This window comes from Bufo gargarizans, chromosome 5 (genome assembly GCF_014858855.1).
Source record: "Bufo gargarizans isolate SCDJY-AF-19 chromosome 5, ASM1485885v1, whole genome shotgun sequence".
NCBI lineage: Eukaryota > Metazoa > Chordata > Amphibia > Anura > Bufonidae > Bufo > Bufo gargarizans.
Genome location: NC_058084.1, coordinates 215281860 through 215426038, shown reverse-complemented (window position 1 = coordinate 215426038; position 144179 = coordinate 215281860). Strand labels below are relative to the sequence as shown.

The window sequence follows — 144179 nt, the reverse complement described above, 5'->3', positions numbered from 1 at the left end:
TTTCGGGGTTTGGGCAGCTTGGTACTTAAATCCGCCATCTACTTAGCCTTCTACGGCTTCCTGAGACCTGGGGAGTTTACCTGTTCTCCAGGCAGCAACAGTTTCCTCACGGTCAGCCAACTGGTCCAGAACTCCGGCGGGTTTACATTACTGCTCAAGACGTCTAAGACCTCCCAGTTGGGACCCCCTGTCCAGGTATCCTACTTTCCCACAGCACATCAATGGTGTCCCGTCACGGTGCTTCGTCGGTTACGGTCCGCCTTGTCCGGGGCCGGACCGAACAGTCCATTGTTACCCTTCGGGGTGGTACCGCTCACCACCCAGCAGTTCATATCCCATGTAAGGTCACTAGTGGCCAGCGCAGGCGGCGACCCTGCCACCATTTCGGGCCATTCGTTCCGCATAGGCGCGGCATCCGCGGCCTCCAAGAACCGAGTGCCTGCGCATGTCATTCAGAAACTGGGGTGTTGGCACTCGTCTTGTTTCAACCGTTACATACCACACCCCGAAACCGAAATGTCGGCAGCCTTTCAAACTTTAGCTTTGTAACGTCTTTGCAAAAAAAAACTTCTGCCTACCAGTATGTCTTTTGCCCTCTTTCAGGCGTCCCTCCACGACACGGTCACGGCACAACTCTGACCGCTTAGGGGTAGGGTAGCTCAGGTAGGACAGACACGTACTTGGTTGCCACGACCACAATTCCAGGTTGTGAGGCAACAAAATCCAAAAAAGTCAAGGTGGGTGAATACTTTTGCAAGGCACTGTATGTGATACATACAAAATCCCGACTAAAGTATCTAAGACTACGATATCTTGTCCAATCAGAGCTCCGTATCTCTGTTAATATTAATCGCACTTTATTGCAATTATGGTCAGTCCCTAGGACGAAAAATCTGCTCCTTAAGCCTACTTATGTCATGATCAGGGCCATCTTTAAAGCAAGGCAAAAAGGGCAGTTGCCTCGGGCCCAGTTGCTCCTTGGTGGCCCAAGGCAGCTGCCTCTTGAGCCCCGCTGCCCAGTGGTGTAGCGGGGGGGGGCATTGCCCTGGGCGCAAAATTCCAGGGGGCACTAGCAGGGCCACACCGCCAATTAAGCAAAGTCAGGCGAGGCCCTAGGCGGCGTGGCCCTGGGTGACAAGTGGGGGGCGGGTGCAGGGCACAAGGAGATGAGCGCTTCCATTGTGGAAGCGCTCATCTCCATAGTCATCTGTATCGACGTCCTCAGGCCAGGGATATAGATGGCTGTGCGGCAGGGAAGGGAGAGGAGTCTCCCCTCCTTGTTTCTCTGATAGGCTGCCGGCACAAGACCCGCAGCCTATCAGAGGCCGGTACAGGCGGCGCAATTATGTCATTGCACCGCCTGAGCTGTACAGCGCGGGACACAGGCCGGAAGAGGCCTGCATTGCATCGCTGCCATGGAGGTAAGTACAAGTTGTTTACTGTTATACAGGACAATACTTGTGGCACATGATTTGAGGGGGGGGCATGGAGAGGCAATTGCTGCTGGCACATGATTAGGGGGCATATATGGGGGCACCTCTTACTGGCACATTATTGGGGGGCATCTACTGAGGCCACAAAGAAGGGGTATTTTATATGGAGGAAGGGGGGGGAGAGGAACACTATTGGGGCTTCTACTGAGGCCACTAAGAAGGGGTATTTTATATGGGGGGCTCGGTATAGGGGGATTTTATACTGGGGCACGTTATGGTAGGTACTATGGGGGAAGGGGAGGGAGGAGTACTATGGGCTCATCTATGGGGGGCACTAAGAAGGGGTATTTTATACTTGCAAATTATGGGGGACACTGAGGGCATCTACTGGGGCACTATATATGGGGCATTTTATACTGTTACATTATGGGGGGCACTAGGAAGAAGGGGGGAGAGGAGCACTATGGGGCACTATATAGGGGTATTTTATACTGGCCCATTATGGGGGCACTATGGGGACATTAGCTCAACTGGGGGCATTTTTTGCACTGGCACATTATAAGGAGAATTATTAATATAGCGTCAGTTTTTTTTGCGCATCCATTTTAACAATGCCTATCCTTGTCCACAATAGGACATTAAATATTTTTTTGCGGGGCTACGGAACGGATATCGATAACACATGGTGTGCTGTCTGCATTTGTTGCGGACCCATTGAAATGAATGGGTCCCCATGCTATCAGCAAACAAAAAAACTGAACGGACATGGAAACAAAATACGTTTGTGTGCATTAGGCCTAAGGCTACATGCACACGATAGTATGTGTTTTGCAGTCCGTATGCCATCCGTGGTTTTTTTTTTTTGCGGATCCATTGTAACAATGCCTAAAATGGACAAGAATAGGACATGATATATTTTTTTGCGGGGCTACGGAACGGACATACTGATGCGGACAGCACACAGTCTGCATCTTATCAGCAACAAAAAAAATAAAAATGGAACGGAAAAGAACAACGTTCGTGAGCATGAGGCCTAATGCAGTTTTGCAGGGTAAAGTAATGAGCACTGAACTTACGGTATGTTCCTTTCAGTTTTCCCTTAAGGCCTGTTTCACACTGCAGTTGTTTTAAATCTGGCAAGCTGTTCAGGCAGGGAAGAGCCTGCCGGATCTCTCTCTATGGCAGTCAGGTTCCATTCACTATAATGTGCACAGCTGTTTTTGTCCAGCCAACTCTCTGCATGTTTGCCGGATCTCTGCCAGTCGCCATTATAGTGAATGGGGTTGGCAGGTGTCGGGTAGCATCCGGCAGTGATGGGTCCAGGCATCTCCGCTAAGCTGCTCCCTGCCGGAGATGGTAAACGCCAGTGTGAAACTAGCCTAACTTACAGAAAGACGATCCTGTTTTTCTGCATCTCTTGCGCATAGTCTAGAAAGAACATTATTGGTTGGTGATTATATAGCAGATTATCCTGACGTTTGCAAGACCGCATCCTGATCCAGAAAACATAAAAGTTTCATACAAGGTCTACCACCTGGCAGAAGATACTGCGAAAGGACACAATGGGCCCTGTTAATACAGAACAAAGAGCTAACAGATAAGAGCTATTCTTGCACAAACTTCTCCCCTTCAAAGACCTCTGAGACCCTCTTCCATAGTTTGGACATCTGTCCTAATTAGAGTAACATCTGTTTTAATACAACCATTTTGCTATGTAAGCTCATATATGGATACTGCATATTTTAATCATCTTAAAAATGTCCATAAGACTTGGTTCATTAACTGTGGACAAGTCCATTCATAGCTCAGCATAATCCCCGATACCTGCATAGTAGAGTCATTTAGATTAAGAACAGTTGAAGCAGTGCCAATATAGTCACTTTGCAGAGACACAAGGTTTAGGACATTACCGGGCACATCAGACCCCTTTGCATCATGCACTTGATCCCGTTTCTTTAATAGTGTATTAAAGATAGGAGTATAGGAGAATTATTAACCCCTTGATGACCTCAGTCACTTTAAAGATTTCAAAGGTCCGTGGCTAATGTCTGCGATCAGCCATAAGATCAAATGTGACCACGGCATCTGAGCAGTGAAGATGTGGGAGCCGCATGCTCCTGTGCCTATAACAGCCTTTCCCAGCTGAAATATATGCCAGTGATAGTCCGGAGCCTCAAAGCAGGGTCCGATATCTATCACCGGTATATTCCAACACAGGCTTACAGGTGACAGCACTGTGTACTGGAATACAGTAAATGGTGTGTTCTGTGATGGACAAATACCCATACAATTGGCGATCTAATGATTGCTGGTTATACTCACCTAGGGTGACAAAAAAAAAAAAAAAAGTCACACACACCCCGAAAGTACAGATCGCCCTACAAGGAAATATGCCCTTAAACAGCTCCATAGAGATAAAACAAGTTGTAGGGGTTAGAATACGGAAATAAAAAATACATTTTAAAAAAAAATGTTTTATTTTTTTCTGTATTAAAACACAAGAAAAGCTATACAAGTGTGGTATCGTTGTAATCATACGGACCTGGGGAATGAAGGAAACAGGTCAATTTTACCGCATAGGGAATGTGGTAAAAACAAAACCCATAAAACGGTAGTAGAATTACATGTTTTTTCCCCAATTCCACCCCATTTGGAATATTTTTCCTGCAAAAAAACAAGCCCTCATACGGCTAAGTGAACGGAAATTTTTTTTAAAAACATTTATGGCTCCGGGAAAGTGGGGAGTAAAAAAATGAAAACGAAAAAACTGAAAATCGCAGGGTCCTCTAAGGGTTGATACAGTCACTTTCAAAAGCCAAAAAATGTGAAACATTACCAAGCCACGAGCCCCCACTCCCACAAATCTTGCATCTGTACCTCTTTCCTTGACTGTGTATTAAGAGTAGACATGGGAAATTTAAAATATTTATCCAAAACTGCTTTATCCTGATTCCTCCCCCCCCCCTGTTTGTGACTGTGACTGTGACATGAGTTTTGTAGAAGGATGTGCACTCTGCTTCTTAGGTATTCTGAAAACACACTTGCATATGAGACTGTGTAAGAAAAAAAAAAAAAAATCTGCTAACTTGTGCCAAAAAAAAACACCTTACATGAACTCGCCATGCCCCTCAAAAGTGATCTTTATAGCGCCGCAGTGATTTTACGGTGTTTTTGCAGTGATCAGAAAAAAAATTAAAATTCTGTCACTGCGGTGGGGCGGACTGAACGCAAGTGTGCGCACAAGATCAGGCCTGATCGGGCGAACACTGCTTTCTGGCAATGTGCGGATCCGCAAAATGCGGAAAGCACATTGCCGGATCCGCGAAACACATACGGATGTCTGAATGGGGCCTTGCAGGGGTGATCAAGGGTTAATAAGTGACGGAGGGGGGGGTGTAGTGTAGTGCTACTTATTACAGAGCTTCTTGTGTCCTCTAGTGGTTGATCCAAGCAAAAGGGACCAACAGAGGACCAGGTATATCAGACTCTGTTAACAAAACAGCGTCCGATATACCTTTCAAGGAAAAGGAAAAAAAAAATCGCATCTACAGCCTGCCAGCGAATGATCGCCGCTGGCAGGCTGTAGATCCACTGGTTTACAGTTTGATCCGGTGAACACATGCTCCTGTGTGCGCACGTCCAAGAGGAATAACCGGGCCGCCGCCAGGATGCAATCCTGCGTTCGGCGGTCCTGAGTTAATAATATTGTTATGTAACTGTTATTACATACAATGTGCCTGGCTGTCCAGTAGGTGGCAGTGTACCTGGCAGAGACCTTTAGATGGAATGGGAACTTCCATTCTATCCCCCCCCCCCCCCCCCCCTTTTTGACAGAAGTGGGATAGTCCTGTTTCCTACCAAGGGGGAGGTTGCAGGAAGCTGTATAGAGAGTTATTTTAGAGGCCCCCAATCCCCCCCACTCGGCATTCCTAAGCACTGTGACTCGATTGCTCCTGGCAGCCTATTGTATTAGTATCTGAATATACCAAGAAACCAGCTGGAGAATCAGGCATATACACAAAAGAAACATAGTATTACACAAATAGTCACCACTCCAAGGTCTTCACATAATCATATAGATCAGCAAGCAGAGTTAGTACCGTACGGCACCAAAAAAGAAGCTGGATTTTATTTTGGTGTATGCATCAGAAGAGAAGCTGTTCATCCCGGCACTTAGCAGTAAATTGCTAGTGTTACCTGCAATATTGTCAAACCCTTACTGCCCACTCTGTGCACAATACTACTTTATTATACTTATCTGTATTATATCCTTTAGGCCCCTTTCACACAAGCGAGTTTTCCGCGCAGTTGAATGCGTGACGTGAACGCATTGCACCCCCACTGAATCCTGACGCATTCATTTTAATGGGTCTGTGCACATAAGCGTTGTTTTTCACGCATCACTTCTGCGTTGCATGAAAATCGCAGCATGTTCTATATTCTGTGTTTTTCGCGCAGCCCTGCCACATAGAAGTGAATGGGGCTGTGTGAAAAGCGCATTGCATCCCCAAGCAAGTGCAGATGCAATGCGTTTTTCACTGATGGTTGCTTGGAGATGTTATTTGCAAACTTTCAGTTTTTTATCACGCACTTGAATAACGCATTAAAACTCATTGCGCCTGCACAGAAAAAAACTAAAAAACTGAATGCAATCGCAGACAAAACTGACTGAACTTGCTTGCAAAATGGTGCGCGTTTCACTGAATGCATCCGGGCCTAATCTGTATCGTTCGTGTGAAAGAGGCCTTAGTCCTCTCAACTTATCCTACAACTGGGTGCTACCTTCCATACTACCACCAGTCCCGTTCCATCACAGACTCCTATATGTAATATAGTCTCTTGCCATGACACATCTGGTCACTAAGGCTGGGACTACACAGCAAATATACCTGGAAAACTTGTGATTGTTGGGTTGCAGCAACTTGCGTGTTGCAAAGCTAAAGTAATCCTTAGTTGTGATGCAGGCAGTGCTACACTGCGATCTTTGGCCATGGTCGCCATGTAATTCCAGCCTATGTCAACAATGATAGACTGGTGCAGATAAGAGAACAAAGTTTGGAGCAGAAAGGGACATCAAACAGGACGGCAAATGTGATAATGTGACATGGTGTGTTGTATATGTCACTGAACTTAAAGGGGTTGTTCCATGAAAAATATTCTACAGTTTTCAAACCAGCACCTGGATCTGAATACTTTTATAATCGCATGGAATTAAACATTTAGTATAGCTCCTATCAGTATAGACCTGCTGCTTGCTCTCTAAATACTCTGTCCAGCTCAGAAAGGTTGACATACATATTCTGTTCCATCCTTCAACTGCCACCAGCTGCGGTAGAAAGGCCCACACATCTGAGCTGCCAGGCAGAAATAAATCTAGCAGAGCAATTGCAGCAATGAATGGGCAGATATCTGTTTCCATGTAAATTACAGGGCTGGTTCTAAGTTCTAAAAAAATAAAAAATAAAATTGTATACTTTTTTTTACCGGACTCTGCAGGATACAAGAACATGATGTATCTTTTTTATTTTTTTCTAACGTACATCAGAGGCATAAAACATGAGTAGGGTTATTGGCTACGCTCGGGTCCACTACCCCATCATTTAGCTAACTAACCTTCCCCTTTTCCTCTCCCAATAACCACACACAGCCACTGCTTGGATTAAATCGGCCACAGCAGCCGTCTTTTATTAAATAATATAAATAACATGAATAAACATAACACTTGATATAACAATGACATATATATATAAATATATACATGTCTAACTGACGAGGGAGGTCCTAGAAGCCGCCTAACTGCACCTTAAACGACCACAAACCACCACGGCAATTCCATCTTGCCCCCAGCCGCGTACCACAAGCTCGGGGACACCAACTGACGGACGCCATACCAAGCCAACCAGGTGCCCCAACTCTGAGAGTCCAGCCCCACCATTGAGGCCCTCTCATTCACCGTTACCATCCAGTAGCCCCAGCTTCTATGACCTCCCCCCGCCACGACTGCTGCGACAAACGCAACACTGAAAGACACACTCCGTCCACCACCCCCTGTCAAATTATTATATATTTTTTTTTTTTTTTTTTTTATACCTTTATTTATTTATAAAATACACCTATTTTATTTTTATTACTTTTTCCTATATGCATCCCTCTATAATATACCGTTGCCGCCCTGAAACATCCCAGTACACACTACGGGAGGGAGGGAGGGAGATGCTGCCTCTCTGCTCCTAAAATGGCGGGCGCTGACCTGCCTCACCACTACTACAGCCTGCCGCTTCCCGCCCCTTCCTAGCTCCTCCCCCCTTTCCCTGCACTCATCCACTTAACCCTTACCTTCCCTGACCCTTGCTCACAAAACCCCTCATGCCGGCCTCCCCTGAAGCGTGCCGCTTCGTCCGGCCTCACTTGAGTAGGGTTATTGGCTACGCTCGGGTCCACTACCCCATCATTTAGCTAACTAACCTTCCCCTTTTCCTCTCCCAATAACCACACACAGCCACTGCTTGGATTAAATCGGCCACAGCAGCCGTCTTTTATTAAATAATATAAATAACATGAATAAACATAACACTTGATATAACAATGACATATATATATAAATATATACATGTCTAACTGACGAGGGAGGTCCTAGAAGCCGCCTAACTGCACCTTAAACGACCACAAACCACCACGGCAATTCCATCTTGCCCCCAGCCGCGTACCACAAGCTCGGGGACACCAACTGACGGACGCCATACCAAGCCAACCAGGTGCCCCAACTCTGAGAGTCCAGCCCCACCATTGAGGCCCTCTCATTCACCGTTACCATCCAGTAGCCCCAGCTTCTATGACCTCCCCCCGCCAACAACGCGCAGCTTGACAGCCCTTAAGCTCGCGCGTTCCGCCACACCCGGATGGCTGTTTCGATACCTCCCTGTAAGTCCAGTGACCACAAATCAATGCCCACCGCATTGAGGTGGACTCCATCCTGTCTCCAAAAACCTCCTGTTCCTGCTTCCAACTCGGGGTGCCTCACCACCACCGCCCCATGTTTGGCACAGAACCGCCCAATCACCCTGTTCAGCTTAATCCTAGCCTTATTCAGCCTTTCAACCGATCTCGCCTCCCTCCAGACCTTCCTGGGGACAATGTCCGACCACACAGTGACAACTGACGGGAAGAGGGACCACAAACGCAAAAAATCAAAACGAATATCCCTGATCAACTCTCTGCAAGGTCGGACCCCTAGGTCATTTCCCCCAACATGCAACACCAAGATATCCGGGACTCTATCTAACCTGGCTTGCCGATGAACCTCCTGCAAAACACTACCCCACGCCATACCTCTGCGTCCGATCCATCTTACTATGGCTGTCCCCCGATCAAACCCCAGCTGCCGCCCATTCTGCCGAACATCCGCTCGTAATGCCCCCCAGAACACGAACGAATGGCCCAGGATCCAAACTAATAACGGGGCACCACCTGAAAAAAGAACGAGACAAACATGGTTAGACACAGCCTTAAACTGCCCCTAAACGCACATACAGCCGAAAACGCTCCGACTCCCACCTCCCAATACGCTTAATCACTTCATCTCGCACCCCCAAGCGAGCAGCCTCCGTGGCAGCACCTATCCTGAAGGAATGACCCGTAAACTTGCCAGAGTCCATTCCTAGATTACGCAAACATTTCTTGAATACCGCTATAAATTGAAATCGCGATAAAAAGGAGCCATCCTCGTGTCTGAGAACCGGGCCTGCCGCGACCCCTGCCCTTGCTTGAAAATCCCGCAAACACCGTACTGGACACAATAGACATCCCGGCACCTCAAACAATGAGACTAAATGACCCCTCCCCTCCTGATCCGTCTTTGAAAATCTCAGATAAATCACCACCCTGTCGTCATATAACGTTACATCCTCACTCCTCAGACCCCCTTCCCGCCGCACACTTGCACACACTAACTCCCCTAAACGAAAGGCTCCGAAAAAAGCCAGAGCAAAGGCTAGTCTAAATAAGCTCACCTCCCAAGCCGAGCGACACACTCCAGCTACCTGCTCCCCTAACTGTAACAATAACGAAAAGGACACCGGTAGGCGGGAATCTTTGACACGCTGAAACCTTCTATAACCCTTCAAAATTTGGCGGACCAAAAAGGACTTAGTAATGTCCGGGGAATTCCGCAACTTGAATCCGAAAGCCAAGCCCGCCATGCAACCATTGATCTTGGCAACCGACCAACCTAGATCCTTCACGTGGCCAATGAACAGTAACAACGGAATTTCCCCGTCCAGTACCTCGACCCCCAGGTCATTACACCACTGCTGCCACCTACTCCAAGCCCTATCGTACATCCTCCACGTGCCTTCACTCAATGATGCCTGCAACAGACAAGCTACGGTACCTCCAGGATCTCCCACAACGACTCTGGACACACCAATCCGACCTGACTCGCCTCCGGGGCCAGCTGGCGAAACCGCTCCCACTGAAAACGAGAAAGTGCGTCAGCTATACAGTTAGAGGAACCAGGCACATGCACTGCAAACACCCAAGCATTAAGGGACAAGCACCGGAGAACCAACTGCTGCAACAGGCAAATAACTGGGGGGGAAGAGGCCGTTACACTGTTGATGGCTTGCACAACTCCCAAGTTGTCACAATGGAAACGAACCTTCTTGTGCCGAAACTTCTCCCCCCAGAGCGTGACTGCCAACACAATGGGGAAGAGTTCCAACAATGCCACGTTTTTTACCCACCCTTTTCGTACCCAGGACTCAGGCCACCGACCCGCACACCACTGCCCTTCACAGTACGCCCCAAAACCCGCTCCACCCGCAGCATCCGTAAACAATTCGAAATCAAACGCATCAACCACCCCCCCCCCATAACTAATGCTCTGCCATTAAACTGTTTTAAAAAGGAATCCCAAACTTTCAAATCCCCTTTCAACTCACTGCCTAGTCTAATAAAATGGTGAGGAGACACCACCCCTCCTGTCGCCGAAGCCAACCTCCTACTAAAAATGCGGCCCATTGGTAGGATTCTGCATGCAAAGTTCAATTTGCCCAACAAAGACTGCAGGTCCCGCAGACGAATCTTCTTTGCTCTCAATGCCGCCGCCACCCCTGTTCTTAACTCTGACACTTTGTCTACTGGTAGCCTACACTCCATCCGCTGTGTATCGATGACAATACCCAAAAAGCTTAGCTCAGTAGCCGGCCCCACCGTTTTGCCTACTGCTAACGGGACTCCGAAACCCTCAAAAACAGACTGTAATGTGGATAACAACAACGAACAAACCCTAGATCCCCCCGGCCCCAAACACAGGAAATCATCCAAATAATGAATGACAGAGTGACAACCTGATTCCTGAACCACCACCCACTCCAGAAAAGAACTGAAACGCTCAAAATATGCACACGATATTGAACAGCCCATTGGCAAACACCTATCCACAAAATAAGCGCCATTCCAAAAACAACCCAGTAAATACAAACTATCCGGGTGAACTGGCAACAACCGAAATGCCGCTTCAATGTCACATTTTGCCAACAGGGTACCCGGACCCAGCTTCCTTACCCATTCCACAGCCGCATCAAAGGAAGCATAAACCACAGAACAAAGTTCCGGGTCAATGCCCTCATTGACCGACGCACCCTTAGGGAATGATAAATGGTGGATGAGCCTAAATTTATTAGGCTCCTTCTTAGGGATCAAACCCAAAGGGGAAACTCGCAAGTTACTGATGGGTGATGTAACAAACGGCCCATCCATCCTCCCTAGGGAAACCTCTTTAGCCAACTTTCCTGTCACTATGTCCGGGAACTGCAATGCCGAGCGCAAATTCTTCCGCTTCTCTAAGACTGGTAACGGGTGCGAAGGTATATGAAAACCGAACTTAAACCCCGAATACAAAAATCCAGCTAACTCCTGGTTCGGATATCTATTTAGATGCCCCACCATCCTTTCCACTCGCACTGGGGTCTGCCCCTTTTGCAAAACTATCCCCTCCCCTTTGCCTACCCCCTCTAAAACATCTGCTAGCCCCATGGCCCCCGCCACACACGGAACATTCGTGCCTAAATTTGCATTTTTGGCCGAATTTGCAACTTCCCTCATTGAAAAGGAAGCAGTATCCTCTTCCAACTGGGGGCGGCCCTGTACCTTGCTGTACCCCAACCCCTGACTCACTCCGAAAGGACTGACCACTCCTACCTGGCGCTGTCACCCTCATCCATAAAGCAATGTCCTTATGGTCCCATCTCATATTAGGACGGACCGCTTTCCTCTGACGAAACTGCTCGTCATACCGTAACCACCCGGAACCCCCATACACTCTATAGGCTTCCCCAATAGCATCCAGATAGCAAAATAAAGGGGAACAGCATTCCGGACTCTTCTCCCCAATCACACTTGCTAAAATAGCAAAGGCCTGCAGCCAATTACTAAAAGACCTAGGGATAAGGCGATAGCGACGCTTATCATCATCCTCCTTTCTTACTCCGTCCTTTTTTACCACATCAAGGTTGAACCGCTCCAACGGAAGCAGCGAAAAAATTTCTATATACTCCCCCTTCCAAATTTTCTCACGCACCTCCGTTTTCAAATGCGCTCCCAGGGGACCCTCAAAGCAGACATACACCTCCCCTTTTGCGGCGTCATCTAATCTGGGCCTATCCTCCTCACCTCCCGCCTGCGTCTGCACTGACACTGATTCGGCTACACCTGTGCTATTGGCCACTGCTACATTACTATTGTTAGGGGTCGCCGGTACATTGCTATTTTCTGCCCCCAACCCCCACGCTGCTAAGGGGGTAGCCCCCATTGCCCCCCTATCCTGACTAACTCCAGCTAAACCACACAGCAAGCGCCCCAAACCACCGATAATAGCACTATTGCTCCCACCCGCCCCAGGCGCCACATTAAATAGAGATAACAGTGTTCCCAGTGATGTCTCACCTAGCTGCCCGGGTGCTGTGAACCCGGCAGCCGCAGGTCCTGATTCCTGACGTACGACTCCTGGATCCGCGACGTTCCTCTGGTGGGTACTTGCGCTGTTCGCCGGCAGCACCCCAGCCGGATCACTGCTGGGTGCGTTAGGAATGGCTCTGGGACGCCCTCTGTCTTCAACGGTGTCAGGACCAGTAGCAAACTGTCCGCCCTCAGGAAATGGCCTGCGCAACTCCCTGTCCTCCATATAAGCATCTGCGCGCCTGTCTTCATGCCCAAGAGGCCTGCTCTGGGGCGGGGAGCCGTCCAGAACAGCCTCGTCCTCCTCCTCTGAAAGAAGCGCATCATGGCGAGGCCTGCGCCCGTCCCTGGCACCTACAGGCGTAGCCTCGTGTGCCACTGAAAGGGGCTCATCCTGTAAGAGCCTGCGCCGGGCCGCCCTGGCCGACCGCGCAGCCCCGCTGCTGCCTCTGCTGCCACTACCTCTCCCACGCTGAGCAGGCCTCCCACTCCTGGGGACAGGAGGGGATCCTGCAGAACCAGGTCCTGACTCCCTTGTAGCTGACGTGGTGGGCTGAGGGGGAGGCCCCACAGCCTCTGGAGGGTCCCGCCGGACATATGGATTCCTCCCACGCCGGGAGGCCGCAGTAGCCTTAGAATGCTCCCGGCGTGGAGGGTCCCTTGTGGGGCTCCTGACACGGCGCCGGACCCGGGGGGGTAAATCAGGGCTCAGGCGCGCCGGCGGCCGTGCCCGCCGCGACCGTGTAGCTGCTGGAGTAGGGCCAGACGTACCCACCTCCGCCCCCCTTAGCAATGCAGTCACCTGCTCCTCCAGCCAGTCGCTGCCCCTGGTGTCCGCTGCTTCCCTCAAGCGCCGCAGCATCACCTCCACAGCTTCTGCCATTGCTGTCTCTGATGCTGCCGTTCAGAAGATGCTGCCTCTCTGCTCCTAAAATGGCGGGCGCTGACCTGCCTCACCACTACTACAGCCTGCCGCTTCCCGCCCCTTCCTAGCTCCTCCCCCCTTTCCCTGCACTCATCCACTTAACCCTTACCTTCCCTGACCCTTGCTCACAAAACCCCTCATGCCGGCCTCCCCTGAAGCGTGCCGCTTCGTCCGGCCTCACTTGATGTGAACCCACCCTTAGAGACCTATTATACTGGCTGATGTTCGGGCAGTGCGAGCACCAATGAATGATAACACAGACCGATGCAAACGGAATGTTGGAGGAACGGTAGCTACCGCGGCGGTTCCTCCCTCATTCTCGGTAGCACATCCCTGATTACACAGGGAGATGTGTTGTTGATAATCGGGCATCTTTCATCCTAGATCCGAAGTCGCTTCGCTCAAAACTTCGGATTAATGCTGTACGGAGATCTATCTCCGTACAGCATTAAAAGGTACAGCCTCCGATGAGGTGAAGTCAGTTATTCCCGAAGTCTCACGCGGCTTTGGTGAATAACTTCGGTTTTGGATTTTTAAACTGGAAAACCCCTTTAAAACTTGGATCCGAACTCAGCTTCGTTCATCACTAATCCCAATGAAAGATGCCCATCAGCAGACAAGCTTGTTCATTGGCTGATCGATTATACTGGCCAATCATCAAGAAAGTGCATTCCTAATGGTACTTTCACACTAGCGTTAAAGTTTTCCGGTATTGACTTCAGTCATAGGGGCATCAGTTTTGTCCTAATGTATTCTGAATGGAAAGCAATCTGTTCAGTATGCCTTTTACGGTATTTGGCCGGACTGCTGCAGTATTTTCTCCGGCCAAAATTTTGAAATACTTGCCGGTACCAAGTGTTCAGGAAACAGATTTTCCAGTCTGCGCATATCTTTAAAAATGTGAAAAATAAATAAATACCGGGATGACACTGGAGAGACGGATCAGGAAACAAATGATATCCGTTCGCATACGGATTTCCGGATCCGGCAGGCAGTTCCGTCAACAGAACTTCCTACCGGAATCCAACAACGCTAGTGTGAAACTAGACTAAGACTGCTTGTTCCCAATAATTGCCCTGAAAATCCTGCAGTCTAAATAGGACCCTAATGATTAGAGTAACTGAGATCCGTGCCCTACCAGGCGAAGCGTGTCAGGAGGCAGAGAACGGGTTTGTGTTTTTAGAGCAGTAGTCGACATTGCCTAGCCCTATTCTTAATATACTGAGATTCAGAAACGAGATAAAAATCTAATCTATGATAAAGTGCAACAAGCCGCCACTTTGTTGTTCTATTATTAATGTTGCTGGTGAGGAACAAACAGTAACAGATCCAACATCGTATATAATAGATACAATAAGAGGCAGCAGGTTACTGAGAGTTTTAATTAGGCTACATGCACACGACCGTATCAGTCCGCAAAAAATAAATAAAAAAATGATGAGGTTCCGTATGGCATCCGTTGAACACACATACTGATGCGGACAGCACATGGTGTGCTGTCCGCATTTTTTTTGCGGACCCATTGAAATGAATGGGTCCGCATCCTATCTGGAAAAAAAAATATAAAAAAACGCACACACACAGGGATATGACACGGAAACAAAATACGGTCGTGTGTATGAGGCCTTAGGCCTCATGCACAAGACCGTTGTGTGCATCCGTGGCCGTTGTGCCGTTTTCAGTTTTTTTTCGCGGACCCATTGACTTTCAATGGGTCCGTGGAAAAATCAGAAAATGCACCGTTTGGCATCCGCGTCCGTGGTTCCAGTCCGTCAAAAAAATATGACCTGTCCTATTTTTTACGCGGACAACGGTTCGCGGACCCATTCAAATCAATGGGTCCGCGAAATTCTCGGATGCACAACCGTTTGTCATCCTCGTCCGCGTCCGTTTTATTAATCTTTTTCATGGCAAAACTGTCTGCCAGATTTGAGCCCAATAAAAAAAAAAATATATAATAATTTCAATACAGGAAGGAAGCTTCAGGTCATAGGTTATAACACATTGCAGTTTACTACAGCCTTGTGGTGCATGTGGTTTGCTGGAGTGAGCTGTGGCTTATATTTCCATAATTTGTCACAATGCCAAAGTGGAATGTCGAAAAACTTATCACGTTGGTGCAGGAGAGGCCTGAACTGTGGGACAGCAGGCTGAACGTGTACCAGGACAGGGTGCGAAAGGACGTCTCCTGGGAGAAAGTGGCCAGGTCCATGAGGCGCGTGGAATGGCAAAAAGCTGATGCCAGAGGTCGGGCAGATTTAGGTAAGTGCCAGCAATGTCATTGCACTGTCCTGGTCCCTGTCTTGTCACTATTGAACGTGCTACAATTACATGATGTGCCAAAAACTGCACACGAGCATGGAACACGGAGGTGAGCGTTCCGCGGTATCCCAGCCTGGCATCCTCTTTTGTTGCTATGATGCGGTGTGCTTTGTGTCGACCCTGAAGTACAGTCAGACCCTGGTATAGTTCATACGAGTGTATTACGGTACTGCAGTGGCGGCACTAGGTGCACGGCATCCTAGCAACCAATAATGACATGAACTCCTGTTCTCACCAGGATGCTAGGCCGTGATACTGCGGAACGCTTAGCTCCATGTTCCTAATTTAAACTGTTTGTTTTTTACATTCTCCTCCCTTACATTATATATATGCCTATATATGGATTTGACTTTATATTTTTTTTTATAAAATACACCGTACTCCTACTATGTAGTGTATTTGAAATGCCTGGCCCTAGCTATGATACTGTAAACTGTAGTAATGGATACTATGCATGTGCACCTGCTAGTTGGTGGCACTTGTTCTAGTTTTTCATTGCGTATGCAATAGTTGACCCTTAACACATATTGTGCCTTATTTTACATACCAGTGCCTAGCACGATTATTCCGTGGCTTCCTGAACGTTTTAAATGAGTATGTCCAAAATGGCAGTACTGTAGCATGTGATCCATTTTTTATCATTATGGCCAAATTATCCTCCGTATGTGCCTATTTTATGGATCTTTTTTTATATTGCATTTTCCCAAAGGACACTTTTCTAGACAAGTCAAAATTCTCTTTTTTTTTTTATTTTTTATGTCACAATAGTGAAACAGACCAAAACCCGGTGGAACAGCTGCCGAGATCAGTTCCGCCGGGAACTTAATGAGCGTGGCCGAAGTGGCGAGGGTGGTGCCCGAAAAAGGCCATATATTTACACAGCACAGTTGGAGTTTCTGAAGCCAGTGATGGATTTGAGGCCGTAAGTATATTTTTAATATGTTAATTATCTATTGCTCACCACTTACCTCGGTGTATGTGCTTTTTTTCGATCCATATTAAAAATGGTCCAAAAAAACCACACTATTTCAGCAGTATGACGAGACAACACAAGCACATCGCACATGCCCTGCCCTCTGCCGTCTCTCTTCATCCTGTGTGCCACTTGATGTGTAATATATAGTCTTTTCAATATCTGAGGGGATAGAGTGCTATCAGTGCTTGAAATTAGAAGGGAGCTGACACATGTGCCTTGCATGTTTTTTATCATCATACTGCTGTTTGACATATATTTGGCCTGTTGTTTGGCGCTCGTCAATATGAGAATGTGTCCCTTTACATTGGATATGTTCGAAATATATGCTAACGATTGGCCCAGGCCTTACCAGTCAGAGGTGCGTGAATAGAGTTTCCAGTTTTGATATTTTCGCAGTATTCCTATATTTTTAAAAGCTTTGTATTGTTTTTACATTATAGTTTATTAACAGGACCTCGTGACTATGAAAATTTCCTTAAACAATATTCTATAGTTGTATTTCATTTCCCAAAAATGTTTTCCTGCAGATATTATGCCAAATGCGCAATAGATTGTAGTATTATACATTGACTAATGATGCACCTTCTGCATTCCTGGTGCAGTTTTTGAAGATAAACGTCAACCCTGACCTTAGGAAGCATTTGAAATGTCCAGGAAGTAGTATTTTTGAAGCTGGAATAAACCCAAACGAGTGTGAGAGTGTACAAACACGTCCACAATGCCGATGTGGAGAATTTCAGCACTTGGTTAGCTCCTCGAATGTGTTCACCGTTTTTTCGCACAGGACATCCACAAACCTCTATCAGTGTTCAGTTTTTTAACAGTCAAAAAAAGAGTACTTGCTCACATTAGGAGTCATCAGTGATTATTTAGTGTTGCAATGGATATGTTAAGTTTTCATCTCACAAGGATAATCCACTTTTTGAAAAGTTTGGACTTGTACAAACAAGTAGACTCCATTTGTCACAAATTATTCTTGCGAGTGCTGCGGAGTATTGTAGTGTCTTGAGGACGTTTGTGGAACCAAAGTTCAAAAATTGCACATACGAATAGACAACCTTCAATATTTGGGTGTTATGTGACAGGGATTAACGGGAGGCACAACCAAAAATTTACAATAAAATTACACCAAACATTATGGCAAAAGAAAGGTTACTTCACCAAACAGAAGCACATGTCTAACAGCAGCCATTTTAAAACACATGTTCCTCCTGACAGAGGCACGGCACATCACTGGTGAAGCTTGATCAATTAAATATTGCTTACCTCAACGTGACGATGAGCCTTTCCTCAGGAGTAATGCTGCGCCTCATATTGGTGTCCATGAAGGTAAGGACAGTACGTAGAGACGACAGCAAGCGATCAAATGTATTGACTGACATCCTGCAGAAGGAGAAAAACTTCTCAGGATGCAGCCGCAGATCTTGGTATAGGGTATGGAAGTGTCCTTTCCGGTAACGTTGGGAAACAATCGGATGGACCCAAAATCTACTCCTTCTACTAGGTTCCTCAGGCAACACAGGAGTGTGCGGTCCCCATCGCCGAGAAGCAAGCCAATGCATTAAGACCTCATCCTCAGATGCATCATCCATGGTGAAATTGCAAAGAAAAGCAACCAAAATCACCTCTGTACTCTGTGCAGACTACAGAAAATGGCCACCAAACAAAACTCAGGTGCACTTCATTTATACCAGTATCCTGGGTGGAGTTATTAAAATTTCAATTTTTTTACCATTCCTTCTTTAACCACCTCCCGACCGCCGTACGCGTATATGCGTCCGGGAGGTGGTTGTTTTACTCCTCCTGGACGCATATACGCGTCCTCTCGCGAGACGCGAGATTTCCTGTGAACGCGCGCGCGCTCACAGGAACAGAAGGTAAGCGAGTGGATCTCCAGCCTGCCAGCGGCGATCGCTCGCTGGCAGGCTGGAGATCCGAATTTTTTAACCCCTAACAGGTATATTAGACGCTGTTTTCATAACAGCGTCTAATATACCTCCTACCTGGTCCTCTGGTGGTCCCTTTTGTTAGGATCGACCACCAGAGGACTCAGGTAGGTCAGTACAGTCCCACCAAACACTACACTACACTACACTACACCCCCCCCCCCCCGGTCACTTATTAACCCCTTATAAACCCCTGATCACCCCATATAAACTCCCTGATCACCCCCCTGTCATTGATCACCCCCCTGTCATTGATCACCCCCCTGTCATTGATCACCCCCCTGTCATTGATCACCCCCCTGTCATTGATCACCCCCCTGTCATTGATCACCCCCCCTGTCATTGATCACCCCCCTGTCATTGATCACCCCCCTGTCATTGATCACCCCCCTGTCATTGATCACCCCCCTGTCAGGCTCCGTTCAGACGTCCGCATGATTTTTACGGATCCGATCCATGTATCCGTAAAAATCATGCGGAAGTCTGAATGGAGCCTTACAGGGGGGTGATCAATGACAGGCGGGTGATCACCCATATACACTCCCTGATCACCCCCTGTCATTGATCACCGCCCTGTCAGGCTCCATTCAGACGTCCGCATGATTTTTACGGATCCGATCCATGTATCCATGGATCCGTAAAAATCATGCGGACGTCTGAATGGAGCCTTACAGGGGGGTGATCAATGACAGGCGGGTGATCACCCATATACACTCCCTGATCACCCCCCTGTCATTGATCACCGCCCTGTCAGGCTCCATTCAGACGTCCGCATGATTTTTACGGATCCGATCCATGTATCCATGGATCCGTAAAAATCATGCGGACGTCTGAATGGAGCCTTACAGGGGGGTGATCAATGACAGGCGGGTGATCACCCATATACACTCCCTGATCACCCCTTCATGATCACCCCCTGTCATTGATCACCCCCCTGTCAGGCTCCATTCAGACGTCCGCATGATTTTTACGGATCCGATCCATGTATCCATGGATCCGTAAAAATCATGCGGACGTCTGAATGGAGCCTTACAGGGGGGGTGATCAGTGACAGGGGGGTGATCACCCTGATTACCCTGATCACCCCCTGTCATTGATAACCCCCCTGTAAGGCTCCATTCAGACGTCCGCATGCGTTCTGTGGATCCGATCCATGTATCCATGGATCCGTAAAAAATCATGCGGATGTCTGAATGGAGCCTTACAGGGGGGGTGATCAGTGACAGGGGGGTGATCACCCTGATCACCCCCTGTCATTGATAACCCCCCTGTAAGGCTCCATTCAGACGTCCGCATGCGTTCTGTGGATCCGATCCATGTATCCATGGATCCGTAAAAAATCATGCGGATGTCTGAATGGAGCCTTACAGGGGGGGTGATCAGTGACAGGGGGGTGATCACCCTGATTACCCCCTGTCATTGATAACCCCCCTGTAAGGCTCCATTCAGACGTCCGCATGCGTTTTGTGGATCCGATCCATGTATCCATGGATCCGTAAAAAATCATGCGGATGTCTGAATGGAGCCTTACAGGGGGGGTGATCAGTGACAGGGGGGTGATCACCCTGATTACCCTGATCACCCCCTGTCATTGATAACCCCCCTGTAAGGCTCCATTCAGACGTCCGCATGCGTTTGTGGATCCGATCCATGTATCCATGGATCCGTAAAAAATCATGCGGATGTCTGAATGGAGCCTTACAGGGGGGGTGATCAGTGACAGGGGGGTGATCACCCTGATTACCCTGATCACCCCCTGTCATTGATAACCCCCCTGTAAGGCTCCATTCAGACGTCCGCATGCGTTCTGTGGATCCGATCCATGTATCCATGGATCCGTAAAAATCATGCGGACGTCTGAATGAAGCCTTACAGGGGGGGGTGATCAATGACAGGGGGGTGATCAGGGAGTCTATATGGGTGATCACCCCCCTGTCATTGATCACCCCCCCTGTCATTGATCACCCCCCCTGGTAAGGCTCCATTCAGCCATTTTTTTGGCACAAGTTAGCGGAAATTTTTTGTTTGTTTTTGTTTTTTCTTACAAAGTCTCATATTCCACTAACTTGTGTCAAAAAATAAAATCTCCCATGAACTCAGCCATACCCCTCACGGAATCCAAATGCGTAAACATTTTTAGACATTTATATTCCAGACTTCTTCTCACGCTTTAGGGCCCCTAAAAAGCCAGGGCAGTATAATACCCCACATGTGACCCCATTTCGGAAAGAAGACACCCCAAGGTATTCCGTGAGGGGCATATTGAGTCCATGAAAGATTGAAATTTTTGTCCTAAGTTAGCGGAAAGTGAGACTTTGTGAGAAAAAAAACAAAAAAAAAATCAATATCCGCTAACTTATGCAAAAAAAAAAAAATTCTAGGAACTCGCCATGCCCCTCATTGAATACCTTGGGGTGTCTTCTTTCCAAAGTGGGGTCACATGTGGGGTATTTATACTGCCCTGGCTTTTTAGGGGCCCGAAAGTGTGAGAAGAAGTCTGGGATCCAAATGTCTAAAAATGCCCTCCTAAAAGGAATTTGGGCCCCTTTGCGCATCTAGGCTGCAAAAAAGTGTCACACATGTGGTATCGCCGTACTCAGGAGAAGTTGGGCAATGTGTTTTGGGGGGTCATTTTACATATACCCATGCTGGGTGAGAAAAATATCTTGGTCAAATGCCAACTTTGTATAAAAAAATGGGAAAAGTTGTCTTTTGCCAAGATATTTCTCTCACCCAGCATGGGTATATGTAAAATGACCCCCCAAAACACATTGCCCAACTTCTCCTGAGTACGGCGATACCAGATGTGTGACACTTTTTTGCAGCCAAGGTGGGCAAAGGGGCACCTTTCGGATTTCGCAGGCCATTTTTTACACATTTTGATTTCAAGGTACTTCTTACACATTTGGGCCCCTAAATTGCCAGGGCAGTATAACTACGCCACAAGTGACCCCATTTTGGAAAGAAGACACCCCAAGGTATTCCGTGGGGGGCACGGCGAGTTCCTAGAATTTTTTATTTTTTGTCACAATTTAGCGGAAAATGATGATTTTTCTTTTTTTTTCTTTTTTCCTTACAAAGTCTCATATTCCACTAACTTGCGACAAAAAATAAAAAATTCTAGGAACTCGCCATGCCCCTCACGGAATACCTTGGGGTGTCTTCTTTCCAAAATGGGGTCACTTGTGGCGTAGTTATACTGCCCTGGCAATTTAGGGGCCCAAATGTGTGAGAAGAACTTTGCAATCAAAATGTGTAAAAAATGCCCTGCAAAATCCGAAAGGTGCACTTTGGAATATGTGCCCCTTTGCCCACCTTGGCAGCAAAAAAGTGTGACACATCTGGTATCGCCGTACTCAGGAGAAGTTGGGCAATGTGTTTTGGGGTGTCATTTTACATATACCCATGCTGGGTGAGAAAAATATCTTGGTCAAATGCCAACTTTGTATAAAAAAATTGGAAAAGTTGTCTTTTGCCAAGATATTTCTCTCACCCAGCATGGGTATATGTAAAATGACACCCCAAAACACATTCCCCAACTTCTCCTGAGTACGGCGATACCACATGTGTGACACTTTTTTGCTGCCAAGGTGGGCAAAGGGGCACATATTCCAAAGTGCACCTTTCGTATTTCACCGGTCATTTCTTACACATTTTGATTGCAAAGTTCTTCTCACACATTTGGGCCCCTAAATTGCCAGGGCAGTATAACTACCCCACAAGTGACCCCATTTTGGAAAGAAGACACCCCAAGGTATTCTGTGAGGGGCATGGTGAGTTCCTAGAATTTTTTATTTTTTGTCGCAAGTTAGTGGAATATGAGACTTTGTAAGAAAAAAATAAAAATAAAAAATCATCATCATTTTCCGCTAACTTGTGACAAAAAATAAAAAGTTCTATGAACTCACTATGCCCATCAGCGAATACCTTAGGGTGTCTACTTTCCGAAATGGGGTCATTTGTGGGGGTTTTCTACTGTCTGGGCATTGTAGAACCTCAGGAAACATGACAGGTGCTCAGAAAATCAGAGCCGTTTCAAAAAGCGGAAATTCACATTTTTGTACCATAGTTTGTAAATGCTATAACTTTTACCCAAACCATTTTTTTTTTGCCCAAACATTTTTTTTTTATCAAAGACATGTAGAACTATAAATTTAGCGAAAAATTTATATATGGATGTCGTTTTTTTTGCAAAATTTCACAGCTGAAAGTGAAAAATGTCATTTTTTTGCAAAAAAATCGTTACATTTTGATTAATAACAAAAAAAGTAAAAATGTCAGCAGCAATAAAATACCACCAAATGAAAGCTCTATTAGTGAGAAGAAAAGGAGGTAAAATTCATTTGGGTGGTAAGTTGCATGACCGAGCGATAAACGGTGAAAGGAGTGTAGTGCCGAAGTGTAAAAAGTGGCCTGGTCATGAAGGGGGTTTCACCTAGCGGGGCTGAAGTGGTTAAAGACGGTCCGCAAAAAAAAAAAATTGAAACACGGACACACGGAAACACAACGGAAGGAAAAATGGACACGGATCACGGAACAACGGAACCCCCTTTTGCGGACCGAGAAAAAATACTGTCGTGTGCATGAGGCCTTAGTCTCATATAGTGTCTTGGTTAAGGTTTAAAAAAATTATATATATATATATATATATATATATATATATTACATCTTAATTAATTCAGCAAGTGTACTAAGATGTCATAAATACAGGCACGAATAAAGATCATATTCACTACAATTTACTTCTTTTCTAGCAGGTGTGGGGGGTTAGCGCTTATCCAGGGGACATTCACAAATATCTTCACGGACACCAAGTTTTACGGTCCAAACATTGCTTTTATTTGGCACCTCAGCAAAAACAAAACAAACACCTGCCCGTCTGGGCTCTAACTAAACATATAATAACCTGACTCACCTAAAGTATACCTCACTGTTCACACACAGTAATCACATGCGGCTTTCTCAGCCAGTAGACCAGCTGACTTCCAGTCTGTAACAAAGTTAGTCCAGGCTATCTCCCAGCCTCGTGGTCCCTCAACCTTGCCCAGCTGAGACCACATTCACAGATCCTCCAGGGCTCTGTCCACGGGTAACACACTCCCCCCTTTACTGACACCCTGGGAGGTGCTTTATGCCAGCCTGAGTACCTCCAGCTGGTCTCATCTGTGGTGGAATAGAGGTGTGGATCACACTTCTAACCTGTGTGAGATCTGTCACTGTCTCACATAGGCCAAAGAATAAACATTATCGTGGGAGTGCTTTTTCAAGCTTTAAGGGCAACACTTGTGTGAACAAACTCTAAACACGTATATTTTATCAAGTACATTAACACATGGAAATGTTCATTTTCTTGGGAAATAACGCCCAGTTCTTGGAGCTAAACCCATCAGATGTGAATGTCACTCCAGAGTAGCCCTGACTGGCTGTAATAATGGGACAGAAGAAGGTACACCTGCCTAACAACTGCATCCCGGCAAGTGGATCAAGTAACCAGGTTGGGAGTCATGTGGGACCCAGGTTAGGAGTGAGTCATATGCCCACAAGAGGAAGGAGGCTATCTAGATATTCGACATGATTCCCTTGTTTGCTCCATCACAATACACCTAGCAATTGTTTTATAATAACTTTTACCTAAAATGGATGATGCCGTGTAGTGCACTATTAGGTACAAAAGGGCCAATATATATGTTAAAACCTATAACAAGTTCTTGAGCCATAAATGGTAACTATGATTTAAGATAATTAGAAATGTTAGTTATTTCATACCCCCAGGGGAGCAATTATCTTACAGCTTATAGTGAGTAAACAAATATCAGGGGTCAGCAACCTCTGGCAGTTCAGCTGGTGCAAAACTACAAGTCCCAGCATGCATCATTAATTTATATGGGAATTTTTAGAACAGCCAAACAGGTGTGCATGCTGGTTATTGCAGTTTTGCAACAGCTGAAGTGCCAGAGGCAGCAGACCCCTCTATTAGAGGTACCCAAATTATTAACCTAAGGCCTCATGCACACGGCCATTGTTTTTGTCCACATCCAAGGCGCAGTTTTGGCGGCTCGGATGCAGACCCATTGACTTCAATGGGGCCGCAAAAGATGCGGACAGCACTCCGTGTGCTGTCCGCATCCGTTGCTCCGTTCCGTGGTCATCCAAAAAATATAATCTGTCCAAGGATAGGCAGTTATATCAATGGCTGTCCTTGCCGTTCCGCAAATTGCTTATATCTTCACTACAGAATTCTGGCTTCAAAAAGTTGCAAAATGGGGCTTCTGCAACTTTTTGGACTTGTGAAAAAATGTTGTGACTTTTTAGTAACACAGTATATAAGGCTGAAAAAAGACATTTGTCCATCCAGTTCAGCCTGTTATCCTGCAAGTCGATCCAGAGGAAGGCAAAAAAAAAAAACATTAGGTGGAAGACAATTTTCCTCATTTTAGGGAACCCATCTCTATTAACTACGACCTATATTATTACGCTCCAGAAATACATCCAGGCCCCTCTTGAATTCCTTTATTGTACTCACCATCACCACCTCCTCAGGCAGAGAGTTCCATAGTCTCACTGCTCTTACCATAAAGAATCCTCTTCTATGTTTGTGTACAAACCTTCTTTCCTCCAGATGCAGAGGATGTCCCCTCATCACAGTTACAGTCCTGGGGATAAATAGCTGATGGGATAGATCTCCGTACTGACCCCTGATATATTTATATATAGTAATTAGATCTTCCCTCATTTGTCTTTTTTCTAAAGTGAATAACCCCAATTTTGATAATCTTTCAGGGTACTGTAATTGCCCCATTCCAGTTATTACTTTAGTTGCCCTCCTCTGGACCCTCTCCAGCTCTGCTATGTCTGCCTTGTTCACTGGAGCCCAGAACTGTACACAGTACTCCATGTGTGGTCTGACTAATGATTTGTAAAGTGGCAGGACTATGTTCTCATCACAGGCATCTATGCCCCTTTTGATGCAACCCATTATCTTATTGGCCTTGACAATAAGATAATGCCTGACACTGGTTTCTATAGATTTGTTTGCTGTTCACTAAAATTTCTATGTCCTCTTCCATGTCAGTGTTAGGGCTCACAAACGCATTTTCTTTCAGGGTCCGTTCCGTTAATAAATATATTGAAGAGAATAGTGCTTAATACTGACCCCTGAGGTACTTTACTAGTGACAGGGACCCAATCTGAGTGTGTACTGTTAACCCCTTAAGGAAGCAGGGCGTTTTCCCGAGTCCTTAAGGACTCGGGGCGTACCGGTACGTCCTAACTTTAAATCCGGATTCCAGCGCCCCAGGGGTTAATCTGAACAGGATGCCGGCTGAAATCATTTAGCCGGCATCCTGTCACAACGAAAGGGGAGGGGGTCATGTGACTCAGAAACTTTTGAGTGCCTAAAATAAAGATTCCCCCCCTGCACGATTTTATGCCGGCGGGTGGTGTGGGGGTGTGTCGCAGGCGGTGGGGGGCGTTGCGGCAGGCGGGATCGCGATCCCCCGCCCGCCTCCCCATTGCTGACACCCTGGTATAAACGGCTGACATCTGCGCTTATGTCAGCCGTTTAACCCTTTCCATACCGCGGTCCGTACGAAAAAGGTTAACTGTCATCGGTCAGGGAGCTCCCTCCCCATCGGGGGGCTGCTGTGCCTTTGCAGCCCCCCGATGAAGAGGAAGAGAGTTCCCCGCAGCCCTGTGCTTACCCTTCCCCGTCTGCGAAGTTGTGGCAGACGGGGAAGGTTCCCATGGCAACAGGACGCCTTCTCAGGTGTCCTGCTGTCCATGGTGCTGAACAGATCTATGCTAATGAGACCCTACTCAAGATAATCGCCCAAAAACTGAAAAAACTATGGCTCTTAGGCCCCTTTCACACGGGCGAGTTTTCCGTGCGGGTGCGATGCGTGCGGTGAACGTATTGCACCCGCACTGAATCCTGACCCATTCATTTCTATGGGGCTGTGCACATGAGCGGTGATTTTCACGCATCAGTTGTGCGTTGAGTGAAAATCGCAGCATGCTCTATATTGTCCAATTTTCACGAGACGCAGGCCCCACAGAAGTGAATGGGAAGCTGTGAAAATCGCATAGCATCTGCAAGCAAGTACGGATGCGGTGCGATTTTCACGCACGGTTGCTAGGAGACGATCGGGATGGAGACCCGATCATTATTATTTTCCTTTATAACATGGTTATAAGGGAAAATAATAGCATTCTGAATACAGAATGCATAGTAAAACAGCGCTAGAGGGGTTAAAAAAATAAAATAAAAAATGTAACTCACTTTAGTCCACTTGATCGCGAAGCCCGGCATCTCCTTGTGTCTCCTCTGCTGAACAGGACCTGGGGTGAGCATTAAATAGAGGTTAAGGACCTTTGATGACGTCACTCCGGTCATGACATGGTCTTTTACCATGGTGAATCACCATGGTAAAAGATCACGTGACGTACCATGTGATGACCGGAGTGACGTCATCAAAGGTCCTTAACCTCTATTTAATGCTCACCCCAGGTCCTGTTCAGCAGAGGAGACACAAGGAGATGCCGGGCTTCGCGGATCAAGTGGACTAAGGTGAGTTACATTTAAAAAAATATATATTTAACCCCTCTAGCGCTGTTTTATTATGCATTCTGTATTCAGAATGCTATTATTTTCCCTTATAACCATGTTATAAGGGAAAATAATACAATCTTCAGAACATCAATCCCAAGCCCGAACTTCTGTGAAGAAGTTCGGGTTTGGGTACCAAACATGCGCGATTTTTCTCACGCGAGTGCAAAACGCATGACAATGTTTTGCACTCGCGCGGAAAAATCGCGCATTTTCCCGCAACGCACCCGCCTCTTATCCGGGGAAAAAAAACTGACGCCCGTGTGAAAGAGGCCTTAGACTATGGAAACACTAAAACATGATTTTTTTTTGGGGTTTCAAAAATGAAATCATTGCGTAAAACTTACATAAATAAAAATAAAGTATACATATTAGGTATCGCCGCGTCCGTATCGACCGGCTCTATAAAAATATCACATGACCTAACCCCTCAGATGACCACCGTAAAAAATAAAAATGGTGTAAAAAAAGCCATCTTACGTCACAAAAAGTGTAATAGCAAGCGATCAAAAAGTCATATGCACCCCAAAATAGTGCCAATCAAACAGTCATCTCATCCCGCAAAAACTCAAGATAATCTGGCAAAAGATGGAGCCGGCACTCAAAACACTTGTGTTCACGTGGAAAAAAGTGTTACAATTTATTAATATTATTATTAAATATGCACTGAGGAAGAGACAAGGAGGTCTCGAAACGCGTCTGGACGATTACCTGTGTGATATAGAATCTCGACAATACATGGCCATGTACTAACATAAGAAAATCTGATTGAGAGCTCATCCAAAAAAGCGCTATTGAAAGAAGCATCACTCTACTCACGTGTGTACCAAGCCTACGCAGGACGAAATCTCGACGAAACCGGAACGGACATTGCCAGAGCGGAGAACAGCTGATCTGTGGGACGCCACAGTAAGACATTCCCGCATCCCGGACGAGACATCAGTATCGAGGCAAACAGTGATGTAGCAAAAGTATTCAAACAGATTAATATTTCATAAAGACACAAAGCCTCCCATTTTAGAGGTATAACAGCCCATATCACAGCTGAGATTGTACAGGACGCACTGGCACAATAAGAACATCATAGACTGGATGGACATTTTGAATGCCACATTAGAGGAGATTTATACCTTCTAACTCACTATTTCAGTAACTATCGGCTTGGATACTACGATATACAGAGATATTCTGCAACAACGTTACGATCTTTGTCGCTGACATTGCTCTAAGTTAGGCTGGGGAAACCGCTCTAATTGAGCCAGCTGCGATCTAATTATTCACCCCCACAGGGGAGATACGGATGCAGACTAGCTCGATCTAGCGAATTCGACATTTGATATACCCATACTTGTGTGACTATAGGGCACCTGTGTTTCTGTATAAAATTTTATCTGTTATACATTTAAATATATATTTTATTGTGATTGTTTGGTCTAGACAGACATATGTGTATTTAATAATAATATTAATAAATTGTAACACTTTTTTCCACGTGAACACAAGTGTTTTGAGTGCCGGCTCCATCTTTTGCCAATTTATAATCAGAACTAGGGGTGTTTCTTTTGAGCCTGAGCACCAGGCGTGGTCAAACCCAAGTGAGCCAACTGTTCTACCCTTTTCAAAGTACTTTATCTATACTACTCAAGATAATCGCCCAAAACCTGAAAAAACTATGGCTCTTAGACTATGGAGACACTAAAACATTTTTTTGGTTTTAAAAATGAAGTTATTGTATAAAACTTACATAAATAAAAAAATGGTATACATATTAGGTATCGCCGTGTCCGTGACAACCTGCTCTATAAAATTACCACATGATCTAACCTGTCAGATGAATGTTGTAAATAACAAAAAAAAGTGCCAAAAAAGCTATTTCTTGTTACCTTGCCGCACAAAAAGTGCAATATAGAGCAACCAAAAATCATATGTACCCCTAAACTAGTACCAACAAAGCTGCCACTCTATTCCATACTTTCCAAAATGGGGTCACTTTTTTGGAGTTTCTACTCTAGGGGGTGCAACAGGGGGGCATCAAATGGGACATGGTGTAAAAAAAAAGTCCTGCAAAATCTGCCTTCCAAAAACCGTATGGCATTCCTTTCCTTCTGCGCCCGGCCGTGTGCCCGTACAGCAGTTGACGACGACATATGGGGTGTTTCTGTAAACTACAGAATCAGGGCCATAAACAATGAGTTTTGTTTGGCTGTTAACCCTTGCTTTGTAACTGGAAAAAAAATATTAAAATGGAAAATCTGCCAAAAAAGTGAAATTTTGAAATTGTATCTCTATTTTCCATTAAATCTTGTGCAACACCTAAAGGGTTAACGAAGTTTGTAAAATCAGTTTTGAATACCTTGAGGGGTGTAGTTTCTTAGATGGGGTCACTTTTATGGAGTTTCTACTCTAGGGGTGCATCAAATGGGACATGGTGTCAAAAAAACAGTCCAGCAAAATCTGGCTTCCAAAAACCATACGGCGCACCTTTCACTCTACGCCCCGCTGTGTGGCCGTACAGTAGTTTACGGCCACATATGGGGTGTTTCTGTAAACGGCAGAGTCAGGGCAATAAAGATACAGTCTTGTTTGGCTGTTAACCCTTGCTTTGTTAGTGGAAAAAATGGGTTAAAATGGAAAATTAGGCAAAAAAATAAATTCTCAAATTTCATCCCCATTTGCCAATAACTCTTGTGCAACACCTAAAGGGTTAACAAAGTTTGTAAACTCAGTTTTGAATACCTTGAGGGGTGTAGTTTATAGAATGGGGTCATTTTTGGGCGGTTTCTATTATGTAAGCCTCGCAAAAGTGACTTCAGGACCTGTAGTGGTCCCTAAAAATTGGGTTTTTGTAAATTTCTGAAAAATTTCAAGATTTGCTTCTAAACTTCTAAGCCTTGTGAATCTCCAAAAAATAAAATATCATTCCCAAAATAATTCAAACATGAAGTAGACATATAGGGAATGTTAAGTCATCACAATTTTTGGGGGTATTACTATGTATTACAGAAGTAGAGAAACAAAATTTGAAATTTGCTAATTTTTCCAAATTTTTGGTAAATTTGGTATTTTATTATGCAAAAAAAAAATTTTTTTTTACTTCATTTTACCAGTGTCATGAAGTACAATATGTGACGAAAAAAACAATCTCAGAATGGCCTAGATAAGTCAAAGTGTTTTAAAGTTATCAGCACTTAAAGTGACACTGGTCATATTTGCAAAAAATGGCCAAGTCCTTAAGGTGAAATAGGGCTGAGTCCTTAAGGGGTTAATAACCCACCTCTGTTTTCAATCACTGAGCCAGTTACTTAGGCCTCATGCACATGGCCGTTGTTTTGGTCCGCATCCGAGCCACCGTTTTTGCGGCTCGGGTGTGGAACCATTCACTTCAATGGGGCTGCGAAAGATGCGGACAGCACTCTGTGCTGTCCGCATCCGTTGCTCGGTTAAAAAACAAGAATAGGCGGACAAAAATAGGCATTTATATTGAAGGCAAATTGCGGAACGCGCACCGACAGCATCAGTGTTTTGCGGATCCGTGATTTTCGGACTGCAAAACACACCACGGTCGTGTGCATGAGGCCTTACCCACAAATAGATGTTTTCTTCCAGTCCAGTCTCTATTACAAGGACTGATACAAAGAATGTTAGCTTATAGTACATTCTGTTTAAAGGGATTCTGTCACCAAGTTTGGGGCTATAGAGCTGCCGACATGCACGGCTAGATCGCCGCTAGCATGTCCGCAATATACCTGTCCTATAGGGCTGTGTGCTTTTATTTTCTTTAAAAAAGGATTTTAGAGATATGTAAATTAGTCTTGTAGGTGCCCAAGGGGCTATACAAACCCTCCTGGTGCCCCGCCTGTGAAGGAGCCCAGCACCGCCTATGTCCTCCGAATCTCCTCCTTTCATCACCGATAGATTGCCATAATCTCACGCAGTGCCGGTATAGTGTTCCTTCCCTGTGCTGGCATCAGCCTCAGGGAAAGAACTATGCATCGCAAAATTACGGCAATCTATAGTTGATGAAAGGAGGAGATTCGGAGGACATAGGCGGTGCTGGGCTCCTTCACAGGCGGGCGTGGCTGGGCACCAGGAAGGTTCATATAGCTCCTTGGGCACCTTACAAGACTATTTTACATATCTCTAAAATCCTTTTTTAAAGAAAATAAAAGCACACAGCCCTATAGGACAGGTATATTGCGGACATGCTAGCGGCGATCTAGCCGAGCATGTCCGCAGCTCTATAGCCCTAAACTTGGGGACAAAATCCCTTTAAGCACCATTCACACTAGTTTTCTGACCATTGCATTTGGTGTGGAATCTGCATCCCTTTGTTTTTAATGGGAAGCTGCGTCGCTAATGCAGTGCAGCCACTGTTTGATCTTAATTGACTAGTATTATGGCCTTGTACACATTTTCATTTTTTTTTACTGTGAGTCTGTGGGGGGGGGGGGGGAGTCAACGCTTTGGTCCACGATAAGCCCATTTTAAGCCTCATTCACACATCAGTGTTTTAGCACGTCCCTATTCATTTTAACGTGTATTCACATATCAGTATTTTAGCACGGTTAGTTTTTTGTTTTTTTGCATGCTCTATTTTGTCCGTGTTCACGGATCCATTACACTCATTATAGTCTATGTGTTCGTGAAAACCATGGATCATTAAGAAGAGCTTCTTTAAAAAGTAATTTTTATTAGAAAACTGCCTCTAAAGTGCATCCTTGACAGCCCTCTGAGCATTGCTAAGGAGAATCCTTTTTCAGTTTTCTATTGACCACTGAAGACAACCAACGGCTTCTCAGCAATGTGTATCGAACCTATTTTACTAAGCGGTTTACTACCATTTTCAGCAAGAGTGCCTTCACAATACAAGGGCTGTGGAGTCGGTAGATAAATGGTCCGACTCAGACTCCTCAGTTTTTGGTACTTTCGACTCCTTTGTATTTAATATGCGAATGTCATTACCACAGAACTACTGGCTAGGAAGCCGCTGCCTTCTCCTTTGTGTGCTGATCTTCTGCTGAAGATCGGGCAGTGGGAGGATCAAGGACGGGGAAGGGGCATTTATTGTAAAACATGTTTTCCCTAGTAGAATCCCATAGTCATGTTTAAAGTTTAAGCTAACAATCTGAGTTTACAAGTTTTTATAGCCTTAGCTGAATGACAGCAGTTTTTCAAATGGTTTACAGCTTCAGTCTTGAACTATTGACCCTCCATTCCCTTCACTTATACAAGTGTCTAGTCCTGCAAACATTTACTTGATCAGTTATCAGTGAAAGGCTAGGTTAACCATGGGCGTTGCGTTCCCTGTAACAGCAGAACACAACACAATGGAAAGTATAAGTATTGCCGCTCCTTAACTGTGCGTTGCGTGCCATATAGTGAAGCATATGAAAAGCATGCTTCTTCATGGTCACTTAACGTGTTCGTTTTGCGGTAACGTGACGCACTGCATGCATTGGCCTTTATTCTTACAGTAGAGAAGCACCGTATTTTTCGCAAAAGTTGGGGGGGGGGGGGGGAGCAGTGTGTCTTATGGAGGGAAATGCTACGACCGTCCGGTGAATCGGCTGAGAGGGAGGAGGGGCTGGGGGCCGGCATCTGTTTCTGCAATGCCAGCGGGGCCCGGTGCAGACACTGTATTCTACTACACCGGGCCCCGCTCACTGTAGTATACAGTAATCATATCTAACTTGTGGGTATTGTTAAAGTATTCCAATCATCTTAAAAACTTCTTGTCAATCAGGAGGCCGGGTGGGCGCTCGTAGCGTAGCTCACTACGTCACGCGCCTGCTCCACCCACTTTATGAATGAAGCAGGCACCGGGCCCCACTGCAATTACAGAAACAGATGCTGGCCCCCAGCCCCTCCTCCCTCTCAGCCTATTCACCGGACGGTCGTAGCATTCCCCCCATAAGACGCACCGCGTCTTATAGGGCGAAAAATACAGTAATTATAACTTTTTGTGAATTGGGACATTTAAACTTGCTTTTTTTATTTTTATTCCAACTTAAATCTAGTAGGAGTCTGATCATTTTTTGCCGACTCCAGGTACCCAAAATTGCCTCCGACTCCTCAGCCCTGCACAATACTAAGTGTCCCTGCCCATTTCATCTGCCACAAGCGCTGATCACCGGCAGCCCTGCTCCTTTCTATTTCCCAGAGTTTACCAAGCAAGGCCGCACTGGGAGGATAGAAAATGCAGCAGTCAGCGCTGAGCTTAAGGCTGGGTTCACACCTGAGCGTTTTACAGCGCGTTCCTACGCACTGTAAAACGCTCAACAGGCAAGAACCAATGATTCCCTATGGGAATGGTTCTCACCTGAGCGTTTTACAGCGCGTACGATCGCGCTGGAAAACGCCCGACGCCCCAAGAAGTACATGAGCTTCTTTCGGGCATCTTGTCGCGCGTTCCCGTACATAGACTTCAGCGGGAACATGCGACAATGGGCGTTCGCTTGTCTCTGTATGCGCGATTGCAAACGCCCGTACAATCGCGCATACAGAGCGCTCCATTGCAAACGCTCAGGTGTGAACCCAGCGTAAGTGCTACATACAGGGACACAGTCAACTTACTGCTCCCCTCTATCTTCCCAGCGCTTAACGAACAGAATCCATAACAGTGATGTGAACCCACCCTTACCAAGTAACCAGGGACGTGCTGGGGAGACAGAGGATAGTGGGGTTGCCAACAGATTTAAAAAAAAAAGGCAGGAAGGGGCTATTTGTGAAAATAAAAGGTGCAATTGTGAAGCCACCCTTTCATTTTTTACATTGCTCTATACACCAGTACACGTTTACTGTTTTGGGCTACAATGCAGTTTCTTACTCCAGCTCCATTGTGGAATTTTTATCAGAAGAACAAAGTTGTCAGTTGCCTGAACCCACACCCTGCTGCTGAATACTATAACTGAGCTGTCCGTCATCAGCAGGGTCTGCGAGAGTCACAAGCTCATACAGTGTATTGCGGACTCCCGCACAGGGACTGCAGAGCTGGTTAATACTGATTTTAGAAATTGACTGGCCTATTTCTAATGACCCAGAATTTTGCTCAGGGTTTCTGACACCAGTTTATGCTGCCATCATACAGTACAGCGTGAAATTGATGACACTACCACCTTTTAATTGCCCAAAAGCTTAGTTAGAATAGTTATAATCCTTCAGAAAAGGGGAAAATTCTAATATCTGACCACTGTACATACAGCTTGCATTCTAGGTAGTCAAAATGCATCATTTGCACCATGCTCCCTCTTGTGGCTTCCTCCTGTAATTACAGTTTATTGTGTTTATGGAACCCATTCTTATGCTATTTGATGGGAAATTTAGAAATTAACTGATGTATTGAGCAATATATCTTCTCTAAGCAAGCACCATGTCTTATGTGTGACTATGACTAGTTATACTTTTCTACTAGCAAATCAGAACTTGTACATATTTTATCTGTAGTACTACTCTATATTAAGTTTTTTTTTCTCAATTTAGTTCCATATTTACAAAATTTTACAGTTCTAAACATTTCTAAATGTATCACCATGCACTCTCACCTGGCCAATTCTCGTGTATGTCCATACAGGAGTAAAATCAGTATGAGGTATAGGATTTGCTCCAGATTTCCCTCTGTTCACTAAAAAGGGTGAAATCCAGAGTGGAAATCTGAATCATCAACTGACACGCAGAGGATCTGGAAACTACACCACAGGTCAGTTTACACTGCAGATGGATGGGATTTATTAAAAGTTAGTCCACATTACCGGCTGTACAAAGGTTTGGATTTACTGAATGCAACACCCTGTGTGGCCAAACCTCTCCTGACATGGGGGTGTGTCCCTACTCAGTCAACACTGGCAGCACCGATTGGATAATGTTAGACTGTGTAAGCGCACACCCCCAACTGGTAACACCTAGATGGACCTTCAATGCATTCACAACCTCAAGCACTTTTTAGTTACAATGTATGAAGAAGAAGGAACAAAGTTTGCAGCACTCACCGAAGTAGTTATTATGTTTCAGCTTTATTTCAAGACTTCATAAGAAGGCAGTGCACAAATCGGATCCAGGTGCGGACACACTGTGGCAAATAGTAGCGGCTACAGCCGTTTCGCACGAAGGATCGCGCTTCTTCTGGCGGCTGTTTTTAGCAGTTTGCAGAGAAGATCCATCTGGGTGTCACTAGTTGGGGATGTATTCCTGACCAGTCTGACACAGACAGCACTGAATGGATAATGTTAGACTGTACAGGGACACAACCCCATCTATTAACACCCCGGTAAACTTGCATTACAAACAGACAGCAAGTCAGTCATCATTTACAACAGGAATAATAAAGGGATGGCACAATATAGAGCCATAAGAATAGTTGCTACCCTTGCAAGTAGTCACTAAAACAGACATGTCAGTAGAGGTTACAGGTCCTCTATAGAGCCCAATAAATCAGCTGCCAAATCTCCACATAACACTGCCACATGGAGATCTTTTCACTGTAGCTGGCTTCCCCACATGGCCAAAAGTACGTGCACACCCAAATATATGCTTGTGTAAGATTTGATTGACATTATTTATACTGATATTCCCATTTTTGCCATTATTTAGGAATAATGAACGTGACACTGAGATTTTTGCAATTTTTTTTTATAAGAAATTATATTTAATATACAACACCTGCTTTCAGGTCTGAGCTAGGTTATAGCATTACACATTACAGATGGAAATCTTTCATACAAAAACACAAACCTTTCATTTGGAAATGCATTACGTAATGCAACCATTGTATTAATAAAAAATAAAATAAAATCCAGGTATTCCTTCAAGGACACCGTAATTAAGGTAAGGAAAAAAATAAAAATCTCCGCTTCGGCCTTCAGCTCTAAGAAAATGATATAAATAAGGAGGATGCAGCTGGTTGTCCGGCCTCACAATCCATTTACATTTCCGGACCTTCACCTCCAGGTACAAGCTGGAAAGGAAATGCACAGGTTAGTAATGTGATACACCATGTACACCAGACAGATGCCGATCATTAGTACAACCTGTACAAGTCCTAAATGTATAAAGTGACTGTAATCCCTGCTATAACAGAAAGCACCTTTACCTAGCTGTGGCCCCCACAACGATTTACTATTGTGAACATGTCAAGAAGACCCGAGACCCTATAATGGGGAGTGAGCCGGGGCTCTGACGCTATCCAGTCAGGGTGGATTTCTACAACATCTTGGGGGAGATGTATGAAAACTGCCTTAGTTGCCTATAGTAACCAATCAAATTTCAGCTTTCATTTGTCAGAGACCCTTTGGAAAATGAAGGGATGAATTTGATAGTAGGTTGCTGTGGGCAACTAGGCCAGAGGATGTTCACATTACGGATTCTCAAAACACGTTTTTTTTAACCAATGGGTGTTCACTTTAATAAAAAAAGCATTTTACACAGAGCATTTTTCAACTCCGTTTTTGGTGCAAAAACGTAACCGATTTTTTTAAATGTTTTCCATTCATTTTATTGGGAGATTCAGTGTGGATTCTGCGCCAATAAACGGCATGCTGATTCTTTTTTCCCCACGCTCTTTCCATGTGGAAAATAAAAATATAGCTCTGTGTGCTTTTATTGTGTAAAAAAAAAAAAAAAAAGATTTGATACATATGCAAATTAACCTGAGATGAGTCCTGTCCCCGATTCATATCACATGCAGGACTCATCTCAGGTTAATTTGCATATGTATCAAATAATTTTTTTTACACAATAAAAGCACAGAGAGCTATGGGGACTGGGTATTGCGGATGTGCTAGCGGCCATCTAGCAACCCATGTCCTCAGCTCTATACACAAAATCCTGGTGACAGGTTCCCTTTAAACCCCTTTAATGACCAGGCCACTTTTTACACTTCTACACTACACTACTTTCACCGTTTATTGCTCGGTCATAGAACTTACCACCCAAATGAATTTTACCTCCTTTTCTTCTCACTAATAGAGCTTTCATTTGGTGGTATTTCATTGCTGCTGACATTTTTACTTTTTTTATTATGTCTTTGATAAAAAAAATATATATATGTTTGGGTAAAAAAAAAAAAAAAACGGTTTGGGTAAAAGTTATAGCGTTTACAAACTATGGTGCAAAAAACGAGATTTTTGTATAACTTACCAGTAAAATCTCTTTCTCGCTCTTTCCTTGGGGGACACAGAAGACCTTGGGTATAGCTCATCTCCCTAGGAGGCGTGACACTAAGTTTAAACTGTTAAGCCCCTCCTCCACAGCTATACCCTCAGCCTGGAGAGAGAGACTGCCAGTTGCGTGTCCAAGTAGTGAGAAAAGGCAAAGCCCAACAAGTGGAACCAACAAGCCAACTACCCAACGGGTAAAACAAACTTGGAAACCGTGCAGAGAAAAACAAAGAATGGGTGGGTGCTGTGTCCCCCAAGGAAAGAGCGAGAAAGAGATTTTACTGGTAAGTTATACAAAAATCTCGTTTTCTCGCCCAGTTTCCTTGGGGGACACAGAAGACCTTGGGACGTTCAATAGCAGTCCAAGAGGGGAGGGACCATAGCACCAAGGCGAGGCACCCGAAGGCATCAAGAAACCCGCCACCTGCAGACCAGGCGGCCCAAGACAGCATCCGCTGAAGCCCGAGTATGCACCCTGTAGCTCGGCAAGACGTGAAAGGAAGATCAGTGACCGCCTAGCACAAATGCATGGCCGAAGCCCAATGCCTCCGGCTCAGGGGGCACCGACCGCTCAGGTGAACAAACAGTGACAAGTGACACCAAAAGCAGAACCCTGCCCTTGGTGCGGCAATCACACCAACAGTCACTCTGAGAAAGCGGAGGAAGCCACCCTGGAGGCCGCAACCCTGTGCGCGGACCGTCCGGAAACACAAAAGACCGAACATTGACAAGATTCGGAGATCTCCAAGGAAAAATGCAAGGCCCAAACTACGTCCAAACGTTGAAGCGTCCGTTCCCAGGGGAGGGAAGGGGAGGACGAATGCCTCGCTGAACAGAAAGACAAACACCACCTCCGAAAGGAAAGAAGAGACGGGATGGAGAACAGCCCTGTCCTGGGGAAAGAAATAAGGCTCGGAACAAGAAGAGCCACCACTCAGGCACCCATCAGACACGATGGCTACGGAAACACAACCGCACAGGACAGAAGGAGCAGAGAGAACTACTGTAACGGCTCCAAAGGAAAGACAGGAGCGCCAGGAACCCAGCAAGTAGGTCCCAGGGCGGTACCGGAGGGCAGTACAAAAGGAACCCAAGAGTCGCTCCATGGAAGAAGGCCCAGAGGGCTGGGGAACACCGAAAGAGGAAGGACAGCGCCGACACTTGACACTCCAAGCAACAGGGTCCCGGTCCCAGTCCCAGGTCCAGATCGGACTAGAGAAGACAGAACCATGGAGAGAGAAAGGCAGAGTGGGGGAAACGCCCAGCTTCCCACAGAACCCCCGGTAAAAACCCTAAGACCCACAACAGATCCTGAACGAAAACACGGCCAGGAGCGAACACCAGCGAGCCCGCTAGGGTCGCCCAGGCAAGCGGGTGAAAACCCAATGAGATCAGGCGCAGACCAGTAACACGGCAAAACTGGTCCCGTCGGCCCCCAAGCAACGTTGCCCTGCATCTACCCGGAGTGGGGAAGCAGAAGGACAGACGGAAGGAACCGAAGGATCCGTCCAGCAACCGCCAGGATAAAACAGGCTAAGTCCATGCCGACATAGCCACCACAGGAAGACGTTCCACAGCCCCGGTGTGGGAGATCTAAGGACAATCTTGCCCGAATGGTAGTCCTCCCAAGCTACCGAGGAGGTAAGTCCCTAGTAGAACCATTGCCCAGAATGGAAAAAAAAAAAAACGCAATCAGCACCCAACGGGAGGACAGAATGCGGTAGACCCGGTAAATAGGCACACAGCTAGCACAGCCAGCGTGAGCAAGGGAGACAGTACGAGGCCAAAAGGAACACTGGAACCATCTACATGAACAACCATGCTCTCCCCAGAGGGGAGGGCAGTGAAAGAACAGCCTCTGAAGCGTGGCCGATACACAAAAGCCACATCAGAGTGATCTGTACTGAGCGGGAGCCAAACAGAGCCGGCGAGAAAAGGCAATCGAGCCAGAGGCCGGCAGAACACCCTCCAATCGAAGGAGGGATGGCCAACAGGGAAGCCACAGGACAGCACAAGAGCAAAACCCCGCTACACCGAGACGCCCTGTACACCGTCTCGCACCAAGGTGGAGGTCCACCGGACCAGGGCAAGCGATTACCCAAGAGAAGACGGGTGACCTTCCCGAGAAGAGCGTCCCGAACCCGATAATAGATCAGACTGAAGCGCAGAGGGTGCCAACCGGAAGGACTCATACCACACCGCATCCGAAGGGGAGGAAATGGTAGTAGGCGAGGGAACCATAGTCCCGCCAGAGCCAACGTAGAATTTGAGGGGCGCTGCAGACAGCGCTCTCGACCATGTGACCACTAGCGCAGGGAAACATCGCCGTGGGAGGACGAAAGAGTACGCAGCTAAGGACCACGAACACACCCCGGGCAGAAGGCCAACGAAAGGAATGAGCACCACCCAGCTCGGTGCAGTAGCGAACAAGTAGAGCCCGTCTACTTATATATAAGGTATACACCTTTAATACATTGGGCATGCATCTGCTGTTTGTTGAACACCACCTTAGGCTCACACAGGAGGACCAAACGAGCCCTTTAGAGAATAGTGCAAGGCTTGCTGCAAGCATCGTATCTCAAGAGAAAAAAACATATCTCAGGAGAAAGGGAGGCATACGTACGAGTAGCCCCGTAAGCAGTGAGAAGGCCAACCTACCTATGGGAGGAGAAAGCATACACAGCCCAAACAATGGACAGAGCGCACAAGAAAATCCGCTCACTGCAAAAAATAGTCACTCACAGAAGGATCAGCCAGAGTCCAACCGTAACAACGGAAGAGCAAGTGCAACCCGAAAGGTAGTCATGCACAAGACTAGTACGGCATGCGATGGAACGCAAACAGTTCGCCCCGAAAAAGGGGGGGAAATGTACCTGGCAACACTGCAGTCGGCAAGAATGCAGAGACCTGCCCAAAAAAAGGGGAGGATGCCAAGGCCGGTACCCACTTCGGAAAAGTAGGACATACTATATTCCGCCCAGAAGGGGGCCATGGCCATGGCCGCACATATCCAGCAGAACGCAGGAAGGTCCACTTAGTGAAAGGGGGCATGCACAGGGTTACCATCATCACGCGATTGTGCAAAAATCCACCCAACACCAAATTTCGTGAGTGCACCACTCCGCCAATGAAAGGGAACGTGTACCAGTCCAGCACAACACAAACAAGGACAGTCGTGGATCGCGTGAGCGTGCAAAATGCCGCCCATGGAATAAGGGGTGACCATGCACAAGACCAGCACCGTATCCAATGGGAGTGCAAGCATTCCACCCAAGTTAGAGGGCACGCTCAGAACCGGCAACGCATCCAGTGAGTGCAGTATTCCGCCCAGAAATGGGGGTCATGCACATGGCCAGCATCGCATCCAGCGAGAGCGCCGCCGTGGATGGGGCCATGTACAGGACCAGCAACGTACTGTCAAGAGAACAAGCACCGTCAGTGAGAGTGTACGTATCGCCTGAGGAAAGGAGACATGTCCATGGCCGGCAGCGAATCCGGCGAGAGTGCGGCACACTGCCCACGGGAGGGGGGGGGGGGGTGTTTATGCACATGGCCTGCAATGGAACCAGTGAGAGTGCAGTGTACCTCCTAAGAAAGGGGTACACGCACAAGGCCGGCACCGTATCCGGTGAGAGAGCAGTATTCCGCCTATGGAAGGCGTCATGCACATGGCCGGCAGCGAATCCAGTGTTCCACCTATGGAAGGGGAACGCGCACAAGGCCGGCACCGTAATCGGGGAAAGCGCAGTATACCTCCTAATAAAAGGGGTTTATGCACATGGCCAGCACCGTATCCGGTGAGCGCAGTATTCCGCCTATAGAAGGGTTCATGCACATAGCCAGCAGCGAACCCAGTGAATGCAACGTCCCGCCTGTGGAAGGGGGTCGTGCGTATGGCCAATACCGCATCCGGTGAGAGTGCAGCAGTCCGCCTAGAAAAGGGGGGTCATGCACGAGGCCAGGCCGCAGCCAGGGAGAGTGCAGTATTCCGCCTAGGAAGGAGTCACAGTCCTGGGGATAAATAGCTGATGGGATAGATCTCCGTACTGACCCCTGATATATTTATATATAGTAATTAGATCTTCCCTCATTTGTCTTTTTTCTAAAGTGAATAACCCCAATTTTGATAATCTTTCAGGGTACTGTAATTGCCCCATTCCAGTTATTACTTTAGTTGCCCTCCTCTGGACCCTCTCCAGCTCTGCTATGTCTGCCTTGTTCACTGGAGCCCAGAACTGTACACAGTACTCCATGTGTGGTCTGACTAATGATTTGTAAAGTGGCAGGACTATGTTCTCATCACAGGCATCTATGCCCCTTTTGATGCAACCCATTATCTTATTGGCCTTGACAATAAGATAATGCCTGACACTGGTTTCTATAGATTTGTTTGCTGTTCACTAAAATTTCTATGTCCTCTTCCATGTCAGTGTTAGGGCTCACAAACGCATTTTCTTTCAGGGTCCGTTCCGTTAATAAATATATTGAAGAGAATAGTGCTTAATACTGACCCCTGAGGTACTTTACTAGTGACAGGGACCCAATCTGAGTGTGTACTGTTAACCCCTTAAGGAAGCAGGGCGTTTTCCCGAGTCCTTAAGGACTCGGGGCGTACCGGTACGTCCTAACTTTAAATCCGGATTCCAGCGCCCCAGGGGTTAATCTGAACAGGATGCCGGCTGAAATCATTTAGCCGGCATCCTGTCACAACGAAAGGGGGGGGGGGGGGTCGTCATGTGACTCAGAAACTTTTGAGTGCCTAAAATAAAGATTCCCCCCCTGCCCGATTTTATGCCGGCGGGTGGTGTGGGGGTGTGTCGCAGGCGGTGGGGGCGTTGCGGCAGGCGGGATCGCGATCCCCCGCCCGCCTCCCCATTGCTGACACCCTGGTATAAACGGCTGACATCTGCACCCTTTCCATACCGCGGTCCGTACGAAAAAGGTTAACTGTCATCGGTCAGGGAGCTCCCTCCCTCTCCATCGGGGGGCTGCTGTGCCTTTGCAGCCCCCCGATGAAGAGGGAGAGAGTTCCCCGCAGCCCTGTGCGTACCCGTCCCCGTCTGCGAAGTTGTGGCAGACGGGGAAGGTTCCCATGGCAACAGGACGCCTTCTCAGGTGTCCTGCTGTCCATGGTGCTGAACAGATCTATGCTAATGAGACCCTACTCAAGATAATCGCCCAAAAACTGAAAAAACTATGGCTCTTAGGCCCCTTTCACACGGGCGAGTTTTCCGTGCGGGTGCGATGCGTGCGGTGAACGTATTGCACCCGCACTGAATCCTGACCCATTCATTTCTATGGGGCTGTGCACATGAGCGGTGATTTTCACGCATCAGTTGTGCGTTGAGTGAAAATCGCAGCATGCTCTATATTGTCCAATTTTCACGAGACGCAGGCCCCACAGAAGTGAATGGGAAGCGTGAAAATCGCATAGCATCTGCAAGCAAGTACGGATGCGGTGCGATTTTCACGCACGGTTGCTAGGAGACGATCGGGATGGAGACCCGATCATTATTATTTTCCTTTATAACATGGTTATAAGGGAAAATAATAGCATTCTGAATACAGAATGCATAGTAAAACAGCGCTAGAGGGGTTAAAAAAATAAAATAAAAAATGTAACTCACTTTAGTCCACTTGATCGCGAAGCCCGGCATCTCCTTGTGTCTCCTCTGCTGAACAGGACCTGGGGTGAGCATTAAATAGAGGTTAAGAACCTTTGATGACGTCACTCCGGTCATGACATGGTCTTTTACCATGGTGAATCACCATGGTAAAAGATCACGTGACGTACCATGTGATGACCGGAGTGACGTCATCAAAGGTCCTTAACCTCTATTTAATGCTCACCCCAGGTCCTGTTCAGCAGAGGAGACACAAGGAGATGCCGGGCTTCGCGGTCAAGTGGACTAAGGTGAGTTACATTTAAAAAATATATATTTAACCCCTCTAGCGCTGTTTTATTATGCATTCTGTATTCAGAATGCTATTATTTTCCCTTATAACCATGTTATAAGGGAAAATAATACAATCTTCAGAACATCAATCCCAAGCCCGAACTTCTGTGAAGAAGTTCGGGTTTGGGTACCAAACATGCGCGATTTTTCTCACGCGAGTGCAAAACGCATGACAATGTTTTGCACTCGCGCGGAAAAATCGCGCATTTTCCCGCAACGCACCCGCCTCTTATCCGGGCAAAAAAACTGACGCCCGTGTGAAAGAGGCCTTAGACTATGGAAACACTAAAACATGATTTTTTTGGGTTTCAAAAATGAAATCATTGCGTAAAACTTACATAAATAAAAATAAAGTATACATATTAGGTATAGCCGCGTCCGTATCGACCGGCTCTATAAAAATATCACATGACCTAACCCCTCAGGTGACCACCGTAAAAAATAAAAATGGTGTAAAAAAAGCCATCTTACGTCACAAAAAGTGTAATAGCAAGCGATCAAAAAGTCATATGCACCCCAAAATAGTGCCAATCAAACAGTCATCTCATCCCGCAAAAACTCAAGATAATCTGGCAAAAGATGGAGCCGGCACTCAAAACACTTGTGTTCACGTGGAAAAAGTGTTACAATTTATTAATATTATTATTAAATATGCACTGAGGAAGAGACAAGGAGGTCTCGAAACGCGTCTGGACGATTACCTGTGTGATATAGAATCTCGACAATACATGGCCATGTACTAACATAAGAAAATCTGATTGAGAGCTCATCCAAAAAAGCGCTATTGAAAGAAGCATCACTCTACTCACGTGTGTACCAAGCCTACGCAGGACGAAATCTCGACGAAACCGGAACGGACATTGCCAGAGCGGAGAACAGCTGATCTGTGGGACGCCACAGTAAGACATTCCCGCATCCCGGACGAGACATCGTATCGAGGCAAACAGTGAGTAGCAAAAGTATTCAAACAGATTAATATTTCATAAAGACACAAAGCCTCCCATTTTAGAGGTATAACGGCCCATATCACGGCTGAGATTGTACAGGAAGCACCTGGCACAATAAGAACATCATAGACTGGATGGACATTTTGAATGCCACATTAGAGATGTATACCTTCTAACTCACTATTTCAGTAACTATCGGCTTGGATACTACGATATACAGAGATATTCTGCAACAACGTTACGATCTTTGTCGCTGACATTGCTCTAAGTTAGGCTGGGGAAACCGCTCTAATTGAGCCAGCTGCGATCTAATTATTCACCCCCACAGGGGAGATACGGATGCAGATAGCTCGATCTAGCGAATTCGACATTTGATATACCCATACTTGTGTGACTATAGGGCACCTGTGTTTCTGTATAAAATTTTATCTGTTATACATTTAAATATATATTTTATTGTGATTGTTTGGTCTAGACAGACATATATGTATTTAATAATAATATTAATAAATTGTAACACTTTTTTCCACGTGAACACAAGTGTTTTGAGTGCCGGCTCCATCTTTTGCCAATTTATAATCAGAACTAGGGGTGTTTCTTTTGAGCCTGAGCACCAGGCGTGGTCAAACCCAAGTGAGCCAACTGTTCTACCCTTTTCAAAGTACTTTATCTATACTACTCAAGATAATCGCCCAAAACCTGAAAAAACTATGGCTCTTAGACTATGGAGACACTAAAACATTTTTTGGGTTTTAAAAATGAAGTTATTGTATAAAACTTACATAAATAAAAAAAATGGTATACATATTAGGTATCGCCGCGTCCGTGACAACCTGCTCTATAAAATGACCACATGATCTAACCTGTCAGATGAATGTTGTAAATAACAAAAAAAGTGCCAAAAAAGTTATTTCTTGTTACCTTGCCGCACAAAAAGTGCAATATAGAGCAACCAAAAATCATATGTACCCCTAAACTAGTACCAACAAAGCTGGCACTCTATTCCATACTTTCCAAAATGGGGTCACTTTTTTGGAGTTTCTACTCTAGGGGGTGCAACAGGGGGGCATCAAATGGGACATGGTGTAAAAAAAAAGTCCAGCAAAATCTGCCTTCCAAAAACCGTATGGCATTCCTTTCCTTCTGCGCCCTGCCGTGTGCCCGTACAGCAGTTGACGACGACATATGGGGTGTTTCTGTAAACTACAGAATCAGGGCCATAAACAATGAGTTTTGTTTGGCTGTTAACCCTTGCTTTGTAACTGGAAAAAAAATATTAAAATGGAAAATCTGCCAAAAAAGTGAAATTTTGAAATTGTATCTCTATTTTCCATTAAATCTTGTGCAACACCTAAAGGGTTAACGAAGTTTGTAAAATCAGTTTTGAATACCTTGAGGGGTGTAGTTTCTTAGATGGGGTCAATTTTATGGAGTTTCTACTCTAGGGGTGCATCAAATGGGACATGGTGTCAAAAAAACAGTCCAGCAAAATCTGGCTTCCAAAAACCATACGGCGCACCTTTCACTCTACGCCCCGCTGTGTGGCCGTACAGTAGTTTACGGCCACATATGGGGTGTTTCTGTAAACGGCAGAGTCAGGGCAATAAAGATACAGTCTTGTTTGGCTGTTAACCCTTGCTTTGTTAGTGGAAAAAATGGGTTAAAATGGAAAATTAGGCAAAAAAATGAAATTCTCAAATTTCATCCCCATTTGCCAATAACTCTTGTGCAACACCTAAAGGGTTAACAAAGTTTGTAAACTCAGTTTTGAATACCTTGAGGGGTGTAGTTTATAGAATGGGGTCATTTTTGGGCGGTTTCTATTATGTAAGCCTCGCAAAAGTGACTTCAGACCTGTAGTGGTCCCTAAAAATTGGGTTTTTGTAAATTTCTGAAAAATTTCAAGATTTGCTTCTAAACTTCTAAGCCTTGTGGTCTCCAAAAAATAAAATATCATTCCCAAAATAATTCAAACATGAAGTAGACATATAGGGAATGTTAAGTCATCACAATTTTTGGGGGTATTACTATGTATTACAGAAGTAGAGAAACAAAATTTGAAATTTGCTAATTTTTCCAAATTTTTGGTAAATTTGGTATTTTATTATGCAAAAAAAAAATTTTTTTTTACTTCATTTTACCAGTGTCATGAAGTACAATATGTGACGAAAAAAACAATCTCAGAATGGCCTAGATAAGTCAAAGTGTTTTAAAGTTATCAGCACTTAAAGTGACACTGGTCATATTTGCAAAAAATGGCCAAGTCCTTAAGGTGAAATAGGGCTGAGTCCTTAAGGGGTTAATAACCCACCTCTGTTTTCAATCACTGAGCCAGTTACTTAGGCCTCATGCACATGGCCGTTGTTTTGGTCCGCATCCGAGCCACCGTTTTTGCGGCTCGGGTGTGGAACCATTCACTTCAATGGGGCTGCGAAAGATGCGGACAGCACTCTGTGCTGTCCGCATCCGTTGCTCGGTTAAAAACCAAGAATAGGCGGACAAAAATAGGCATTTATATTGAAGGCAAATTGCGGAACGCGCACCGACAGCATCAGTGTTTTGCGGATCCGTGATTTTCGGACTGCAAAACACACCACGGTCGTGTGCATGAGGCCTTACCCACAAATAGATGTTTTCTTCCAGTCCAGTCTCTATTACAAGGACTGATACAAAGAATGTTAGCTTATAGTACATTCTGTTTAAAGGGATTCTGTCACCAAGTTTGGGGCTATAGAGCTGCCGACATGCACGGCTAGATCGCCGCTAGCATGTCCGCAATATACCTGTCCTATAGGGCTGTGTGCTTTTATTTTCTTTAAAAAAGGATTTTAGAGATATGTAAATTAGTCTTGTAGGTGCCCAAGGGGCTATACAAACCCTCCTGGTGCCCCGCCTGTGAAGGAGCCCAGCACCGCCTATGTCCTCCGAATCTCCTCCTTTCATCACCGATAGATTGCCATAATCTCACGCAGTGCCGGTATAGTGTTCCTTCCCTGTGCTGGCATCAGCCTCAGGGAAAGAACTATGCATCGCAAAATTACGGCAATCTATAGTTGATGAAAGGAGGAGATTCGGAGGACATAGGCGGTGCTGGGCTCCTTCACAGGCGGGCGTGGCTGGGCACCAGGAAGGTTCATATAGCTCCTTGGGCACCTTACAAGACTATTTTACATATCTCTAAAATCCTTTTTTAAAGAAAATAAAAGCACACAGCCCTATAGGACAGGTATATTGCGGACATGCTAGCGGCGATCTAGCCGAGCATGTCCGCAGCTCTATAGCCCTAAACTTGGGGACAAAATCCCTTTAAGCACCATTCACACTAGTTTTCTGACCATTGCATTTGGTGTGGAATCTGCATCCCTTTGTTTTTAATGGGAAGCTGCGTCGCTAATGCAGTGCAGCCACTGTTTGATCTTAATTGACTAGTATTATGGCCTTGTACACATTTTCATTTTTTTTTACTGTGAGTCTGTGGGGGGGGGGGGGGAGTCAACGCTTTGGTCCACGATAAGCCCATTTTAAGCCTCATTCACACATCAGTGTTTTAGCACGTCCCTATTCATTTTAACGTGTATTCACATATCAGTATTTTAGCACGGTTAGTTTTTTGTTTTTTTGCATGCTCTATTTTGTCCGTGTTCACGGATCCATTACACTCATTATAGTCTATGTGTTCGTGAAAACCATGGATCATTAAGAAGAGCTTCTTTAAAAAGTAATTTTTATTAGAAAACTGCCTCTAAAGTGCATCCTTGACAGCCCTCTGAGCATTGCTAAGGAGAATCCTTTTTCAGTTTTCTATTGACCACTGAAGACAACCAACGGCTTCTCAGCAATGTGTATCGAACCTATTTTACTAAGCGGTTTACTACCATTTTCAGCAAGAGTGCCTTCACAATACAAGGGCTGTGGAGTCGGTAGATAAATGGTCCGACTCAGACTCCTCAGTTTTTGGTACTTTCGACTCCTTTGTATTTAATATGCGAATGTCATTACCACAGAACTACTGGCTAGGAAGCCGCTGCCTTCTCCTTTGTGTGCTGATCTTCTGCTGAAGATCGGGCAGTGGGAGGATCAAGGACGGGGAAGGGGCATTTATTGTAAAACATGTTTTCCCTAGTAGAATCCCATAGTCATGTTTAAAGTTTAAGCTAACAATCTGAGTTTACAAGTTTTTATAGCCTTAGCTGAATGAGAGCAGTTTTTCAAATGGTTTACAGCTTCAGTCTTGAACTATTGACTATTCATTCCCTTCACTTATACAAGTGTCTAGTCCTGCAAAAAACATTTACTTAATCAGTTATCAGTGAAAGGCTAGGTTAACCATGGGCGTTGCGTTCCCTGTAACAGCAGAACACAACACAATGGAAAGTATAAGTATTGCCGCTCCTTAACTGTGCGTTGCGTGCCATATAGTGAAGCATATGAAAAGCATGCTTCTTCATGGTCACTTAACGTGTTCGTTTTGCGGTAACGTGACGCACTGCATGCATTGGCCTTTATTCTTACAGTAGAGAAGCACCGTATTTTTCGCAAAAGTTGGGGGGGGGGGGGGGGGGGAGCAGTGCATCTTATGGAGGGAAATGCTACGACCGTCCGGTGAATCGGCTGAGAGGGAGGAGGGGCTGGGGTCTGTTTCTGCAATGCCAGCGGGGCCCGGTGCAGACACTGTATTCTACTACACCGGGCCCCGCTCACTGTAGTATACAGTAATCATATCTAACTTGTGGGTATTGTTAAAGTATTCCAATCATCTTAAAAACTTCTTGTCAATCAGGAGGCCGGGCGGGCGCTCGTAGCGTAGCTCACTACGTCACGCGCCTGCTCCACCCACTTTATGAATGAAGCAAGCACGCAAGCAAGCATCGGGCCCCACTGCAATTACAGAAACAGATGCTGGCCCCCAGCCCCTCCTCCCTCTCAGCCTATTCACCGGACGGTCGTAGCATTCCCCCCATAAGACGCACCGCGTCTTATAGGGCGAAAAATACAGTAATTATAACTTTTTGTGAATTGGGACATTTAAACTTGCTTTTTTTATTTTTATTCCAACTTAAATCTAGTAGGAGTCTGATCATTTTTTGCCGACTCCAGGTACCCAAAATTGCCTCCGACTCCTCAGCCCTGCACAATACTAAGTGTCCCTGCCCATTTCATCTGCCACAAGCGCTGATCACCGGCAGCCCTGCTCCTTTCTATTTCCCAGAGTTTACCAAGCAAGGCCGCACTGGGAGGATAGAAAATGCAGCAGTCAGCGCTGAGCTTAAGGCTGGGTTCACACCTGAGCGTTTTACAGCGCGTTCCTACGCACTGTAAAACGCTCAACAGGCAAGAACCAATGATTCCCTATGGGAATGGTTCTCACCTGAGCGTTTTACAGCGCGTACGATCGCGCTGGAAAACGCCCGACGCCCCAAGAAGTACATGAGCTTCTTTCGGGCATCTTGTCGCGCGTTCCCGTACATAGACTTCAGCGGGAACATGCGACAATGGGCGTTCGCTTGTCTCTGTATGCGCGATTGCAAACGCCCGTACAATCGCGCATACAGAGCGCTCCATTGCAAACGCTCAGGTGTGAACCCAGCGTAAGTGCTACATACAGGGACACAGTCAACTTACTGCTCCCCTCTATCTTCCCAGCGCTTAACGAACAGAATCCATAACAGTGATGTGAACCCACCCTTACCAAGTAACCAGGGACGTGCTGGGGAGACAGAGGATAGTGGGGTTGCCAACAGATTTAAAAAAAAAAGGCAGGAAGGGGCTATTTGTGAAAATAAAAGGTGCAATTGTGAAGCCACCCTTTCATTTTTTACATTGCTCTATACACCAGTACACGTTTACTGTTTTGGGCTACAATGCAGTTTCTTACTCCAGCTCCATTGTGGAATTTTTATCAGAAGAACAAAGTTGTCAGTTGCCTGAACCCACACCCTGCTGCTGAATACTATAACTGAGCTGTCCGTCATCAGCAGGGTCTGCGAGAGTCACAAGCTCATACAGTGTATTGCGGACTCCCGCACAGGGACTGCAGAGCTGGTTAATACTGATTTTAGAAATTGACTGGCCTATTTCTAATGACCCAGAATTTTGCTCAGGGTTTCTGACACCAGTTTATGCTGCCATCATACAGTACAGCGTGAAATTGATGACACTACCACCTTTTAATTGCCCAAAAGCTTAGTTAGAATAGTTATAATCCTTCAGAAAAGGGGAAAATTCTAATATCTGACCACTGTACATACAGCTTGCATTCTAGGTAGTCAAAATGCATCATTTGCACCATGCTCCCTCTTGTGGCTTCCTCCTGTAATTACAGTTTATTGTGTTTATGGAACCCATTCTTATGCTATTTGATGGGAAATTTAGAAATTAACTGATGTATTGAGCAATATATCTTCTCTAAGCAAGCACCATGTCTTATGTGTGACTATGACTAGTTATACTTTTCTACTAGCAAATCAGAACTTGTACATATTTTATCTGTAGTACTACTCTATATTAAGTTTTTTTTTCTCAATTTAGTTCCATATTTACAAAATTTTACAGTTCTAAACATTTCTAAATGTATCACCATGCACTCTCACCTGGCCAATTCTCGTGTATGTCCATACAGGAGTAAAATCAGTATGAGGTATAGGATTTGCTCCAGATTTCCCTCTGTTCACTAAAAAGGGTGAAATCCAGAGTGGAAATCTGAATCATCAACTGACACGCAGAGGATCTGGAAACTACACCACAGGTCAGTTTACACTGCAGATGGATGGGATTTATTAAAAGTTAGTCCACATTACCGGCTGTACAAAGGTTTGGATTTACTGAATGCAACACCCTGTGTGGCCAAACCTCTCCTGACATGGGGGTGTGTCCCTACTCAGTCAACACTGGCAGCACCGATTGGATAATGTTAGACTGTGTAAGCGCACACCCCCAACTGGTAACACCTAGATGGACCTTCAATGCATTCACAACCTCAAGCACTTTTTAGTTACAATGTATGAAGAAGAAGGAACAAAGTTTGCAGCACTCACCGAAGTAGTTATTATGTTTCAGCTTTATTTCAAGACTTCATAAGAAGGCAGTGCACAAATCGGATCCAGGTGCGGACACACTGTGGCAAATAGTAGCGGCTACAGCCGTTTCGCACGAAGGATCGCGCTTCTTCTGGCGGCTGTTTTTAGCAGTTTGCAGAGAAGATCCATCTGGGTGTCACTAGTTGGGGATGTATTCCTGACCAGTCTGACACAGACAGCACTGAATGGATAATGTTAGACTGTACAGGGACACAACCCCATCTATTAACACCCCGGTAAACTTGCATTACAAACAGACAGCAAGTCAGTCATCATTTACAACAGGAATAATAAAGGGATGGCACAATATAGAGCCATAAGAATAGTTGCTACCCTTGCAAGTAGTCACTAAAACAGACATGTCAGTAGAGGTTACAGGTCCTCTATAGAGCCCAATAAATCAGCTGCCAAATCTCCACATAACACTGCCACATGGAGATCTTTTCACTGTAGCTGGCTTCCCCACATGGCCAAAAGTACGTGCACACCCAAATATATGCTTGTGTAAGATTTGATTGACATTATTTATACTGATATTCCCATTTTTGCCATTATTTAGGAATAATGAACGTGACACTGAGATTTTTGCAATTTTTTTTTATAAGAAATTATATTTAATATACAACACCTGCTTTCAGGTCTGAGCTAGGTTATAGCATTACACATTACAGATGGAAATCTTTCATACAAAAACACAAACCTTTCATTTGGAAATGCATTACGTAATGCAACCATTGTATTAATAAAAAATAAAATAAAATCCAGGTATTCCTTCAAGGACACCGTAATTAAGGTAAGGAAAAAAATAAAAATCTCCGCTTCGGCCTTCAGCTCTAAGAAAATGATATAAATAAGGAGGATGCAGCTGGTTGTCCGGCCTCACAATCCATTTACATTTCCGGACCTTCACCTCCAGGTACAAGCTGGAAAGGAAATGCACAGGTTAGTAATGTGATACACCATGTACACCAGACAGATGCCGATCATTAGTACAACCTGTACAAGTCCTAAATGTATAAAGTGACTGTAATCCCTGCTATAACAGAAAGCACCTTTACCTAGCTGTGGCCCCCACAACGATTTACTATTGTGAACATGTCAAGAAGACCCGAGACCCTATAATGGGGAGTGAGCCGGGGCTCTGACGCTATCCAGTCAGGGTGGATTTCTACAACATCTTGGGGGAGATGTATGAAAACTGCCTTAGTTGCCTATAGTAACCAATCAAATTTCAGCTTTCATTTGTCAGAGACCCTTTGGAAAATGAAGGGATGAATTTGATAGTAGGTTGCTGTGGGCAACTAGGCCAGAGGATGTTCACATTACGGATTCTCAAAACACGTTTTTTTTAACCAATGGGTGTTCACTTTAATAAAAAAAGCATTTTACACAGAGCATTTTTCAACTCCGTTTTTGGTGCAAAAACGTAACCGATTTTTTTAAATGTTTTCCATTCATTTTATTGGGAGATTCAGTGTGGATTCTGCGCCAATAAACGGCATGCTGATTCTTTTTTCCCCACGCTCTTTCCATGTGGAAAATAAAAATATAGCTCTGTGTGCTTTTATTGTGTAAAAAAAAAAAAAAAAAGATTTGATACATATGCAAATTAACCTGAGATGAGTCCTGTCCCCGATTCATATCACATGCAGGACTCATCTCAGGTTAATTTGCATATGTATCAAATAATTTTTTTTACACAATAAAAGCACAGAGAGCTATGGGGACTGGGTATTGCGGATGTGCTAGCGGCCATCTAGCAACCCATGTCCTCAGCTCTATACACAAAATCCTGGTGACAGGTTCCCTTTAAACCCCTTTAATGACCAGGCCACTTTTTACACTTCTACACTACACTACTTTCACCGTTTATTGCTCGGTCATAGAACTTACCACCCAAATGAATTTTACCTCCTTTTCTTCTCACTAATAGAGCTTTCATTTGGTGGTATTTCATTGCTGCTGACATTTTTACTTTTTTTATTATGTCTTTGATAAAAAAAAATATATATATGTTTGGGTAAAAAAAAAAAAAAAACGGTTTGGGTAAAAGTTATAGCGTTTACAAACTATGGTGCAAAAAACGAGATTTTTGTATAACTTACCAGTAAAATCTCTTTCTCGCTCTTTCCTTGGGGGACACAGAAGACCTTGGGTATAGCTCATCTCCCTAGGAGGCGTGACACTAAGTTTAAACTGTTAAGCCCCTCCTCCACAGCTATACCCTCAGCCTGGAGAGAGAGACTGCCAGTTGCGTGTCCAAGTAGTGAGAAAAGGCAAAGCCCAACAAGTGGAACCAACAAGCCAACTACCCAACGGGTAAAACAAACTTGGAAACCGTGCAGAGAAAAACAAAGAATGGGTGGGTGCTGTGTCCCCCAAGGAAAGAGCGAGAAAGAGATTTTACTGGTAAGTTATACAAAAATCTCGTTTTCTCGCCCAGTTTCCTTGGGGGACACAGAAGACCTTGGGACGTTCAATAGCAGTCCAAGAGGGGAGGGACCATAGCACCAAGGCGAGGCACCCGAAGGCATCAAGAAACCCGCCACCTGCAGACCAGGCGGCCCAAGACAGCATCCGCTGAAGCCCGAGTATGCACCCTGTAGCTCGGCAAGACGTGAAAGGAAGATCAGTGACCGCCTAGCACAAATGCATGGCCGAAGCCCAATGCCTCCGGCTCAGGGGGCACCGACCGCTCAGGTGAACAAACAGTGACAAGTGACACCAAAAGCAGAACCCTGCCCTTGGTGCGGCAATCACACCAACAGTCACTCTGAGAAAGCGGAGGAAGCCACCCTGGAGGCCGCAACCCTGTGCGCGGACCGTCCGGAAACACAAAAGACCGAACATTGACAAGATTCGGAGATCTCCAAGGAAAAATGCAAGGCCCAAACTACGTCCAAACGTTGAAGCGTCCGTTCCCAGGGGAGGGAAGGGGAGGACGAATGCCTCGCTGAACAGAAAGACAAACACCACCTCCGAAAGGAAAGAAGAGACGGGATGGAGAACAGCCCTGTCCTGGGGAAAGAAATAAGGCTCGGAACAAGAAGAGCCACCACTCAGGCACCCATCAGACACGATGGCTACGGAAACACAACCGCACAGGACAGAAGGAGCAGAGAGAACTACTGTAACGGCTCCAAAGGAAAGACAGGAGCGCCAGGAACCCAGCAAGTAGGTCCCAGGGCGGTACCGGAGGGCAGTACAAAAGGAACCCAAGAGTCGCTCCATGGAAGAAGGCCCAGAGGGCTGGGGAACACCGAAAGAGGAAGGACAGCGCCGACACTTGACACTCCAAGCAACAGGGTCCCGGTCCCAGTCCCAGGTCCAGATCGGACTAGAGAAGACAGAACCATGGAGAGAGAAAGGCAGAGTGGGGGAAACGCCCAGCTTCCCACAGAACCCCCGGTAAAAACCCTAAGACCCACAACAGATCCTGAACGAAAACACGGCCAGGAGCGAACACCAGCGAGCCCGCTAGGGTCGCCCAGGCAAGCGGGTGAAAACCCAATGAGATCAGGCGCAGACCAGTAACACGGCAAAACTGGTCCCGTCGGCCCCCAAGCAACGTTGCCCTGCATCCACCCGGAGTGGGGAAGCAGAAGGACAGACGGAAGGAACCGAAGGATCCGTCCAGCAACCGCCAGGATAAAACAGGCTAAGTCCATGCCGACATAGCCACCACAGGAAGACGTTCCACAGCCCCGGTGTGGGAGATCTAAGGACAATCTTGCCCGAATGGTAGTCCTCCCAAGCTACCGAGGAGGTAAGTCCCTAGTAGAACCATTGCCCAGAATGGAAAAAAAAAAAAAACGCAATCAGCACCCAACGGGAGGACAGAATGCGGTAGACCCGGTAAATAGGCACACAGCTAGCACAGCCAGCGTGAGCAAGGGAGACAGTACGAGGCCAAAAGGAACACTGGAACCATCTACATGAACAACCATGCTCTCCCCAGAGGGGAGGGCAGTGAAAGAACAGCCTCTGAAGCGTGGCCGATGCACAAAAGCCACATCAGAGTGATCTGTACTGAGCGGGAGCCAAACAGAGCCGGCGAGAAAAGGCAATCGAGCCAGAGGCCGGCAGAACACCCTCCAATCGAAGGAGGGATGGCCAACAGGGAAGCCACAGGACAGCACAAGAGCAAAACCCCGCTACACCGAGACGCCCTGTACACCGTCTCGCACCAAGGTGGAGGTCCACCGGACCAGGGCAAGCGATTACCCAAGAGAAGACGGGTGACCTTCCCGAGAAGAGCGTCCCGAACCCGATAATAGATCAGACTGAAGCGCAGAGGGTGCCAACCGGAAGGACTCATACCACACCGCATCCGAAGGGGAGGAAATGGTAGTAGGCGAGGGAACCATAGTCCCGCCAGAGCCAACGTAGAATTTGAGGGGCGCTGCAGACAGCGCTCTCGACCATGTGACCACTAGCGCAGGGAAACATCGCCGTGGGAGGACGAAAGAGTACGCAGCTAAGGACCACGAACACACCCCGGGCGGAAGGCCAACGAAAGGAATGAGCACCACCCAGCTCGGTGCAGTAGCGAACAAGTAGAGCCCGTCTACTTATATATAAGGTATACACCTTTAATACATTGGGCATGCATCTGCTGTTTGTTGAACACCACCTTAGGCTCACACAGGAGGACCAAACGAGCCCTTTAGAGAATAGTGCAAGGCTTGCTGCAAGCATCGTATCTCAAGAGAAAAAAACATATCTCAGGAGAAAGGGAGGCATACGTACGAGTAGCCCCGTAAGCAGTGAGAAGGCCAACCTACCTATGGGAGGAGAAAGCATACACAGCCCAAACAATGGACAGAGCGCACAAGAAAGTCCGCTCACTGCAAAAAATAGTCACTCACAGAAGGATCAGCCAGAGTCCAACCGTAACAACGGAAGAGCAAGTGCAACCCGAAAGGTAGTCATGCACAAGACTAGTACGGCATGCGATGGAACGCAAACAGTTCGCCCCGAAAAAGGGGGGGGAAATGTACCTGGCAACACTGCAGTCGGCAAGAATGCAGAGACCTGCCCAAAAAAAGGGGAGGATGCCAAGGCCGGTACCCACTTCGGAAAAGTAGGACATACTATATTCCGCCCAGAAGGGGGCCATGGCCATGGCCGCACATATCCAGCAGAACGCAGGAAGGTCCACTTAGTGAAAGGGGGCATGCACAGGGTTACCATCATCACGCGATTGTGCAAAAATCCACCCAACACCAAATTTCGTGAGTGCACCACTCCGCCAATGAAAGGGAACGTGTACCAGTCCAGCACAACACAAACAAGGACAGTCGTGGATCGCGTGAGCGTGCAAAATGCCGCCCATGGAATAAGGGGTGACCATGCACAAGACCAGCACCGTATCCAATGGGAGTGCAAGCATTCCACCCAAGTTAGAGGGCACGCTCAGAACCGGCAACGCATCCAGTGAGTGCAGTATTCCGCCCAGAAATGGGGGTCATGCACATGGCCAGCATCGCATCCAGCGAGAGCGCCGCCGTGGATGGGGCCATGTACAGGACCAGCAACGTACTGTCAAGAGAACAAGCACCGTCAGTGAGAGTGTACGTATCGCCTGAGGAAAGGAGACATGTCCATGGCCGGCAGCGAATCCGGCGAGAGTGCGGCACACTGCCCACGGGAGGGGGGTGTTTATGCACATGGCCTGCAATGGAACCAGTGAGAGTGCAGTGTACCTCCTAAGAAAGGGGTACACGCACAAGGCCGGCACCGTATCCGGTGAGAGAGCAGTATTCCGCCTATGGAAGGCGTCATGCACATGGCCGGCAGCGAATCCAGTGTTCCACCTATGGAAGGGGAACGCGCACAAGGCCGGCACCGTAATCGGGGAAAGCGCAGTATACCTCCTAATAAAAGGGGTTTATGCACATGGCCAGCACCATATCCGGTGAGCGCAGTATTCCGCCTATAGAAGGGTTCATGCACATAGCCAGCAGCGAACCCAGTGAATGCAACGTCCCGCCTGTGGAAGGGGGTCGTGCGTATGGCCAATACCGCATCCGGTGAGAGTGCAGCAGTCCGCCTAGAAAAGGGGGGTCATGCACGAGGCCAGGCCGCAGCCAGGGAGAGTGCAGTATTCCGCCTAGGAAGGAGGGTCATGCACCTGCAGCCACCAGAACCAAGGTGGGCGACGAATTCCGGCCAGAAAAAAAAATCTGCATGCACTTGGCCAGCGCCGTATCCCAGGAGAGCAAGAAAACGCCTGGGAGGGGGAACATGCCCTGGCCAGCGCCGCAGCCGGGGAGCACGACATACCGCCTAAAGACAGACAGCATGCAAACAACAGCAGCACTGAATGATTAGGCTACCGCGTCCTGCGCAGCCCACAGGACCAGTTATTTAAACACAATTATACTTTTTTTTTTTATTTTTTTTTATATCACAGACTCCCCCTGAGGCAGAAAGGGCGACCACCATACAGGGGCACAGGCCGTACAGGCCCTCAAGAGCCGGCCAGTACCCAAAAGGTTAACAGGCATATGGGGGCGGGGGGGCGGAGCTGCGAACCCCTGGGGGTGGGGGAACCTCCGGGCGGGAAGAATTCACGCTTGGAGAGTTCCGCCCCCCCTTTTCCAGAGGCTGAATTTTGCGGCCTAGTAGGCCGTGAAGCCGGGGCCTAAATTTCAGCGTCGCCCGAACCGGGCCGCAAGCATTAAAAGTACCGGCCGGGCCTAAGCCGGCCGCGGGAGCCCTCGTACCGGTTGCGGGTGTCACCCCGAGCGCCGGAATTGTGCCAGCAGGCTGCAAGCCTGAACAGACTATGCAGCGCCCGGCCGGCCGGAATGCACCGACGGCCGGCCGGGGCCTGCCGGAGCACAGCTCTTGCCGATGCCGGCTGCGGGAGCCCACCCCGCGGCCGGAAGAACCAGGGACCCGAGAGGGGCGCGGAGGTGCGGCCCAGCAGGCCGCGATGCCTGGGCCCAAATTTGCGGCGTCCGGCCAACCGGACCGATGGTCGGCCGGGCGCCCAGGTGGAGCATAGCTCGCACATGCAATGCAGGCCGCGGCCAGGAAGAGTCAGGGCCCGGGAAGGAGCACCAGATGGTGCGGCCCAGCAGGCCGCGAAGCCTGGACTAAATTTGCAGCGCCCAGGACCCATGCCGTCCGCACCGGTAAGCGCCCCCTCTTTCCTGCAATCAGCTATGGAGGGGAGGAGAGGGAGCAGATTGCCGCCTTGCGGCACCCAGGGACCACCTGGGTCCAGCAGGGCCACCCAATAGCCACTTGCTCGGATAGGCTACCAGTGAGGGGGTCAGTCACGCAGGAGACCGGGGAGGGAGGGGACGTAGGGCTGGAGAAGCCACTCTCTCACCACAGTCGTCTTCACCCTCGGTCCGTTCCAGCAGGGTCGCCCCTTCAGCTACTGGCACCGTAGTGGCAGGACGCTGGAAGAGGGACTTGGCGTGCAGGCGACCCTTGCGCTGGCGGGATGCAGGGGAGCTGGGCTGCCCTGGTCCACCTTGCCTTCTGTGGGGGAGGCAGCAGTGCGGATGACCGGCACTGGCGCGGCTCGACCCCGGGAGCAACAGAGAGGTCTAGTGCGACTCTGTTGTCCCTGATGATCTGGAACAAAAAGAAGAGAAAAAGCAAAAACTAAATTTTAAACAAGGAGAAAAACAGCCCTGCAGTAGCAGGGAGTGTCTTGCCTCCTTGGACACTAAGCAAAAACTGGCAGTCTCTCTCTCCAGGCTGAGGGTATAGCTGTGGAGGAGGGGCTTAACAGTTTAAACTTAGTGTCACGCCTCCTAGGGAGATGAGCTATACCCAAGGTCTTCTGTGTCCCCCAAGGAAACTGGGCGAGAAATTTGAATTTCCACTTTTTGAAGCAGCTCTGACTTTCTGAGCACCTGTCATGTTTCCTGAGGTTCTACAATGCCCAGACAGTAGAAAACCCCCACAAATGACCCCATTTCGGGAAGTAGACACCCTAAGGTATTCGCTGATGGGCATAGCGAGTTCATAGAACTTTTTATTTTTTGTCACAAGTTAGCAGAAAATTGTTTTTTTTTTCCCCCTTACAAAGTCTCATATTCCACTAACTTGTGACAAAAAATAAAAACTTCCATGAACTCACTATGCCCATCATGAAATACCTTGGGGTGTCTTCTTTCCAAAATGGGGTCACTAGTGGGGTAGTTATACTGCCCTGGCATTTTAGGGGCCCAAATGCGTGCAAAGTAGTTTGAAATCAAAATCTGTAAAAAATGCCCTGTGAAATCCTAAAGGTGCTCTTTGGAAGGTGGGCCCCTTTGCCCACCTAGGCTGCAAAAAAGTGTCACATATTTGGTATCGCCGTACTGAGGAGAAGTTGGGCAATGTGTTTTGGGTTGTCATTTTACATATACCCATTCTGGGTGAGATAAATATCTCGGTCAAATGCCAACTTTGTATTACATTTTTTTGGGAAAAGTTGTCTTTTGCCGAGATATTTCTCTCACCCAGCATGGGTATATGTAAAATGACACCCGAAAACATTGCCCAACTTCTCCTGAGTACGGCAATACCACATGTGACACTTTTTTGCAGCCTAGATGCGCAAAGTGGCCCAAATTTCTTTTAGATGGGCATTTTTAGACATTTGGATCCCAGACTTCTTCTCATGCTTTAGGGCCCCTAAAATGCCAGGGCAGTATAAATACCCCACATGTGACCCCATTTTGGAAAGAAGACACCCCAAGGTATTCAATAAGGGGCATGGCAAGTTTTTTTTTTGGCACAAGTTAGGGGAAATTGATTTTTTTTAGTTTTTTCTCACAAAGTCTTCCGCTAACTTGGGACAAAAATTTCAATCTTTAATGGACTCAATATGCCCCTCAGCGAATACCTTGGGGTGTCTTCTTTCCGAAATGGGGTCACATGTGGGGTATTTATACTGCCCTGGCAATTTAGGGGTCCTAAAGCGTGAGAAGAAGTCTGGAATATAAATGTCTAAAAATTTTAACGTATTTGGATTCAGTGAGGGGTATGGCGAGTTCATGTGAGATTTTATTTTTTGACACAAGTTAGTGGAATATGATACTTTGGAACCACCAGAGGACCAAGCAAAAGGGACCACCAGAGGACCAGGTATATTAGACACTGTTATCAAAACAGCGTCTAATATACCTGTTAGGGGTTTAAAAAAATAAAATAAAAAAAATCGCATCTACAGCCTGCCAGCAAACAGTCGCCGCTGGCAGGCTGTAGATCCACTCTCTTACCTGCCGCGCCTGTGTGCGCGCGTTCACAGGAAACTTCGCGTCTCGCGAGATGACGCATTGATGTGTGACTCTGCCTGAGACAGCCGCCTCCGGAACGCGATCCTGCGTTAGGCGGTTCGGAGGCGGTTAAAATTAGGTATTTTTGGAGCCGATTTTGAGGCAGAAAACTGTCCCTTATACCGGTTTGATAAATCTTCCCCACGTCGGGATCATGCATCAAATGCTGAAGACTGACACACCATGTGGACAACTATATATCTTGGTTAGTTTCATCATTTATTTCTAGGTTTACTGTCCCACTACACTTTTTCTCTGTAGCTTCCACACCTGGTAAGTAAAATACTGCTGTGAAAAGAGCAGATTTGGTCACCTACCATTGTTATATTGTTTCCATTTAACAGAATTTGATCTAGCTTCGTAATTCGTCTTCCTTCAGGCGTGATCTCACTGAAGGTGAAAAGAAATAAAACAGGTGAATAAAGAACTATCATCTTAATTGAATTAAAAAAAATATATAAAAAAATGTGAACATTTACATATGGTAGACCCATTCTAATATCAGGACTGTGGAGTCAGAGTCATGGGGACATTCTGCAGAAACGACTAACCCCTGCTTCAAATAAAAGTATTAAATCAAAATGTTTCACTGATTTATTCCATGAACATAAGAATTTAGGAATATAATATAATGATCGAGATTATATAATAGAGATAGATAGAGATAGAGATAGAGAGAGATAGATAGAGATATATATATATATATATATATATATATATATATATATATATATATCTCTATCTATCTCTATCTATCTCATTATATCTTTATACACACACGTTATGTATAATCAATCCGTCCAAAGGCCATGTCTTCACACTAAAAAAAAAAAAGTTGTACTGCTTGGTAACTGTATGTATTCTTCTTCAGGTTGCCGCCCTACAGATCTGTTGTAGAGAGGCTGACCATCTCTCTGCCCAAGAAGCAGCAATGCCCCTTGTAGAGTGTGCTCTAAGTGACGAGGCTTCCTTCCCTTCTAATTTAAAGGCTTCTGAAATAGCTGTTCTTATCCAGCGGGAAATAGACCTTTTCGCCGCTCTTCTACTTTTATTTGGCACGCAAAATTGGACAAAAAGGTTCTTGTCAATTCTCCAATCCTTTGTCATTTCTAGATACCTTAGTACAGCTCGTCTGACATCTAAGGTATGAAAAATAGCCTCTTGCTCATTTTTGGGGTTCCCACAAAACGAGGGAATTACTATATCCTGCGATCTATGGAAAGTAGAAACTTTTGGCAAAAAACTGGGAACTAAACACTAACTTGTCCGGAAAATACTGAGGAAAGGATCCTTAATAGACAAGGCCTGGCGTTCACAGACGCGTCTCGCTGATGTTATAGCTACCCCAAAAAAATGTTTTTTAAGGTGAGCCATTTTATGGAAATAGATTCTAATGGTTCAAAGGAGCCCGAAGTTAACCCTGACAAGACCGTGTTAAAGGGTTTCTGTCATCAGAAAGATAGTTATGTATCGGGCTGACATTAGCGATGTGCTAATGTCAGCAGAACATAACTATGATTTTTGACTCCCTGCCTGCCGCCGTTCCCTCAAAATGAAGACTTTTATAATATGCTAATGAGCCTATAGGTGCTACTGGGGCGTTGCTGCAGCACCTAGAGGCTCAATCTTCTCACCCTTTGGCACGCCCATGTCCAGTTACTTGATGTCCTAGTTCTCCCCAGTGCCCCGTAAATCCCGCACCTGCGTCGTCCAGTTTAGTATTTTGCGCAGGCACAGTGAGTGGAGGACACTCTCCTGCTGCCGACTTCACTCACTGCGCCGAATACTAAACGGGACGGCATAGGCGCGGGATTTTACAGGGCACAGAGGAGAACTAGGACATCAATCCTTCTTATTAATTTTACTGCTGATCTTAAAGTTTCCATCTTGAACTTTTGATATGCAACATGTTGGTTCAAGGGTTTTAGATGTATTATAATTCTGGACTTTTTTTATTTTTTACTAAGAATAGGCGAGAGTAGTGGCCCTCTCCTAATTGATTTTCCGGGATAGGTTCTATTGCTCCTAATTTTAGTAAATCTTCTATGCCTATCATTAAGGTACCTTGTTGAGAGGGAGGAACAGTCGTAATAATTTTTTCTGGAGGGGAAGACTAATTCCAAACGGTAACCCTCTCTTATGATGTTATTTGCTCCCAAGTTCTTAAAAAGGAGCCGAGTCTTCCGTCCCTATCACCATGGGAACGCCTCTGTGTTAGAATATACTGTCGGATCTGAGTTTCACGATCTAACTCAAATCTGATGGTATATTCTAACATAGAGGCGTTCCCATGGTGATGGGGACGCTTCAAGTTAAAATATACCATCGGATTGGAGAAAACTCTGATCCGATGGTATAAAAGGGACTCCTGACTTTACATTGAAAGTCAACGGGGGACGGATCCGTTTGCAATTGCACCATATTGTGTCAACGTCAAACGGATCCGTCCCCATTGACTTGCATTGTAATTCAGGACGGATCCGTTTGGCTCCGCACGGCCAGACGGACACCAAAACGACATTTTTTTCACGTCCGTGGATCCTCCAAAAATCAAGAAAGATTCACGAATGAAAAAAAAGTCACGGATCACAGACCCCGTCTTTTTGATTTAAATCTTTCTTCTGGAAAACCTTTCTTCTTATCAGTGGGGTTTCTAAGATCTTGTCTAGATCTGGTCCAAAAACGTATTGGTCGTGAAAGGGAAGGGAAATTAGCTAGTTTTTTTTTTTTATGTATATACCCTGCCCATGCTTTGAGCCATAGAACTTGTCTGGCTGTATTAGATAAAACTGCTGTGTGTGCTGAAAGATTCAGCTGCAGCATTCGGTAAGAAACTAGTTGCCATTTTTAGTAATGGAATGCTCATCTCTCAGCGTTTTATTGATTAGATGAATCTCCAATTGCTCTAAGAATAAATTAAGGGTTCTAGGTACACAAGTAGAAGCCACCCCTGGCTTAAGAAGAGCTGCCATAGCCTCCCAGGTTTTCCTTAGTAGGCTCTCTGCTTTCCTATCCATGGGGCCTTTAAGCTGCACTGAATCTTAAAATGGCAGGGCGGGTATGTTTTGCTACCTTAGCCACAGGAGCATCCACTCTGGAAATGGATTCCCAATCGGCACAATCCTCATCGTTAAAAGGACAGCGCCTCTTGATACCCCTAGGAATGAAAGATATTTTATCTGGCTTCTCCCATTCTGATCTGATTAACTTTTCATTATCTGGAACAGGGAATACAGTTCTAGGATGTTTTAGCGTCCGAGACCCACAAAACGTCAGAATCTGAGTGATACACTGGATTGGGATTATCACGGATGATTTGAGGAGGGTTAGGGTGAGCTGGATGCCGAGAAGCTAGTGCGGACTGGACTACTTCTTTAACTAATGTCCTGATATCTTTTAGGAAACTAGATGATTCAGCTTTTACCACATTAGAAGTACATTCTTTACATAAGGGTACACCATGTGCCTCATACGAGGCTACTCAACTCCTGGATTTGCTTCAGGCTCGGCTACAGAGCCTGGCGTGATGGGGGCACTCATCTGTAAAACTGTCCCATCCGCCAGCAGACACTGCACTGTTCTCCTCCTGTAGAAAGGATTGCTCTGTGAGGACGCCATTGAGCAGGTCCTGTGGCCTTTTATCCTTCCTGTGACCTGCAAGAACCTGCTGCGCCCGGAAATGACATCATGACTGAAACAATTACTCAATTTAATTAGGTAATTCAACACAAAAAAATAAAATCCTCAATGCAAGTTTTTTGCAACGAGGATTCGTTTGTGTCATGTGAGTGGGAGTGAAGCGTTTGCCATTACTTACCACTCCGTGGTCACCCGCCGGCCCACTCTGCACTGCACTTTCTTCCTGACACATCGTTAGGTCATAGTGCACATAAGCACACACTATGACCCAACGCTGTGTGACGTCAGGACGACAGTGCAGCACGCAGAGAAGATGGAGGAGCTGTGGAGCGGCGCCCCTACAGGAAAGGTAAGTACTGTCGCTGGGGACATGGCTAGAAGGGGGGGGCAGCAGCTGAAGGCACTGGGGGAACGGAGCTGATGCACGAAATATCAGCATTTTTGTGGTGAAATTGGTCCCATAGGAATGAATGGCGGAATGTTCAAAACTAGAGTGGGAGCTGACAAAAGCTAGAGTGGGAGCTGAAAAATCAGGACATGATTTCTAAACTGCCACCACTCCCTCATTTTCAAGCCCACCTACACAAATCTTATATAAAAACGTTCAGCCATCCCTGCTGCCACTAAAAATACCACGGCTAAGCCATAGTCCTGATCGTTTTCACAATATGATTATTTGTTTGCAACTCACGCCGCCCATTGACATTCATTGAAACTCCACTCTTGCCACCTCAAATTTGAAGGGCAATTTCTAAACTGCGACTGTGCCTCATTTACACATACTATGCATCAAAATGTAGGTCTGGGTCTTGTGATTCTCACAATATAAAGCTCTTCGCTGTAGGATTTATCATTTTTACACTACAACCATTTGAAGATGGCAACTGCCAGTGAAGTGACCTCTCTTTACTGCTAGGACTGTGGTGTGCTTTCTATTGCTGTGTCTGTACAGAAGTCTGAAGGGCTCTTGTCTCTATAGGAACAGAGGTGGGCGGGGATGTCATGTGACTACTCCTCTGAAGATGCTTGCCGCAATGCATGCTGGGATATTTACTTTCACTTTACAGCTGTAAATGTATGTTTTAATGTAACTGTGAAGCACTTTGGGAAACAACATTGCAATTAAATGTGCTATAGAAATAAGTAAAAGTTGAAATGCATTTCTCACTATCAAGCTTGCCATGTGCATCAATTGGTTAGTGTAGCGTTTACTATCTTTGCCCCCCCACCCAGTTACTCCGCCCACTCCACCCAGTTACTCCGCCCACTCCACCCAGTTGTAGACTACTGGTGGAGGCAAGAACACGTCACACAACTTCCCCAGAAATGGTAGCTTTTCTAGTTACTAATTATAATACAGGAGCCATTTTATAAAGTAGTCCGGAGCTGGAGTCGGAGTTGAATTTGGAAGTTTGGCTTAGGCTACCTGCACTCGAGTTGTGGGTTTTTGGTGCGGTTTTGCCGCAGATCTTACCCTTGCATTGAAAAAGATGAAATCCGCAGAAAAGAACCTCAGAAAGTACTAACACGCTGAGGATTTAAAAATCCGCATGGCAGGTCAATATCGGCACGGAGCGAAGAAGCAAAGTGTACATGAGATTTGTGAAGTCTCGCACTTTGCCGGCATGAGAATCCACATGAAAAATAAAGGTGTGTAATCTGCAACATATGCAGGTAGCCTTACAGACGCCACAGCCCTGCTAGAAATTCACTAACATTCTGTATGCTTGTAGAAATGGATTTTTAGGAAAATTGGAATAAACATCGTATGGCTGGGTTCAGTTTTAACATTGCGCGTCTGCTCCCCAAAAAGGTTGCCATTTGTAGCAGCCTATATTTTCCACACAGAGCAGAATACAGCTTGTTGCCATCACAGGGTAGACACGGGGAATGCACTTTTGCATATGTCCCTCTTGGGCAGACCTGTGAAGGGCAGCACACTTATCCGCTTCCCGGCCTTGGCTGCTCCACTGTGCTCCCAGGATATAAAGTTCCAGTTTAAAGCCACTGCAGCCAGTCGCTGTCCACAGTGGTGACCTGCTCCCTTTGCATCATGTCAAATGGTGACATGACGGAAAAGAAGCAGGACACTGCTGCAGCCAGCGACTGGCTGCAGCAGCATCAAATAGAAGTTTACATTCTGAGAGCACAGTAAAGCAGCCAAAGCCAGGGACAGAAGGAGCAGGGAGAGCCAGTGCAGAGAAGCAGGTAAGTTTGCTTCCCTTTGGGTCTGGCCATGAAGGGGAAGGTTAACAACAGTCCCCCAAAAGTGCACAACCCCTTTAACCACTTCAGCCCCGCTAGGTGAAACCCCCTTCATGACCAGAGCACTTTTTACACTTCGGCACTACACTACTTTCACAGTTTATCGCTCGGTCATGCAACTTACCACCCAAATGAATTTTACCTCCTTTTCTTCTCACTAATGGAGCTTTCATTTGGTGGTATTTCATTGCTGCTGGCATTTTTACCTTTTTTGTTATTAATCAAAATGTAACGATTTTTTTGCAAAAAAATGACATTTTTCACTTTCAGCTGTAAAATTTTGCAAAAAAAACGACATCCATATATAAATTTTTCACCAAATTTATTGTTCTACATGTCTTTGATAAAAAAAAAATGTTTGGGCAAAAAAAAAATGGTTTGGGTAAAAGTTATAGCATTTACAAACTATGGTACAAAAATGTGAATTTCCGCTTTTTGAAACAGCTCTGACTTTCTGAGCACCTGCCATGTTTCCTGAGGTTCTACAATGCCCAAACAGTATAACTACCCCACAAATGACCCCATTTCGGAAAGTAGACACCCTAAGGTATTCGCTGATGGGCATAGTGAGTTCATAGAACTTTTTATTTTTTGTCACAAGTTAGCGGAAAATGATGATTATTTTTTATTTTTTTTTTTTTCTTACAAAGTCTCATATTCCACTAACTTGCGACAAAAAATAAAAAATTTTAGGAACTCACCATGCCCCTCACAGAATACCTTGGGGTGTCTTCTTTCCAAAATGGGGTCACTTGTGGCGTAGTTATACTGCCCTGGCAATTTAGGGGCCCAAATGTGTGAGAAGTACCTTGCAATCAAAATGTGTAAAAAATGACCGGTGAAATCCAAAAGGTGCACTTTGGAATATGTGCCCCTTTGCCCACCTTGGCAGCAAAAAAGTGTGACACATCTGGTATCGCCGTACTCAGGAGAAGTTGGGGAATGTGTTTTGGGGTGTCATTTTACATATACCCATGCTGGGTGAGAAAAATATCTTGGTCAAATGCCAACTTTGTATAAAAAAAATGGGAAAAGTTGTCTTTTGCCAAGATATTTCTCTCATCCAGCATGGGTATATGTAAAATGACCCCCCAAAACACATTCCCCAACTTCTCCTGAGTACGGCGATACCAGATGTGTCACACTTTTTTGCAGCCAAGGTGGGCAAAGGGGCACATATTCCAAAGTGCACCTTTCGGATTTTGCAGGCCATTTTTTACACATTTTGATTGCAAGGTACTTCTCACACATTTGGGCCCCTAAATTGCCAGGGCATTATAACTACGCCACAAGTGACCCCATTTTGGAAAGAAGACACCCCAAGGTATTCCGTGAGGGGCATGGCGAGTTCCTAGAATTTTTTATTTTTTGTCACAAGTTAGCGGAAAATGATGATTTTTTTTTTTTCTCTTTTTTCCTTACAAATTCTCATATTCCACTAACTTGCGACAAAAAATAAAAAATTCTAGGAACTCGCCATGCCCCTCACGGAATACCTTGGGGTGTCTTCTTTCCAAAATGGGGTCACTTGTGGCGTAGTTATACTGCCCTGGCAATTTAGGGGCCCAAATGTGTGAGAAGTACCTTGCAATCAAAATGTGTAAAAAATGGCCTGCAAAATCTGAAAGGTGCACTTTGGAATATGTGCCCCTTTGCCCACCTTGGCATCAAAAAAGTGTCACACATGTGGTATCGCCGTACTCAGGAGAAGTTGGGGAATGTGTTTTGGGCTGTCATTTTACATATACCCATGCTGGGTGAGAGAAATATCTTGGCAAAAGACAACTTTTCCCATTTTTTTATACAAAGTTGGCATTTGACCAAGATATTTTTCTCACCGAGCATGGGTATATGTAAAATGACACCCCAAAACACATTGCCCAACTTCTCCTGAGTACGGCGATACCAGATGTGTCACACTTTTTTGCTGCCAAGGTGGGCAAAGGGGCACATATTCCAAAGTGCACCTTTCGGATTTTGCAGGGCATTTTTTACACATTTTGATTGCAAAGTTCTTCTCACACATTTGGGCCCCTAAATTGCCAGGGCAGTATAACTACCCCACAAGTGACCCCATTTTGGAAAGAAGACACCCCAAGGTATTCCGTGAGGGGCATGGCGAGTTCCTAGAATTTTTTATTTTTTGTCGCAAGTTAGTGGAATATGAGACTTTATAAGGAAAAAAAAAATAAATCATCATTTTCCGCTAAATTGTGACAAAAAATAAAAAATTCTAGGAACTCGCTGTGCCCCCCACGGAATACCTTGGGGTGTCTTCTTTCCAAAATGGGGTCACTTGTGGCGTAGTTATACTGCCCTGGCAATTTAGGGGCCCAAATGTGTAAGAAGTACCTTGAAATCAAAATGTGTAAAAAATGGCCTGCGAAATCCGAAAGGTGCCCCTTTGCCCACCTTGGCTGCAAAAAAGTGTCACACATGTGGTATCGCCGTACTCAGGAGAAGTTGGGGAATGTGTTTTGGGGTGTCATTTTACATATACCCATGCTGGGTGAGAGAAATATCTTGGCAAAAGACAACTTTTCCCATTTTTTTATACAAAGTTGGCATTTGACCAAGATATTTTTCTCACCCAGCATGGGTATATGTAAAATGACACCCCAAAACACATTCCCCAACTTCTCCTGAGTACAGCGATACCACATGTGTGGCACTTTTTTGCAGCCTAGATGCGCAAAGGGGCCCAAATTCCTTTTAGGAGGGCATTTTTAGACATTTGGATCCCAGACTTCTTCTCACACTTTCGGGCCCCTAAAAAGCCAGGGCAGTATAAATACCCCACATGTGACCCCACTTTGGAAAGAAGACACCCCAAGGTATTCAATGAGGGGCCTGGCGAGTTCCTAGAATTTTTTATTTTTTTTGCATAAGTTAGCGGATATTGATTTTTTATTTATTTTTTTCTCACAAAGTCTCACTTTCCGCTAACTTAGGTAAAAAATTTCAATCTTTCATGGACTCAATATGCCCCTCACGGAATACCTTGGGGTGTCTTCTTTCCGAAATGGGGTCACATGTGGGGTATTTATACTGCCCTGGCTTTTTAGGGGCCCTAAAGCGTGAGAAGAAGTCTGGAATATAAATGTCTAAAAATGTTTACGCATTTGGATTCCGTGAGGGGTATGGTGAGTTCATGTGAGATTTTATTTTTTGACACAAGTTAGTGGAATATGAGACTTAGTAAGAAAAAACAAAAACAAACAAAAAATTTCCGCTAACTTGTGCCCAAAAAAATGGCTGAATGGAGCCTTACCAGGGGGGGAGTGATCAATGACAGGGGGGTGATCAATGACAGGGGGGTGATCAATGACAGGGGGGTGATCAATGACAGGGGGGTGATCAATGACAGGGGGGTGATCAATGACAGGGGGGTGATCAATGACAGGGGGGTGATCACCCATATAGACTCCCTGATCACCCCCCTGTCATTGATCACCCCCCCTGTAAGGCTCCATTCAGACATCCGCATGATTTTTTACGGATCCATGGATAGGATCCACAGAACGCATGCGGACGTCTGAATGGAGCCTTACAGGGGGGTTATCAATGACAGGGGGTGATCAGGGTAATCAGGGTGATCACCCCCCTGTCACTGATCACCCCCCCCTGTAAGGCTCCATTCAGACATCCGCATGATTTTTTACGGATCCATGGATACATGGATCGGATCCACAAAACGCATGCGGACGTCTGAATGGAGCCTTACAGGGGGGTTATCAATGACAGGGGGTGATCAGGGTAATCAGGGTGATCACCCCCCTTTCACTGATCACCCCCCCCCTGTAAGGCTCCATTCAGACATCCGCATGATTTTTTACGGATCCATGGATACATGGATCGGATCCACAAAATGCATGCGGACGTCTGAATGGAGCCTTACAGGGGGGTTATCAATGACAGGGGGTGATCAGGGTAATCACCCCCCTGTCACTGACCACCCCCCCTGTAAGGCTCCATTCAGACATCCGCATGATTTTTTACGGATCCATGGATACATGGATCGGATCCACAAAATGCATGCGGACGTCTGAATGGAGCCTTACAGGGGGGTTATCAATGACAGGGGGTGATCAGGGTAATCAGGGTGATCACCCCCCTGTCACTGATCACCCCCCCTGTAAGGCTCCATTCAGACATCCGCATGATTTTTTACGGATCCATAAAACGCATGCGGACGTCTGAATGGAGCCTTACAGGGGGGTTATCAATGACAGGGGGGTGATCAGGGAGTGTATATGGGTGATCACCCACCTGTCATTGATCACCCCCTGTAAGGCTCCATTCAGACGTCCGCATGTGTTTTGCGGATCCGATCCATGTATCCGTAAAAATCATGCGGACATCTGAATGGTGCCTTACAGGGTGGTGATCAATGACGGGGGTGATCAATGACAGGGGGTGATCAGGGAGTGTATATGGGTGATCACCCGCCTGTCATTGATCACCCCGCTGTAAGGCTCCATTCAGACGTCCGTATGCTTTTTGCGGATCCGATCCATGTATCCGTGGATCCGTAAAAATCATACGGACGTCTGAACGGAGCCTGACAGGGCGGTGATCAATGACAGGGCGGTGATCAATGACAGGGGGGTGATCAGGGAGTTTATATGGGGTGATCAGGGGTTTATAAGGGGTTAATAAGTGACCGGGGGGGGGGGGGGGTGTAGTGTAGTGTAGTGTTTGGTGGGACTGTACTGACCTACCTGAGTCCTCTGGTGGTCGATCCTAACAAAAGGGACCACCAGAGGACCAGGTAGGAGGTATATTAGACGCTGTTATGAAAACAGCGTCTAATATACCTGTTAGGGGTTAAAAAATTCGGATCTCCAGCCTGCCAGCGAGCGATCGCCGCTGGCAGGCTGGAGATCCACTCGCTTACCTTCCGTTCCTGTGAGCGCGCGCTCCTGTGTGCGCGCGTTCACAGGAAATCCCGGCCCTCGCGAGATGACGCGTATATGCGTCGTTGAGCGCAGGGCTGCCACCTCCGGAACGCACATGTGCGTTAGGCGGTCCGGAGGTGGTTAAACTGGTCATGCACATTAGGTGGACCTGTTCATATAGTTGCACGGGTTTAAAAAGATGGAAACAACTGAGTATTATCAGGAGTTTCTGTAAACCGAATACTCTAACATGCATGATAAAACTATTATGGTAAAATACCATAATTTAATGTACTTACAATTCGGTAACATCTTCTAGTACCATATCTGAAGAGCAACGTAAAGGAAACATGGTAACAGTGCAGTAGTATACAAACTAAAGACGCAGCTCACTGGCTTCACTGTACTGCAATCAGATGTTGTCACCCCTATTCACACGAATGTCCATTTTGGGGACCGCAAACCACGGACACCGGCAATGTGCACCCAGTATCGCAGTGAAGACCCATTTGCTTCAATGGGACCGCAATGTCTTATCATTGGCAGCTCAGCCACACAAACCTGACAAAGGCTTGTCGTGACTGCATGCCTAAGGTATACCAATGCATAGTAAAAGTAATCTCCCCTAGTGAGGAAAAAATTATAATTAGGTTAATAAAAAGAAAATAAAAATATAAGACACGCATTTTTTCTATAAAATACCACACAGCACACATACATGGCATTGCCGTTTTTGCCGGATCCTGTATAAAGATAACATGGCATTAAAGGGGGCAGGTCATCAGTATCTGATCGGTGGGAGTCCAACACCCGGGGAGCCCTGCTGATCAGCTGTTTGAGAAGGCAGCGGTGCTCCTTTGAGAACAACGGCCTCCTCGCAGCTTACCAAGCACAGCGCCGTACATTGTATAATGGCTGTGCTTTATAACATGCTCAGCCCCATTGAAGTGAATGGAGCACCACCGCCTTCACAGCTGATTGGTGGCATCTCACTGCCTGAAGCCTTTATTGAGAAAAAAACTTTAATAATATGCAGGGCTCCAGATGGCGACCAAAATGGTCCTATGCGGTGAATGCCAAAACAGAAAAAAAAAAGAAGTGCAATTTGCCATTTTTTGGTCACCTTGTCCCGACAAAAATTAGGATCGGACTGTTCTATTATGGTGCAGAAATTCTATAAAATGTGGACTGCACGCGGCCTTTTTGGCGTTTTATTTTTTTCAAGTGGTATCAAGTATCGCAATACCTTTTTATAGTATCGAAATCAAGTACAAATTTTGGTATTTTGGTGACAACCCTAGGTAAGACGTGTGTTTTTTTTATTTTTTATTATACCGTACATGTATTTTAAATTTGGCTCCGAAATTTTTCAGGTTAGGAGCCAATGGCTTCTTGATATATATATTTTTTTGTCTGGAGCCCTGTTTAATTAGCCTCTAGGAGCGGGGGGTGGGCGGGGGGGGCGTTGCACCTGCTCCTAGAGGCTCCATTTGCCCACCTCTTCACGCCCTTCTTCTCTTGATTGACAAGGCCATTGCAGCGCTGCTCTCCTCCCGCCAGCCATGTCTGCAGTGTAAATCTTACGCCGTTCAGGCGGCTGCTGGCTAAACTACGCGATTTACACTGCAGACACGGCCGGCGGGAGGATATTATAAAAGTTTGTTTTTCTCAATAATGGCGGCAGGCAGCGAGATGGCACTATATTTGTAGAGGTTAATCATGTCACCCTTTAGACGACTTTTTTCAAGGCTGGAGCGCCGGTGCCTTCTCAAACAGCTGATAAGCGGGGTCGGACAGTTAAAACAAACTGTAGAACAGGGCTTGACAAATTTCCTTGGAATCTAGGAGCCAGCTAAAAAAGTTAGGAGCCTTTTTTTTTTAACCTTATAAAGCCTTATTTTCAGCGACAAAAAAAAACACCTCTTAAATTAACATATAAATAAGTCTAGAATCAAACAACATGGGCATTGTTTATTATCCCTGCGCCGTGACGTCACTGCGTGCATAATCCCTGCGCCGTGACGTCACTGCGTGCATAATCCCTGTCCTGCAGCTGACAGAACTGAGCTCCCTTCCCCAGGATGTTTGGTCCGGGCTCATCATTCATCTCATAGAACTGCAGCTATGAAATCCACAGCGTATTGGAGCAAATACCAGCACAATGGATAAGATTTTGCCAAAAATCCTCACACTTCATAAAATCCACACGGAAATGAACCTACTGTGCACAATTCAAATCCGCACCGTGGTAATATATGATTTCACCATGTGTAACTGATCGTGGCTGAATTCCACCCAGCTTTCCTGAGGAGAATATATCTCAGTATGGGAGCATATAGAAAAGTCATCAGATGATTTGGCCATTCAGTAGTCTTCGTTCTCAAAGGAGCTGCAACCCGGCTTTCCAAGACTCCTGAATGGGTAAATCATATGATAACGTATCTAAATGTTCCTATACTGAGATATATTCTCCTCAGGAGACCAGGAAAGATGGGCGACAGACAGCCTGTATACCACACAGCTCTCCTAGGAGCTGCCACCCGGCTTTCTGTGTGGTATACAGGCTGTCACCCAGCTTTCCTAGAAAGGGACAGAACTAAGAAATGGCCGAATGGTAACTGCAGGGATGGAGCACGGTGCAGGAATGGCCACCAGTTGTGGCTAGCAGGAGCTCCGGCCTAATGACTGCAGCAGGTATGCAGCTCCCCGCTGGGTTCATGGCCGTGCTCGAGGCCAACTTGGCTGTAGCAGGCAGACATTACAAACTTTGAGCCTGGCGGATAAGTGCAGAGCGCATCATTTACCGCCGCAGAGCTGGCCGTGCACGGACCTGGCAGCACTTGGTGCCCTGGGATGTTGCGCTGCTGCTGTATACAGCAGGAGGAATAATGATGGGCTGATTGTCTTCCCTCCACTTGTCAGCGAGTGCAGCACCGCTACCTGTGCTCCCGCTCTGCCTCCCCTTCACTAACTTCTCTTCCCCCGCCGAGACTCTCTCTCTTACTGGGACACACGGGCTCTGATGTCTGCCGGACAGTTATCACAAAAGTACCGGCCGGGCTCCGGTAAAGGCTTCGCCATTTTCAACTGCCCTGGAGATGACGCACGGCGACATCAACACACTGCGACCGATAGACGATGAGAGAGAGTGGCCAAACCATGATGGAGCCGAAAGCTGAGGGGTCCAGGCAGAGTGGCAGTCCGAGCCTGGTGCGCAAGTGATTGAAACTTTTTTTTTTTTTTTTGCTCGCAGTCTTAACCCTCCAGTGGCTGATGGTGTGCTGGGCCTATTTTCAAGCAGGGGCAAATACCCAGGCGCCAGGACAAAATTCCTGGTCGCCACTGGCGACCTGGGATTTGTCGAGCCCTGCTGTAGAACCCCTTTAATCTTATAAGACCCTCCAGGCAATTTATGAGTTTAGTCGCTCTCCTCTGTACTTTTTCTAACTTCAGGGAATCCTTTATATGGACAGGTGCCCAGAACTGAACTGCGTATTCCAGGTTAGGCCAAACCAACACTTTGCATAGTGGCAGTATTACATTCCTGTCTTTTAATACAAGACAACAGTCTGTTGGCCCTAGAGGCAGCTGACTGGCATTGCAAGCTGATATTTAGGCTATGATCTACTAATACACCCAGATCCTTTTCAACAAGTGACTCTCCCAATGTTACTCCCTTTAGGACATATGCTGCATGCAGATTATTAGCCCCCAAGTGCATTACTTTACATGTATCTATATTGAACCTCATTTTCCAAGTGGAGGCCCAAACAGTAGGTTTGTCCAAATCAGCTTGTAACTTATTAAAGGAAACCTGTCACCAGAATCATCACCATTAAACTAAAACTATTGTCTTGCAGGACTTACTACCCATTTCCAGATGTGCTTTTCGTTCCTTGCTGCTTGGTTTCTATCTTGAAAAAAATCCTCTTTTTTCCTTATGAAAATGAGCCAGCAAGGTGCCCAGAGGGGCGTTATTTTTGTTCAAAGGTGCCCAGGAACACCTCCATTGAGTGACCAGGCCAGCCCTCCAGCAGAACCCAAGCACACCTCCCCTTAGCTCATACTCTATGCCCCTAGCAGTGCCACCCCCCCCCCCCCCCCCCATATCACTAACAGCATATAACCCTGCCCATCCTTCCTTTCAGCATTGCTGACAAATCTCGCCGTGCTTCTTCTCCTTATCTTCCAGCAAAGGATGAAACCATCACTGGGCTCGGTGCATGCCCTCAGTTGAACCGGAAGAGTGGAAACGCAGGCAGTGTTCAGAACTGAGGGCATCAGCCTCAAGTGTTTCGCCGGGCATGCGCCAAGCCCAGTGACGGTTTCATCATCTGCTTGAAGAGAAGGAGAAGAAGCGCTGCGAGATGAATGGTTAAGCATACGGTATGCAAAAAATAAAAATAAAACACGGAACGGACCCGGAAAGAAAATACACACAGCCTTTCCTCTGTCCAGGCGTCTACTCACCTCCTAAAAATATCCTGAGGATAGGATAGACCCTCACCAATCTGATACTGACGGCTGTCCTGAGGATAGCGCATCAATATAAAATCCTGGACAAGCCCTTTAAAGGGGTTATCCAATTTCACAGACAGCCCCCCCATGTGCCAGGCCCCTAACGGGTAATACACTTACCCCGTGCAGCTCCTGGTCCCCGCTGCTGCTTCTACCTGTACACAGATGAAAGCATCCGGTGTCAGGGGAAGAGCCTCGCAGGTGATGCTAGGGAGGCTCGTCCCCGCCTGCCATTGGCTGCTCCCCCCGACACCGAATGTTTTAATTTGTGTACAGGGAGAAGCAGCAGCGGGGGACCAGGAGCGGCACAGGGTAAGTGTATTACGGGTAGGGGCCTGGCCCATGGGAGGGGATGTTTGTGAAATTGAATAACCCCTTTAAGGGTACTTTCACACTAGCGTTTATCTTTTCCGGTATTGAGTTCTGTCACAGGAGCTTAATACCGGAAAAAAAAAAAACTGGATTTTACCCTAATGCATTCCGTTCCTCTTACGTTTTTTTGGACGTAAGAGGAGAAACGCTTGCCGGAATGCCAGATCCGGCATTAAAGGGGTAGCTCCGATGCTCTCCCTTGCCCTGCACTAAATCGTGCAGGGCAAAGGCATTTTTTGGAGATCCGATGACGTACGGGGGCTCTCCATGGGGCTGCCAGGAAGCCCGGTGACGTCCGCATGCGCAGACCTTTAAAAATGCAAAACTAAAATAAAACCGGATCTGTTTTTCCAGATGACACAGAGACGGATCCGATATTTCAATGCATTTGTCAGACAGATCTGCATCCGGATCCATCTGACAAATGCCATCCGTTTGCGTCCAGATTGCCTGCCGGAATCCTCTGCCGCTGTGGTTTTCCAGTCCAGACCCTCCGCCCATGCTGCAGTGACCACCACTAAAGGATACTAACAAAATCATCGAACCCCAGAAGCGTGCCGACAATCTCCTTATCGCTCTTCATGACAATGTGGATACGAGATCCTATACACTTATCCACTAGCTCTGTGAAAACACAAAAGGGAAACATGCAATTCAGAGCGCTTTCTGTGCTGAAGGACTACAGGTCCCAGCATATTCTGCCAACCACCATAATGCCCTGCATGAAACCACGGGGCTTTACTAGAGCATACATACCGAGCGGAAGTAACTGTGAAGGGTTGGTGGTGACATTAGCCGCCATCTTAGCCCACACTGCTGGACTCACGCGTTTTTGTAATTGTCCGCCTTCTGGCAGCTTGTGCAATCAACCGCCGAAGCTATGATGCGCGCAGGCGCAGTAAACGATCGGTCAGACTCTACTATTCAATGGTAGAGACTAGAATGAAGTTCCTCCTGGTGGGTATGATGTCACAGCAGGAGGCGGAGTCTCTAGTGGTCTAATGGGCAGGGTCTCCTGGAATACGAAGGAAACGTCAGTGCTTGTTGGTGAAGTGAAGACGGAGTGGGTGGGTGGGTGTAGCTGTTGGTGCTGTACGTTGGATGGGAGAGATGTTTTACTGTACATGGGACTGTATGTTGGAGAGGAGTGATGTTATCTGCATGGGATTGTATGTTGGAGAGTAGAGATGGTATTTACATGGGACTGTATTTTGGAGGGAGAGTGCAATATTATTTACGTGGGACGTGGAAGGGTAGTGATATTTTACTTTCTGTTGGATGGGAGTGCTGTTATATATATATGGGATGTTTGAGGGTGGAGATGTTCTGCAGAATGGTGGTGGCCCCTAAAATGGAGTTTCTGGTGATCAGTATAAAGCTATATTCACATGGATGCCAATGATCAGCCGTATGTAATGCATACAGTCTAGTAGGGTTGATGATGGTGAATTGCTGCAATCAGATGTACCAACATAATTATATTATTTTTTTTTCCTATGCAAGTGGCTGACCTACCTCTACGAGCACTGCTTCACCTCCTCCTCATGGCCTGATTGACATAGCCGGGCATCTTCGCTGTATGGCCCTGAAATGTCGTGCTTGTGCAGGCAAGACTTCATTAGCACATGTGTGGTTGATCTCACGAGGCTCTCCCCTCTGAGATTTGTTCAAGCGCTGATGACGTCAGTCTCCTCCCAAAAGTGAAGACACTTCTGGGATGAGACTGACATCATCTGTTAAGTCTCACCAGCCAGTGCTCCAGATGGCCAATGCAACTGAAAAATTGCAAAAGGCGACTTTTTAGTCTTGTCGCCATTTGTGACTAGACATGCCGCCGTGTTGCACTTGAATACTGCAGCGGGGCTCTGGAGCCAATAGATCCCTGCCCCACCGATCACCCTCATAGGATATAAGCTTCAGGCCTAGGATAGTAATTCCCGACACAGGCGGGGGTGATGATGTCTTTGTGCCCAGCTTTGCCGGGATGCAGTGCAGTGACGTTTGTGTGGCCTGCATCCTGAGCGCTGACGATCAGTACACAGGCGAGTATTTTATTTTTTTGTTTTGTTTTTTCAGTGCCCACTTGGGGACATTACTAGCAGAAAGGAAAGCATTGTGGGGGCACTGGGGGACATAAATACTGAATGGGCACGGTGGGGACAAGACTGTCGGAGGGGCATGGTGGGGGACATAACTGGAAGCATTATTGAGGGCATTCTTGGGGAATTTTTAAAACTGGGGACAGTATAAGACGCATTACTGGTGGCACTGTGGACTTTAAATACTGAGGCACTATAGGAGTCATTACCGGGGCACATTTTAATATGAGGATACTATATGGGGCATTACTGCACGCAATAGGGGCATTTGAATACTGGAGCACTATAGCTGGATCTTTTGTACAGGGGCATTATTACTGGTAGCACTGTTATGGTGTACAATAGGGTATATTACTTTTTTGTACAGGGGCATTATTACTGGGGGCACTAGAAGAGACATTATTAATACTGGGAGCACTGTTATGGGGTAAAATAGGGTATATTACTTGTGGAGGCACTGTATGGGCATTTCTATTACAGAGGCGTCTTAGGGGACATTATTTTTGGGATCACTATACAGGCATTAATACTGGGAGCACAACTTAGGTTTTATTATTACTGGGGCACTCTAGGGAGCATTATAATTGTTGGAGGCACTATAGCAGTGATGGCTAACCTCCGGCACTCCAGCTGTGGTGAAACAATGACTCCCAGCATGTAACATTAATTTTCTGAGAACAGCCAAGCAAGTGTTCATCTTGGGAGTTTTTGTTTTACCAAAGCTGGAGTGCCGGAGGTTAGCCATTACCGCACTATAGGGACATTATTTCACATTTTTTCGGCCCTATAGTATTTATGGAGCACAGTATAGGGAGTGGCAGCAGGATCATTGTTGGGATACCAGGATGGGGAGTTTGTGTTGAAAAGGTGGGGAGGTTGATGGAAAAATCGAGAAATCTAACATGTCTGTAACAAACTCTGCAGAGACGAGATGCTGCTGAAAGAATTTGTTATGGCGGTCTGGGTAAATCGGAGGAGATGAGGAAATAGAATGTCTACATCACAGGAGATGTCATTGGATGTAAGAGGCAGAAAAATTTGGGAACTAAAAATTTAGTTTGGCTACTAAATTTTTCAGTTTATGACCAATGGCTCCTAAGTATTATATATATTTTTTTTAGTCTGGAGCACAGAAAGCACGTGATTTCAGGGCCAGGCATCTGAACAGTGAGGATTCCTGGCCCTGTCAATCAGGCCAGGAGGGAAATTGCGACCGGAGGAGAGGAGGAGGTGAAGCCATGCTGTGATTGGTTAGGCCAGCCCCTCATGTTCCGATCAGCTAATTTGCATAATACAAGTTAAGATTTGCTGCAACTGTACATCACATTGTAGCAATAGAGGGCTCATTTTAAAGACTATACCCATCTCAGACATTGGTGGCATATCCCTAGGATATGGCACCAATGTCAGATAGGTGCAGGATTCACACCTTTCTCCTGAATGGTTCCCCCCAAAGTAAAAGAGAGCGCATGCACTGCATGCTCTAAATCCACTCCATAGGAGTTCTGAATATACAGTGCAGACCAAAAGTTTGGACACACCTTCTCATTCAAAAAGTTTTCTTTATTTTCATGACTATGAAGGCATCAAAACTATGAATTAACACATGTGGAATTATATACATAACAAAAAAGTGTGAAACAACTGAAAATATGTCATATTCTAGGTTCTTCAAAGTAGCCACCTTTTGCTTTGATTACTGCTTTGCACACTTACCATATAGTGAATGCTGAAATATTGTGGCAGAATTGCTTTTTTTTTTTTTTCAATTCTACTCCATTTGGAATGTTTTCTCACTTCCTACTACATTGTATGCAACCATAAATGGTGCTCATTGCTCAATTCTTGTATACTGTTACAATCTCCTGGCTGTTCCATGAGTGGAGAATTAGCAGTGTCCACACGTGGTCATTTTTGTAAGACTTGATGTAGAGTAGAATAATTTGAGCATCATCTTTATCATAGTTGGGTGAGGTATCTTTCCCACGAACAAAGGGAGGGGGAATAAAGTATTCATCTAAGACATCTACAGAACAGTTCATAACAGAAGTTCATAAACAAAGCTACACAGTTCAATCAATATTTTATTTAGTAATAAAAAAAAAAAACATTCCCTATCATTTGCATTAAAGTGTCCCCATACTTTGAAAAAAAACAATTGATATGTGTGGGGATTCGCTCTGGTAGGCAGATTAGCGGATGCATTACAGAGGCAAAAACAGTCTTTGACTTAAATAATGCAATGTTTATTCACACATAAACAAAATTGACAGTTCGTCGTCTTGGTGTTCATTCACACCATGGCAAGTCCACAGAACAAAAAGCATTCACCTTGTCAGCGGTTTTGGCAGTAGCAGTCCCCAACAGGCTTTAGGGCCTGATTCCCCGCGATGCGGCTCTCAGCCCTTTAGTACGGCACACATCATGCAGATCTCAAACCACAGAGACTCCATAGATTCACTATGAAATGGAGGATAATCCACACAGCTGAGACTTCTGGCTGGGTTTTATATCCCTAACCAAAACCCGGCCCGGAACATGGGGAACAGCCACCCACCCTGCACTTTGGCTGCTCCCAATAAGAGCCGGCCTGGATCGGCTTTACAGCCACACTAAATAACCAATAGTGTCAGTCAGCACTAGCTGCACTTAAAATTACCGGCTTTTACCTCACAGAGGCCAGGAACCTCGGTGGCACATATCTTCTGTCAACGACGGCCCCTTGCGCTTTCCTACTTACCTCCCCCTTTGTTCAACCCTGAGGGGTTAAACACCCGTCAGACAGTGTACCCGGGACAGGGCATCTGCATTTCCCTGTAACCTGCCTGCCCTATGTTCCACTGAAAACTTGAAGTTCTGTAGAGACAAACAACACCTGGAGACCCGAGCATTCCTCTCTTTGGCTTGGCTCATCCACTTGGGAGTGGTCGGTTACCAGACGGAACTTTCTCCCCAACAGATAATAGCGGAGAGACTGAAGTGTCCACTTGATGGCCAGGCATTCTCTCTCCACTATACTGTACCTAGTCTTGGCTGGGGTAAGTTTGCGGCTCAGGAAAACAACAGGATGTTCCTCCCCTTGATGCCCTGAGAGAGTACAGCTCCGAGGCCTACTTCAGAGGCATCGGTCTGTACTACAAACTCCCTCTTGAAGTCGGGCGTAACCGACACCGGGGACCCACACAGGGCCGACTTCAGAGCGGAGGAAGCCTTTTCCGCCTGCTCATTCCACTGGACCGTCACTGACTTGCGTCCCTTCAATTGGTCTCTTCTAACTCTATCGCGCACTTTTTTGGATAAGCGGTTAAGTCAGCCTTCCTAAGGGAGTCCACTACAGCCTGTACTTTAGGTAGGTGACTTTCCCAGTCAGTGCTGTGAATAACGATATCGTTCAGGTACGCTGAAGCGTATCGACGATGTGGACGGAGTACAATATCCATTAAACTTTGAAACGTGGCGGGAGAGCCATGTAGACCAAAGGGTAATACCTTGTACAGATACAGCCCCTCTGGTGTGATGAAAGCCATTTTTGCCTTGGCCTGCCAGTACCCTTTGGTGAGTTCCAACACAGATAAATACCGGGCTTGGCCTAACTTCTCAATAAGATCATCTACTTGGGGCATGGGATATGCGCCAAACTTGGACACCTCATTCAGTTTGCAGAAGTCGTTACAGAAGCTCAATGTCCCATCCGGACAATGTCCCATCCAAGACTATCGGACTGGCCCATTCACTTTTTGACTCCTCGATGACACCTAGCTGTAGCATTAGCTGCACTTCCTCCACGTTGGCTTGTCGCCGAGCCTCGGGTACCCGGTATGGTTTTAACCGGACTTTTGCCTGAGGCTCAGTGATAATGTCATGTCGGATTAGGGAAGTGCATCCAGGAATGTCCGAGAAAACATCCATGTTTTTCCGACTAAAGAACTCCCTGGTGTCACGAGGGTATCGAGAACTACGCCTGACTCCGTTATACCCGGGGTCAGGAAGTCGCAGCGGTTGGCTGCACGCTCTATTTAAGATAGGGCTGTTTTCCTTATGGTAGCTTTCTGGGTTTGCTTTGCAAACCCTTTTGGCTCACTCAGGGATCCGTAGCTCCTTCTCCTCAGCTGTTCCTTGTCCAGCACTCCCAAACCTCCTTATATTCCTCTCTCACACTTCTCTGGTTGCCAGAGATAGAGCTTCCTGCCTGGACATCTATTCTGACCCACTGGAGCTGTGTTGCTGCGTCCTCTGATTGTTGTTTCAGAACGCTACCCTCCGGATCCCTGTTGGACCTTTGTGGACTGCTGTGGTCGCCCACCTGGGTGTATGTGTGTGTCTGTATTTGTCTGTCCTCTCCCTGGTGTTTCCCTCTTAGTGCAGTGGTGCGGACTAGCGATCCCACCGGCCCGTTCACTATCTAGGGCTCATTTCAGGGAAAGCCAGGGTTTAGGCACGTGATCGCCGCACGGGTGAGGAACCCGTCTAGGGACGTCAGGGCAGTCAGGTGCCAGCCGCAAGGTGAGTTAGGGGTCACCACCTTTCCCTCTCCCTTGGGCAGGGCTTTTCCTGTGTTCCTCCCTGTGCGTGACGTCGGTCATTACACCTGGCTTCCTGAGCCTGTTTAGAGGAGAGGCTGTCAGCAATTCTCACTGTGGCAGCCGCTTCCCTTGCTTCAGACAGAGGGACCGTATCCGCATCCCCTGGACGTGGGCTGTCTTCTGTACAGGTTTCCCTATCTTTCCAGCGTTTTAGCAGATTAACATGGTACACCTGCTCCGCCTTTCGCCTCCCTGGCTGATGTACCTTTTGATCTACCTCTCCAATTTTTTCAAGTACCTCGTAGGGCCCATAAATCACTGAAGAATTAAACCTACCTAAAACGTAACTTTTATATAAGATATTTCATTAAAATAAATCCCACAACAATTGATATATGTTTTAGATGAGTTTTTTTTAGGGTACCTGCGGAAATGTGGCTGGGGGCTGGTTATCAGGTTGGGCAAGACTTGCAATACTCTTCCACCTCTCTGAACACACTTGGCCAGTAGAACTGCTGTAGAATCTGGTCCTGCGTTTTCTGCTGTCCCAGGTGTCCCCCAAGAACATGTTGGTGGGCTAACTCCAACACGAGCTTGCGATACGCTTTGGGCACCACCAGCTGTTCAATATGTTCACCCCTTAGTTGATTTATCCGGTACAGCATTTCCTGTTGAACCACAAAACGGAGGAACATAGACTTGGCTCCCAGTTGTTGTGGCTTACCCTCAACTATTACCACATTTTCCCAGGCTCGAGACAGAGTGGGGTCCTGGTGCTGTGCTGTACCAAAATTATCCCGAGACATTGAGGTCTGCCAGCTCAGGACTCGGTGGTAAGTCCTCCACGTCTCCCACCATCCTCCATGTCTCCACCGAAGTGGCGGTCACCCCTACTGCTGGCCCTTCTGAATCAGGTTCCCAGGGTTCTGGTCTCCCCCCTGAAGCGGGCCACTCTGCTAGGGTTACATCTGTCTCCCGGGGAAGTCTCTCCCAATTATTAACTCATACGGGAATTTTGTGATGACAGCCACCTCATGTGTCCATCTGCCGACCACTGTAGACAGAGAGACCAGGCTCCTTGAATCCAGCAGTGCCGCCGCCAGTGTGTCCCCTACTTCCACCTGGCACAGGTGACTATTGTCTACAGTCTCGGAGGTACCTGTGGCGTACAGCTTCCTGGCATACAATGAGTGGCGGTAGCCAAAGTTTGTCTCCATGGGTTCACCCCGTTAGGGACAGTCGGCTCTTATGTGTCCAGGCTCGTGACACTGCCAGCAGACCACCGGGGCTGGGTTTGCAGGGGGTACGTCCCGGGCGGGTTTGGCTGGCACCAGCAGCTGGGTTTGGAGTGGAGATTTCTGGGCTTTGACTGGCCCCCTCCCAAAAGAACCCCCTTTTAGATTTCTGGTGGCCTCGTAGCGCTCCACCAGGTCGCCCATCTCCATGGCATTATCCGGAGACACCTGGCCGATCCAGTGCTGGAGAGGGTATGGCAAAGCCCTCCAAAACACATCCACCAACAGCCGATCCAACATAGCAGTGGGAGTCAATATGTCAGGCTGCAGCCATTTTTGCAATTGGTGCAGCAGATCATAATATTGTGGTCTGGCGGGTTCAGCCGGGTTAAATTCCTACTGATGCACCCGCTGGGCCCGGACCAATACATTCACCCCGAGTCTCGCCAGGATCTCACCTTTTACTGTCGGTTAGTCGGCTGCTTGATCTTCGGGAAGATAAAAAAATACTTGCTGGCGACCAGACACCAGGAACGGAGCAGCGACCTCAGCGCACTGGTCTCGAGGTAATTTTTCCCTCACGGCCACCTTTTCGAAGACCACCAGATAGGTCTCGACGTCATCTGAGGGGGACATCTTAGGGATCGCCGCACGGACAGCTTTCCATGTATCGTGGATGTTCTGGGACACTCCGGCCACTTGCAATGCCATTACATGTTGTAATAGCAGCTGGTTAGTTTCCTGCTGCTGCTTGTTAGCCTCCCGCTGCTGGAAGTTAGCCTTCACGAGGGCTTTCACGACCACCTCCATTTTGTCAGGGGACACGGGTCGTAACCTTGCCAGCTTAATATAGGACATACACCTGTGCCCGGGAAAACAAAACAAATGTCAGCCTTTAGGCCTGCCTCACTGCGTTTTCCCGCATCCTCCACCAATTGTGGGGATTCGCTCTGGTAGGCAGATTAGCGGACGCAGTACAGAGGCAAAAACAAATACTTTAACTTAAACAGTGCAGTATTTATTCACACATAAACAAAAAAGTTAATCGTCTTGGTGTTCATTCACACCATAGCAAGTCTACAGAACAAAAAGCATTTACCTTGTCAGCAGTTTTGGCAGTAGCAGCCCCCAACAGGCTTTAGGGCCTGCTTCCCAGCAATGCGGATCTCAGCCCTTTAGTACGACACACATCATGCAGATCTCAAACCACAGAGACTCCACAGATTCAGTGTGAAATGGATGATAATCCTCACCCAGTTGAGACTGCTGGCTGGGTTTTATATCCCTAACCAAAACCCGGCCTGGAACGTGGAGAACAGACACCCACCCTGCACGTTGGCTGCTCCCAGTAAGAGCCGGCCCGGATCGGCTTAACAGCCACACTAAATAACCAATAGTATTAGTCAGCACTAGCTGCCGCTGACACTTAACATTACCGGCTCTTACCTCACCGAGGCCAGGAACCTTGTGACACATATCTTCTGTCAATGACGGCCCCTTGCGCTTTCCTACATATGTCATAGCGACATATCAAAGGATTTGACTGGTGAAGGCACAAGTGCTGAGACCCCAAACCAATCGCTAGAGTGAGGAGATAAAAGCTCCTAGACAGAGCGCTCTCTCCTCTCTGCTGCAGATAGGATCAATAGAAAGACTGTGAATCCATCTCATGTCCGTCTACTGCAGTGAGAAGAGAGAGCGCTTTGTGTGAGTGTTTCTGTCCCCTCATTCTAGTGATCAGTGGGGGTCTCAACATTTGCTTCTATTCCTTCATTCTAGCAATCAATAGAGGTCTCAGCACTGGGACCCTCACAGATCCAAACCTTTGATATGTCACTGTGACATATAAGTTTTTATTTTACACTATAGGTACACTTTAAAGGGGTTGTCTCATCATAGACAATGGGGGCATATCGCTAGAATATGCCCCCATTGTCTTATAGGTGGGGGACCCGCACCTATATAGAGAATGGAGCCCCCCAGAGCTTGGCTATTTTCGCCAGCCCCATAGAAAATCAATGGAGGGAGGCTGCGCATGCGCAGTGCACCCTCCTTCACTTGCAGGGCTCCATTCTCAATATAGGTGCGGGTCCTAGCAATATGCCCCCATTGACCATCATGAGACAACCCCTTTAACTCAAAACTATGGGGGTCATTTACGTATTTCTGGCGCAGATTGCAGCTCAAAGGTTATTTGCACTGCAATCTGCGACTTTTTCCCGCTTACGCCAGGTCTAAAAAAAGTGAGTGTGGCGTGGGCTGGGAAAGGGACAGGGCAGCAGGCCCGTCTCATTAATAATTTTCTACTCCTGTTTTTGGTGGAAAAAATGGTCTAAATGTAAGACAGCTGGGAAGCTGTCTTACATTTAGACTGGAGCTGGATATGCTGAAGTTATGTAGAGACCAGCGCTGCTATATAACTTCAGCGTATCCAGCGCAGGGGCTTATTAAGACCGGCGTCTAAAATGCTGGTCTTAATTAATTACCCCCTATGTTTGTATAAAATTTTTGGTCATAACAATGGCCATAAAAAAGAGAAACGGGGAAATTATTATTTGCTGTGGTTTTGGTGTCAGTGTTACGTTTGTCTTTGCTTTGTGAGGTTGCGCCAAATTTATGAAATGGTGCACAGTAATAATATATTTGATGCAAGTGCAATGTGGTGTATGGGTATGTCTGTAAAAGTACACAAACGAGTTGCCTGGTATGGAGATGTGTCTTTTATGTAACTTTAAAAAAAGTTGCGCATGATAAATGAGACTTAAAGGTGTTCTAATTTGAAATCCTGACCTCCTTTTCACTCCACTTCTAAAAGTGGCGAGGCTCACCAAATGTCGCAAAATTTCAACAAATGTTGCAAAAATATGCACCAAATAAATGACCCCCAGAGTTTTTTTAAATGGTTGAGCAACATTTATCAATGTCTTTACTGCAGGTATCTGCCTTAATAAATTAGGCGCATCTTACTATGGTATGGTAAAGCCAGTCTTGATAAGGTAAATCTCCCCCTGTGTGAGTATAATAAGAGTTGTAAAGGTTGTCGCAATTAAACAAAAATAGACCACACTAGCAGAGGGACTCATTGGCACCAATTTATACTCATTTAATGTTTGCCTCTTTGTAATTCAAGACATAATATATAAAAAAATTTCAGTAATGTCTCATATTGATGTTTTTACATATAATTTCAATACAAGTAAATGTATTCATATAACTTGATATTAAGATACATTCTTCACGTCATGGTCATCTGGATGGTGGTTACCGTAAAGTCACAGAGATCTGATATGGTCGTGGTGCAAAAGCACCACTGTTTGGAATAGGAGAAAGATCAATGTCTTCAGGGTCCTTGTCACATTTCAGGTTAAACTTCTGTAGAAGGTATGTAAGGAACAGGAAAATTTCCATACGTGCAAGTCCCTCACCAGGACAAGCCCGTTTCCCTATAAAAAGAGTACATAGGTTTTTCACAATATATATAGCATTTTTACAATCCTAGTCCCAAACACTCCCAATGCACATAGTAGAGCCTGTACAGTGGCATGCAGAGTCCTGGCAGTTTATCTGTACAACACCAACTTGTGGAAGTCTATAGTACTGAAAACATAATATGTCATCTGATGGAACATGCCATGAATCAGTAGGTAACATAAAGCGCTAAGGCTATTTTCACACTTGCGGTAGGTAGCCTGCCGGATCCGTGCTACCGCAACTCCTCCGTGCCATCAGAAGTCCACTTCAGCCCCATTCACTATAATGGGGTGGGCCTGAGGTCCAGCTGCAGCACGGCAAACGTGCAGAGAGGCAGCCAGACAAAAACTATAACATGCTGCGGTTTATGTCCGGCTGCCTCTCGGCTTGCTTGCCGTGCTGCGGCCGGACCTCCGGCCCGCCCCTATTTTAGTGAATGGGGCCGGAGCGGACTTCCGGCGGCACGGTGGACTTGCAGTAGCACGGATCCGGCAAGTGTGAAAGTAGCCTAATGTAGATGCCGCACTCGTCATTACCTATTGAAAATGGGATGAATGCTTCAGTTTTCTTGAGGTTGCTTTGCTCATTTAAGAAATGGGCTGGATCAAATACCTCTGGATCCTTAAAATATGTTGAATCCTTTAAAACAGAGGTTATCATGGGAAACACAGTAACACCCTAAGGAAGAAAAACATACATGTAACATCAATAAATATCTTTGAAGTAAAGATTTAAACATTTTAACACCAAATGGCCTGCTGTCCTCTTATCGTAACTTTTATTCAGTGATTGGAAGGAAAATGCCTAAAAATTAGGCCTTCTGCACATGACTGTCTGTGTTTTATGGTCTGAATGCTAAGAAATCCGCCAAACACAGATCCTGGCCATGTGCATGCCACCATTTTGTTGCATGTCTATAGAGATGTCCTATCCTTGAACGCAAAACAGAAAAGAATAGACCATGTTCTAACTTTTTTTGTGGGCCAGTGAAACTGACATACGTACAGATGTGGACACCACCTAGTGTACTGTCCCCATTTTTGAGGCCCTATTGAAGTGAATGGATCTGCAAAAAAATATGGATCAGATCCAGACATAAAATACAGTCATGTGCATGAGGCCTTAGAAAGATTTAGCAAGTACTAAACCAAAATAAAGCATGTAATGATGATAGCTATAGGAACTGAACCTGTTGAAAATGCTATGTTGATTCAAGAATACACTTTATGCTGAATAAATAAGCATGTATGAGATAAAACCCTCTCATCCTTTTTTTTTTAAATTATTATTTCAAAATTTTGTGATCACATTTTCTGCATCTAAGTAATCATAAAAAACTTTTATGACCATTATGTTGGCCACTTGGTTATAAAAGGTCTTGAATCTGAGCGATAGCATGCCCGGAAGGATTCAGGCAGTGTTGAAAGCCAAAAGTAGATTTTAGTGTTGGTCGTGCACAGAGCACCCGAGTGTTGGTCGTGCACAGGTCTACAGAGCACCCGAGCACAATGGAAGTCAATAGGAGAACCCGAGCATTAAACCAGGCACCCCCTGCTCTGAAGAGGGGAGGGTGTTGGGACTCTAGTTTGGCTTAGGAGTCCCTGCTCTGATTCCATATATAGCTATGTCCATATATGGAGCCAGTGCTTAGCGACACCCAGCTCCCTGGATCTCATAGGCAGGAAGGCTGTAAGTGTATTACACTGTGTAATACACTTACAGTTACAGCCAATGCATTACAATACAATTGTATTCCCTCACAAAAAGTGTAATACCAAGTGATAAAAAGGCGTATTTACCCCAAAATGGTACCAATCAAACCGTCAACTCACCCCGCAAAAAAGACAATTGTCCCCCCAAAAAAAAAATAGGGCAGTCAGAAAATGTTAACACCAAAGCAAGATTTAATTCTGTTCAAAAATGCATTTACTGTGTAAAACTTAACAAAAATAAAAATAATAGACATATTGGGTATTGTCATGTCCATAACAGCCTGCTGTATAAAAATATCACAGGAGATGCCCCCTCAGGTGAATTCTGTAAAAAAAAAACTATGCCAAAACAGCCATTTTTTGCCACCTTGTACCACAAAAAGTGCAACACCAAGCGATCAAAAGGTCTTATGTACCCCAAAATAAAACCGCCATCTCATCCCGCAAAAAATGAGACCCTACCTAAGACAATTTAAAAAAAAGGCCAGTCAGAAAATGTCAACACAAAAACAAGTATCACGACCGGCGTGCCTATCACATACCTGACACAAAGGGAGGGAAAAGGGAAGGCTCTGTCCAAGGGAGAGGGAAAGGTGGTGACCCCTATCTCACCTTGAGGCTGGCACCTGACTGCCCTGACGTCCCTAGACGGGTTGCTCACCCGTACACCGATCGCGTGCCTAAAACCCTGGCTTTCCCTAAGATGAGCCCTAGATAGTGAATAGGACGGTGGGAACACTAGTCCGCACCACTAACTCTAAAGGAAAACACCAAGGGGAGGACAGACAATACAGACAACATATAATCCCAGGTGGGCGACAACCGAAGACAACAAACAGCCCAACAGGGATCCGGAGGGTAACAATCTGGAACAACAACCAGGATTCACAACTCCAGTGGGTCAGTATAGAAGTCCAGGCAGGAAGCTCTATATCTGGCAACCAGAGAAGTGAGAGAGGAGAATATAAGGAGATTGGGAGTGACAGACAAGAAACAGCTGAGGAGGAGAAGCTACGGATCCCTGAGTGAGACAAAAAGGATAGTAAGACAAACACAGAAAACTATCATTAAGAAACAGCGTGATCTTTAGACATAGAGCGCGCAGGCACCCGCTGCGACTTCCTGACCCTGGGTATAACGGAGTCAGACATGGCTCTTGACACCCTCGTGACAACAAGATATCATTCTGTTCAAAAATGCATTTACTGTGTAAAAACAAATAGGCCAAAGCAGCCTATTTTTTTTTACCTTGCCTCACAAAAAGTGTAATACCAAGAGATCAAAAAGTGTTATGTACCCCAAAATGGTACCAATAAAAATGTCATCTCATCACGCAAAAAATGAGCCCCCCCCTTTGGCAATCACTCATAAAAACCAATGGCGCCCATTAACCAATCCATCAAAATCTGGGCAACAAAAGCCATATGGCGCTCCTTCCTTTCTGAGTCCTGCCATGTGCCCTCCCAGCAGTTTACCACCACATATGGGGTATTGCCGTATTCAGGAGAAAATGGGTAACAAATTATGGGGTTATTTTTCTCTTGTTACTCCTTGTGAAAATGAAAAATGTTGGGCATTTTATTGGAATAAGTGAAACTTTTCATTTTCACAGACAAGCGTTTCCAAATTCCAAAAAACACTTAGGGGGTCAAAGTGCTCAGTAGCCCCCTGAATATATTTTTTGAAGGGTGTAGTTTCCAAAATGGAGTAACTTCTTGAGGTTTTCCACAATAGGGGTATGTCAGGGTCTCTTCAAATACAAAATGGTGCATAAAAAACATTCTAGCTCCAAAATCCATATGGTGCTCCTTTCCTTCAGACCACTGCCACGTGCCCATAGAGCAGTTTACCACCACTTATGGGGTATTTTTGTAAACTGCAGAATCAGAGTAATGCATATATATGTTTAGTTTGCCGTTAACCCTTGCTGTGTTGCAAGAAAATATTAATTAACATGAAAAATATGCATAAAAAAATGAAATTATGAAATTTCACCTCCATTTTCCTTTAATTCTTGTGGAACATGTAAACGGTTAACAAAGTTTGTAACATCAGTTTTGAATAATTTGAGGAGTGTAGATTCTAAAATGGGGTCATTTATGGGTGGGTTCATTATGTAAGCCCCTCAAAATTACTTTATATCTAAATTGGTTCTTGGAAAAAACATGGTTTTGGAAATTGTGTTGAAAATGTAAAAAATGGCTTCTAAACTTCTAAGCCTTCTAATGTCCTAAAAAAAAATAACATTTATAAAATGATGCCAACATAAAGCAGACATATGGGGAATGATGACTGATAACTATTTTATGAGGCATTACTATCTGTCTTAAAAGTAGAGAAATTCAAATTGAGAAAATTGTGAATTTTTCCAAATTTTTTGTAAATTTGGGATTTTTTTTTATAAATAAAGGAAAAATATATTGACTCAAATTTACCACTGTCATGAAGTACAATGTGTCATGAGAAAACAATCTCAGAATGGCTTGGATAAGTAAAAGTGTTCCAAAGTTATTGCCACATAAAATGACACATGTCAGATTTGAAAAAAATGGCTTGGGCAGGAAGGGCAAAAACTGGGGTAGAAAAGGTTAATACTCGTTTCCAATTCCCTAGAATCCTCACTCCCCAGATATGCCTCTTAAGTATTGTGGAAGAAATAATAGTTGGGGGGGGGGCTATGATTGACTTTTCTTCCGAATTTGGCCTCTTTTGTGCTTGTAAAATGTCGATAATTGTAACGATCACGTCCACACACACACAGGGGGGAGGATAATGACCACTGCGCTCCACCCTCACCCCTGGCCCTGCCTACTTGCCTCACGAGTCCTGATGACAGGGGACAACTGGACGGCAGTCCCTAACTTAGAACATGTGCAGGGAGGACAGACAAGACAAATAACGGACCGGGTCAAAACCAAGAGAGCAATGCAGTACAGAGGGATAAGCAAAGAATGGTCAGGAGAAGCCGGGGTCAAATACCAGGAGAGTAGAGAAGTACAACAGGAGTCCGCAAAGAATAGTCAGGTGGAAGCCGAGGTCAAAATACCAGGAGGGATGCGCAGTACAGGAGGAGCAGGCAAAGGATCGTCAGGGAACAGGATCAGGTAAGCATACAGGAATCAAACAAATCGCCAGGAACCTAAATTAACAGGCAATCCTGTGCCCAGCAGGCTGCCTGTTAAATACTAGCTAGCTGGGGTCATGTGACGTGGCCAGCGTCACATGACCCGCACCAGGAAGTACAGCTGAGCACCGAGTGCCCAGCTCGGTCCTCAGACCTCGCCTGGTTGCTGGAGGAACTGGGGACGCCGGCCGTGCGTCCCCAGAGGAGACATGCGCGGCTGGTCCGTCCCGCCCCCTATCACCAAGGAGACGAGGACGCCAGAGGCGCTGAGGAGAGCGAGCGCCCCGGCGTCTCGTGACAATAATATCCTGGAGATCCACTGTTCCACCTAACCTCACTCACTGGATCTAATTAGTAAACAAATAGTGAACACCATAAGGTTTTTTTTTTTTAAAACAATGACGGAATTGCTGTTTTTGTCAACTCACTTCCCAAGAAAATGAAATAAAAAGTGATCAAAAAGTCATATATATCCCAAAATGATTTCAATAAAAACTACAGCCCGTTCCACAAAAAAATCAAGCTCTCACACAGTTACATTGGTGAAAAAGTAAAAATGTTATGGATGTTAGTATATGGCGATGCAAAAATATAATTTATTTTGAATACAAAGTAATTTTATGCTGGAAAAGTAGTAAAACATAAAAAAACAATATCAATTTGGTATCGCCATAACTGTCTCAACCCACAGAATAAAATTATCATATCATATATACTGCATGAGGAACCCAATAAAAAATAAAAATAAAATACACTGACAGAATTGCAATTTTTGCCCATCTCACAAAAATGGTATAAAAAGTGATAAAAAAAATATGTACCTCAAAATGATACCAATAAAAAACTCCAGCCTGTCCCACAAAAAACAAGCCTGCTCACAGCTACATTGCTGAAAAAATATTAAAGTTATGGCTCCTAAAAACAATTTCCGTGTTAGAAAATCCAGATGTGCTCCTCCCCCAAACTCTGCCATGCCCCCAAACAGCAGTTGATGACCACATATGGGGTGTTGCCATATTCAGGAAAAAATATGTAACAAATTTTGGGGTGTATTTTCTCCTGTTATGACTTGTGAAAATTTAATTTTTCATTTTCACAGCCAAGTGTTTCTAAATTCTATGAAATGCTTGTTGGGTTATAGCATTCACTTCACCTCTTGATCAATTCCTTGAGGGGTGTAGTTTCTAAAATGGAGTCACTTTTTGAGGTTTCCTTTCTAGGGGTGCCTAAGGGTCTCTTAAAATGTGACATGGACCTGAAAACCAGTCCAGCAAAATCTACCCTCCAAAAACAAGCCCTATGTGTGCTCATAAAGAGATTTCGGGTGTTTCTGTAAGTAAGCCCCGTCACTTCAGAATTGGTCCTTAAAAACCCAATTTTGAAAATTTTCTTGAACATTTCAAAAATGGTTTCCAAAATTGTAAGCCTTCTGACGTCTTAAAAAATAAAATAAAAATTTAAGAAATGATGCAAACATAAAGTATACATACGAGAACTATTTTGCGAGGTATCACTTATTGGTCTTAAAATCAGAGAAATTCAAATTTAGAAAATTGCTAATTTTTCAACATTTTCTGTAAATTTGGGATTTTTTTTTATACATAAAAGGTTAAACATATCAACTCAAATTTACCACTAACATGAAGTACAATGTTTCATGAGACAAGTCTTAGAATTGCTTGGATCAGTAAAAGCTTTCCAGAAATAATTTTGGCGTATCAGCAGTTCTTTCCATGAGGCTGATGCCAGCACATGGATGGGAGAGCTCAAGTAACAAGTAAACAAGAGCGCTTAGATGACAAGTAAATGCACTCGAGCGAGCTAGGCGGGGACTTGAGGATGTGGGGAGGAGCTGAGCCCACACATAATGGGTACAGCTGGGCTCCACTGACTGGTAGGACTGCCCCTTGGGCTCTTTTCACAATTCATTTGCATACATATAAAATCTTTTTTTTTTTTTTTTTGCAAAACTACAGCAGTCATAACTTATACACTGGTATATTTCTGAAATGCTGTAGGAGACCTCTAATAACATGTAATTGGCTCTATAGGGATAATCCTGGTGACAGAATCCCTTTAATGTCACCTCTCCGTTTGACCCTGTACCTTTGAGACAGTGTTCAGGGCATTCCTCCTGCTCCTCCATAACTTTTACTTTTAGGCCCTGTTAACTGTTACCTCTGACTTCACTGACCCCTCCTAGTGGAGTGCCTTTTTCTCCTAAGAGACAATACCCTGGGTGCTCTAATGAGTTGAGAACGGTCAGCCTTTGGACTGCCGTGAGGAGAAAGTTAAGATGGAGGGGGCAGACTTGATGACTGAATTATATAGCTGTGTTGGTGGTGGTAGTGACACTCATTGATGGTGGTGGTAGGAGATGGGAATCATGAACGGCAACAAGGAGTCCATGATATATCACAGTCTGAGAAAAGTGTGTGTGGGGGGGTGACTATGGTGATAATTGTGTGTTGGATCGGATCAGGGTGGAGGAGGCAGGTGGTAGTGATAAAAAACAAGGCCAACTTATGGCCAAATATCCAATGTTCCATGCCAGGAACAAATCTGCTTTTACTGTTGTCAGCTTAGAAGCAGGTGATGCCACTACTGTTGTTGGTGTAGGATCAGAAGCTGTCAGAGTAAGGGCGAGCTGAAGTGGTGGGGGATCTGTGCCAGCATCTTCCGTATGGGAATATTTTGCAACATTGCCAGTCAATAGAACAGTTGCCATGTGCAAGCTCTGCAGGATGAGGCCATAAGGGCAGAAATGTAGGCGCTATGGCTGTACCTAAACACATGTATCAGCATCAGAGGCTCATGTGGGAGAATAGAACTGGCCAGCAATGTGAGCGAGGCTATCATCATTCAAACAGCCAGGTCACATTGCCATCATCATCAACATCAGCTAATGCTACTTCTGCTCTTCCTCCACTCCACCATCAGTCATTAACAGTGGAATGTGTCCAGGAAGCAGCAAAATGTGCTTATTAATCCACATGTGTGCCAACTAAGGCACCTTTCACACCGGTGTGAAACTCCAGCATGGCTGTTCCGGCAGGCAAGCTGAGAATCAGCTGGACGCAAACCTCTGCATGCAACGGTTTGTGTCCGGCCGGTTCTCCACTTGTCTGCTGGAATGCATACAGATCTCCGCCAGACTCTATCATAAATAGAATGGAGCCGGGGCCGGCGGACATTCTGTCCACATCAGGCAGTGCCGGATTCGAAGAATTCTGGTAGGCTGTTGTTCTCTAACGGAATTCACACCGGAGGTGTGAAAGTAGCCTTAACGCCCACCTAAATTGTTGGGTTGCAGATGCTAAGGTGGAGATGCTGCATGTAATGTTTTTTGTCCTGCCGAATCCCAGCATATTTTCCACGTCGTGGTTGGCTCTCCACCAGACTCTATTATAATATATGGGGTCGGCAAGCATTTCAGTAACATATGGCTTTGCTGGATCTGCCGGAACAGCATGCTGGAGACCTATAACGCAAATGTTCACTTACACAAAATATCACTAATTATAAAGATTTATAATTGACCCTAATATATATACTGCAGGTACAAGCGCTGTCTTAGGAATTTTGTAGTTTCAGACCTTTGGTATATGGTATCCTCTGAAAACGGTGTCCTGGCTGGTTGCTCGAGGTACTCCTAACGGTGTGATGTCTGCAAACCTCTGGATCTCATGAATCACTGCATCTGTAAGTGGCATTTTTATGCGATCCTCAACTGAAGGGCATCGATTATTTCCAGTGATATGGTCAATCTCCTCCTGCATTTTCTCTGTGGAGCATTTCACACAATAATAACATGTTATACAGGTTCATACACTAACAGGCAATGCATTACAATACAGATGTATTGTAATGCATTGCAGAGGGGATCAGACCCCCCAAAGTGAATGTCATAAATAAAGTAAAGTAAAAAAGAAAAAAAATGCCCCTTTCCCCTTATTTTATAATAAAAAACAAACAAAACCTGCACATATTAAGTATCGCCGTGTCCGTAATGACCAGCTCTATAAATATATCACATGATACACCCTGTCTGATAAACACCATTAAAAAAAACTGTGTAAAAAAGGCATTTTTGTCACCTTACATCACAAAAAGTGCAACACCAAGCGATCAAAAAGGCATATGCCCCCCAAAATGGTATCAATAAAACCGTTGCCTCATCCCGCAAAAAATTAGCCCCTACCTAAGACAAGAGTTATACGGACGTGGTTATACCTACATATTAGGTATAACCACATCCGTAACAAACAGCTCTATAAAAATATCACATGACCTAACCACTGTGTAAAAAAAACGGTGTAAAGAAAAGCCATTTTTGTCACATTACATCACAAAAATTGCAACAGCAAGTGATCAAAAAGGCGTATGCCCCCAAAATAGTTCCGGACCGGCACCTCATCCTGCAAACAATGAGACCCTACCTGAGAGAATCGGTCAAAAAATAAAAACGTTATGGCTCTCAGACTATGAGACACTAAAATATAATTATTTTGGTTTCAAAAATGCTATTATTAGGTAAAACTTAAATAAATAAGAAAAAGTAGACATATTAGGTATTGCTACGTGCGTAACGATCTTCTCTATAAAAGTCACATGACCTAATCCCTCAGGTAAACGCTGTAAAAATATAAAATAAAAATAAAAAACGGTGCCAAAACATCCATTTTTTTGTTACCTTGCCTAGCAAAAGGTATGATTTTATAGGTAATATAGAGCAATAAAAAAATCATATGTACCCCAAAATATTACCAATAAAACTGGCACCTTATCCCATAGTTTCCAAAATGTGGTCACTTTTTTGAGTTTCTACTGTAGGGGTGCATCAGGGGGGCTTCAAATGGGACATGGCATCTAAAAACTAGTTCAGCTAAATTTGCCTTCCAAAAACCATATGGCGTTTCTTTCCTTCTGCGCCCTGCCGTGTGCCCGTACAGCAGTTTACGATGTGGGGTGTTTTGTATACCTTGAGGGGTGTAGTTTCTAAAATGGGATCATTTTTGGGTGGTTTCTATTATGTAAGCCTCGCAAAGTGACTTCAGACCTGAACTGATCCTTAAAAAGTGGGTTTTGGAAAGAGAAGAGGGTTGCATTGACAATCCAACACAATGGGCAGCACATTGAACACATTTTCTAAGTGGTCAGAAACTTGTAAATAACTCATGAAAGAATAAAGTTACGTTAAAACCAAGCACACCATTGTTTTTCTTGTGAAATTCCCAATAAGTTTGATGTGTCACATGACCCTCTTCCTATTGAAAAAACAAAAGTTGGATTCAAAATAGCTGGCTCAGCTATTTCCGCAGGCCCCACAGAAAAGAATGGGAGCGGTGGGCACGCAAGCATGGAGCCGGTGCTCGGCTATTTTTGGTGGCCCCATAGAAATTAATGGAGGGCAGCTGCGCATGCACGGTGTACCCTCTGACTTTCAAGGCTCTGTTTACGAGGTGGGACCTGCACCTATCAGACAATGGGGGTATATCCTAGCGATAGGCCCCTATTAGAGATTACACAACCCCTTTAAAGAATTAAAAACAAGTCCTTTCAGTTCCTATATTATGATATGTATAACGTTTTTACTTTTTCATTTATGCTGTGTCAGAGCACTTTTTGTGGGCTGACCTGTAGTTTTTTTCTGGTACCATTTTGTGTACATACAACTGTTTGATCATTTTTTATTTATTTTAGGGGCAAGGAAACAGCAATTTTGGCATTGTTTTGTGTATGCTGCAATACCAAGTATGTTTACTTCTATTTTTAAAATGATAGATGGAAAGAGGGTTTTTCATTTTAAGTACTTTGTGTGTTTTTTCGAATAGTTTTATAAACTTTATTAAACCATTTTAAAGGGAATCTGTCACCTGTTTTATGCTGCTCTAATTGCTTCTTGATTGATTTTTGTATTATTTGTATCAATTATTATTTAAATTAACCAAGTTGTTTTGTTAAAATCTGTTTATAGTAGCTCCAGCGCAAACAGAGCACTGGAGTTGTTCAATACAGAGCGCTCCAAGGAATCCTCTGATGAGGCAGCATTAACATGACAGTTTGCTTTTACGTTTTTTTAGTACCCCTAGGCCATTGATAGGCAAACTGCAGCTCTCCAGCTGTTGCAGAACTACAACTCCCAGCATGCAAAGACTGCCTTCAGCTTTCAGCCAACAGCAGGGCATGGAGGGATTTGTCGTTTTGCAACAGCTGGAGAGACGCGGTTGGCCTATCACTGCCCTAGGGTAGTGATGGCGAATCTTTCAGAGACCAAGTGTCCAAACTGCAACCCAAAGTGCCAACACAGCAATTTTACCTGAATACTGAAAAATACTGGCCAAGTTAAGCTGTGGGGGGAGGCTTAACACACGCCCCAGTAAAATGAATGCTTCCTTTGGCACCCCCTAGTATTGAAAATGTCCCATTAGTGGCCCCATGTATTAATAAGGCCCCCATTAATGGACCCCCCCAATGAATGCCCCCATTAGAGGCCACAGTATTAGTATTGCCCCCTCCCTATTCTTTTTGTGCAAAAAAATAAAAATAAAACTCATCCATTTGATTGCGCCATGGTAAACACTCTCGCTGCCCACTGGATGCTCAAGACAAGACCTGCACTCTAGCTTGGGCATGTTTCGCAGGTCCTGTCATCACACTGGAGTGCAGGCCCTATCCTGCACATCCAGTAAGCAGTGAGTGTGTATGAGGTGAGTTTTTTAACACAAGCAGAAGAGGGGGGCAAAGGCTGTACTAAAGAGTGCTCCACATTGGAAACGCTCATTAGAAATAGTGTACAGGTGGCAACCCTATGTACGGCCCAAACACGCCCATATGCCCACAGAGAGGGCTCTGAGTGCCGCCTCCGGCACGCGTGCCATGGGCTCGCCACCACTACCCTAGGGGATTTAAACCTGGAGTCATTTGACTCCTTGTACTATACACTGTAGTACTTCTATATTGCAGTGCATCGTGGTTTTACCAACAACCTGTTTCATTCCACTGCTTGGGCGGTGAAACACATTGTCAATTTGGTAGCCAAGGTTTTGCACTAGCTAAAACAGTGTATACATATTAGACAATCTAATGTAATTAGTCCAGTAAAGAATTCTATTCATTTTTATATGGAAGTGTTAACTAACGTTTCAGTTACCACTTTACTGATCCTGAACAAGTGTGCAAATTGCTTTGATTATGATCACGATTATGATATTGTGTCCTCTCACCATTACCGCATTCAGCAGCAAGGACAACAATATGGAATAGATTGCAGGAAGTGCCGTGTGTCTTTCTTCACAGGCTTGCTCCCACAGCTCAGGGAGATTCTGCATATGTACAGATGCGCCTCCCAACCTAAGCTATGTGCCTTAGCATCTCAGATACCAGTTTTTACGCCATGATAGCCAGATTTGCTCTCCAATGGTCAGTCTCAGTAGACTTCTTACACCTGTGATAATGTCAATTTTTATAAGCTAGTCAGTCTGTTCAATGGGGTGGTTGTAGTTTGCCCCTTGGTGAGCAACCTTCATTAGACTGATATTCCTCTTTCTAACTTTTGTCATGGCCTATGCCCCTGTTTGTGCTGTCCTGCTAAATTATATCTACTGGCCTGGATCTTTCCCCTGTCTATCCTGTCATTACAATGTGTTAGTGCTATTAGGTATTGTTCGCCCATCTGTCCTGTCATGGCAATGTTAGTTCTGCTCTGGATCGTTCCCCTGTCTGTGCTGTCATAGCAATATTTTAGTACTGCTCTGGATCATTTCATGGTGATATGTTAGTACTACTCTGGACTATTCTTCTGTCTGTCTTTTAATGGCAGTATGCGAGGTGGGGCCCCGTAAAACAGTAGTCATGCCCCCTAAATGCCCCCACACAGTAATTATGCTCCATTATTCCCCCCAAATAGTAGTCCCCCCACACAGTAGAATGCCCTGTTAGTGTACTCACACAGTAGAATGTCTTCTTAGTGCTCCACACTGTAGTTATACCATTTTAGTGACCCACATAGTTGTACCTCCTTAGTACCACCACACAGTACAATGCCCCATTTGGTGCCCCCACACATTAGTTATGCCCCCTTACTATCCGCACACAGCAGAATGCCCTCTTAGTACCCTCACAATTAACTATGGCCCTTAGTGCCCTTACACAGTAGTTATGCCCTCTTAGCCCCCCTCACAGTAGTTCTACCCCCTTAGTCCCCTCTCATGGTAGTTGTCACGGATGAGCCGCGAGAATATTGAACTGTCCTCCCAATATTATCAATATTACTCTGCCTTATTAAACAGTAATTATTTCCCTAGGCCCCAGAACCTACAATTTGATTATTCAGAGCGTCTTCTTCTGTTGTACCCAGAGAACAACATAGTCCTTTTGTTCAAGTCAGTCAATAGATGCCTAGCAGATAACGCAATTACAGCTGGCTTCCTATGGTTGACAAAAGAACTTCTCTTCCTGAAGAGATATCACAGCTAGGTGTGAAGACGGCACCTGGGGGGAGCCGATTGGTGTCGCTGCTATCAGGGTCTGTAAGCTGGCTTGCTGCAGACAAGCCGGCACCAAGGTTTCCCAGACTGCAACATGAATCTGAGATATGATTTTTACCTTTTCAAGAGAGACCATGCATCTTACGGACGTAAAAATTACATCATCGTGTCACTCAGAATTCACTGGATGTTTACATAGGACAAACATAACTCTAAGATGTGCCCAGGTAAAGTTATGGTGTTACCCCATCATAGAACCAGTTATAATAGTAATATTTGGTATCCCTGAACTCCATATTTTGTAGGGAATGTGAATATGTGCTTGTTACTTGTGTACAGCGGAGACATCCCACGATATGGCACATGCCATATTTCAGAACTGACATTCACCTCAGGAATACAGCCGGCCCCAGCAGGCGGACTCTCAATTCCCCGCCTTGATTCTGAGACCCTTTATAACACATCTAGAATCTGCTAAAGGAGTTCTCCACTTTTAACAACACCTAAAGAGGGCCTCAGCCAGAGAACCTGTGGGCTGTAGGCATATTACACTGGACAAAGGCTTCTTGGACTTTATCCCTGCAACGGACGATTTCACCAACAGACATCTTTTCTGCGGAAACTAAGTATTTTCTTTCTTTTCTCCCTTTTGTTTATTGGACTATACTTTTCTTGATTATTGTGTTAATAATTACTGTGCATCGTGATAATTTGTATTGTATATAGATATATAATAAATGACCTCCAAGTCATTTCTCTAGCCATATGCCTGTTTTCAAACACTGCAAAAACTTACCCTAGCCTCTCCGAAGGGAAAGCTACTCGGTTGTGTTATCTAGATAGTGGGTTCCTTGCTCCCATAAATTGCAAGGTGGTGGCAGTTAAACTACCCTGTGTGCAGTTCCGGTCGCAGTTCGTCGCACGCTTACTTGCGGTCAATCGGAGGTCCACTCCCTGCGCTTTCAGCCTATCGACTGTACGGACTCAAGTTAGACTGTCGGTGTGCTGGAAGTGGCTGGGGGGGCCTGTTTGCGGATTGACCACTAGGGGCGCTGTGACGGTTTCGTGACGTATTGTGGCCGCGGCGGTCGCAGTTCGTCACATATTGGTAGGCAGCTACTGGGATTCCTTTTTGCATGTGTTTAGAACATCTGAACAGAGATTAACTAATTTACCTCTGTCAGAACCAAACCAATTTGGTGGTGGTGTGGCTGAGTGCAATACATTTATCTGTGTGTACAGAGAGACTGTGTAGTCCAGTACCCTCCCCGAAATCTTGTTTTCTTTATCTATCTTTTATTTGGCGTGAAAATGTCCGGGGAATACAAGAAAATGGCTTTGGCAGATCTGGAAAATCTGTGCCAAGAACGGGGCATTGAAGTCGGTCGCAAGACGAAGACCGACCTGATAAAAGACTTGTTCCGATGGGATAACCAACAACTGCGGCTGTTGGATGTGTCTACTGCGGGAGACACCGGCCCATCTGACTCAAGTCCTGAGGAACCGGAGACTGAGAATCCTGACTACTCGGAGGGGGAACATCCTGCGGGCCCTGTTGGCCCCCCAGCGCAGTATTTCAGTACGGATCCTAATTTTTCTTTAAGTACTCGCCCGGAAGCGGCCAGTACCGGACTATCTATTTGTACGGACCCTATGATGCAGCAGGCCCTCCAAAAACTAATGGACACTGACCCGGTAAAGTACCTGCAGTACATGGCGGAGCGCGAAGAACGCCGAGCTGAGAGGGGGGCCGCTGCTGCAGAAAGCCAACGTCGGCATGAACTGAGCATGGCCAGAATACACCAACCCAGCCGAAGCTCATCACCCAACTTTCCTGCAGAAGGAGCAGCATCACACGTGAGTGCAAAATTTAAATTTGCTCCCATTGAAAAGGACACTGACATAGACTTGTTTTTGCGATCCTTTGAGAAAGCCTGCCGTCAGTATCGTCTGCCCCAAGAGCAGTGGGCCAGACACCTGACCCCCCTGTTGCGCTACAAAGCACTGGACGCGTTTGCGGAGTTATCCATGGAGCAGGATGAAGATTATTCCGCCATAAAAGACGCTATCATTGCTAAATACCAGCTGACCCCTGAAGTCTATCGGAAAAGGTTTAGGTCCTTACAAAAGGATCGTACGGACTCTTATCCGGATGTGGTCAGCAGCTTACGCACTACATTCCGCCAGTGGACTTTAGGCCTAACAAAAGGGTCTTATGACATCCTAGAGGACTTGATGGTGCTAGACCAGCTTCTTTGTATTTGCCCTGCGGATGTGAGACAATTCATGCTAGAACGGAAGCCTGCGTCAGCAACCGCTGCTGCAGACTTAGCTGAGACTTTTGTCACAACCCGAGTGCCCGATCTGCGTAAATCTGCACCATCGCACTGGAGAGGAGGTCTGCCCAATGTCAGGGCAGACCCCCCTGCCTCTGTGGGCCGTCCACCACAGAGACCACCAAGTGCAGCTACTGCTTCCAGACCTGGGGCACCTAATGGAATCACCTGTCACTACTGCCGCAAGCCTGGACATATGAAATTCAACTGTCCTGAGCGGAGACAGCCACAGCCAGCATCTGAACCACCTGTACCTCGCCCACGACAGACACAGCCAGCCAGCGCATCCCAGCGTGAACCATCTTCAACTGTTTTGTTCGCCGGTGGGGAGGAGATTCACCCCATCACCAGCAATCACCAGCTTGTTACAGTGAATGACCAGCTAGTCACCGGTTTCCGGGACACGGGAGCCGATGTCACCCTGGTGCGTCCGCACCTTGTGCCCACAAAGGACATCATCCCAGACAAGTATCTCACCCTCACTGGGGTGGGGGGCACTCTTTCTCACATTCCCCAAGCCCGGGTTTCCATCGACTGGGGGGTGGGTGTTCAAGAAAAGGTAGTTGGTATCCTAGACCAGCTACCAGTTCCTGTTTTGTTGGGGTCCGATCTAGGCAAGCTGGTATCCTATTATGAACCCGCCACGAACCCCTCGGGATCCCAGGAAGGGGGTCCGCCCTCTGCCCCCACCCAGGTGCTTGGCACCCGGGGGCAAGAGTCTGTGGGAGGGGGGTTGAATGTATCCAATATTAATGTTGATGATATGCATGATGTACCTGCTAATGTGATTTCTACATGTGATATTGAAAATGCTAATCTGCCTTGCTCCGAAGTCATACCTGTCCTAGCTGTGACTCGGAGTCGGGCCACCCAAAACTTGAACTCAGAACAGGGGGAAGAGGCTCCGGTCTCCTCCCACTCCTCTGACCCCAGGGAGGGTGACTGTCAGCCACAGGCCTCGTACGCCACGGGCCAGCTGGCTGAAACGGATCAGGCGGCCTTCGAGCACGCACTTCAAACCGATCCTAGGCTCGAGGGTCTCAGAAGACAGGCTGCTGAGCCCCTCGCGGATGGGGCCAGGTTCAAAGTGTACTGGGAAGGTGGGAAGTTGTATAGTGAGGCGATACAACCCACCGAAGGCGAAATGACCGTGAGTACCAAGTCGCTTGTGGTACCTAGTGTCTTCCGGGGGTGTGAGGAATATGGATTAATATTTACTGTCAGCCATGTCCTCACACCCCCCATTTGCTGACAGGATTTCCCTGCTTCAAAGCCCCCAGCCCTGATTGTAATTTTATGCACCTCTTGGCATGACTCAGTTGGCCAGGAAGACACCCCTCAGGGGGTCCAAGCTTCAAGGAGAAGTTCACACCTCTGTGCAGCAGTTGGGAGCCACCTGAATCTGCAGGAAAACCCCCCAGCAGGGGGTATCTGCTTTGGCCTGGATCAATGAGATTTCCTAGACATATTGGCACCTACCTCTCATAAGGAATTATGAATCACCTGGCCACCGCAGACGCAAACCGGATACATATTTGTGTCCCGGTGGCCACGAGGTACGGTCCCATGGTCTTTGTTTACTCGTACCCAGTCGGGGTAGGGAGATACCCATATCTCCCCATAGAAGCCACCTACCGGTACCAGGTTTGGGCTCTAATTGTAGCCGGAACCCAGGCAGGTCCATTAGTCCCAGAACCATCTCCCTGTGACCCTCTGGTCTGGAGCTATGACCCCTAAAGGGTTTTGTGGGTCATTCACCGTCAGCCCAGAAGAGGGGGAGTTGACCCCTCCCTGAGGCAGGGAGGGGGTGGGCCAGCTCCAGGTTAAAAGCCTGGTGCCAGCAAGTAGGGGGCGTCTTTTCTCTGAAGAGGGGTCACATGCTACACATGTGTTTAGAGGGACCCAGGAAATAGCAGGAGAGCACAGCCCCTCGTGTGGCCTCCGATTCAGGACATCGCCAAGGAACTTTCATCATACTTGGTAACTTACTTTCACCCTGCTTAATCCTATTGTAACCATATACCCTGTAATCTGTAACCTCAGACCACCGTATATATATTGTCTGTGTATAGTGTGTTATATCTAGTGTGCTCTTATAGCGATTAAATCTATAATTTAATCTTGTGCTATCTTGTATCTCGATCACGAATCCCCACGTCCGTGTTTTGGCCTAGTTATAAGCTACCGCGGGTTGGTTTCTGACCCTATATAATCCCGTTAGCGGACCGGGCTTATATCAAACGAGAAACTGGTGGCAGTTACCCGGGCTGAGTGTGGGCTGTTTTCACTGCGGCAGTGAAAAGGCCCTTCCAGCTTGTTGCCTCTCTGTGCCCGCGTGGACAGGAGGTGTGTGTGTAAACTATACCAGCCTGACCTTACGTGCTCCTCTGGAGGGCGTAACTTCACGTTTTTGGTAAACCCCGTGATCATACCAGGTCTCGTGAGCTCGACGTGGTTGACGTCAGCGGACACGAGGGGTGGTATTCATCACATATTGGTGGCAGCAAAGTGGGATCGAGATACTAGTGTGTGTGAGTGTGAGACCCATACTCCCAGACACTAAAGACGACCAGCAGTAGCTCTTGCTGCTGGAGTCTTAAGATCAGTTCGACACTAGACTGTCTGAGGGCAGATACAATAAGGTGTGTGTGCATCAGGTTGCAGTGGTGTCAGTGACCACCCGTTGCAATGACGGCCAGTATCACAAGGAGCAAATCGAAGGAGATGGCCGATGCTTTAAATGGGGGCGGAGAGGAGGTGGAAGGCGAGGGGGAGCACAACCAAAGCTCCCCAAGGAGCCAGTCGCCAGAGGTGAGGTCCGCGGCGGGCCTCGCTCCACCTGCCCCTCCCCCCAGCCAAGCTGGCTCAGCTGCTCTCCTACAAGCTGCCATGGACCGTCTCCAGGCTGGAGACCAGGCAGCCTCTGAGCTCCTACTGGCGGCTGCAGAGCGTCGCGAGCAAGCAGAGGCTGCAGAGCGTCGCGAGCGAGCAGAGGCTGCAGAGCGTCGCGAGCGGGCCGAGCGTGAGCACCAGCTACAGATGCTCCAGCTAAAGCTCCAATTCCAGCAGCCATCCCCAGCCCAATGTGAGTCTCCAGAGGTCCGGATTCCCAAACTGCGGGCGGAGGACTTTCCCCTACTGGACAAAGATGGGGACCTGGACACCTTTTTGTTGGCATTTGAGACAGCCTGCCATCAGTACCAACTGCCAGAGGACCAGTGGGTCAGATTCCTCACGCCACGGCTCAGGGGAAAAGCCCTTGAAATCTTCGGGTACCTGCCCAGCGAGACCATCCTGAGCTATGAGGACATCAAACAGGCTCTGGTCAGGCAGTATAACTTAACCCCTGAGTCGTACCGGAAAAGGCTCAGGAATTTGCACCGGGGTTCTACCCAGAGCTGGGCCGATCACATGCGGGCCTTGCTGAGAGCGGTCGACCAATGGACCACAGGATTGGAGCTCTCCACCGTCCAGCAGCTGAAGGAGCTCATCGCCACAGAACAGTTCTTGTGGAACTGCCCAGAGGATCTCCAGCAGTACCTCCGTGACCGGAAGCCAAAGGGGGCCTCCGCAACCGCAGCCCTGGCCGATGAATACACCAACAACAGGACTTCAGAGGCCCGGAAACCTGTCGGCTGGAGAGGGGGTAAGACGCACGCTGCACCTGCTACCCCTGCCCCTAGGCCCAAGTGGGCACCGGCCCCTGCTGCCCTTTCCACGTCGGTGGGGGAACCCCGACTTTGTCACCTGTGTAAGCAGCCAGGACACTTCCAAGCCATGTGTCCCCAGCGCCCGAGGGATCCGTCCCAGTCATCAACCCGGCAACCGTCCACTGTGTTGTGTGTGGGTGGGGGTGGTGGGAGGTCCCTTGACAATGTTCAACCGGTCACCGTGGGCCAGGCCGTGGCCATGGGACTTAGAGACACCGGCGCTGAAATGACACTGGTACGGCCTGAACGGGTGACGCCCCATGATTTACTGCCCGGGAGATCCCTCACTGTCTCCGGGATTGGAGGAGTGGAACCGGCGCTGCCCGTCGCCAAGGTCTATCTGGACTGGGGCGCCGGTCGAGGGGTAAGGGAGGTGGGGGTATCCGCAAATATCCCCGCCAGTGTTTTGCTGGGGACGGACCTGGGGCGGCTTGTGTCTAAGTATGTGGCCGCTGATGCCCCAGGGTCCAATTCCCCAGAATGTGATGCAATGTCCCCCCCTGATAATACTGTGAATGTACCCATTATGCATGTTGATGGGGATGTGGGGGATGTAATGTGTGCCTCTCCCCTCAGTGGGGAGGGGGTCATTCCTGTCAGCTGGGCTGAAGCCCCAGGATGTAGCCAGCAAGCATGCTGGGACCTGTTGTCCTCCAGTGTGGTGACTGGGGGGACAAGCAGGGGGCAGACAGCTGCAGGGGGGGAGGATGCAAAGGAGGTCAGGGCTGTCCCAGGAGAAGTGGGACTGCCAGGTGAAGCCTCAGTGCAGTGTTCCTCCACCACTGGGATGTCAGAGGGCCAGGTTAGTCCGCCTGGACTGGCGACTTGGTCGGGAGTTGAGGGGAAGCAGGCACTACCAGCGGTGGCAGCGGCTGTCACGCGCAGTGGGAGTGCTGGGGCCCTAGGGGCCCCTCAGGGGTCTGATGGCTTTCCCCCTTCCGACCAAGTGTCTGCCAAGTCAGATGGAGGCCCAGAGACAGGTCCCAGGGACCTGACAGAGGACGTGGCAGTCTCATCTATTCTGACCACGTCCAGTCAGGGGTTTCAGGTGGCGTTAGTGGCTGACGCCAGCCTGAACGCTCTCAGGGAGCAAGCGGCGCTGCCTCCCTCGGACTCAGACCTCAAGCAGGTGGTCTGGGACCAAGGAAGGCTGTGCCGGGTCACGGTCCAGCAGGGCTCACCGGAGGAGTGGCCTAGGGACCAGCAGTTAGTAGAACTGACAGGGGACGTGGCAGTCTCATCCATTCTGACCACGTCCCACCAGGGGTTTCAGGGGGCGTTAGGGGCTAGCGCCGGTTTGAAAGCTCTCACAGAGCATATGGCACGGCCTCCCTTGGATTCAGACCTCCAGAGGGCGGTCTGGGACCAAGGTCGGTTGTGCCAGGAAACGGTCCCACAGGGCTCACCAGGGGCGTGGCCTAGGGACCGACCATTTGTGGTATCCTATCCGTACAGGGCAGAATTTCTGTGGACTGTGCATGAGACTCCGGTAACCAGATACCCAGGGGCCGCTAAGGCAGAGGCTTGGAGTGGAGACCTAGCCACCCCTGGGGCGTCGGTCATCGAGTGTGTCATGCGCTTCCAGGAAAAAGCGCCGGCCTTGTCGCGGTTGGTGCACGACAGTATGGGGCAGGCCCAGACCGTCCAGAAGCAGGGGTACGACCAGTTAGCTTGTGAGAGGACCCATCACGTGGGTCCGCAAGCATGGATACTGGTTTCGGTACCTCAGACTAAGCTTCAGGCGGCCTGGGAGGGACCGTACCTCGCACACCAGCAGCTCAATGCCAGGATGCACCTGGTCACCCTGGACCACGCCCGGGGAAGGCAGAAGGCACGGGAGGCAGGTGCCCTCCCAGAAGGCCACCCCTTCCGGGAAATGTTAGCAAACAAGCATGGAAGGACTGCGTCCACCAAGATGCCCTTGGACATGGAGTATGCCCCTGCCACTTCTCAGCGGATGGTCAAGCTGCTTAAGGGACTTGAAGGGTACGCGGCTGCGTACCTGGAGGTCATTGCCGTCTTCGGTCCTACATGGGAGGATCCCCGAGAGCATCTGGCGCAGATGCTCGGGCAGATCGGCCAGGCAGGCTTGACCCTTACGCCAGGAAAGTGCCAGCTGGGCATAAGTGAGGGGCCCCGGGTAGGCAGGGAAGCCTCGGAACCGGAACCTGGGAGAAGGGATGCCAGCTCATCCTGGATCACCCTCCGGGACAAGCACCAGGCGATATCCTTCCTGGGCTCCGCCGGGTACTATAGGGAGTTCGCACCCCACTATAGTAGCCTGGCGAGGCCCCTGACGGACCGCACCAGGAAGAAGCTGCCCTCCGCAGTCGATTTGACCAACGAATGCGAGACGGCCTTCCAGGCGCTGGAGCATGCCCTTTCCAGCTTCCCGGTACTACAGGCAGCCGACTGCGTGCGGCCGTTTATGGTACCGTCTGAGGCCAGCCATTGTGGCCTCAGGGTCAGGCTCAATCCAGGTGACCACCTGGGTCAGGAACGAATGGGAGGTTGGTACGCAGGAGCCTGGCTCTCCGGCCGTACCACTTTGCCATTAACCACCAGGGAGGGCGCGGATGGGCGCACGGGGGAGCACAGGAATGTGCTGCCCCCTGGCGCCCTCTAAAAGGGGGAGGTGTGAGGAATATGGATTAATATTTACTGTCAGCCATGTCCTCACACCCCCCATTTGCTGACAGGATTTCCCTGCTTCAAAGCCCCCAGCCCTGATTGTAATTTTATGCACCTCTTGGCATGACTCAGTTGGCCAGGAAGACACCCCTCAGGGGGTCCAAGCTTCAAGGAGAAGTTCACACCTCTGTGCAGCAGTTGGGAGCCACCTGAATCTGCAGGAAAACCCCCCAGCAGGGGGTATCTGCTTTGGCCTGGATCAATGAGATTTCCTAGACATATTGGCACCTACCTCTCATAAGGAATTATGAATCACCTGGCCACCGCAGACGCAAACCGGATACATATTTGTGTCCCGGTGGCCACGAGGTACGGTCCCATGGTCTTTGTTTACTCGTACCCAGTCGGGGTAGGGAGATACCCATATCTCCCCATAGAAGCCACCTACCGGTACCAGGTTTGGGCTCTAATTGTAGCCGGAACCCAGGCAGGTCCATTAGTCCCAGAACCATCTCCCTGTGACCCTCTGGTCTGGAGCTATGACCCCTAAAGGGTTTTGTGGGTCATTCACCGTCAGCCCAGAAGAGGGGGAGTTGACCCCTCCCTGAGGCAGGGAGGGGGTGGGCCAGCTCCAGGTTAAAAGCCTGGTGCCAGCAAGTAGGGGGCGTCTTTTCTCTGAAGAGGGGTCACATGCTACACATGTGTTTAGAGGGACCCAGGAAATAGCAGGAGAGCACAGCCCCTCGTGTGGCCTCCGATTCAGGACATCGCCAAGGAACTTTCATCATACTTGGTAACTTACTTTCACCCTGCTTAATCCTATTGTAACCATATACCCTGTAATCTGTAACCTCAGACCACCGTATATATATTGTCTGTGTATAGTGTGTTATATCTAGTGTGCTCTTATAGCGATTAAATCTATAATTTAATCTTGTGCTATCTTGTATCTCGATCACGAATCCCCACGTCCGTGTTTTGGCCTAGTTATAAGCTACCGCGGGTTGGTTTCTGACCCTATATAATCCCGTTAGCGGACCGGGCTTATATCAAACGAGAAACTGGTGGCAGTTACCCGGGCTGAGTGTGGGCTGTTTTCACTGCGGCAGTGAAAAGGCCCTTCCAGCTTGTTGCCTCTCTGTGCCCGCGTGGACAGGAGGTGTGTGTGTAAACTATACCAGCCTGACCTTACGTGCTCCTCTGGAGGGCGTAACTTCACGTTTTTGGTAAACCCCGTGATCATACCAGGTCTCGTGAGCTCGACGTGGTTGACGTCAGCGGACACGAGGGGTGGTATTCATCGTCGCTTGTGGTACCTAGTGTCTTCCGGGGGCATGTGCTGAAATCCGCACATGACATCCCCTTGGCAGGGCACCTAGGAATTCGCAGGACACTTGACCGTATTCAGGGGCATTTCTACTGGCCTAGAATGAGGATAGATGTCATCAATTATTGTCGCTCCTGTACGGTTTGTCAGAAAGTTAAACGAGCTGGGAATCCGCGCAAGGCTCCCCTGTGTCCACTGCCAATCATAAGTGAGCCATTTCACCGAGTGGCAGTCGACATAATTGGACCTCTGCCCATTCCCAGCCACAGCGGCAAGAGGTACATCTTGACGCTGGTGGATTACGCGACTCGCTACCCAGATGCGGTCGCCCTCTCCTCCCTGAGGGCAGACAAGGTAGCAGATGCGCTAATTTCCATATTTTCCCGTGTAGGGTTCCCTGCGGAGATGCTCACAGATCAGGGACCCCAGTTTGTGTCTGAACTGATGAACGCCCTGGCGGCAAAGATCCAGATGACGCACCTCGTCTCCAGTCCATACCACCCGCAAACCAACGGCCTCTGCGAGCGCTTTAACGCGTCATTAAAGCAGATGCTGGCCACATTCATTGAGTCGCACGGTGGGGACTGGGAACGGTACCTGCCTCATCTGCTGTTTGCCTACAGGGAAGTACCGCAAGAGTCCACCGGGTTCTCCCCGTTTGAACTCCTGTATGGCAGGAACGTCCGAGGGCCACTACAGCTGATGCGAGAGACGTGGGAAGGCAAAGGTGATCCCACGGATGTCTCTGTAGTGGATTACGTCCTGAAGTTCAGAGACAAAATGGAGTCACTCTCTGCCATGGTAACAGAGAATCTGGCCCAGGCCCAGGCCAAACAGAAACTATGGTACGACCGCACCGCGGGAGACCGGGCATTTGAAACTGGAGACAAGGTCTATGCCCTTCTTCCCATACGGCACAATAAGTTACAGGCGGCATGGGAGGGGCCATACACCATAGAGAAGTGTTTAAACCCCCTGACATACTTGGTGAACATGGGGGGTAGAAAACAGAAGGCCTTTCACATTAACATGCTGAAGGCTCACCACGATAGAACCCAGTATGTACTCCCAGTGTGCAGCCGGTTAGAACAGGGCGAGACAGACCCTCTGGTAGATCTGCTGGCTGACACCCGGGAGACGGACGGGGACATAAATGTCAACCCGCAGCTCTCCCCGTCCCAGAGAGAGCAGTTACAGGAGGTGTTAGGTCGGTACCACCGGACCTTCTCAGGTATCCCGGGACGGACCAATCTGGTCGCTCACCGGTTAGATACCGGAGCACATCCCCCCATCAAGCAATCCGCCTATCGCGTCTCTCCGGAGGTGCAGGCGGACATGCAGCGTGAGGTGGGGGAGATGCTAGAACTGGGGGTCGTTCAGCGGTCCTGTAGTCCATGGGCGGCACCCGTCGTCTTGGTACCCAAGAAAGACAAGACAACGCGGTTCTGCGTGGACTACCGGAAGTTGAACGCTGTAACCACTACGGACGCCTACCCCATGCCTCGCATCGATGAGATGCTAGATAAGCTGGCGGCTGCCAGCTATCTATCAATCATGGATCTGAGCCGGGGGTACTGGCAGATCCCTCTTGCCCCGGATGCGCGGCAGAAGTCGGCCTTTATCACTCCCTTCGGGCTCTTTGAATTTACGACGATGCCCTTTGGAATGAAAAATGCGCCTGCCACGTTCCAGCGGGCTATGAACGACCTGCTGGAGGAAATGCAACCGTTCGCTGCAGCATATTTGGACGATATTGCGGTGTTTAGCCCCACCTGGGAAGAACACCTCAAACATCTGTCCCAGGTACTGCAACGGCTGGCTGCAGCCAATTTGACAGTTAAGCCAAGTAAGTGTCAGATCGGCATGACGGAAGTCCAGTATTTAGGGCACCGAGTGGGAGGGAACACCCTGAAACCGGACACGGGAAAGGTTGACGCCATCTTAGCGTGGCCTCGGCCTATCACCAAGCGACAGGTTCAGGCATTCCTGGGGACCGCGGGCTACTATAGGAAGTTTGTACCGGCCTATAGTGCCATTGCGAAGCCCCTGACGGATGCCACTGGTAAGAAGCACCCGAAAGTGGTTACGTGGACCTCCGAGTGTGAGAACGCCTTCCGGGCCTTGAAGCAGGCGTTAGCTAGCGCCCCTGTGCTTCAAGCCCCAGATTTCAGCCGTCGGTTCATAGTGCAAACCGACGCATCAGATTACGGTCTCGGCGCTGTCTTAAGCCAGGTGGATGGAAAAGGGGACGAGCATCCTCTTCTGTACCTGAGCCGGAAACTTCTTCCCCGAGAGGTCTCCTACTCAACTACAGAAAAGGAGTGTCTGGCGATTGTGTGGGCCCTGCAGAAGCTTCAATCCTATCTGTACGGCCGCTCCTTCACAATCATTACGGACCATAATCCTCTCAGTTGGCTGAACCGTACTGTGGGGTCCAACGGGAAACTCCTACGTTGGAGCTTGTCGCTGCAGCAGTACGATTTTACCATCCAGCACAGGGCAGGCAGCAGACATCAAAATGCGGATGGCTTATCCCGGTGCAACGGCGATCCAGACCGATCAGCGCAGGTTAGCGGCGACGCCACCCGTCTTGCGGACGGATGTCTAGCCACAGACGCGGGGGGGAGGTGTCACGGATGAGCCGCGAGAATATTGAACTGTCCTCCCAATATTATCAATATTACTCTGCCTTATTAAACAGTAATTATTTCCCTAGGCCCCAGAACCTACAATTTGATTATTCAGAGCGTCTTCTTCTGTTGTACCCAGAGAACAACATAGTCCTTTTGTTCAAGTCAGTCAATAGATGCCTAGCAGATAACGCAATTACAGCTGGCTTCCTATGGTTGACAAAAGAACTTCTCTTCCTGAAGAGATATCACAGCTAGGTGTGAAGACGGCACCTGGGGGGAGCCGATTGGTGTCGCTGCTATCAGGGTCTGTAAGCTGGCTTGCTGCAGACAAGCCGGCACCAAGGTTTCCCAGACTGCAACATGAATCTGAGATATGATTTTTACCTTTTCAAGAGAGACCATGCATCTTACGGACGTAAAAATTACATCATCGTGTCACTCAGAATTCACTGGATGTTTACATAGGACAAACATAACTCTAAGATGTGCCCAGGTAAAGTTATGGTGTTACCCCATCATAGAACCAGTTATAATAGTAATATTTGGTATCCCTGAACTCCATATTTTGTAGGGAATGTGAATATGTGCTTGTTACTTGTGTACAGCGGAGACATCCCACGATATGGCACATGCCATATTTCAGAACTGACATTCACCTCAGGAATACAGCCGGCCCCAGCAGGCGGACTCTCAATTCCCCGCCTTGATTCTGAGACCCTTTATAACACATCTAGAATCTGCTAAAGGAGTTCTCCACTTTTAACAACACCTAAAGAGGGCCTCAGCCAGAGAACCTGTGGGCTGTAGGCATATTACACTGGACAAAGGCTTCTTGGACTTTATCCCTGCAACGGACGATTTCACCAACAGACATCTTTTCTGCGGAAACTAAGTATTTTCTTTCTTTTCTCCCTTTTGTTTATTGGACTATACTCTCCTTGATTATTGTGTTAATAATTACTGTGCATCGTGATAATTTGTATTGTATATAGATATATAATAAATGACCTCCAAGTCATTTCTCTAGCCATATGCCTGTTTTCAAACACTGCAAAAACTTACCCTAGCCTCTCCGAAGGGAAAGCTACTCGGTTGTGTTATCTAGATAGTGGGGTCCTTGCTCCCATAAATTGCAAGGTGGTGGCAGTTAAACTACCCTGTGTGTAGTTCCGGTCGCAGTTCGTCGCACGCTTACTTGCGGTCAATCGGAGGTCCACTCCCTGCGCTTTCAGCCTATCGACTGTACGGACTCAAGTTAGACTGTCGGTGTGCTGGAAGTGGCTGGGGGGGCCTGTTTGCGGATTGACCACTAGGGGCGCTGTGACGGTTTCGTGACGTATTGTGGCCGCGGCGGTCGCAGTTCGTCACAGTAGTTATGCCCCTTTAGTGGAATGTTTACAGTAGAATACCCCTTAGTGCCCCCACACAGTAGTTATGCCCCCTTAGTGCCCCCACACAGTAGTTATGCCCCCTTAGTTCCCCTACACACAGTAATCATGTCCCCTTAGTTCCCCCACAGAGTAAGTATGCCCCCTTAGTGCCCCCACACAGTGAAATGCCATTAGTGCCCTCACACAGATAGTAATGCAACCTTAGTACTCCCATGCATTAATCATGCCCCCTAAGGGCCCCACACACAGTAAAATCTCATTATGCAGTTATGCCCCCTTAGTGAACCCCTCACAGTAGTGCTCCCCCTTAGTTCTTCCACACAGTAGAATACCCTGTTAGTGCCTCCACACAGTAGGAGTTACACCTCTTTAGTGCCTCTACACAGTAGTGTGCCCCCCTAAGTGCCCCCACACATAAGTTATGCCCCTTAGTCCCCCCTCACATTAATGCTTCCCCTTAGTGCCATATAAAATATACTAGGAGAGGTCTAATACAGTGTGGGCTCAGAATGCACATGGAACCTGCATTCCCTGATTTTAATGGAGGTCATTATGGCACCAGAGGAGGTACTGTAATATTTAGTGTAGGTTCATGTCCTAAGAAGATTATCTTGTCGTTGGCAGATAGACACAAATAATTTTGTACAAAATGTATTTGCCAAGAACCTCAAATTTATAATGTAGCATGAGCATCTTCTGTAGTGAGTATGGCACTATTTTATTTACTTTATTATTTGTGTTTGCAGAGTGATTGCATTGTGTTTGTTTTTGCTTTTGTGCTTTTTTTTCTATGCTGTCTGCATTGCAGGTATGGCTGACTCCATTGGTCGTACAATCCTGATTAACCTGTCCGTCCCATAGGCTGATTTTAATTAATGCAAGTATAAAGCTGTAGCTTTTCTCCCAGCATTTATGGAGGACATTTGGCACCAGGAGAGGTTCTTGTCCTAAAGAGATCACCTTGTTGTTGGCGGACAGACACAAATATTTTTGTAAAAAAAATGAATTTGCCAACAATCTCACATGTATAATATAGCATTAGCACTAGTATATTTTCTATAGTGAGTATGGCACTATTGTGTTTACTTTATTTGTGTTTGCAGAGTGCTGTTGCATTGTGTTTTTTGTTTTTTTTTGTCACAGAAATATGTTAGTAGTGCTCTAGATGGTTCCTGTCGGCACTGTTATTTATATGTATATCTCCTGAAAAAAGGGCAGTAAAAGGCATTGGAGGAAACAAATACACTTTATGTACATATCATGTGTTTTAGACCTGTGGATGATTGGGAAGCCTATACAATGTCTGCACACACTGGTTACAATACCCAGTGCAAGTATTCAGCATTTGCCAGCTGTCAGTAAAATAAAGAGGCAGAGAATACGGTGGTGCTTGCAGCTGATTGGCCATGTACTGGGGGCTCTCCCAAGTGAGCTGCACAGCAGCATGAAAAGTATAGGAAGGGAAGTCTACATCAATGTAGTACTGGCAGACTGCCAGCATATAGACACAAGCCCATGAGAGAGCTCCATAGATGGACAATGGAACAAATAGTAGTCTAGAGAAGAGCTGTTGAGCACTTGGGAAAAATAGAATAGGTTTACATTCAGGCCATATGGAGAGGGGAGGTACTCCTTTAAGCAAATATTTAACCTTTTCATCACTTTACTTATGTTCCTCAAATTAAGCCACTAAAGCTGATAAGATTTGAGCTTATTTTTTCTACAATAACCACCATAATTATGCTAATATAGTGTGCTGGTCACTTACTTGCAATGTTTGGGTATTTTAGCAGAATGATGATCGAATATCTCAATGAGGTGCTGGTGGTTTCTGTCCCAGCCAAAAACAGGTGTATCAAATTGGCAATGAGATTTTCATAGTTAAATTCTGTAATTTGATTGTCTTTTTCCTACGAAGAAGATAATAAAATGTCAATCATTATTTTCATTGTTTATCCCAATAGCCCACACAGTATAATGTATTGAAATCAACACTGTCCTGCCCCTTCCTGTAAACCTACAGGAAAAAAAAGTCCTGCCCCTTCCTGTAAACCTACCCCCTTTTCAAGTGGAGAAAATGTTAGAACCAAATTGTGCCAATCTGAGCCACTTTTTAGAAATCTACGTACAGTGGTACTTTGAAAATTTTCTATCTTTCTGCATAAATTTGACCAAAAACTAAATCAGATTTTCACATGCCCTAATATTAGACTTGATCTTTTTTTATTAAGAAAAATTAGCCAATATCACATGTCTGTGAACGACAAAAGTATGTAAACCTCTGCTTTCAGTATCTGGTTTCACTCCCCTGTGCATCAATAGATGTAAACGTTAAGTAACTGTTGATTAGTCCTGCACATCAGCTTGGAAAAATGTTTGCCCATTCCTCAGTACAAAACAGATTCAACTCTGTTATGTTAGTAGGGACTAAGTTTAGGACTTGGAAATCGGATGTACTTTCAGGTCAAATTTATACATACAATTCTAAAGGGTTCACTAACTTTAAAGAACCAGTGTAGGTCACACAGTCAACAAGTGTTTAATCAATACATTCTGTTAGATGCAATGAGAAGTTTGGGAGAAAACTACCCTGCCCACTTATTTGCTATGAACTAAGCCAAACTTACCTGATTCATTCTTATGAGAAAACAATCGATATAATCTCTTGGACAGTTCTCATCCAGAGTTTCCTCATGTGCCTTTATTTTCTCCATAACATACTTTCTCAGTTTGTCAAAGTTTTTGAAAAGTTTGTTTTGTGGGCCAGGTAAGCGCTTTAACAAGTTTGGGGCTAAATCAAACATCTATGAAAGACAAATGTTCTTGATTAGATTTTTTCAATCATATGCATATTTTCTAAATCAATACTCAGTTTTTCTCATAAGGCAGAATTTGTTATGAGTGTTCCCGATTATACTAGTCAGCATCACAGAATAACACAACCATTGCACATGCCTTTGCAAGAAAGAAAATACAATGGTCCTGTTGGTGTAATATCCTGCCTCATTTAGCATCAAAATGGCTTACAATATTTTGTGATATTTGTGAAAGAAGTAATTTTGAGCTTTTAAATTCATTAGTTTGGTCCTCTACATCACGCAATTGCCACAGCCTCTCAAACAGCTGATTGGTGGAAATGGCAGACCCTCACTGATCAGATATTAAAGGGGTAATCTGGTTATGTAAATGTATCCCCTAGCCACAGGATAGGGCATAACTATTAGTTCAGTGGGGATCCTACTGCTGGGACCCCCACTGACCACAGGAACATGGACCCCTTCCCCTCATGGAACCCCTCAAAATGAACTGAGCAGCCACCCAGAGATAGCCAAGCACTATACACGATCTCGAGAACTCCCATAGAAATAAACTGAGCAGATGCTTGCATGCCTGACAAGCCATTCTGATCATTCCGTGGGGCTCCACTGGTTACAGGATATCTTTTCTACTAATCAGTCAGGGTCCCACTAATAGGAAACTCATCGATCTAATAGTTATCCCCTACCTGCACCAGAAATATTGCAACAAAAAGTCAAACATTTTTGTGCAAAGCCATGTTAGCACCAAAGATTTCAGCTTTTTGTGGATTTACATCACTCTGTCCACTTTTGAAACACTGGTGACAAAGCCTTTGTAAAGATACAGAGTTGAGGAAGGATACAGGGTCAGGGCCCAAGACCACCACCAGCAAACTGTCTTCTGCTACCTATACTGTATTTCTTTATCAATCCCTATTAGCAGGTCTAAGGCTAACCCTAAATGTTCGGAAGAGCCTGCAGTGAGGTCACATGAACTTCCCTGCTAGGGACCAAAGTTACATCTGCAAAGTGAGTAAGGTGTCAGAAAACAGATGTGAATTCACAGGTAACAGACCTATCAGATGCCAAGGAATAGCAGGATTCACAACCTATCCCTTAGTTTAACTTGATGGACTTATGTATCTATGTAATTAATTACAAGAAAGATTCTAAGTCAGGAAAGTTACATGGACCATATCAGGGTAAACAAGATACTCCAGAGATAAGCCTAAAACAGTTCACCAGGAGAGACAATTCCAGTCAAATCAGTACACAAGAGGTTAATCAAGAGACAAGCTAAAGTCAATACACAGGAGGGCCCAAAAGAAATGCAGCACCGTTAAGAGCACACAGAACTAACAGGAGTCAGGAACAAAATCACAGGCAAAAAAATAAACAGCAAATGCCAGTCTTAAATGCTTTGCCTAAGCAAAACCATGTTTGTTAGATTTAAAGGCTATAAACTTCTTTGGGGCAATTTTGTTTAAGATTGAATTTTACTAATTTTGGGTGAAAAATCATCTTTTCAACTAATCTTTATTAAAAAGTTTCAGCAGTTTTTGTGCTACAGGGTTAAATTTCAGTGTAGCTGTATAGTATCTTAGTTTCAGTCTTACAGTGAACGTCATGTTGCTCTTCTGATGGCTATGTATAGCCCTTATCTCTGAATTCCTAGCAGCTCATAAATGCTTATTGTGAGGGATACCAACCCTTGTGCCCGCTTTACGTCACCTACGTCAAGCTCACGAAACACGATATGGTCACTGGCTACCAAGACGTGACATTACAACCTCCCAGAGGAGCATGTAAGGTCAGCTTGGTACAGTTTACACAGACACCTCCTGTCCACGCGGGCACAGAGAGGCAACAAGCTGAGAGAGCCTTTTCACTGCCACGGTCTAAGCCAGGGTATATTGCCACCAGCTTCTCATTTTATATAAGCCCGGTCAGCTAACGGGATTATACAGGGTGAGAAACCAACCTGCGGTAGCTAATAACTGGGCCAAAACATGGACGTGGGGATTTGTGATCAAGATACAAGATTAAATTATATATTTAATTGCCTTAAGGGCACACTAGATAACACACTATGCAAAACTAATATATACATTGGTCTGAGGTTATGAATACAGGTAGTATGGTACAAACAGGATTACACAGAGTACAACTCAGTTTCCGGGTAGATGAATGTTCCTTTGGGTTATGATTTGTCCTTTGCTGTATTCACATGGAGGGCAGTGATGTCAGCATGTCCCTCTAAACACATGGCATGATGTGACCCTCCTTCAGAGAAAAGACATGCCCGCTTGCTGGCACAAGCCTTTTAAATTGTAGTCGGCCCCTTCTCTGGGAAGGGTCCACTCGCCCTCTTCTGAGCTGGCATTAAATGACCCACAAAACACTTTATGGTTCATAGCTCCAGACCAGAACGTCACAGGGGGATGGTTCTGGGACCAACAGATCCGCCTGAGTTCCGGCTACAAGTAGAGTCCAAGCATGGTACTGTTATTTTGTGTCTGTGGGGAGATATGTATATCTCCCTTCCCTGGCATCCCACCACCAAACCATGACCATAGGCCTGTTCATCGTGGCCACAGGGACACAAATATGTATCTGGTTTGTGCCTGTGATGTCCAGGCGATTCATAATTCCTTATAAATCGCCATTTCCAGGCTGTCTGCTAGATTTGATTGAACTGGGGAATGGCTTAGACCCCCTGCAGGGACGCTTTTCCTGTTTGATTGGCTGGGTTTCTGGCTGACTGGAGGACGTGTGAATTTGTAAACAAGTGGCTTGCTTGAAGCCAGGACCCCTGTGGAGCTCACTACCTCTGCTACCTTTCAGCAAATGGTGGGTACGGGGACATGGCTGACAGTAAACATTAACCCATATTCCTGCGCATGGGCAGCCGCACTCCATTCATTTCTATGGGGCCGCCGAAAATAGCTGAGTGCTGCCTTGGCTATTTCCGTCGGTCCCATAGAAATGAAAGGGAGCGGGGGCCATGCATGTGCGGTCCGATCCCATTCACTTATATGGGAGCAGCGGGGAGCAGTGCTTGGTGGTGGCCAGACCCCGGGTTTCCAGCCCCGCTCCATTCTCGTTGTAGGTGCTGGTCCCAGAGGTAGGACCCGCACCTATCAGGCAATGGATGCATATCCTAGCGATATGCCCCCATTGTCTGTCATGGGAATACCCCTTCAACCCTATAGCACAAAAACTTTTTTTTTATAGACCAATTGAGAAAAGTATTCAGCCCAAAACGAGAAAAAGGCAATAATAAAAAATGGCCCCTGAAGGTGTTCATAACCTTTAAAGAGAAGAGTATCTCAGTGAGGACTGGGAAAGGTGCTTTGAGATAATTTTGAGCTTGTGAAAGAATGTCATGAGTGTAAGGGCTAGTGTGCTGTTTCAATTTATGCCTCAGGCAGCAGAAACGCTATGTGCTCTGCTAGTGCAAAGTCACAAGGTACCATAATGTGCACTAGACATACTAGCATTCATTGAGCTACTCAGAATTATATTGCTGTATTACTAACCTGAGCCCATGGTGAGGTAATCATTTGGAAAGTCTCCTTCATAAGAGCAAGCATATCTAAAAAATCCATATCTTCATAATCATAACGATCTTCAAAAACGATGGAGCAGATAACATTGGACACAGCCAAACTGAATAAAAAGGTGGGATCAAAGAATGTTCCTATTGAAGTATGAAATGTGTCAAATGAAATACATACATGAAGTGCAACAAAACAAATTGCTGTGCAAAGCTGATATAAAATAAACAGCTTAAAGAATTTGCAATACCACTTCTCTTCTGCAACTCTTGTCCTAAACACTGTGCTTCCTGCTGTACCCGTTCTTCCAAACTTCTTTTTCCCATTCCAAAATTTCTTAAAGTACTTAAGGTGAATCTTCTCATTTGTTTCCACCTCTCGCCATTAGTGAAGATCAACCCTGTATCATAATTTTTTTTTATACATACAGTACTGTACTTTCCATTTGATAATGTACAATTTTCTGGTATTAAATAGGCTTACCATGATCTTTGAAAACCATCTCTGGAATGGCAAGTCTTGGTCGGTCACTGAATACTTCACCTTGCTCCTGGAAAGCTTCTCTTACCACATCATAGCCATTCAAAATCACCATCTTCTTAGGCCCTAAATATGCCATGGAGACCGGTCCATACTTCAATCCAAGCTATAAAAAAAATTACTGTTAGCTGGCATAAATTTATCCATAAGAGCTTATATTATTACAAACTAACACACATTCAAAAGGGGGACTCATGACTACAATCAGTATCCAGTTAGGACTTGCTAGAAGTAAATCTCCATAAGTTGTAAAACCTGCCCACAGCAAGACCAAATACTAAAAAACTATGTACAAATATTCAGAGCAGACATATTGGTATCAAGAAAACATGTTTTAGTTTTTATAGCTTATACAAGTTAATCAATAAAAGGACTGAATTACATCAGTCAATCTCAAATGGGCACTGCATATCAGAGAAATATTTATTTATTTCTCCCGTAATAAAATGTCATAAAATGAATCTGTACAGAATGTTGTACCTAAAATCACATGGTAAAAGGTGGAGATTCACATTTCACTGGGTGAACAAGTGAACCCTAAATTTCACCTGCACCTCTGCCCTGCCTACTTGCTCAAGGTGGCAGACCACAACTGTTCGACGGTCCCTGCTTATTTACGTGCTACGGCTTACCAGGGAAAAACAGAGGGGGGGGGGACTGACAAGTAGACATACAAATACTGAGGAAAAACCAATAACCATCAGTTGGGCTTCATTAAAAATGTTCAAATGTTTTCTTCTGCAGTTTTCAGTTTCAGTGTATTGGCAGACTAGCAAACTCTCTGTTTCACACTGAATACGTCAGGCAACTTCCCTGACCACCCTGACAACTAATAAACACACATTTAAGCTACATTCCTGTGAAACTGATAAGCAATTCAGCTACAATGAGTGTTTATAAGCTGTTAGGAAAGTATAGATAAACCTAAAGATCAAGAAGTTAGAGCATGTATTTGATGGATGCAGTGTAGAGTAGAGAGCCTGCTAGTCTGCCAATACACAAACTGAAAGCTGCAGAAGAAAATTTACAGAATGTTAATACAAAACATATGATATTTTAGCCCAAAATTAGTACAATGCAATAATTAAAAAAAAGTACCCCAACATGTATCCATAGCCTCTAAGTAATGTAGGAGTAACCAAAGCTTTATGTATAACAACATTGTAAGGGCTGGAAATAAAAGCGTAAATTTATCAATCCCTTGCATTAGAAATGTGGCTGCAAAAAGTCAAAAATTTTAATACAAAGCCATTTTTTTCTCTCACCTAAACTTGTGGCTTTTTGAGAAGTCGGTATGGTTAGCTATGTTAAAAGGGTTTTCCAAGCTTTTTTACTGATGAGCTATCCTTAGGAGGAGTCATCAGTATGTGAGTGGCGAGGGACCAACACCCAGGACCCCCAGCGATAAGCTGTTTAAGCAAGCAGCGGAGCGCCTGTGAGTGCTGTGGCATTCTCTCTGCTTTTCCTAGGCTGAGTGATGATATGTTCATCGGTCACGTGACCTAGGAGCAGCTCAGCCCCATTGAAGTGAATGGGGTTGAGCTGTAATACCAAGCACAGCCGCTATACAATATACGGTGCTGTGATTGGTGAGCTGAGAGAAGGCAGCGGCATTCACGGGAGCACTGATGCCTTCTCAAAACAGCTGATCGGCAGGGGTCCCGGGTGTCGGACCCCGATCAAATACTTAGAAAACATTTTTGGAAAACCCCTTTAAGGTGCCATTTATCAAATGTGGCTTTTTTAAACCACAAAGTTGCAAACTAAGAGTGCATTCACACGACCATAAGTGTTTTGCAGTCTGCAAATTGCGGACCGCACATAGACGGCGCTTTATAGAGAATGCCTATTGTCTGCAACCGCGGACAAGAATAGGACAAGCTCCATATTTTGTGCTGGGCCACGGAACGGAAAAACTGATGCGGACAGCACAAGGTGTGCTGTCCGCATCTTTTGCTGCCCCGTTGAAATGAACGGGTCCGCACCCGTACCGCAAAATTGCGGAATGGATGCGAATCCATTTATACGGTCATGTGAATGCACCCTTACAGTACTCCAGTACGGGAGTTGGAAAAAACCCTGAAGTAATGTCTGTAGACAAATGGTTTATGAATGATGCACCAAATGTATTAAATAAAATGTACTCGAGCAAAATTGACTTATACCCCCAAAGTATCTGACTGTATATTGTAGAATATCTTTGGGATTCTATGGGGAAGACAAGAGTGTACTTTTCACATGTCTTCAGCAGGTTTACAGTATGTCTGTGCTTACATGATCAATTCTGTACAATATTAGAAATAAGTAAAGGAACTATAACATTATTTGTTAAGCTACCAGTAAAACCTGTAAAGCTGTAAGAAGAATACTGAAGATAGAACCTTTCCAGCTTTTGGATTTTCCTATGGTGCAGTATCACACCCCCCCCCCCCCCCCCCCCCCCCCCCCCCCCCTAACACAATTGCATAAGCTTTTTTTTTTTTTACAATTTTATATATTTTTTCATACAAGTACAGTTTGTCAATCTCCTTCAAACATTAAAGCTGAATGTTGAATTTGTTTTCTGCAAGTCCTTAAAAAACACACATTTCGTCAAACTGACCTGAACAAACTCTTCTACAATGTTCTTGAAATCTATCTGCAGAATATTCCCCAAGAGAGGTAGAGGAGTAGGTCCTGGTGGAAACTTGGGTTGTTGTCCTTTTCTTCTGACCCACATGGTTACCAGGAACGAAAGCACAAAAACCAATAATAGCGTTCCAAACCCAGAAAGCTCCATAACTGCTGGTTTAGCTGGGATTCCAGCTCTAGGAAACAGACAGGCTCTCTGTAATATGTGTGCAGTAAACAGTGGGACGTTTCCGTGTGAGTCCTTTTGTCAGTTTTGGCCACACCTTCCTGTATGAATGGGAGAAACCCCTTCCTCCATGTAGCAGCTCCTGGATGATCACACTGAACATGAGATCAAAAGTCTTTTAGAGCTTGAGCAGAAACACAAGAATCAGAATTGGAAAGAGCTGCGTCATAAAGTCAGTGTGTAGTGAGCACAAGATCAGGGAGAAGATGCAGCCTGTCACTTAAGGCTCGTTCAGACGACAGTATGTGTTTGACAGTCCACAAATTACGGCCCCGCAAAACACGGATACCAACCATGTGCATTCCGCCCCGACCAGCCCTATGATAGAAATGCCTATTTGCAGACAAGAATAGGACATGCTGTATCATTTTTTTGAATGAATGGGTCCACATTCATTATGCAAAATTGTGGAACGGATGTGGACACATAAATACGGTCATCTAAATAAGCCCTTAAGATATATTTACATGAGGCTTTAAAACATTTGTTGTGTTTTTGCCATGATTTTTGTCAGAATGCAATAAATGCATAAGTGTGCATTCGAAAAGAGTCTGTTTAAGGCTCCATTCACACGACTGTAAAAACTGTGGATCAAAGATACTAGCCATGTGCATACTGCCTCACAGTGCGGACCCATTGAGTTCAATGGATCTGAGATCAAAAAGATGTAACAAAGAATAGGGCATGTCTCATCTTTTGCAGTTGTGCATACCTTTACAGATCTCTCCCTGCTATTATGGATTAGTGAGTGTGAACCCATAGTGCCAAATAACTGGTTTGAATTTGGGCTAAACCCTAAAGGCGTTATTCCAGTGCTCCCCTGGTATTTATCCTTTAACCCCTGTACAGGGATCTGACCTTCACTGCAAGGAAGCAACTGGACCGCTACCTCCAGGGATAATCTCAGTGTAGTCGGTAGCTGACCGACAGGGTTCAGGGACTTTGGTGGCACCAGACAGCTCAAGATACAGAAACCACACCCAAAACACAGGTATAGTTGAACAGCCAGTAATGGTTGAATGCAGGTTTCTGAGATCCAGACAAGACAACTGAAGTGTAGATGGTGGGACACACAGGGTAAACAGGCAGGCTGTTGTATGACTTCAATTGCTATTTTTTACTCAATTATCTTTTATACATTTTGTATGAATAGTTGAATACACAGGGGGACTGTGATTACACGAGGGTCCTTTATTTATTTTGTTATAATATGCACCATTTGTATCTCCTTTTCACAGATTATTAAGTAGTTGAAAATTTCCACAGCTACAGCTGACCTCTCAGATTTCTATTTTTAAATGCCCTTTTTGTTATTCATTGCCTTTTAATGGGGCTCTCCGGGATTTACAGATTGGCAGGGTGCCGACTCCTGACACCGCTAATGATATAACTATTTAAGAAATCTGCAGCGCTCACTGGAGCTCCAGAGGGCATAGCACCCTCTTCGCAGCTAACTAAGCACAGCACCGTCCATTTCATAGTGGCTGTGCTTGGTATCGCTGTTCAGACCCATTCACTTGAATGGGGCTGAGCTGCGCCTTTTCAATGTGACTAATGAATGTGACATCACATGGCCTAAGAAGAGGCCGAAGCACTCACAGAGTGCTGCAGCCTCTTCATATAGCTGTTTGGTGGGGTGAGGATTCGGAAACCCCCACCAGATATTGATGACCTATCCTAAGGCTAGGCCATCAATATATACATCTCAGAATACTCTTTTTTTACAGAAGCACTTGTATAAATTTATTTTGTAGTTTGATCTAGGGTCCTTTGTGGGTTTGTATTAAGTTGGCTTTCCCGGATTGGGGTTTGCATTTATGTGGTTTCTAAAGAGGCTGGGAATGGCTGCAGAAGCAAGGGGTCAAAGATATCTCTGCATGAAACTCTGCTCTCAGTAAAAGCCATCACAGCTGACCAGGCTCATATAGTGAGGAAAGGTAAAGAGAATGGAGCAGATTTACAATTAAAAATATAACAATGTGCATGCTTTGCACTGCTTCTATAAAGTGTGGCTTAGCTTAGCAAAAGGGGCCTGCGGGATAAGGGCCTGCATGTCATGAATACACAGGCTCCTGCTTTATACCCCTGGCAGTGCACAGCAATGAGGAAACAGAAGTCACCAAAACATACTCAATCTTGGACACACTGCTAACAGGTTCTCTTTAACAAGCCTAAAGGGACTGTCTCAACTCTTGTGTAAATCAGTATCACGCAACAACATGTCACCAAGACAAAGTACAGTTCACTGACTGCAACTTCCACACAGAAACACCATTCAGAAGGTTCATGTGAGATGTCCTCCTGTAGCACTTTATCCACCATTGCTTTACAATGCAGCACAACCCTGTTGAGTGCTGACTCCAGACATGTTCACCAGCAATTTGATAATAGGAAGGTGCAATAGCTACTGGCACTATGCTACAAGGCACAGAAGCACCCATCAGCTCCTGAACACTGCAGCCCTCCGTGTTTTTTCTCACACCGAGGTTTCACATGGTCACAGATCTTTGGCTACAAAAGAAGTGTGGTTCTTATACCCTTCATCTTGCAAACAGTATAATGGATATCATGGCTGTTTTTTTGCCAAGAGACAAGGGAAGGTTGTGCCCTGCTGAAAGAGTACAGCGGCCAAGTGGAGAGGAGATAATGGGAGTAGTAGTTTCAGCGATGCTAGTGGTTAGAGTACTCATGGTGGGTCTGGTCCTCCCTGGGGCCAGTGCACACTAAATGGAGTAGTGCAACCTTTCTTTCCCTTGGAGCACACCCTGGTGATGATCTCCTGCCGGTTGGTGGTTCAAGGTCCCTTGTGTTGGTGAGTAGTGGGGTGCAAGGCAGGTAGACAGGACTGGGAGTGAGAGGCAATGTGGTACTGTAGCAATCCAGTTGTCACGATCGTGGAGGGGGGGGGGACTGTACACTGAACACAGGAGGGAAGGGGGACAGTAACTGGGCCTGGAAACTAAGGAAGAAACAGGTCACCTCCTAGACAACCCTAATCTGGGCCCTGACTACCTATCAATATGAATAGACCTTGAAGGTAGGAATATTGGTAAGCAGGATACCTAGGCTCTGATTTAACTATACGGCCCTTGAATAGGTTTAAGACCAGAGACAACCCATTCCTCCCCAGGTGGACGAATGGCAGTCTCTGTCTCAGGCCCAGGTACAACAGGGAATATAACAAATATAAACAAACGCGACACTTAACTTCTATAGAGATGGAAGAACAGGAACACCAGAGAAGATCTTACAACAGCTCAGCCAAACCCAAATGAAGCTATCAACCGCATAGTCAGAGGGGTGGGGCGAGACTATAAAGGATAGAAGTGATGACCACTGAGCAACAGTTCAGAAAAGGGAAGTGGTCATTAACCCTATCAACACTGAATCAAGAGAAATCAAGGAGGCTGTTAGATTAATCCACGCTCAGCCAATCTTCTTGATTTCCTGACATTAGTCAGCTGAGTGACAGTAACAGCAGGTGTTGGTACATGCCAGATTTGTAATAAAAAAAAAGAGTTCTGTTCCTTTTTCAGGTTGTTGTACTCACAGTAAATGGTAGTTTCTTCATACAGGTGGTCAGTCTGTCACATGTATGCTAGGGTTTCATTTCTCTTGGGCAAGCTGCTATGGAGTCTAGCAGCTAGATGCATATTTATTTATGCACCTATCACACAGGCTGATTCGCTTCTAAATGACTGAACTGCATCCTCAGAGGCTTGGTTTGTGTCTCAGGCTGTCTTATAATTTTTCTATTTACAGAGCTGACAAAGCAGCAGTCGGTAATCCAATATAATGGCAGTCTATGGACAAACAGTATTCACAGAATGGCCACCATAAAACGTAACCATTATTGATATTCTAATTAAAATATACTAATGTTCTTAATCCTTTAAAACACTAGATCCAGCAAAACTGTAGAATGGGTTACACTCACTATAATATCTCCCTATTCTATAGTGGCCATGACTATCAAAATGGAATGGCTGCCCTGATAAGGGGCGATCGCGTGTCAGGAATCTCCTAGAACACCCTACAGAGGACCTGATCAGGGAAAGGAGCCATCCCCAAAAATGACACAATGGGTCCACAGAGATGACCATTTAATATATACAAGTGTCCCCATAAATCAAAGTAACAATGAACAAGATAGCACTGTATAAATCAATATTACAGTCTAAAGTAATTCTATAGGTGGGGGGGGGGCAGAGTTTCACAGCCGAGCCGCATGTACGCTGCTCCGTGAGCTCCGCTGCTAGCCTACCCTTCCTGGGCCATCTATAAGCTTCTAACCCTCCAAATATGGGCAAGACCATGAGACAGGTCCAAGCAAGGAGAAATCGAGCGCTTCATGAAAAGAACACCTGCACCCACGGCGCACGACTCGTCCAAGTTGGCGCCTGTTAAACAAAGAGCTACACATGTACCCGAAGCCAGGGGCGTAACTAGAAGTGACTGGGCCCCACAGCAAATATTTGTAAGGGCCCCTCCAGCGCGCTTCGCACCTCCCTTCTGTGTAAACCCCACTCCTTTGGCACAGTGTAGCGGTATACTGTATATTGTGTGGCACAGTATAGCGGTATACTGTATATTGTGGGGCACAGTGTAGGCTATATGTGTATAACATAAACATATTTCATATGAAAACTTACAGTTACTTGGCCCTTGGGGATCTCGGACACCACTTCAACACTTTGGCCGGGGGCTCGGCGGAGCTGATGTTGTGCTTTATCCTAATGAGAAAGATTTCATAATAAGGATTTGGAGAAGGGGCAGAGGGGTAGCAGAGCAGGGAGAGGCTGGTGCTGCTACTAGGGGGCTCATACCATGGGGTAGTAATAAAGCCCACCATAATGCCCCCCCAGTAGTAATAATTATCCCTATAATGTGACAGTGCAAAAATACCCCCTTGTAATACCCCCAGTTGAGCTAATGTCCCCATTATGCCCCCATACTGTGCCAGTATAAAATACCCCTATATAGTGCCCCCAGTAAATTCCCCCATAGTGCTCCTCTCCCCCCCTCCTGCTAGTGCCCCCCATAATGTACCAGTATAAAATGCCCCATATATAGTGCCCGGCCTCTGATAGGCTGCTGGCCTAGTGTCCCCCATAATGCCCCCCAATAATGTGCCAGTAAGTGTCCCCATAGATGCCCCCCATCGTGTGCCAGTATCAAGTGCCTCTCTCCTCCCCCCCACATGTCCCAGTATCATAGTGCCATCTCCCCCCCTCAATGTGCCAGTATCAAGTGCCTCTCTCCTTCCCACCCCCCATGTGCCAGTATCATAGTGCCAAACCCCCCAAGTGCCAGTATCAAGTGTCTCTCTCTTCCCCCCATGTCCCAGTATCATAATGCCAATCTCCCCCCCCCCCCAAAAAAAAGGTGGCAGTATCAAGTGCCTCTCCCCCCCATATGCCAGTATCATAGTGCCAAACCCACCCATGTGCCAGTATCAAGTGCCAACCCCCCCCTCCCCCCACATGCCAGTATCAAGTGCCTCTCCCCCCCATGTCCCAGTATCATAGTGCCATCTCCCCCCCAAAAAAGTGCCAGTATCAAGTGCCTCTCCCCCACCATGTGCCAGTATCATAGTGCCAAACCCACCCATGTGCCAGTATCAAGTGCCAACCCCCCCCCCACATGCCAGCATCAAGTGCCTCTCTCCTCCCCTCCATGTCCCAGTATCATAGTGCCATCTCCCCCCCCAAAAAAAGTGCCAGTATCAAGTGCCTCAACCCCCCAATGTGCCAGTATCATAGTGCCAAACCCACCCATGTGCCAGTATCAAGTGCCAACCCCCCCACATGCCAGTATCAAGTGCCTCTCTCCTCCCCCCATGTCCCAGTATCATAGTGCCAGCTCCCCCCCCCCAAAAAAATGCCAGTATCAAGTGCCTCTCTCCCCCCCATGTGCCAGTATCAGGTGCCTCTCCCCCCCCCCCATGTGCCACTATCAGGTGCCAACCCCCCCAGGTGCCAGTATCAGGTGCCAACCCCCCTCCCCCCATGTGCCAGTATCAAGTGCCTCCCGCTCCCCCCATGGCAGTAACAGTTGGGTATTAAAAAATAAAAATAAACACTTACCTCTATGTCAGCGATGTGATGCAGCCTCTTCCTGTGTCCCGCCCTGTATGTCCATATATGGAGTCAGTGCTTGTATTTCAGAAAAGTTTCTGCTGGGATTTGAACCCATGACCTTCTGTATCAGAGGCAAAGCACTTAACCACAAGACCATGAGAGCTGCCTTACTGCTGACTGCAAAAATATGAGACTTCTACTGTTATAACTGGCTAATTGTACATCTATACACATGACAGCTGCTCATATATAGAGATATAGCAGAGCTAAGTGTGCTGGGACAGCAAAAATGTAGAGATGGGTGTGTTGGGGCAGCTGTCATGTGTATAGATGTACACTATACAGCTATAACAGTAGAAGTCTCATATTTTTTCAATCAGTTGCAATGCAGCCTTTATGGCTGTGTGGGTAAATGCTTTGCCACTGATACATGGAGGTTGTGGGTTTGAATCCCACACACATCAGGAGACTTTAGGAGATGGTAAGAATAGATCACAATAGCGAGGGGGCCTGGTCAGCTGCTGCTGTGAAGGGGCCCTGAACATTAAGACAAGAATCAATCATATTTAACTAACTTGAAAATAAACTGTCACACACTCTGCCAGGGCGCCGGGCCCAGAAGCAGCCGCTTCCTCGGTAGTTACGCCAGACAGGAGTAGTGAAATGGAAGATCCTTCAGCCGCAGGAGAAGACAAGCAGATATCTAAATCCTTCCTTAAAGATCTATTGCCACAATCTCTGGATCCACAGTACGTGAATTAAAAGGTATAAAACAATCCAGACTGGAAATGACACAAGTGGCCATTATAGATTTTAACAATTATGTTGCGGTCCACGTAAACCACCTATACTCGCTGATAGAAGATCAGGAAAATCGAGGGTGCAGAAATAATTTAAGATTAAAAGGTTTGTCCCAATCAGTGACCCAGATATGCTGATTCCCACCCTCACCTCCATATTTGCCAAATTACTAGGCCAAGAATCAGGCAATCTAGAAATGGACCACGCACACAGAGCACTACGCTCTGCACCAAAACGAATTGAAGCCCCGCGGGATGTCATCTGCTGTCTGGTGTACTACCAAACTAAAGAAAAGATCCTCTCAATCTCAAGATCTGCAACTCCTATCATGTATGAAGGATCCAATATCACTATATACCAGGACTTGTCTAATATGACGCTTCGCAAGAGAAACCACCTGAGGCTGCTCCTGGACATTCTTAAGAATAAGAAAATCACATATTGCTGGCTGTTCCCCTTTGGTCTTCTGATTAATTTACCTGGTCGCAAATTGGTAGTTCACTCTCTAGCTGATCTGCAAAAGGTATACGAGAGCTCTGGACATCACTGACTGGAACTTTGCTCAAAATATAGCCCCCTTACCTTCACTCCTGGTCATTTTGCCTTGGACACGGGGACATTCACCAAGCAGCAACGCCTGAAAGCGTCAACCCGCAAGGTGACCTCAAGGAGAGCGTACTCCACGCAGGAGAGCCCGACAGATGACATCTGAGTTCCCCCTGGACTTTATCCATTAACACCTTCACCTATGGAAGTGCCCAACTGGAGGTCTTACAAAATCGTATATCTTAGCAGGCCCGGTGAGATGGCCTTAGGCTTCATAAATGGAAAGTTTCTCCCCTCCTGAATGACCAAATAGGTCCTCAACATTGTTATGTTGTTATCTTAATGTTTTTTTTTCATCATTCTTTCTTAAATGTTTCACCACACTGAGAATTATGTTCTTAGCAATATGTTACTCTCCCCATTACTTGTCTGACTACTCTTTACCCGCCTTCCCTTCCTGATCTCTTATCACGAAAAATATCTTAAAATGGGTAGAAGATGTATTCCATTATCGGAATTTATTACTCCATTGGTGCCCTAACTCCCATTACTATGTAACCATTGATGTCAACTCTGATTTCATACACTTCTTTTTCCGTCCTTCTTTCATGATTTAGCAATGGCTAGCACTAAAGTATGTACCTTCAACGTAAAAGGAATGAACGCAAAGAGGAGCCAAATATGCAGATTTCTAAATGAACACAAGGTAGGAATTGCATTATTGCAGGAAACGCACTTCAGGCACAAACAGATACCTAACCCTGCACACCAGAACACACCAGAAATATAATCAATGGTTTCATACTACATCTCCAAATTCAGCCTCCAAAGGGGTTGTCATAGCCATACACAAGACGCTCCCCTTTGCAGTGCATTCATCCCAAATTGACCCTGAAGGGAGGTATATTTCTCTAAAGCGGGAGATAGGCTCCCAACTGTTCACCTCAGGAAATGTATACGCTCCAAATGTCTTTAGAACTTAGTGGCTCTGCAAGATACTGCTCCAGTTTAGAGAATTCGCTGAAGTTTGTATTATTCTGGGAGGAGACAGAAATGTGGCAATTGACCCAGCCGTGGACTGCTCCAGTTGTTCAACATCCATTTCTAAAGTGGCTTTGGGTAAGTTGCGGTTGTCCCTGGTGGACGCCACCCTGGTGGACGTATGACAAGCGATACACCCAGGGGAAAGGGACTACTCTTTTTACTCCCACCTACACCAATCATACCATAGACTAGACTATATCTATGTCCCACCACAACAATTACACATGTGCCAACAATCCATGCACCAGTATTTCTAACATACAGCTTACAGGGCCTACCCAGAGCAGTCTATAAGTGGTGCTTGAATTGCACCCTCTTACAAGAGGAAAAGCATCTCAAGAGAATAGAAGACGGTCTACAAGATTACATCTCTATTAACGATTCTCCTGAGTTATCTAGAGGAATGCTCTGGTAGGCACATAAGCCAGTTGTTAGAGGCTAATTCCTAGCCTTAGGGGCTTATATTAATAAACTCAGACAAAAGACCATAACGGATCTACAAGACAAAATAGCATATTTAGAAACGATCCACAACTGCCATCTTTCCCCTGGGTTACACAAACAATTAATACAAACATGTATGGAACTTAAAAACCTCCTAAATGTTAAAACTGCAAAAATAATTCTCTCAACTCAGTTCAAATATTACGCTCATGGTAACAAGGCCTCTAAACTACTAATAGCGCAAATTAGGAAAAGAAGAGCCAATTCCTATAGCTCAACAATATAAACCCCGCTCAGCAAAGCAACTACAAACCACTGAACAAATTGCCCAACAATTTAGCAATTATTATAGAGACTTATACAATCTCCGAGCCCAAACTACACAAGCAGATCTGGATGTCTGTAGAGATGTCATTGATGAATGGCTATCAAATCTCTCACTACCTTCACTTGCAAAAGACCAAACTGAGCGCCTAACGAGACCGAGTTAGAGACAGCTCTGAAAGAATCCCCAATGAACAAATTACCTGGCTCTGATGGTTTGCCAATCCCCTATTACAACTCTTTCAGATCCATCCTTCTTCCCCATCTGTTAGATGTGTGCAACGCGACACTGGGAGGCTCACCCCTCCCCCCATAGATGTTAACAGCACATATCACAATAATACCTAAGGAAAAGAAAGATCCCACTCAGTGAGCGAGCTACTGGCGCCCATATCACTATTAAATAACGATCTAAAACTCTTCGCCAAACTCCTCGCTAACAGATTAAAACCACTTCTCCCATCCTTAATTTCCCCTGAGCAAGTAGGATTCATCCTGGGTAGGGAGGGTAAGATGAATACTTAGCGTATTCTCCACTTACTCCAATATGCAAAAAAGACTGATACTCACCTGGTTCTACTCAGCACCGACACAGAAAAGGCCTTTGACCGAGTAGATTGGCTTTTTTTGACTAGGGCCCTAAACCGCTTTGGAATTCCAAAACACTTTGTCAGTGCAAATATGACCATGTACAAATCTCCCACAGCCCAAGTCTGGGTAAACGGCACACTCTCCCCTCCCTTTGGTATTAGTAATGGAACCAGACACGGGTGCCCTCTTTCCCCTCTTGTATTTATACTAGCATTAGAATCACTTTTACAAGCCATTCGACAAGATGGAAGAATAAGGGGAATCACGCTGGGATATACACAAAATCACCTAGTGGCTTTTGCGGATGATGTCCGCTTTTTCATCACAAACCCATCAACCACGTTCCCTGTTATAATATCCACCCTAGAATACTTCAGTACTTTATCTAACTTCAAAATAAACTTTAATAAATCTCAGGTTTTAAATGTAACACCACCCGACTCAACGACCGTTAGGCTTCAACACTCAACTCCGTTCATGTGGACCTCCCACTCTATAAAATTCCTAGGTGTAAATATAACCCCAAATATTTCCTCCTTATACAAAGCCAATTATTAAGACCTGCCCAAACAGATAGAGGCCAGCTTGAACACATGGATTTATGGAATAAAGTACCTAATTGAAGCAACACATTGGTGAGTGCCGCTGAGTGTTTTTCTTCCTTCAGCGTGATCATATGTGCTTTCATCTATTTGTTATCAGCTGTGCACCACCGCTATTGTGTGTACCAAGACCAGTGGAGATAATCGTATACTTCGCAAAGTGCATATTGATTTGTGTGGCTGTGCCGCCCCTTTCTACTTCATTGGTACATGGGATATACCATATGGCTCGTGCTTTGGAAAGAGAGCCCTACTAAAATCTCTAATCCTACCTAAAATATTGCATATTATGCAAGTTTTACCTATCCCGGTGCCCATGATATTCTTCTAAAAACTTAGAGCTACTATCTCTTCCTTTCTTTGGAAAAAACTTAGGCCCGGACTTGCACATAAATTCTTAGTTCAACAGGTAAAAAGAGGGGGATTGGGACTTCCCTACTTTAAGATATACTGCAAATCGATAGAAGGAACGAGATGTCTTAACTGGCTGAGATCCTCTAGTGACAGATTGGACATTCAAGCAGAAAACGCTATGTGCCCCCTCCCTCTCAGAATAACCTACTCACCAAAAATACCCTGCGCTATTGGCATGAATGGGCTCTAAATAAAACACTGATATCGGAAACAGAAACATAGAATGTGTCGGCAGATAAGAACCATTTGGCCCATCTAGTCTGCCCAATATACTGAATACTATGAATAGCCCTTGGCCCTATCTTATATTACATGGATCCTGAATGCTCTCTTAGACTCCCCTCAGAACTTTAGGGACACCCTTCCTAGGTATATACAGTTGCAAGAAAAAGTATGTGAACCCTTTGGAATGATATGGATTTCTGCACAAATTGGTCATAAAATTTGATCAGATCTTAATCTAAGTCACAACAATAGTCAATCACAGTCTGCTTAAACTAATAACACACAAAGAATTAAATGTTACCATGTTTTTATTGAACACACCATGAAAACATTCACAGTACAGGTGGAAAAAGTATGTGAACCCCTAGACTAATGACATCTCCAAGAGCTAAATGGAGTGAGGTGTCAGCCAACTGGAGTCCAGTCAATGAGATGAGATTGGAGGTGTTGGTTACAGCTGTCCTGCCCTATAAAAAACGCACACCAGATCTGGGTTAGCTTTTCACAAGAAGCATTGCCTGGTGTGAATGATGCCTTACACAAAAGAGCTCTCAGAAGACCTACGATTAAGAATTGTTTACTTGCATAAAGCTGGAAAGGGTTATCAAAGTATCTCCAAATGTTCATCAGTCCATGGTAAGACAAATTGTCTATAAATGGAGAAAGTTCAGCACTGCTGCTACTCTCCCTAGGAGTGGCCATCCTGTAAAGATGACTTCAAGAGCACAGCAGAGACTGCTCAATGAGGTGAAGAAGAATCCTAGAGTGTCAGCTAAAGACTTACAAAAGTCTCTGACATATGCTAACATCCCTGTTAGCAAATCTACGATACGTAAAACACTAAACAAGAATGGATTTCATGGGAGGATACCACAGAGGAAGCCACTGCTGTCCAAAAAAAAACATTGCTGCACGTTTACAGTTTGCACAAGAGCACCTGGATGTTCCACAGCAGTGCTGGCAAAATATTCTGTGGACAGATGAAACCAAAGTTGAGTTGTTTGAAAGAAACACACAACACTATGTGTGGCAAAAAAGAGGCACAGCACACCAACATCAAAACCTCATCCCAACTGTGAAGTATGGTGGTGGGGGCATCATGGTTTGGGGCTGCTTTGCTGCATCAGGGCCTGGATGGATTGCTATCATCGAAAGGAAAAATAATTCCCAGGTTTATCAAGACATTTTGAAGGAGAACTTAAGGCCATCTGTCCACCAGCTGAAGCTCAACAGAAGATGGGTGTTGCAACAGGACAACGACCCAAAGCATAGAAGTAAATCAACAACAGAATGGCTTAAACAGAAGAAAATACGCCTTCTGGAGTGGCCCAGTCAGAGTCCTGACCTCAACCTGATTGAGATGCTGTGGCATGACCTCAAGAAACCGATTCACACCAGACATCCCAAGAACATTGCTGAACTGAAACAGTTCTGCAAAGAGGAATGGTCAATTATTACTCCTGACTGTTGTGCACGTCTGATCTGCAGCTACAGGAAACGTTTGGTTGAAGTTATTTTTGCCAAAGGAGGTTCAACCAGTTATCCAAGGGTTCAAATACTTTTTTCACCTGCACTGTGAATGTTTACATGGTGTGTTTAATAAAAACATGGTAGCATTTCATTCTTTGTGTGTTATTAGTTTAAGCAGACTGTGATTGTCTATTGTTGTGACTTAGATGAAGATCAGATCACATTTTATGACCAATTTGTGCAGAAATCCATATCATTCCAAAGGGTTCACGTACTTTTTCTTGCAACTGTAGATAATACATGACTTCCGCTAATGGATTTATGTCCCCAAGGATTTCTGCCTACTATCTCTGAACTCGTGGCCAGGCCATGGATGGGGGGGGCCTCTATCTCTTCCACATCCAGCATCCTATACAATATCTTAGATCTTTTATCCCAACCCTAGCAACTATTAATGAGCAAGAACCCAGTAAAAAGATTTCCACTCTTTACTCCCTACTATTGCCTAAATCCATTATTGATAAATACTAGTTTATATCCAAATGGGAAGAAGACCTGGGAGTGAAACTCTCAGAAAGTGAAAAGACAATTACTGTCCTTAACACCAAAAATCTCCAGATGCATAAAACTTCACGAAAATTATTATAAAGTAGTAACATCCGAACAATAATCCCACGTGCTGGAGGAGCAGAGGAAGGCGATGCTCTTATATACACATTTGGTGGCAATGTCCCAAAATTTAAGAATATTAGAAGTCAGTGTGTATGCAGTTATCCTCAATACGTAATACCCATTTGCCCATATCTCCTAAGATATGCCTCCTGAGTCAGCCAATGTCAAACAAATACTAGCAAATACTACTAGGGGCTGTCCGAATACTAGTCGCTAGTTTTTGGAAACAAACGGAGATCCCTGCGATTACACTTTGGCAAAATAGAGGGGACCAATTATACCGATTTGAGCAACTAGCTCATTGGGAACGCCACACCCCTAGAAAATTTGCAGCAGTATGGGACCCATGGAGGAAATACAGAGGTATAGATTTATCCATCCCCAATTCCTAACAGATACAATACCTTTTGATCTTTGAGCATCCTACTCTTAAAACGCAACTACCTGTGAAGTTCTTTACAGGATCCTATTTCTTTCTTCCTCCCACCTACCCTTTTAATGTTGAATAGAAGACTCTATTAAACTTGAGGCTTTATATTGTAATGGAAATAAAAATAAAAATAAAACAGGCACTCAACAGCTGGTATGTCTATAGTAGAATATTTATATAGTATATAGTGCAATAAAATATCACATAAAAATTATAAAACATATAAAATATATAGCATAATCATGAAAGCACTGCGCTTGGTTTAGCTTATCTGTGGTTAACAAGTACTGTTGGGGTTCAGAAAATTGCTTACATCAATAAATGCATTGTGATATTAATAAGTGACAATTTGTGAAATATAAATGAAAATATAAAAAAATTAATTAATTAATCCTTGTGGGAAAAAGAAGAAAGGATAGGTGATGATGAACTGTGTCCATATAAAATTGTTGTAGCAACTTGTTTTAAGTCCAGTATTTGGTAACACTGCTGTAGCAGAGTGAAGATACAAATGTAGCAGCACACAGAGTCCGCACTCCAAGTACAAGGATATAGGTAATATTCGGGTTATTTGAATGGGGCGTCCCCCTCACTGTAAGCCCTCTTACCTTGACTTTCAGAGTGCTTGTTGCTGTGTATAAGGTACTTTGTAGCGCTCGGTTGTAGAACTTTTAAACTTCCCGCTTGTTGCTCTCCGGTCTCGGCGTTACCACGTGATGTTGATACGTGTCACCTTCCAGGAAGCAGCGTGCAGGGATCGCGTAGTCTCGCGAAAATTCCGATCAGCTCCTCTATCGCTGGTATCAAGAAGCTTTTGTTCGCTGATAATATTACCGATGATTTGTAAGTCTCTTTCCTCGGGTTCGGATGGGTAGTATATCACTCGCAGGACCAGCCAGACGCGTTTCGAGGGGTCTCCCTCTTCCTCAGTGGCTATATTGCGAGTGCCTCTACCCTCTTCTTTATATACTCCTCCAACACGAACCTCATCAAATACCCGGCATGGATTCTTGATCTTCATATATAGCTTTTACTCAATGCATATCATTATATATCTCTATAGACAATTTTATTTATAAACTGACATTAAAAATAAACATTGGTAAAAATGTAGGTTATACATTTAAATTCAGAAAAAATATTTAAAAGAATATTTAAAAGAACGTCTTTGGATAACCCTTCCTTTGTATACTCACTCAATTGATTGATATTTCTATCAATTCATTTTACATTCTAGATTCTTCAGTTGTTGCAATCAATAATAGTCAATAATAGAAAAAACGCATCGAATTTTGGAAAAAACGCATCATGCTTAAAAAACCGCATATGCGTTTTCGATGCGTTTTCTCCACCATGGGTTTCCCTATAATTTCTGTATTGTCCCTAATGCTTGGGGACTAAAATAGATTATTTTAGAGACACAAAAATGGATGTTCCTTAATTCCAATCTTATTACTTCTCATTTTTTGGGTTGTTCTGCAGAGTAGACTTTGCACAATAGATAGATGAGTTTAGATGAATTTGCACAATATCTGCATGGATTTTAGATGAATTATGGGGAGGGGGCTAAAATCCAAAATCTAAAATCCATGCAGATACTGTGCAAATTCATCTAAACTCATCTATCTATTGTGCAAAGTCTACTCTGCAGAACAACCCAAAAAATGAGAAGTAATAAGATTGGAATTAAGAAACATCCATTTTTGTGTCTCTAAAATAATCTATTTTAGTCCCCAAGCATTAGGGACAATACAGAAATTATAGGGAAACCCATGGTGGAGAAAACGCATCGAAAACGCATATGCGGTTTTTTAAGCATGATGCGTTTTTTCCAAAATTCGATGCGTTTTTTCTTTTTTCTATTATTGACTATTATTGATTGCAACAACTGAAGAATCTAGAATGTAAAATGAATTGATAGAAATATCAATCAATTGAGTGAGTATACAAAGGAAGGGTTATCCAAAGACGTTCTTTTAAATATTCTTTTAAATATTTTTTCTGAATTTAAATGTATAACCTACATTTTTACCAATGTTTATTTTTAATGTCAGTTTATAAATAAAATTGTCTATAGAGATATATAATGATATGCATTGAGTAAAAGCTATATATGAAGATCAAGAATCCATGCCGGGTATTTGATGAGGTTCGTGTTGGAGGAGTATATAAAGAAGAGGGTAGAGGCACTCGCAATATAGCCACTGAGGAAGAGGGAGACCCCTCGAAACGCGTCTGGCTGGTCCTGCGAGTGATATACTACCCATCCGAACCCGAGGAAAGAGACTTACAAATCATCGGTAATATTATCAGCGAACAAAAGCTTCTTGATACCAGCGATAGAGGAGCTGATCGGAATTTTCGCGAGACTACGCGATCCCTGCACGCTGCTTCCTGGAAGGTGACACGTATCAACATCACGTGGTAACGCCGAGACCGGAGAGCAACAAGCGGGAAGTTTAAAAGTTCTACAACCGAGCGCTACAAAGTACCTTATACACAGCAACAAGCACTCTGAAAGTCAAGGTAAGAGGGCTTACAGTGAGGGGGACGCCCCATTCAAATAACCCGAATATTACCTATATCCTTGTACTTGGAGTGCGGACTCTGTGTGCTGCTACATTTGTATCTTCACTCTGCTACAGCAGTGTTACCAAATACTGGACTTAAAACAAGTTGCTACAACAATTTTATATGGACACAGTTCATCATCACCTATCCTTTCTTCTTTTTCCCACAAGGATTAATTAATTAATTTTTTTATATTTTCATTTATATTTCACAAATTGTCACTTATTAATATCACAATGCATTTATTGATGTAAGCAATTTTCTGAACCCCAACAGTACTTGTTAACCACAGATAAGCTAAACCAAGCGCAGTGCTTTCATGATTATGCTATATATTTTATATGTTTTATAATTTTTATGTGATATTTTATTGCACTATATACTATATAAATATTCTACTATAGACATACCAGCTGTTGAGTGCCTGTTTTATTTTTATTTTTATTTCTATTACGCAATTATTATATTGGATGATCAGGTGAAACATCCTCAAAACAGAGCACCTTGACCACACTAACAGACACGGGTGAGCCACGTTATATTTGTGTCTTTATATTGTAATGCATTGCTTCATTTCATCTTATTTATTTGTATGTTTCCCGCCTCAAAATGTTATATCATTGATAGGTCATGTTAACCACTATCTGTACCTGTTATTATAATATATATATATATATATATATATATATATATACATACATATATATATATACAGTACAGACCAAAAGTTTGGACACACCTTCTCATTCAAAGAGTTTTCTTTATTTTCATGACTAAGAAAATTGTAGATTCACACTGAAGGCATCAAAACTATGAAATTAACACATGTGGAATTATATACATAACAAAAAAGTGTGAAACAACTGAAAATATGTCATATTCTAGGTTCTTCAAAGTAGCCACCTGGTTTTCACTTCACAGGTGTGCCCTGTCAGGTTTAATAAGTGGGATTTCTTGCTTTATAAATGGGGTTGGGACCATCAGTTGCGTTGTGGAGAAGTCAGGTGGATACACAGCTGATAGTCCTACTGAATAGACTGTTAGAATTTGAATTATGGCAAGAAAAAAGCAGCTAAGTAAAGAAAAACGAGTGGCCATCATTACTTTAAGAAATGAAGGTCAGTCAGTCCGAAAAATTGGGAAAACTTTGAAAGTGTCCCCAAGTGCAGTCACAAAAACCATCAAGCGCTACAAAGAAACTGGCTCACATGCGGACCGCCCCAGGAAAGGAAGACCAAGAGTCACCTCTGCATCCGAGTCACCAGCCTCAGAAATCGGAATGGACATTAGACCAGTGGAAATCTGTGCTTTGGTCTGATGAGTCCAAATTTGAGATCTTTGGTTCCAACCACCGTGTCTTTGTGCGATGCAGAAAAGGTGAGCGCCAGATGACCTGGCCTCCACAGTCACCGGACCTGAACCCAATCGAGATGGTTTGGGGTGAGCTGGACCGCAGAGTGAAGGCAAAAGGGCCAACAAGTGCTAAGCATCTCTGGGAACTCCTTTAAGACTGTTGGAAGACCATTTCAGGTGACTACCTTTTGAAGCTCATCAAGAGAATGCCAAGAGTGTGCAAAGCAGTAATCAAAGCAAAAGGTGGCTACTTTGAAGAACCTAGAATATGACATATTTTCAGTTGTTTCACAGTTTTTTGTTATGTATATAATTCCACATGTGTTAATTCATAGTGAATGAGAAGGTGTGTCCAAACTTTTGGTCTGTACTGTGTATATATATATATATATATATATATATATATATATACACACACACACAATACTTAATAAAATGTGTTATACAAAAAAAAAAGTAATTCTATGGTTGAGGATAAAGTAATTCTTATCCAAGTATAGGTATAAATGTTTGTGCCTAAACACGCTTGTGATGTCACACACTACCAGATAGAGTAGATAGTTTTAACTGTCCACATAAATACCCAGGTCTAATATTTACTATATTTATATTGGTCAGAAACTCAAGATCAGAAAGGTCAAAAAGACAAGGGGTCTGTCGGTGATCATCCAAAAATGGCAGATAGATTAAAGGGGTCTGCACTCCTGTGAGCACCACGGCCTTCTCCGTGCTTACCAAGCACAGTGCCGTACATTGTATAGCAGCTGTGCTTGGTATCACAGCTCTGCCCCATTCACTTCCATGGGGCTGAGCGTGATAGGACAAAGTTGGAGTTGCTAGTAGAGACGAATGGAAAGAGGGTGCAGGGCAGGGTTTATTGAGAAGAGTCTGAGCACTAGCCGGGCTTGGGAACATCCACTCTGCATTTATGGCCTCATCTGCATATATGGTAAAACATTTATATTTTTCTCCATGGCCACAAGGGTATGTTTGCACATATATTTTATTCCACCACCTGGGCTGTTAACTTAAAGGGTTTGTCCAGTGAAAATATTGTTATTCGGTCAGTTGACAAATATACAAACATGCCATATTAGATTTACACAATTTAAGTTATTCTTAATAATGGAGGATTGGCACACTAATACATATGAGGCCACATGGAATCTTCACAATTTATTACAACTATGTATCCGAATTAAAACAATAAAATGTACATACGATAAAAAATATCAAGTAAAATAATACAATATACGGTATTAAATGGATTCAATTAATAACTCCGAGCCACCTTGGTCGAATTTTGTGAATATGGGAGCGACCACTGGTGGATGTCCACAAACAATCTATGCAAATGTCCTAGGTATTTCTTTGGTGTGTAGCCTGCTCGATTGATATACTATTGCGCATGGATTGTGAATCCTATCTTGATAGGTATTATATTGTTCATGTGGCTATTTACCACATACCACAGTGGTTTAAGTTGGATAGGAATACACCCAGTTTGCAGTTATCACAAAATATAGGTAATCACTGATATGTCTCAGCAGCAAGCAGATGATAAATAAATGTGTTACTTCACTTCTCAAAATAGTCCACGTATTTTTCAACACTCTAAGGTCAATTTAAGAGGAATGGAGTGTTTCTAAAAATTTGTAAAAAAGAGTCAAGTGTATGTCACCTGACTCTTCCCTGAATGTGCCAGATAAATAACATTATGGTCAAGTGGTCTTGAAGCCATTTGAGCATAGCAATCATCACAATTATAAAGTATATACGAACAACTTACCTATAATTGGGATTGGGAATACAATTTTAAGGAAATATCACATACAGCAGATTCAGCATGGACAAATTCAAAGAATATGAAAAAAACGCACCTAGAAAGAAAAAACGCACCTAGAAA

The 144179-nt window shown here is 45.7% G+C and overlaps 3 protein-coding genes across 7 annotated transcripts; all 3 read right to left on the bottom strand.

Annotated features, from left to right (window-relative positions):
- Positions 1–7816: 7816 nt before the first annotated feature.
- Positions 7817–13361, bottom strand: LOC122939003 (translation initiation factor IF-2-like). Of its 3 annotated transcripts, XM_044294914.1 has the most exons (3): positions 12378–13356; positions 9823–9903; positions 7817–8900 (listed from the first exon to the last, which is right to left on the bottom strand). In XM_044294914.1, the coding sequence occupies exons 1-3, from the start codon at positions 13270–13272 to the stop codon at positions 8305–8307; spliced, it is 1572 nt and encodes a 523-aa protein (XP_044150849.1). In that variant the 5' UTR covers positions 13273–13356; the 3' UTR covers positions 7817–8304. The 3 variants fall into 3 exon arrangements, with proteins under 3 accessions (XP_044150849.1, XP_044150850.1, XP_044150848.1); XM_044294915.1 differs by lacking the exon at positions 9823–9903 and having other exon boundaries at positions 12378–13355; XM_044294913.1 differs by lacking the exon at positions 7817–8900 and having other exon boundaries at positions 8909–9903; positions 12378–13361.
- Positions 13362–51876: 38515 nt separating this feature from the next.
- On the bottom strand, positions 51877–77184 carry LSM5 (LSM5 homolog, U6 small nuclear RNA and mRNA degradation associated). Its single transcript, XM_044294251.1, has 5 exons — positions 77030–77184; positions 76802–76897; positions 71683–71710; positions 60899–60971; positions 51877–52217 (listed from the first exon to the last, which is right to left on the bottom strand). Exons 1-5 carry the CDS (start codon positions 77073–77075, stop codon positions 52185–52187), a joined length of 276 nt encoding a protein of 91 aa, XP_044150186.1. The 5' UTR covers positions 77076–77184; the 3' UTR covers positions 51877–52184.
- A 10033-nt stretch (positions 77185–87217) lies between these two features.
- On the bottom strand, positions 87218–124697 carry LOC122937993 (cytochrome P450 2C42-like). 3 transcript variants are annotated; one of them, XM_044293237.1, is made up of 9 exons: positions 124452–124697; positions 121793–121955; positions 121560–121709; positions 121292–121452; positions 117582–117758; positions 116723–116864; positions 96034–96221; positions 88138–88279; positions 87218–87573 (listed from the first exon to the last, which is right to left on the bottom strand). In XM_044293237.1, exons 1-9 carry the CDS (start codon positions 124626–124628, stop codon positions 87392–87394), a joined length of 1482 nt encoding a protein of 493 aa, XP_044149172.1. In that variant the 5' UTR covers positions 124629–124697; the 3' UTR covers positions 87218–87391. The 3 variants fall into 3 exon arrangements, with proteins under 3 accessions (XP_044149172.1, XP_044149173.1, XP_044149174.1); XM_044293238.1 differs by having other exon boundaries at positions 88214–88279; XM_044293239.1 differs by lacking the exon at positions 88138–88279.
- Positions 124698–144179: the final 19482 nt, after the last annotated feature.

Bases quoted from the DNA above. Each gene is read 5' to 3' on its own strand.
- LSM5 (XM_044294251.1), bottom strand. From the start codon at position 77,075: ATGGCGGCTAATGTCACCACCAACCCTTCACAGTTACTTCCGCTCG. The intron at 76,898-77,029 runs GTATGTATGCTC...GTGTTTTCACAG, and splicing joins TTCACAGTTACTTCCGCTCG to AGCTAGTGGATAAGTGTATA. The intron at 71,711-76,801 runs GTATCCTTTAGT...GTTGCTCTTCAG, and splicing joins GGGGTTCGATGATTTTGTTA to ATATGGTACTAGAAGATGTT.
- LOC122937993 (XM_044293237.1), bottom strand. From the start codon at position 124,628: ATGGAGCTTTCTGGGTTTGGAACGCTATTATTGGTTTTTGTGCTTTCG. The intron at 121,710-121,792 runs GTAAGCCTATTT...ATTATGATACAG, and splicing joins GATGGTTTTCAAAGATCATG to GGTTGATCTTCACTAATGGC. The intron at 116,865-117,581 runs GTAAGTTTGGCT...TCTTCTTCGTAG, and splicing joins TTCTCATAAGAATGAATCAG to GAAAAAGACAATCAAATTAC.
- LOC122939003 (XM_044294913.1), bottom strand. From the start codon at position 13,272: ATGGCAGAAGCTGTGGAGGTGATGCTGCGGCGCTTGAGGGAAGCAGCG. The intron at 9,904-12,377 runs GTGAGACATCAC...TCTCGTTTTCAG, and splicing joins CACAGCACCCGGGCAGCTAG to TGGGAGCGGTTTCGCCAGCT.